Consider the following 144,179-nt stretch of genomic DNA (forward strand, 5'->3'; position numbering starts at 1 on the left):
GGTGTCATCTGCATATCTGAGGTTATTGGTATTTCTCCCGGCAATCTTGATTCCAGCTTGTGCTTCTTCCAGCCCAGCATTTCTCATGATGTACTCTGCATAGAAGTTAAATAAGCAGGGTGACAATATACAACCTTGGCATACTCCTTTTCCCATTTGGAACCAGTCTGTTGTTCCATGTCCAGTTCTAACTGGTGCTTCCTGACCTGCATATAGGTTTCTCAAGAGGCAGATCAGGTAGTCTGGTATTCCCATCTCTTTCAGAATTTTCCACAGTTAATTGTGATCCACACAGTCAAAGGCTTTGGCATAGTCAATAAAGCAAAAATAGATGTTTTTCTGGAACTCTCTTGCTTTTTCTATGATCCAGCGGATGTTGGCAATTTGATCTCGGTCCTTCTGACTTTTCTAAAACCAGCTTAAACATCTGGAAGTTCATGGTTCACCTATTGCTGAAGCCTGGCTTGGAGAATTTTGAGCATTACTTTACTAGCGTGTGAGATGAGTGCAATGGTGTGGTAGTTTGAGCATTCTTTGGCATTGCCTTTCTCTGGGATCGGAATAAAAACTGACTTTTCCCAATCCTGTGGCCACTGCTGAATTTTCCAAATTTGCTGGCATATTGAGTGCAGCACTTTCGCAGCATCATCTTTCAGGATTTGAAATAGATGAACTGGAATTCCATCACCTCCACTACCTTTGTTCGTAGTGATGCTTTCTAAGGCCCACTTGACTTCACATTCCAGGATGTCTGGCTCTAGGTGAGTGATCACAGCATCGTGATTATCTTGGTCCTGAAGATCTTTTTTGTACTGTTCTTCTGTGTATTCTTGCCACCTGTTCTTAATATCTTCTGTTTCTGTTAGGTCCATACCCTTTCTGTCCTTTATCGAGCCCATCTTTGCATGAAATATTCCCTTGGTATCTCTAATTTTTTGAAGAGATCTCTAGTCTTTTCCAGGTCTGTTAAAACATCGATTGTTGGGCTTCTCCCTCAAAGTTTCTATGTCAGTAGGTCTGGGTACAGCTGGAGAACATGAATTTCTCATAAGTTCCTAGGTGATTCTGATGCTGCTGGTGTGGGAGCCACACTTTAATAACCACCAATGTAAGACTTTAAGACTGCAAGGTCTTATATTTGTAACTAATTCAGAAACCAGGACATAACACATTTGAAAATACCTAGCAATACAAGGTAACATAAGGGTCCAAATAAACTACAGTGTGTGATACTGAGAGAGAGGAACTCTGGGCTGGCAGGATTTGAGCTGAGTCTCAGGTCTGGGTAGAATTAAGATCATGAGAGGAAGATGGAGGGCCTTTTAAGAAGGGTAGATTCAGAAGCAAGATAGGTAGAGATAAGACTAGAGGGATAGGTAGGGACCAGTTTGTGAAGAGCCTTCAATGCCATTCTGTAGAGTTCAGATTTTAGAGTTCGGTGAGTAGAATCCAGCCCCCGCCCCGCCCCGCCCCCTCCACACACACAATCCACACATTATTCCTCCTGTGGCAGACAGGCACGAGGATCCAGCATACTGCAAACTTTTTAACCTTCCCAAAGACCTGTTCAGCAGAGGTGAGGGGGAGAGTAAAGGTTTTAATTTGTCTTTGGTGTTGGGCGAAGATACGAATTGAGATTGAGAGGTGGATTATTTGCTGTGTTGAGTCAATGTGTTTTTCATAGGTTGCAGGAATGGGAAAGCCAGTAATTTTTGGATGACAAACACAAAGTTAAGCTTGTTTCACTACGAACTTTGGTTGCCGACAGGAAAAGGACAAACCTTGGTTGTCTGGGGCAACTTTGGCTCTCGTTACCAGAGGGTCTGCAGTGGGCAACACTGGAGTTCAGTGCTTTTCAGTCTTCAAGGTGCACGTGTAGGCACCCCTCGTAACCCTTCTTAAAACGCAGATACTGATTCAGCACGCCTGAAATGGCGCGTTTCTAACAGGTTTCCAGAGGACACTGATGCTGGGGACTGTAATTTGAGGCAAGGTACCAGGGACCATCCAGTGTGAGTTACGGGTAGAGAGGCCCGCGGGACAGCCCTTTCGAAGGAAAGAGGATAAAGGCGATCCTTAAAGAAAGGCCCCTCTCCAGTCACTCAGGAGAGTGGGACAATGGTGTGGAAGGAGGAGGGCCTGGGCAAAGCTGGGAAGGTGGCAGTCAGGGAAGGCGGCGGCGCCGAGGTGCAGCAAGTGCTAGCGTTCGGGTAGCGGCGGTCCGGGAGGCACGTGGCCGCGGCGAGTCTGCGCCCGCCCCAAGCGCGATTTCTGGTCTTTGGGCCCTCGGCGGCTCCCATCGCGGCTCCCGGGCGCGCTGTGGGGACAGCGGCGGCAACCGCAACCGGTCACTCCACCGCGCGGGCGGGTGCACCTACCCCGCCGGCCCGGCGCTCTGGCTCCGGAAGCGGAAGGGGAGCGCAGGCCCGGCTGGGCGGCGGCGGCGGGACTAGAGAAGGAGGAGGCGGAGGTGAAGGGGGAAGAGCCGCCTGCAGCCGCGAGAGCAGTAGCGGGGAGAGCGAGCCCCCGGCGCCGGTGAGTGTGTGCAGGCGCGGGAACGCCACGGCAGCCCGGCGCCCGCCCCAGCCCCGCGCCCTGCCCCGCACGCTGTCCCCTGCCCGCACCTGCCTTCACCCCCGGGTCTTCTCCGTGCCCTGCCCCCCTGGGGTCTGGCCTTTCTCCCAGCATCTTCAGCCAGGGAGCTGCAGCCACCCGCCAGCTGCCCCTCCCATTACTGGTAGTTTGGTGGTTTCCTGTTCCAGTGTAGATGGTTTGGGGTAGTTTTTTTGTTTGTGTGGTGTAAAAAATCTGTGCCCTGAGCTTCTCACGTATGAACTCTAGTTTCCCGTCTCTGTACCCACGCCCGGAGACCTGCTAGAGATCTGGGATTTGTTCTTGCCATCACAGCTTTTCATTCATTCCCAGATCGCTGGGTTGAGGCTTCAGAGGATTTGCGGGAGGAGAAACAACTTGCTCCTTTGCTGACCTTCTGCCTCCCTCCCTTAGATCCAAGAGTGGTTTTGAGAAAATGGCTTGTGGGTGGCAGCAGTTTGCACTTGTTACCATTCAACTATAATAGGCCACTGAATTTTAACCATTTAATGCTGTGGTCTTTTTCAAGCTGTATTTGGGTCATGTATTAAGATCCTTTGTGAGTCAGTGGAGGATGTCTGTACCTCTAGGGCGAAGGGAACCTGACCGGTTATTATTTGAAAATATTTCAGTATAGCCATCTATAAAAGTACAAGAGGAAAAAAAGTCAAGGTCGTTGTGGGCGGGTCATAAATCATAGTGTAAAGTTACAGTATAAAATAAAGACCAGTAAGTATAATTAAGCACGCAGGTTAAAAATATTTGTCAAATGGATCCAAGATCTGTTATGCTAATATGTATACTTTAAATATTCACTACCTTCCTTGAAGTAAAAAGTAATAATGATAATTTTCATTTGATGACTGTTCAGTACATGCCATTCCTTGACTAAAGGCGTTTTGGTGGAATGTCTTGTTAAATCCTTCCAACTCCCCATTTTTTTTTTTTAAGAATAAAATCCAGAGAGTTGCTTTATTTTGGTTTAGGTGTGCTGTGTTGTCATGGCAAAAACTACTTTTGAAAAGATGAGAAATCAGTTGGAAAGAAAGAACCAAATAATTTGGTGTTGTGGAAAGAAAAACTCGGTCACTATCTAGCTGTGGTTTCATGGGTAGGTCAGTGACCAATGACATTTTTCATCTACACAACCAGGTGAAGTGAAGTGAAGTCACTCACTCGTGTCCGACTCTTTGCGACCCCATGGACTGTAGCCTGCCAGGCTCCTCCATCCATTGGATTTTCCAGGCAAGAATACTGGGGTGGGTTGCCATTTCCTTCTCCAGAGGATCTTCCCGACCCAGGGACTGAACCCTGGTCTCCTGCGTTACAGGCAGACTCCTTAACTTCTGAGCAACCAGGAAGTCGGGCCAAAGCCTTTAAGCCTTATTTTAGCTGTCCCATGGTTATTTGAAATATGCTAAGTTTGTAAATAATTTAAGACCATTTAACATGTTAAAGATACCCGAAGGAGTACTAGTAAAAGTATATCAAAATAGAACCAAAAATGTATAATTCCATACTTTTAGCATAATATTTGGTGTAGTACTATTCCAGAATTCCTCATTTGGAGATCAAACAATAGGGTTATATTAAGTCCTTTCAAACTGTTGTGATTTCTGTTTAATTTAACATACTTTTGAAGCCATAGTTGGAATAAATGAACTAGAGCGTATTTTAAATGAAATGATAACTGTGTCACATTGCCTACCTCTGGGGTGTTTTGCTTAATGAAAGAAATTTAAGCATTTTAAAATGCAAACATGGAACCATCAGCTTAACAGGTAGGTTCTTAAGAAGTAATCAGTGAGTCATAAAATTTTTTACTTCTTATGTACTCACTGCCTGATTTCTCTAATTCATAGAGATGGATTCAGAGCCTGTGGAAAAGCACATGGGTAAAATAATGTCATGTATTAGTGAAGAAATGAATTGAGAAGTCTAGTAATGTCTCCATGGAGCTTTTTTTTCAGGAATTGTAATTGAATGTGAGTCAATAAAATCTTTCTCAGTGTAGAAGACTACATAGTGATGTTATCAGTTCTACCAGACATAACAGGGAAGGCAAAGGAAAAGCTATTTGTATTACCAGGCGGTTGTCCCCTAAGCTCAGTTTTACTTTTGTATTAAGGAATGAAGGCATTTTATCTTACTGTAGTGAAACATTAGGACTCAGTTTCAGTTTCTCAAACACATTAAAAATAAATGGCACTTTAGCATTGAGAAAAATCAGTGCATTAATACATCTTATTAAAGTTGAAAATGTTAAAAAATATAGGTGAATGACAAGAAGAAATGGAAAAACACATCTTTTTTATTATTAGAATATTGATTTTTTTTTTTGTTAAGAACCTGGTAAGTTGAGTTTTCTGAGTGTTGAGCTTTAAGCCATCTTTTTCACTCTCTTCTTTCACTTCATCAAGAGGCTCTTTAGTTCTTCTTCATTTTCTGCCATAAGGGTGGTGTCATCTGCATATCTGAGGTTATTGATATTTCTCCTGTTAATCTTGATTCCAACTTGTGCTTCTTCCAGCCCAGCGTTTCTCATGATGTACTCTGCATATAAGTTAAATAAGCAGGGTGACAATATACAGCCTTGATGTACTCCTTTTCCTATTTGGAACCAGAAAGTGAAGAAGAACTAAAAAGCCTCATCATGAAAGTGAAAGAGGGGAGTGAAAAAGTTGGCTTAAAGCTCAACATTCAGAAAACTAAGATCATGGCATCTGGTCCCATCACTTCATGGCAAATAGATGGAGAGACGGTGGAAACAGTCACAGACTTTGTTTTTTGTGGCTCCAAAAATCACTGCAGATGGTGACTGCAGCCATGAAATTAAAAGACGCTTACTCCTTGGGAGAAAAGTTATGACCAACCTAGACATCATATTAAAAAGCAGAGACGTTACTTTGCCAACTAAGATCCGTCTAGTCAAGGCTATGGTTTTTCCGGTAGTGATGCATGAATGTGAGAGTTGGCCTATAAAGAAAGCTGAGTGCTGAAGAATTGATGCTTTTGAACTGCGGTGTTGGAGAAGACTCTTGAGAGTCCTTTGGACTGCAAGGAGATCCAACCAGTCATTCGTAAAGGAGATCAGTCCTGAGTGTTCACTGGAAGGACTGATGTTGAAGCTGAAACTCCAGTACTTTGGCCACCTGATACGAAGAGCTGACTCATTTGAAAAGACCCTGATGCTGGGAAGGACTGAGGGCAGGAGGAAAAGGGGACGACAGAAGATGAGATGGTTGGATGGCATCACGGACTCAATGGACATGAGTTTGAGTAAACTCTGGCAGTCGGTGATGGACAGGGAGGCCTGGTGTGCTGCAGTCCATGGGGTCGCAAAGAGTTGGATGTGACTGAGCAACTGAACTGAACTGAAATTGAGTTAGCCTAGTTTGAAAACCATATCTTAATAGATACAAAATAGTATTACTTGCATTGGTAGCTACCTGTCCCAAAGTAATGTGATGGTAGTTTATTAACTTACTTCCTTCTTTTGATGTACTCTGGCAAAAAAATGTGATATTTGCAAAGTTTGTCTTCTGCCTTTTAGACCCCTGTTTCCTGGTGATTTTTCTCTCAAGTGGGTTAACTTTGTCCATTTAAGAACTGAATAAGTTTCTGCTCTCTGTCTGTTGCTACCACTTCCACAAAAGGGCAGGTTAGGTAAAAATTAGTATTTTTCTACTCACTGATTCATTTAATTTTAACTTAACCTGCTCCACTGTGGTCTCAACCTGACTTCTGATTTTAAGCCTTTTATCAGTAATTATGGAATAAATACCTTTTTTTTTTTTTTTTAACTGTTGTAGGATTTTCAGCTTCAGCAAGCAAGGAGAGATATTTTTTCTTTCAGTATTATTGGTGTTAAATCATGTCTGCTTTGGTAAAGCCTGGTGTGAAGGAAATGTAATTTAGCCTTTTGGTATTTTTTTTTCCCCAATCTGCTCTTGGTGCAGCAGGTACTAGATAGGGGTAAGTAGCTGACTTGCCTTTCCTCATGGAAGAACATGCCTAATTCACATCCAGGAAATGCCAGAGCCTTATTTCTGGCTTTTCTTGTAGCTGAAGGTTTTTTCCTTGTGCTGTTTTTTGAGTGGAAGTTACCTGTGTTCAAAGGTAGGGAGCTTCTGTCCCTACCCTGCATTTAATACCATTTTTTTCCTGGCCGCCCTGTCCCTCTTCCTAAATGAAGAGTCCCACATAGGCCGTTTGTACTGACTGAAACAATATTAGCTAGTCTTTAATTCGTATCATCACACACCTTTTAAGTTATTTTTGTTTTTTTGTTAGGTTTGTTTTTTGTTAGAAGTCACTGTATTGCAATACTTTTAATAATGTTATTAATTTACTTTTTTTTTTCACCTATGAAGCAGATATACAGAAGAGCCTCAGCTTATGTTAAGTTCTGCCCAGAAAATAGTGACTTAAAGACTTGTTCTAGTAAGTGGATTCTTGAAACCATCAGTGGTACCGGTTTGACACTTTGTTCACCCACATTTTCACAGGGTCTTGCTGGAGACCTTAGCAGATGGGCCAGAATTTCCAACTATAATTCTGTATTTTTCCTTAGCTTTTGAAATCAGGTCCTGATTTTCTCTCATGCTTCATTCCTTAACTCACCAGGCCTTGTACTTTTACCTGAAAAAGAGTTAGCTCAGTCACTCTATTTTTAGATCAAATCTCTGGTTTTGGTTTTTTGCTTGAAGAGACCTCATGCATGCCTGCCTGGTGGAAATACAAGCTCCCTACGTGTTTATAGTATGATGCGAGGGAAAAGGCTGAATACTGTCTGAGGTTTTACATCCCTTGAGAAGTAGTTCTCAGACTCTGGTGTTAGAAAAAGATGGCTGGGTATAGTTAAATTGTGTGTGCCTCTAAGTCACTGCAGTCGTGTCCGACTCTTTGCAACCCGATGGACTGTAGTCCGCCAGACTCCTCTGTCCATGGGATTCTCTAGGCAAGAGTACTGGAGTGGGTTGCCATGTCCTCCTCCAGGGGATCTTCCCTACCCAGGGATTGAACCTGCGTCTCTTACCTGCCTCTAGCACCACCTCAAATCACTGCTTTAATGATGGCAACCCAGAAACATTGTTTCATCTTGGAGTTTTTAAGACTAGATGTAAAATTCATCTTTAAGTCCTTCCTTCCCTTTACAAACTCCCATTTAAAATTACCATTGTTGGAGGTGTTTCTTATTTGCCAGGCAATTTCTCCTTTAGGTATGACAGTCACCTTGTGTGTTGATATTTTAATCACCATATTAGAGATGGTTAAACTGAAGCTTGAAAAGAAACTGAAGCTTGAAGAGCTAATAAAAGGCTCTGTCATAATTTGAATGTGACTCTCTTAAACATTTAAGATTAATTTCCTACTCTGTTAAAATAAACTGAATACCTCTGTGATATTTTAAAAATTGCATGACCTATTTGGCTAATTATTAATGACATCTATATCCTGATATTTTAGGTAGAATTACTTGACTAGTTTCTCAGAGTTGATAAAATTGGAATTTAAATAGCTATATAAATATATATAGTTATATATGTTTTTAAGATTCATTTAAAGCTGTAATTATAAGGTTTAAATTTTATATATTTGTATAATATGTTAACCATTTTATTTTGACACTTTGGGGGATGATATTTTTTTTTTTTTGGTTTGCCATGTAAATCATCAATTGCAGTCTTTCACACATAGCGATGTTAAAAATAATTAACATTTTGTAGTTATAGAACTTTGAGATATTCTTTGCTGTCACAAAATTTCTTGGATTTTTAAGATTAGGATTGCTTTTATGTCACATGGGTGAGATTTGATTCTACAATAATGGCCATGCTGAATAGATAAAATGCTTATCTCATTTTCAGTGCTATGGCTGTGATGTAGTTCTAATACCTGTAAATACAAAGTAGGATTTTTTCCCCTTGATTTTAAGCTGGTGAATGCCTAGGGTTTGACTCATGGATGGTTGACTTGTGCTGTTACCTAATGTTACTGACAGAAACTACTGTTTTGCTGTAACGTTAAGAAGCCACCCTGGAGTCGTAGCCCTAGCAGAATTACTGACTTTGGCCATGTTTCAGAGCACTTCCTTGTACCACACGTAATTCTGTTTGAGGTCTTTTCTAGAAGATGAGTTCATTCATTGCTGTTAGAGTAACAGCTCCTTTGCTAAGTCATTCTGTATTTTGTCTCTGAGAAGCAAATACGCAGCCATGGAGACCACTCTAGCAAGCTAGAGTAGAAACAAGTTACATTTCACAATCAAACAATCATGATCCATAGAAAAAGTGACCCTGGGAGAAAAATGCCGTTAAAGTCTATAAAGGGAATGAAAATGCAGTGATAATAATTTTGATATTTTCTTCCACATCCTCTATATGTAATAGGTTCCTATTGCTATGGTAAGCAGCATGCATAGCAAACTCACAACTTGTCTTTTATTCCCTTTCTTGGGGAATGGTACCACCATTCACCTAGACCCTAAGCCAAAACCTTGGGAGTCGTCCTAGAATCTGCCCTATGTGTGATTGACCACCGAGTCCTGTTAGTTTTCCTCTTAAGTTCTTATTCTGCCCTTTTCCAGCATACCTCCTGTCTTAAGTTTTCCATTCTCACCCCTACTCCTTCCTACTTCCTTTAGAAACTACTGCTTTTGGGGTACTTACCATATGCCCTCATCTCTCAACTGAATAACCAGTAAACCTAGCTTATTTCATATAGTCAGTCTTGGAGCTTTATCCAGCCACCCAAGTTTGTTCTTCAGAGTGTTGCTCTTCTTTCTAAAATGCACATTTCATCATGTCATTCTTTTGCCTATAATCCTTTAGTGTTTTCTAAACTACTGTCTTCAGGGTGAAGTACAAACTCATTGGCATGGTTTAACAGTGTTTTTTACTCTGTCTACTTGTAGGTCATGAAATCAGTCTAGTAGGCTGTGACCAACATTATATATTTTCGTTAAAGTGAAATACAATAAAATAGTGCAGTATATATCACATATAGTCTGGATAAATATCACTTTATTAAACTTTTTCAGTTATATATTTTATACATATAAAATATATAATCACATATCTTATGTATTTCTGTATATTTACTACTAGATGTTCTGAACTGTATTTCTTAAAGATGATTGTTCTCAAAAGGTTTAACATGTTTTATCCAATTCTTGCATATGAAATGACTCTAGTCATTTCAGTGTATTTAGATTTTCTTTGCCTGCCTTTATACCTTTGCTTACTTTGCTCTTTTATTCAAAAGAGCCTCCGTTTTTCATTCCACAGGTTTCACTTGCTCCAGAAATCTTTTCTTGGTGGCAACACCAAAAGAAATAAAATTTTCACTGTAGCCTGGTGGACACATACATGTTCACATGCCTGAAACAAGTCCCATGAACCAGTACCCTTCCTCTATGAGACACATTCTTGCCCCATTGCCCGCTATCTTACTTTGTCTTGGTTGGTGTTGATCACGCCTGTTTACTAGTTTGTCTCTGTTGAGAATAGGGCTGGTCTCTTTTCTTTTTTAAATCTATATGCAGTGCCAAGGCTTGGTATATAAACAACAAGAAGTGATTGAATTAGTGAACTTCTGAATCACTATGTTTTCTAGAACTCTTTACAGTAACTCTTAAACTCTTACTGTTTAAGCCTGAACTGCAGAAATTAACTTTAATGATTCTCTTAATGATTTCATTATAGGAGGATAACTTTGTTCCTTAAAACATTTAAGTGAATATGTGCTTCTATTTTTTTTTTTTTTTTTTTTTTTTTTTTTTCGTTTTCTGAATGTTGAGCTTTAAGCCAACTTTTTTTTTTTTTTTTAATTTTATTTTATTTTTAAACTTTACATAATTGTATTAGTTTTGCCAAATATCAAAATGAATCCACCACAGGTATACATGTGTTCCCCATCCTGAACCCTCCTCCCTCCTCCCTCCCCATACCATCCCTCTGGGTCGTCCCAGTGCACTAGCCCCAAGCATCCAGTATCGTGCATCGAACCTGGACTGGCAACTCTTCTATTTTTAAACTCTTTATTTTACATTTATCAATTGTGGTTAGATAGTCCTAGCCTAACATCTTGATGGATATTACATTGCATTTTGTCAGATCAGTGACCTCAGAATCTACTGTTATTTTGTGATTTGTGGTCTGGAAGTTTGATGAAGCTAAATACTGGACACACAACACTTACTTTGATTTTATGGGAACTGGGTAGTTTCAAAAGAGAAAACTTTAATGTATAATGGCAGTCAGATAAAGATTTTTGGGGGCTGGCGGGATTAGATATGAAGACAGAATTAAGTGGAGTTGGATCATTTTATTTCTATATTTAAACTTTTGTAATTGGTGATTTTTCAGTTAGAATATTTAGTTATTTACAGTTTGTATCATTGTTGTGAGATCATTTTTATTAAACCATTAATAGAGTCTCATGGAGAACTGCTATTGAGGAGAGATCCATTTGTTGGGATGCAATTAAAAAAAAAAGAATAATCAAGATAAAACTGCTAAAGCCAAGTACCAGAAAAATTACAACACATCTCGGTGAATTTGCAAGTGGTAAGTGCATTTAATTTTAATGGGAATATGTTTCTTAGTTCTGTGGCATAGTATCCTTAAAGTGTTATGAGTTAGATGAGTTTTAACAGTTTTTCATTTGCAAAAAATTAAAGTTACTTTATGTAAAGTTTTTCATATTAAAATTTTACTACACATTTTCTTAAACAAGGCTTTTTCCACAGAGGGAAAAAAAAAATCTGTAAATAATACTGAAACATCTTTCTGAATTGTATGTCTTATATGGCTTTATTGCTAATGCTTCTGTGCTACATTTTTAAAGATAGTAATTTGAAAAACATTCCATATAAAGATAATGCGTAGTGATAAAGAGAGGCTAAAATGAAAATTTTTGGTGGGCATGGCAACGCACTCCAGTATTCTTGCCTGAAGTGTCCCATGGACAGAGGAGCCTGGCAAGCTATAGTCCATAGGGTTGTAAAGAGTTGAATACAACTGAAGCGACTGAGCAAAAGCACACTTATTTCTTAATAAGCTTCAGTTCAGTTCAGTTCAGTCGCTCAGTCGTATCTGACTCATTGCGACCCCATGAATTGCAGCACGCCAGGCCCCCCTGTCCATCACCAACTCCCGGAGTTTGACTTACACATAAATATATGTACAAAATGTGATGGCATTCCTTCTCTCTATCCTTTCCTTCCTCAGCCCAGTGATAACCACTGTTAACAGTTTCATAGGTGTATTTTCTTCCACACATACAGAAATAACTTACACATTATTTTTTTTTCTAACAAAGAATCACATTACATAAACTTTTCTGTAACTTTCCCCTCCAGCATTTAATTATGAAAGATTCTAAGCAGAAGAACTGAAAGAATTTCATACTATAATACCTTCATACCCATCACCATAATTCTACAACTAATGTTTTACTGAACTACATCAGAGATGCTCATCCATCTCTGAGTCCATCCATTAATCCGTGTTTTTTGGGATCCATTTGAAAGTAAATTGCAGTCATCTGTGCACTTCCTTCCCCCTCTCCCCAATACTTCAGTGCACATATCATTAACTAGAGTTCAGCATTGGTTTAAAGAATTTTTTTTTTTTAAAGGTCAATTGACATACCATGAAACGCACCCATATTAGGTACACATTTGCTGGGTTTCAACAAATTTATAACCTATATATCTCAAATTTGTGTCAAGATAGAGATCTTTATCAGCACCCCAGAAAGTTCCCTTATACCTTTTCCTAGTTCACCTCTATCCTGCCCTCCTTTTAGGAAGATATCCACCCCCCATAGATTTTACCATATAACTCTCTTCTTTTCACTCAGCACTTGTGTGGGTAGCCATATGCAAATCTTGATCAACTTGCTTTTCTTCTTTAAAAATTGCAATAGCTTGGAAATAGTCTATGCTGTGGATGTACTGTGATTTACAGTATATGACCATTTCCCTCTCTCTGTATGGGCATTTGTTGTTGTTTAGTTGCTAAATTGTGTCCAGTGTTCTGCAACCCCATGGACTATAGTCCACCAGATGCCCAGGCAAGAATACTGGAGAAGGTTGCCATTTTCTCCTCCAGGGAACCTTCCCAACTCAGGGATCGAACCCCTCCCTCACTTATGCTTGGCAAGCGGATTCTTTATCACTGAGATCACTTGGGAAGCCCCTATCTGTGTATATAGGTTGTGTCATATTTTTGTGATTATAAAAAGTGCTACATAGAACATCCTTATGTGTATACTTATATGTACATGTATACCTGTACACTCTAGTGAATGATTTTATAGATGTGACTAGAAATAAAACTGCTGGGTCAGAGAGTTTGACATTTTCATAGATAACTGCCAAATTGCCCTCCAAAGATGATTATATCAGTTTACATGCTTATCAGCAATGAATTGCAAGTGTCGTTTTCTCTGTGCCCTTTCAACATTGGGTGTCATCTGTCTTTCTAAAATTTTGTCAATACAAAGGATGAAAAACACAACTAGAGACTTCACATTTTTCTAGTCAGCAGTGATTAACCATTGGATTTTTTTTGTCCTTTGTGAATTGCCTGTCCATGTATTTAATGACTCTTACTAATAATACGGTATATTCTTTTTTCCAAGGATGCTTTGTCTTTTAATTTTGTTTCTGCTGTGTTTTGAGCTTCAGAAATTTTAATCTTCATGTGATCAAACATGGCTGATGGGGTCTTACTAAAAATCTTTCTCATTCTAAGATTATAAAATCACTTACTATATATATTTTTCTGTTAGTTTTTCTTTTTATTTGAAATTTCGAAGAGAAAGAGAAATTCACTGTGAACTTAGGTGCCAGTAAAAAAATTTCATATGGAGAGTGAGATTCAAATTAACCTTGAAGTATGAGTTGAATTTGAATAGAGCAGACAAAATGGCAGGGACATTTTGGACAGAAGGAATGAGAGAGGTATATATATTCTTATTCATGGAACAATAATAAGACCACTGGCTGACATGGTGAGTCGTATAAAACTGTGAATTTAGAGATATTCATTTGGGTCGATTTCTTGTAAATTATTTTGGCTCACTTTTATCATTTTCCAAAATCTGCATTCTGGTGTTACAATTTTCCGTCATAGTTTTCTGTCACTTTTCGTAGTGACTTCAATATTCTTCCTGGAGAAAATACATGGTAAAATTTAGTTGCCTGAATAAGGCAGAAAAGGAAAGGTGGTTTCCTACCAGAGTAGGTTGAACATTGTAAATATTTACATGGTCTAGTTTATTAGAGTTGAATTATAATTTATTTGAAAAAAAAAGTTGTGCTGTAGTAATTTATATTAATGAAGTATTAATAATTATTACTTATTAATAAATTATATTATTAATGAAGCTCCCAAGTATAGTTACCAGATAGCAATCTTCAAAAATGTTGAAGTACTGGTGTGTCTACTAGTTACATCAAAGAGTTATGAGCTCATCACCTAATACACAAATTAATGCATTGAATTCTCTAGCTGATGAAAGTATTTACAGATGCCACCCTTAAAACCATGTAGCAACATAGTGTTCAATTTGGTTGTTGCTCAGGATGTGTAATAGTTTCTGTTCAGCCGTGAGCCACGCCTGGTAGGTATTAACTGAGAGGCGCCATCCTGCAGCCCTACCGGTTACATGTTTCTGGCTGTAATCTGATTTGGAGCTCTTGGAAGGCTACTGTTTTTGTCTCTACAGTCCAGTTGTAAGGATTAAGTGGCACTAATTTTCACTGATCAGGTATTTTTTAAAAAAATATTCAACATCTTACTTGTTCATTCTTATATATTTCTACCCTTAGCTCACTTTTCCTTGGGGATTCTTGTTCTTTTAGAGCTTGTTGTCTGTGTATGTTTATATCCAGGAAAAACAGACACGTTTTAAACTGTGCTGTGGGCTACAATCCATGGGGTCGCAAAGAGTCGGACACGACTGAGCGACTTCTGTGTGTGTTCTGTGTGTGTTGTGAGGAATGTGTTGCAGTGATAAGAAAAATTTGTTATTCTCTGGTAGAGGAGAGTGAAAATAGAGTTTAAAAGTGTTTGATAATTTTGCTACTTGTTTTGCTGGGTTTTATGCATCTCTGTTTCTGATACTAATGTATTTAGAAATAAGTAATGAAATGACTCTGTTCTATATAATTATTGAAATTCACTGTCTGTTTTTTAGTTCTGAATGGAACTAAAACATTAAAAGAAAGAAGATGCGTGAAGTTAATGATACTGATAATGTTGAGAGACAGACTTCTGTCATTTCCTTTAGCACTTGATAGTTGGCAAGATTGTAAAAATACACATTCTTTTTAATGTTTCTCTTTTTTAGGTATGTTGATAGCTTATCATTTGCATTTGAGTTCATTGACTTTTTAAAATAATGATGCCTAGAAAATTAAATAGCATGCTTTATCCTCTGTGGCTTTCCTTACATTGATGATACTGATAGATCTTTTAATTTTTTAGTTAAAAGGTAATGAAGTTCAACCTTTACTTTTTTAAAGGTCTAGGCATTATTTCAATTTTAAAATTCATGCGTAAATACTAAGAGACCAAATCTGATTTAAAGAGTTGGGTGGTGTTGCATTTGAGTTCTTGTCTTTTTTTTTCCCTGCATTTCCAGTGTTTCAAGGTTCTAGGGATAATAGGATAAGAGTGTTCTTTAAGAATTAAGTAATCCTTAATCTTTTTTTTTCTTTGTCCTGGTAGCTTTGTAACTTTAAAGAACATTGGCAAGGCCTCTAAAGGGTAGTTCTGTGAGGCTCTTCAACTGATGATAAATTATTCCTAGAATGAAGTAGTCTGATATATGTTAGAAATCTGGGAGATACCCTCCAAAAGCGTACTGGTTTGATCCTACAACTAATTTCTCCAAAACTAACTTTGACTTTTGTGTTCTCTTAACCCAAATGAGTCGTCGTCTTTAATTTCATCCTCCACACCAGAGCTTTAATAATTTATTTAAAGTATAAACCTCACTGTGTTACCCTGCCCCCATGCTTTAGTAGTTTTCCAGGAATTTGTCTTTGAGTGGCATCTTTGTCTTAGTCTAAGAATGGCATCTTTACACCCACATGATACAGCCCCTTACTTCTTCCCGCTTGCTCTCCCCTAACAGGTTTTAGTCTTAAATGCCTCCTGCACTTCCTTCTGTTTCGAGTGCTGTTGTCACTTTTCTTTGGTCGGATAACTTTTACTCTTCTTTTAAGATTGAACTCTGCTTCGGGGAGTCTTGTCCTGATTTAATTAGTCCCCATTTGTGCCTACAGGAATATATTGTCCACATCCCTGGGTGTATATCATATTAAACCCATTTTATGACTTTTTCTTCCATTAGACTGTTAGTTCCTACAAGCAAAGATCATGTCTTATTCATCATTGCATTTACAGTGTCCAACAAGTGACTGGTGTATGGTGGAGGCTCATTGAATATTTGTTGAACTGAGTTCAACTCATTGCTCTACATTTGAAGTCATAGTGAAGCTCCTGGATTAGTGGTTCCTGGATACCAGTCAGCTGTATCAGAGACACCTGGAGACCATTTTATCAACAGAACATTTTATTGGTTTTTGGGCATTACTCTGTAAAGGATTATGATTCAGTAGATCTAGAATGAGGCCTGGGAATAAGTGTTTTTAAAAAGCTCCTCAACTGATTCCCGCTTGCTTACAGGTTTGAGAAATATTGAACTAGTTTATTACTGTATTATTCCATTGTATTTTATGTAAAAAAGTTGCCACCTAGACCTTACATGTATACTCAGTCGCTCAGTTGTGTCTGACTCTTTGCAACCCTATGGACTGTAGCATGCCAGGCTCCTCTGTCCATGAAAATTTCCAGGTAAAACTACTGGAGTTGGTTGCCATTTCTTACTCTAGGGAATCTTCCTGATTCAGGGATCAAACCCATGTCTCCTGCATTGCAGGCAGATTCTTTACCACTGTGTCACATGGGAAACCCAGACCTTACATAGTAATTTATTATTGAGGGTTTATAAGTTGTATCCACTAAAGGACGTATTTTAAGTCACTTTTTCATACCTGTGTAGAAATATCTTAACTTCAACCATCTCATTGTGAGACGTATTAGCATTTTGTTAACACCGAACTGAAAAAAACCCACATTTTAAGCAGGAGTCTTCTTGAATTGGTAGTATTAATAATATTAGTTGGGCTTCATTCCATGAACTTAAGTATTTCTGGCAATTTGTATTTACTTTTCATTTTTTATTATAATTTTTCAAAATGATTTTTAAGCATTTTATTATGATTTAAGAATTAAATTGAACAAATCTTAAGTGTATTGCTCAGTGAATTTTTACATATATGCATACCATAAAGCAACAGGTCAACATATAGAACATTTCTAGCTCCTCAAACTTCCCCCTGTGTCCCTTTCCAGTCAGTAAACATGCTTCCCACCATGAGATGGGTACTCTTGACTTGGATGACCATCAGCTAGTCTTATGTACAAGATTTTTTTTGTAGTTTTAACAATATCTTTTGGTGAATATATGTACTTATGTCCCTTGAACTTATACATGGAATTGCTGAGCTAAGGACAGACTTGTGTTTAACTTCAGAAGGTAATACCAGTTTACTCTGTGATCTCAATCCATAATGAAAATTGAAATTAAATTATTGGAAGCTTATGGTGAAATTTGAATAGCCTAAAACTTCCCTTTGTTTTCCAAAGGGTTTTATATTGTCAAAAATATATGTACAAAGAAAATTGGTGTTATTTTATAGTTGCCAATAAGGTAGTTTTGTTTTAGTCCGATAATCTTTCCTATGTAAGTAATTTTTCTCTTCTTCCCTTTCCTTAGGTTCATCTTCGCTTGTGGATTGGTAGGCAGTCGTGGGGCTGCAGAATGGGTCTCCGGATTCACTTTGTTGTTGACCCACATGGTTGGTGCTGCATGGGTTTGATTGTCTTTGTCTGGTTATACAACTTTTTTTTAATTCCTAAGATTGTCCTCTTTCCTCACTATGAAGAAGGACATATTCCAGGCATATTAATAATAAGTAAGTTTCTAAATCTTTATTTTCTTGTATAATTAAAGATTTTTTCTCATTGTGAAAAGTTTTGGAGTGTAATACCACTATAATAACCTTCCTTTTAATATTATTCAGTGCTATTAATATGAAATTATTTACTCATTTTAAAAGAATGATCTTTATATTTTTTGCAGGGTAAGGTAATTGGCATATCTTCATATCTAACTCTACAAAATCTACAAATACCATTTTGTTTAAAGCTACACTGGCACAATAGTTCTATTTATGTAGGTGTGTGTATATTTTTAATGTTTCTGTTATACAATTTAAATTTAGATAATTAAAGTACATGTATAAATGTATATAATTTGAAGTTTTATTCATTGTAAAATACAAAAGTTACTAAATTCTGTATTTTCATATTAAGAATCTCAAGATCTATTGAAAAGAGCAATTGAACATCGCTAATCCAATGTAATTTTGAAGCTAGCCAGTTAGAGTTAATGAAAAAGTTTAATTGTAGAATAGTTTAAAAATGCTGCTTTGATTCTATCAAATATAGTATATGTAGTAATTAAAACAAATTAATTTCTGTTAATTAATATACCATTAATTTCTGTTAATAAATAATCTGATTTACAACACGTTTATCAATTGTTATGCAAAATAACTATTTAAAATTAGTATATTTTAGAAAGTCCTCTTGGCAGTATTATTTGATGAATGAAATGAGTTAATTGTTTTTCCATCTTATCTCTGAGAATTTAGGCTGATGCTGTTAATTAAAATATACTTTTAGCCTTTAAACATACTTGTCAAAAAACATTTTGAAGGGTAAATACTAATTTTATTCATTTGTTTATTTTCAAGTATTCTATGGCATTGCCATGTTTTGTCTGGTTGCTTTAGTGAGGGCCTCAATAACTGATCCAGGAAGACTCCCTGAGAACCCAAAGATCCCACATGGAGGTATGGTGCGCTTCAGATTCATCAGTTTTACTATGTCAGAATTATCCTCTTTATTAATGTATATTATTGCCTTTAGTACTTTAATTACATATGTCATCTAAGCACTTTCGTGTGTCTTCTCAAGTGTTTTCTTTCCAGATTTCTCAATTTAAAGCCACAAGTCCCAGCTTACTCCTCGTATCTGCCGTCTCTGGCCCTCCTTTTCAGTTTAGTTCTTTATTTGTCTCTCACTACTCCCACTCTAGATCTGTATCACCTCTGTGAGGGTGTAGATTTTTTGTTTTGTTTTCTTATTTTGTTCAGTACTATATCTTTAGGGCCTAAACAGTCTCTGTCACTTAGTAATAATTGCTGGGTAAATATTTGTTGAATGATATTATCTGAAAAATTACATCTTTATTTAGTAGAGGAGTTTTGATGGTGCCACTTACCTCATGATATTATAATATTGCTTACAATGTATTTACAAATATTTACAAAATAAATATCTGTTGTATTATAATGCTATTGCTTGTATTTCTCCAAGTTGGAACAATTCAGTGAAAAATTTGAAAGCCTTTTGTTCTAGTGTCAATAGAAGTAATTTTTGGTCACCTTATTGCATAGTAACCATTTAGATCACAGAAATAAATTAAAAATGTATTGCTTGCCAGATACAGTAAACCTCCCTTAGCCTCTTTCCTGAGTTTTGCTTTTGAACATTTGCTATGTAATTTTTGAGAACCCTGTACTTTCTTCTAGGAACAAATTTATATGTCTTTTTTATGCATTGTAGAACCAGAGAATTTTTATAGTAATTCAGTAGTTCCTGAACTTGCTGTACATTAGAATCACCTAGGGAGCTTTAAAAAACCTCAATGTCCAAATCACATCCCATATTAATTAAATCAGAATGTCTTGGGGTAAGAGCCAGGTATCCATGCTTTTGAAAGATCCCAGGTGAATCTAATGCATAGAAGGTTGGAAAGCAATGTAGTCATTCTTTGCAAAATTAGTTTAAGTGGCAAGTCATTTAGCCTCCTTAGAGTTCGTGATTGTTTTTTGAGATCCATGATTTTGGGGCTTAATAGACCTTGCACATTTAATGATTAAGGGGGAATGACACTAATATTTATGTAGCTGTAGACATTTCTGAAAATAATCTTGAGTATTTAGCTTTTATTAATTTGTAGAACAGTATCACTGTCACTTAACGGTTATTGTGTGTGTGTGTACGCCTGTGTTTGGGCAGGGAGGATGGCAGTCTGTAATTTGTATAGAATCTCTCTTCTCAACTAACCTAAAACAAAAGACTGTCTGAAATATTGATACATGTATTTTTCTACTTCAACTCTAAAACCTGATGTTCCCAGAAAATCAAGGAAGCAGGGTTTTCCTAACTCAGGACTCATTTCTGATGAAAACTTCAGTTTGCTGTGGTCAAATATTCAAATGCCTACATCTGTCAGATAGTACAAATCAGTGAAAGGGGCCAGGGAGGAACTATTTCACCTTGAAAATCTCCTATCTTATCTAAAGGAAGTGGCACTCATCAGCTACACTGAAATTGTCAGGCAGGACGGGTGTTTTTAGATCTTGGAATTTTTGAAGAGAAAACACAGAATCTCAATTTTTATGAGACATTTTATGATTTCAAAAAATATTAGCAACAAATTCAAAATTTTAAAAGCATTGTTTTTAATGAATACCAAACAGATTATACCTGAGGGCCAGATTGAATCCACCTGAAGCTGCTGTGTTACCTTTAATTTATAGGCTCCAGTGAGGAGGACACCATGGCATCTTGCCAACCTTTTGATTATCTGCATTATATCTGCTCTCATTGACATTTGGGCTGTTTTTCTTCAGTGGAGAAGTCCCCTTTGCCCAACCCCCCCCCCCAAAAAAAAAAAAAATCCACACATTTATTTATCACATTTTGATGTTTCTGAAGTCTTTTGGTATCTCCTGTCATATGATCCTCACGGTGGTTGTATGAGGTGGGTAGACTGGATAAATCAGGAGCATGGATTGTCCTTCCCAGGTCATACAGTAGGTTGTTAGAGTTGCTGTGAAGCCCAGATCCTTGTCTCCATCATCTTTTTTACCATGAATCCTCTTACAGATGAATTATCTTACCTCTTTATTCATCTTTACTTTGGTTTGAAGGAAATTAATTAAAACTATCCTGTGCTTTTTGCTCAGTTACTTGATGATTGTTAGATACAGTTTTAACTTAGTTAAAAAAATAAAAATTTAATAGTGAAAAATAATGACTAAGGTGTTGGGGTCTACAAAATAGTGACCTTTATTCAGCATTGTTTTAAGGGTGAGCAGTTTTCCTTAGAAAAGGAAACTTAAACCCTAATGCTTTTATTATTTTAGCTACTTTTAAAAATTTTTACATGCCTTTCTGAAATATTTTACATGCCTTTCTGTATGACCCACCAAGTATGAGGCAATTTGAATATAGGAGAATGCTTCCATGTGAAGATCCCCAAAATTCGATTTTATAAACTTTGGGATATGTAGATGGAATAGTCAAATGAAACTATTAAATGTCTATTTAAATTACATGTGTGTTTGAAATACAGAAATATTACTTTCTGTAATTTTTGAATTTTATGAAATGATTTTATTTAGTCTCTTAACTTTTAAAAAACAATTTTGAGTGTAATTCACACATCGTATAATTCACCTGTTTAAAGTGTACAATTTAGTGTCTTTTATATATACACAGATTTGTACAACCATTACCACAGTCAGTCTCAGAACATTGTCATCATTAAGCTCTTAACGTGCACGTTAGACTTCCGTTTCTGTCACCACTAGTGCCGCTTTGTTTTTATTTTTTATTGTTGTGTACACCCCCTGTTGTACCCCTGCATCCCTGTGGCTTATTTATTTTATAGCTGAAAATTTGTACTTCTTAGTCCCTTTCACTTATTTTGCCCCACTCCCACCCCTCTCCCTCTGGCAACCACTCGTTTGTTTTTTGTTTCTTGAGTCGGTTTCTGTTTTGTTTGTTCATTTATTTCTTGCATTGCCAACCAGTTCTGCCAGAAAACCTCTAAATAAATAAAGACACAATCCTTGTATTGATTTTTGTTAGTTTCAGGTTATATTTTTCTCCCCAAAACATTACTTTGTGATCTGAAATATAGTCATTGAAAAAAGTCCCCCTAATATGTGAGTCTTTCGAAAGACTCAAATGGAAGGTGATTTGTTCCTTTTTGAGGGATAAACCAAACCAAACTGTATCTGTCTTTATAGTCTTTCATGCAATTACAGCATTAATAAGTTTCCCTGTTAAACCATATGATACTGTTTGCTGCTGCTGCTGCTAAGTCACTTCAGTCGTGTCCGACTCTGTGCGACCCCATAGACGGCAGCCCACCAGGCTCCCCCATCCCTGGGATTCTCCAGGCAAGAACACTGGAGTGGGTTGCCATTTCCTTCTCCAATGCATGAAAGTGAAGTCGCTCAGTCGTGTCCTACTCTTAGCAACCCCATGGACTGCAGCCTTCCAGGCTCTTCCGTCCATGGGATTTTTTTCCAGCCAAGAGTACTGGAGTGGGGTGCCATTGCCTCCTCCGATGATACTATTTACCTTATATTAAAGAGGATCATTTATAGATTTTACCTTTTTTCTTTTGTTTTATTTTTTGATTTTTCTTTCCTTTAAAAAATGTATCTTAATTTTTAACTTTCTATATAGCTGCCATAAATTAGCAGGTGGATACTGTCTCCCATAGGCTTTTATTTTATTTTGTTAGATGGGTAGTGCAAAAGTCTTATAGGTAATCATCAGACACCAGAATGTATCAGTCACCAAGATCCTATTAGGACTTGAATAAATCCTGAAGAAGAAAAAAGGGAGAAGACTTAGAAATGGTTTCTGGATACATAGGGTAGGTTAAGATGGATGGCTTTTTTCTTGTTCTGCAAAGCAAAAAACATAGATGATACTTTAAATTTCCAAATTTTAAAAATAGTGATTTTTTTTCCTTTCTAAAAACATAAATGTGTGTGCTGTGTGTATAAAATGTGCATCTTCATTTTAGATTTTTGTATCTTAAATTGAGCATTAAGTGACTCAAACTCTTTGTTTGAACAAATTTATGGTCCAGACCATAGGTCAGCAAATTCTACTGTAGCGTTAGTGCAAGATAGATATTTTTAGCTTTATGAACCATATAATCTCTGTCACAACTCCTCCGCTCTGTCATGGTAGCCCCAAAGCCAACATACATAGTATGTAAAAGAATGGGCATGGCTGTGTTTAAATAAAGCTTTCTTTATGGACATGGAATTTAAATTCCAAGATTTTTACAAGCCACAAATTGTTATTGTTATTGTTATTGTCAATCATTTAAAATTGTTAAAAATACTCTTAGCTCACGCGTGCATGTTAAGTCGCTTCAGTTGTGTCCGACTCTTTGTAGACTGTAGCCCTCCAGGCTCCTCTGTCCATGGGATTCTCTAGGCTAGAATGCTGGAGTGGGTTGTCATGCCCTTCTCCAGGGAATCTTTCTGACCCAGTCATCTCTTACATCTCTTACATTAGGCAGGTGGGTTCTTTACTACTAACGCCACCTGGGAAGCTCATGGATCACCCCAGAACAGGTGATGGCCTGGGTTTACCTGTGGACTGTAGTTTGCCAACCATAGTTTACACCACAGAATGAATTACAGTCTTTCTCTGACTATAGCCAAATTCTCTCTTTTTTCCTGAGAGTACAGCATTTTAAGTATGAAATAAATGATTTATTCTTTGGAATATTATGCTGAAATTGCCAATAGTGAATACCTCATATTTATTTTTTTAAGGAGCTGGTTTGAGAACATAGTTTTCATGTTGTCTTTCAATGAAAATGGGCTTACCTTCACATATTTCTTGAAATATGTGAATTCAGAGTTTTAACTTTGGGATATTGGGGAACATCTAGTTACGTGGGGAAAAAAAGTGATATGTATGTGACATTGTATTATGCTACATATGAAATGAGTTTCTATTTCACCAACAGTTAAATAACAGTAGTTTAATTGTACCTAAATTAAGCTTCAATATTGTTGCTCTCTCATGTAGTATGTTTTCATTAAAATAAGAATTGTAAGTAAGAAATGGAAGAGAATTTTATTTTAAAATGAAATATTTTAAATGTAAAAAATATCTCAACTTTCATTGAGAGCAATTAATTTGTTATAGCTGTTATTCATGCTTTATTGATTTCTCCAGAGATGTTTGTAGCAGAATGTTTTTCCAACACTTTACTATAAAATTCCAGTATATTGATCTTACTTCTGGTCATTAAACTAGAAATAATGGAATTAAAGTAGGGTATCTTTTTAAAAAATTGAAAACTATATACTCTTCTCTTTTGTTACTTATGTTTAGAATCTTTCATTAAAAAAAAATTAAACTTGTCATGTTTTAGCAAGGATTTAGTGACTATCTAAGGTGTGCTCGGTCACACTTTGCATATACTAATATTCATTTGGAGTATTGAAATTAGGTTGATTTTACTATACCCATAATTTTAGTGAGGTTAGGGTATAGTTGTCCATAAGTGATACAAAGTTTAAGAATTGTTATAAAGGTAAAATTCCATGTCAAGAGATATTAAGATTATATATTCTGTATAACAGTTGTCTTGGTAGATGACAGTCCCGTAGAGTTTTTAATGGCTCTAGCTAGAGCAGTTCTTAATGGAAATAAATTACTTTTTCCTTTATTCCTGTAAACTTCATGTTTTTAGCACCAAGCCTAGTTGTGTGCTCATTCACAGCAGGCTAGAGGAAACTTACTTGGTGGTAGGATAGAGTTTTGTAAAGGACTCCTTTATTTCCATTAAAGAGTAATTTTCTTGTAATCTTCTTCACTTCTGAAACTATTTTAGTACCTCTTAAATGCTTCTGAACTGTTTTTCAATCCCTTTGTCATAAATATTCCCAAATAAATCCATTCAAAAAATGGTTTTGTGTGGGAAGTTTGGGGGGATGCTGTCTCTGTTTATGCAGTTGATTTTGACTTACTAATCTATGAAACCAGTACTCAGCATTATCTCTTCTTTAGAACCATTAGATAATAAATTTCTAGAAATTAACTTGTTTCAATAAAATTCTGTTTTAACGTAATAATTTGATTCTAAATAAGAGTTTTGTCATTAGATTTTACTTACAGCAATATACTTAAACCCAAATATGCTGTATTTTTATCCCTTAGTTTGACTGTTAACAGTCTTATTTTATAATGTTTAAAATTAGAAATGTACAAAATAAAACATGCAGAGAATAGAGAAGCAATGTTTACGGCAAACATTTACAATAGAGACTTAGGCACATGTCTTGAAGACTTCCTATAACTCTTCTAAACACTTGTTGCTAAATTTCAACATTACTCATGTTCCTTTACTAAATGAATTTTAATTTCCTTGTCTAGAAAGGGAGTTCTGGGAATTGTGTAACAAGTGTAATTTGATGAGACCGAAGCGTTCCCATCACTGCAGCCGCTGCGGCCACTGTGTTAGGAGAATGGATCATCACTGCCCATGGTAAGAAATGAATAATTCACTTTTGAAAAAAAAAATGTAGTAAAAAATAGATCTTGGTACTTAGCAGATTTAAACAAAGGTTATATCAGAGTTATACAGTTTAAGAAAGCCTTTTTATAAGGAGACCTTTAATTGATCATATGGTTCTATCAACTCCCAGGGTCATTTTTTCAGAGATTTTTCTAACAAGGAGATATTTGAGCAGAAAACTGAAAATTAACATGCACCCAAATATACAAAAGAACTAAAGTGGTCTTATTAAATGAGGCAGTGTAGGTAAAGCATTTAGTATAGTATAAGACATATAGATAGTACTTAAATTTAAATATAGTAGCTGTTATTGTTTCTAATTGTAATGTAAACCATATACATCTCATTGTTTGTATTTCCCTTCCAATTTAATTAAAGAGTAACATTTCATATACCTTATACCTCATTTCACTTCCTTTCAGCCTTTTTTTCAGTGTTCTGTGTTAGATATAGGGATTAATATTACATGCTAGCTAGAAGCAAAAATGGCAACCCATTCCAGTACTTCTTGCCTGGAAAATCCCATGGATGGAGGAGCCTGATGGGCCACAGTCCATGGGGTCGCTAGGAGTCGGACACGACTGAGTGACTTCACTTTCACTTTTCATTTTCATGCATTGGAGAAGGAAATGGCAACCCACTCCAGTGCTCTTGCCTGGAGAATCCCAGGGACAGAGGAGCCTGGTAGGCTGCCATCTGTGGGGTCACACAAGAGTCGGACACGACTGAAGCGACTTAGCAGCAGCAGCAGCAGAAGCAAAAAAAAAAGTGGGAGTTGATTCTGCTGACTGCCAACATTTTTGGTCAGTAGGGGGCTCTCTTGTAATATTTAAAGAAAATGTTCAGTTGAGAAACAATATTTGAAAACATGCTGTGAGAGTTCTGCATTGTATCTCATTTCAAAGCTGTCACAAAAATCTGTGAAAAGATATTGTATTTAATTCTGTTTTTCTAGCATGGGATCTCTGCATAAATATTTAAACTGGTATGGTGTAGCACTTTATAAATATATCTATATACATGTATATTTATGTTTATACACACATGTACAAAGTTAGCTGCATAATAATCTTCTTAAATTTATAACTGCATTTATCTGAGGTTGTCTCAAGGGTAAATTTTAGTTTTGTCTAGTAATGCTAATCATTTAGAGCTTCCTTTATTTTTGATAGCACAAGTTATCAGCAAGCTTTTAGTGGGAAGATGGTTTTCACTATAAAATGATTATTTGACTAGAAGATAATTTCTTGAAATTCAGAAAAAATAAGAGCACTGTGTTACTATGTAAAAAGGTTTAAAATTCCATCACAAGATAGTTTAGTATATAACATACAGTTGGTGTTTTAAAAATGTGCCTGGAATTTATTCAGATTAATTCTCAAATGATTTTATAAACTTCAATGATCTGTTTACAGTTACAATAGCAATAGGGTTTGCTTTTAAAAGCTGTGTGAAGTATTCAGGTAAGTGATAATCACTCACACTGAAAAACTCAATGTTATATAATTTTGGGGGTTATATATATAATATATATATATAATTTGTAGCTCTAAGAATTTATACATACTTTTGAATATATGTTTATTTTCAGCCACCAAGGGTTAGACTGTAAAAGTGAGAAAAGTTATGAATGCTTAGCAGTGTGTCAGAATGGCAGGCTTAAGTTACTTTGCTTCGTATCATTCAACTTGATCTCCATAGCTTGAATGCTGCAGTGAAAGAGCAGCGTACAGAAGAGGGTTCTTGTTCTCTTGACCACGGTCTCTCCTAACTGTACATCCTCTGGCAATTGTCCTAACTCCTCTCTTCCTCTTTTGTATCAGTGAAGCAAGGAGATTGCCATCTGTTCTTCCTGCCTCGCTGGCTTGTTGTTGAGTTGAATGGGGAATCATATACGGGACTTCTTTGACAAGTAGAATGTGCTTTACAAATGTGAGATGGCGTGTTTATGTCATGTCTTTTCTTATATACTCTTTGCTTTTAGGTTTGAGTGGATTTGGCTTATCTCTATGAACTTAAGCACTTAAGAAGTTGTTTGTGCTTATTTCTAGTTTTACCATCCTAAACTTAACATCTTATTAAAGTTTGAAATATTTTTTCTTTTTTCTTTTTTTTTTCTTCAGGATTAACAATTGTGTTGGTGAAGATAACCATTGGCTTTTTCTGCAATTGTGTTTCTACACTGAACTTCTTACTTGCTACGCACTGATGTTTTCTTTCTGCCACTATTATTACTTTCTTCCGCTAAAAAAGCGTAATTTGGTAAGAAATGTTTATATCCATTAATGTTAGAACAGCTGTAGTATATAGTTATTAACATGCGGTGCTTTTAAAAGTGTAGAAAATCGAAAACAAGAGTAATGAACATAAACCCTCAAATTGGTGCGTTTTAAAATGTATTGGAATTGAGAAAATGGACCTATTCTGATATTGCCTTTTAACCAAATCTATTTATGATTACTTGCTAGTGTCAAGTTCTTTAAAAAGTGACATATTAGATCTCTCAATGTATACATATTTTCATTTTAAATCTACAGTAATGAAAAGCAAAGTGAAAGAGGTTAGCTTCTTATTTCTTTTCAGGAGTAAAAATAGACTTGTTTAATTCTTAAAAGTTCTCAAAGGAACATTTTAAGAAAAGGATTCGTTCCCCCACACCCCAACTCCAACGTTTAACATTGGTGATAAGATGAATTTGCAGATGCTTTAAAAAGTTGTTGTTATATATCCATTTGAGGCAATGCTTTTCCCACTTTGTAGAGGAACTACAATATATGTTAGTAAGATTTGCCCAGAACGGTGGTGTTAAAGGTAGTAGTAGTAATAGCATCAACCAGGAGTTTTAAGTCTTGACTGTATTGTCAGCACTGTGCTATGGACATGTGATTATAATTCTCCCTTAAATGCTCACCACAATCACATGAGCTGGGTATGATTTTTCCTCCACTTTTTATAGATGAGGAAATAGACTAACAGTGGTTAAATAAGGTAGTTACCGAAGGCACAAAGCTAGGAAGTGATTATTCACCTGGTTTTAGTTGTAGACTGGGATTTGAATCTGGGTTTGTATTTTCTGAATTGTGTCTTTTGTGCTTTGTTTGTAGAACTTGTATTTCAGCCTGATCCTGTGTGCCATTTTGACTTAGATTGTGTTTTTAGAATGCACTGTGTATGGGTGTGTGTGTGTGTGTGTGAGAGAGAGAGAGTATGTGTGCTTACAGGAAGCAAGATAGGGAAGGAGACAGGGAAGAGGAATAGAATTTCTGATGAAGAAGGGTGTTTTTTTATTTCCTATTTAAGTCATTTTATACTCTTTAAGTCTTTTCCATTAAAAATAACAAGCTTAGTGATGGCACATACAACTAAATTTTGTAATAATGAAACAGTCGAGAGAAGGTCTTTGAGTTCTGTGTATTTAGAGATCTTTTTTGTACGCATGATCATTTTGTGTAATTAAAAGGATATTTACTGTTGTTGCTTGGTTGCATATATTAGTGGGCCTTGTCAAGGTAATTCTACGTATTAAATGCAGAATGAGCAATTAAAATTAGATGCAAATAACTCAAAAAAGTTTAAGGGGGAGAACTGTAAATATAGGTGTTTGGCATTTATCACACTGAGAATTTAGTGCATACTAATACTATAGTCTTAGAAATGTTTTATCTTACAGATGAATTTCTTTTTTATGCTCTCTTATATTTTAATTTTACTTTCTGATAAAACCAGGTACAAAAAAATGGTCACTCAAAGCATCCAGATCAGAAGCCCTAAAACAACAGCAGTTAATATTTAAAGAGTCATTTAGGGTCAGCAAAGTGCTTTCTGCACGTGTCATTTCTTATAATTCCTACACCATGTGAGGTGGCCTAGATGTGAGTGTGACTTTAAAGCCAGACTCCTTGGGTTTGAATCTCAATAATAGATTAATTTCTGATGTATTTGGTATTGTAGTTAGAACATGTAAAAGGTTATATGTATTTTCCAAGTAACCTGTTTCAAATATTCAATAGATTGAGCCTAATAAGCGCTTTAAAATAAAAATGTAGCTGTAAGATTAAGATCAGAATGTTTTAAGAATGGAGAGAGAGGTAGAATCTAGTGGTATTAATGAAAGGCTAGTAGAGTTTCTCGAGGAGGGAATGCACCGTGGCACTGTGGGGGGATTGGCACAGTATGGGTGCTGGGATAAATTTGACCCGCTACCTGTTTTTATTAATAAAGTTTTGTTTGAAACATAGCTACTCTCATTTGTTTATGTTTTGTTTTCAATTGCCTTTGTAATCAACAGCAGAGCTAAGTAGCTGTGACAGAGGCATATGTCCTGATAAGCCTAAAAGATTAGGTATCGGGCTTTTTATCTTGCATTTACCAGCTTCTGGTAGTGGAAAGATCTTGATTTTATAAATAGACACACCTAGAATTAAGCCTGGCTTTTCTTACTGTGAGTATAAGCTTTGACACATTCTTTAACCTTTCTGAATTATAATATCCACTTGAAAAATGTGAATAGCAATGAGATTTAATGAGATAACACATGTAAAAGTTCTTGGGAGATAAGAGATTTTCAATTTATGTTACATTTGATTTTGGTGAAAGCTCTCAGAAGAAGGGAACAGATTTTCTTTGCCCTTTTAATTTTTATGAACATTTAACAGACTGTTTAACAATATTACTAGGAGATCAATGACAGAATGAAAAAGTTCCAACACTCAAATAAGAATATAATGGTAATATTTAAGTGAAGGATTAAGACATTACAAATTACAAACTGATTTGTCTCTCCAAACGAAAGATAGAAACTCTGGAAAAATTACTATCACTTAGAGGAAAGAGCCCTTTTTTTTTAAAATGGAAAAACTGATTACAGATGATACGATATACTTAGAAACATATACATAGACATGTATTTACATGCATACTGACGAAAGACTAGCAGTGTAGTAAAGGTTTATTAAGAAATGTGAAGTCCAGGATGAAAATATAAAAAGGCAGTACAAGTTGGGTTTTAAAAATTCAAACCTGAGTTTCTTTAGAGCAATCACTTGTAGAAACAATACAGATAATTTAAAAATTCTTAAAAATCAAAATTTTTGTTAGTAGGATTACCAGATGAAAATCAAATAATTAGCTCTATCATATTGGTTGTAATAAAGCTACTTTGGTAATAGCTGTAAATTACAGATAGTTTTAGGGACCTGACAGAGTTTTAGCTAGTAGCGCTGAGCAGGAATTGTTCAAGGTTTATAGTATCCTTGTTGTATTAAGTAGGATGTTTTTATAATTACCTTCATGTTAGATATAATGAAATTGAAACCCAAAGGGTTTATGTTATGATATTTCTGAGAGCACTTGGCATCCTATTGAAGAATCCTTTGTGTTTTAACGCTGTTTATGGTGTATTTTCTGAATGAAGTGATTCATAATATTTTTAAGTTAGGTAATGGAGAGGAGAATTTTACCATAATGTTATCCAGTATAAGAAAAGACTATTTTGTTTGACTACTTCTGTTTTTATATAGTATGTTTATTATTGGTGTCTTTAACCTACTTAAACTTACTAGTGTGTTAGTTGCTCAGTCGTCTCCGACTCTTTGCGACCCCATGGACTGTAGCCCACCATGCTCCTCTGTCCATGGGATTTCCTAGGCAAGGATACTGGAGTGAGTTGCCATTTCTTTCTCCAGGGTATCTTCCTGACCCAGGGATTGAACTTTCCCTTCAGATCCTTGGAATATATAGCCCTAAATATTCCAAGGATCTGAAGGCAAATGAATATTCAATAGTACTTAGCATTCATTGAAATGAATTCTAATCATTTCATTGATTAAGATGTTGATAATTTAAAGCTATGTTTCCAGGTACATAGGGCTTCCCAGGTGGCGCTAGTGGTAAAGAACCCACCTGCCAATGCAGGAGACCTAAAAGACTCAGGTTCAATCCCTGGGTCGGGAAGATCCCCTGGAGAAGGGTGTGGCGACCCACTCCAGTATTCTTGCCTGGAGAATCCCATGGACGGAGGAGCCTGGTGGGCTACAGTCCTTTGGGTTGCAAAGAGACACGACTGAAGTGACACACCAGGTATATACAATCTTAGAATTCTAATACTGTTCTAATGAGTTTACTCTGGTATCATTATAAATTATACCTTTTTATCTGCAGTAATTATTCTTGCTTTGTCGTGTTTTCTGTTATTAGTTTGGCTGTATTATTCTTTTGGTTAGTATTTTCAACTCTTTACTTACAACCTTTATCAGTTGTCTTTGTGTCTTGTAGACACCAAATATTTCTCTTGTTTTTGAAGTCTAGTTTGATAATCTTTGTCTTCTAATTGAAATGGTCTATTTCATTTATTTAGACTGATATTAATCCTGTCATTCTACTGTTTATTTTTTACTTTACCCCTCTGTTCTTTGTTTCCATTTTTCTCCTTTTCTTATCTGCTTTGAAATTTTCAAGTAAAAGAAATTTCCAACATATCCCTTCTGAGGCTTTTACTCTTTTAAAAATGGTTTTCCCAGAGATTAAAACATTCTTCCTTGGTTTTCTGAGGTTTAATATAAATTGGTACTTTAAACATTACCAAGATAATAAATGGAGTAGCTTTAGAACCCCTCCTATCATCATCATTTTTGGTATTGTGGGGCATAAAATAGATGTAGAAATAAAACTCATAATGATAAGATTTAATTTTCATTTATAAATTATGTGTTATAATACATATATTATATAAAGTCAGTATTTGTTTAGAATTACTGACATATTGATGCTTTGTTGATCCTTCATGACTTCATAAGTTTTCTAAGCTTCTTTCTGAGAATATTTTTTCCTGCCTTTTGGTGGAAATGTACTGAAACAAATTTTGCCAGTTTCTGGTTCACCTGAAAATGTCTTTATTTCTCTTTCATTTTTGAATGATTTATTTGCTTGGCATAGAATTATAGGTTAGAGTTGTTTTCAGGTTTTAAAAGATACTATTTCCTTGTCTCCTGGTTTCCATCATTTCTGCTGTAAAGTCAGTTGTTTTATAGTTCATTCATTGAAGTAATGTGTCTTTCTCTCTAACTGCTTTTATGATTTAGTTATTTATATTATTTTGGCTTTGTTGAGGCATAATTAATGTATAAATTTATAAGATACTTAAATTGTGCATTATGATAATTTGATGTTTGTATACACTTTGAAGGGCTTCCCTGGTGGCTCAGCCGGTAAAGAATCTGCCTGCAATGCGGGAGACCTGGGTTTGATCCCTGGGTCAGGAAGATCCCCTGGAGGAGGGCATGGCAACCCACTCCAGTTCTCTTGCCTGGAGAATCCCATGGACAGAGGAGCCTGCCAGGCTACAGTCCATGGGGTCGCCAAGAGTTGGCCACGACTGAAGCAGCTTAGCACAGCACATATACTTTAAAAGGATTCCCACATCTAGTTAATACATCTGTCGCCTTACATATTAATCTTTTTTATGAGAACATATAAGTCTTCGCTCTCAGTGAATTTCAGTTGTGCAGTATGGTAATAAAACAGTAGTTACCATGTTTTATATTAGGTCCTTAGACCTTATTCATCTTACACCTAAAATTTGGACCCTTTTACCTATCTCTCCCTTTTACCCCAACTCCAGTCCCTGGGAACTTTTCTACTTTCAGTTTCTAGAGTTAACTTAAAAAAAAAAATCCACAGGTAAGTGATACCGTTTGGCTTATTTCACTTAGTGTAATGCCACCAAGGTATATCCATGTTATCAGAAATAGCAGGATCTCCTCCTTTCTCATGGCTGAATAGTATTCCATCGTGTGTGTGTGTGTGTGTGTGTGTGTGTGTCTGTGTGAAACATCTTTTTTATTCATTCGTCCATTAATGGATGCCTCAGTTGCTTCCATATCTTGGCTATTATGAATAATGCTGCAGTGAACATGGAGGTGCAGATATCTCTTTGATATTCTGTTTTTATTTCCTTTGCATATATACCCAGAAGTAAAGTTGCTGGGTCATATGATAGTTCCCTTTTTAATTTTTTGAGAGGTCTGCTTACTGCTTTCCATAGTGGCTAGAGCAGTTTACTTTCCCACCAACAGTGCAAAAGGGTTTCCCTTTCTCCACATCCTTGTTAACACTTACCTTTTACTTTTTGATGATAGCCATTCTAATCTAACAGGTGTGAGGTGATATCTCAGGGTTTTGATTTGGATTTCCCAGATGATTAGTGATATTGAGTACCTCTTCATTTCCCTGTTGGCTATCAGTATATCTTTGGAAAAGTGTCTATTCAAGTACTCTGCCATTTTTTTTAATCTTTTTTTTTTTCTGTTGAGTTATATGAGTTCTTTATGTATTTTGAATATTAACCCCATATTAGAGAGATGATTTGCAAATATTTTTACACATCACATAGGTTGCCTTTTCATTTTGTTGGTAGCTTCCTATGCTGTGCAAACGGTTTTTAGTTTGATGTAGCCACACTAGTTCATTTTGCTTTGGTAACTTTGTTTTTGGTGTCAAATCCAAAAAATCATTGCCAAGACCAGTGTAATGGAGCTTACCCAAAACCCTTTCTTCCATGAATTTTATGGTTTCAGGTTTTACATTCAAGACTTTGATACATTTTGAGTTGATTTTTGTGTGTAGTATAAAGTCTGGGTCCAGTTTCATTCTTTTACATGTTACTGTCCAGTTTCCCGAGGACCATTTATTGAAGGGACTGTCCTTTCCCTGTTGACTCTTCCTGGCTTCTTCATCATAAGTTAATTGACCATGTAAGAATGTTTTTTGTCTTCTTTTTCTGAGCTGCCTGTTCAGTTCTATTGATCTCAGTGTCTTTTTATGTCAGTATCATACCATTTTGATTGTCATAGCTTTGTAATGTATTTTCAAATCAGGAAATGAGATGCCTCCAGCTTGGATTTTCTTAAGATGACTTTGGTCATTTGAGACATTTTGTGGTTCTATACACAGAATTATTTGTTCTATTTCTGTGAAAAAAATGAAATCAAAATTGTGATAGGGATTGCATTGACTCTGTAGACTGCTTGAGTATTATGGCCATTTTAAGAGTATTTAATTTTTCCAATCTGTGAGCCTTGAAGAGCTTTCCATGTATTAGTTGTCTTCAATTTCTTTCATAAGTTTCATCAACAAACAGATCTTTCACCTTGTTGTTTAAATTTATTCCTAAGTATTTTATTCTTTTTGATATGGTTATCATAGGATTATTTTCTTAACTTTCTGATAGTTTATTATTAGTTGATGGAAATGTGAATGATATTTGTATATTAATTTTGTATTCTGCAACTTTATGGATTTATTTAATAGTTCTAACACTTTTTTGGTGGTCTCTAGGTTTTCTATATGTAATACTATGTTCAGTTCAGTCCAGTTGCTCAGTCATGTCCGACTCTCTGCGACCCATGAATTGCAGCACGCCAGGCCTCCCTGTCCATCACCAACTCCTGGAGTTCACTCAGACTCATGTCCATCGAGTCAGTGATGCCATCCAGCCATCTCATCCTCTGTCGTCCCCTTCTCCTCCTGCCCCCAATCCCTCCCAGCATCAGAGTCTTTCCCAATGAGTCAACACTTTGCATGAGGTGGCCGAAGTACTGGAGTTTCAGCTTTAGCATCATTCCTTCCAAAGAAATCCCAGGGCTGATCTCCTTCAGAATGGACTGATTCATTTTGATATTTGGCAAAACTAATACAATTATGTAAAGTTTAAAAATAAATAAAAAAAAAAAAGAATGGACTGGTTGGATTTCCTTGCAGTCCAAGGGACTCTCAAGAGTCTTCTCCAACACCACAGTTCAAAAGCGTCAATTCTAAGGCACTCAGCCTTCTTCACAGTCCAACTCTCACATCCATACATGACCACAGGAAAAACAATAGCCTTGACTAGACGGACCTTTGTTGGCGGAGTAATGTCTCTGCTTTGAATATGCCATCTAGGTTGGTCATAACTTTCCTTCCAAGGAGGAAGCGTCTTTTAATTTCATGGCTGCAGTCACCGTCTGCAGTGATTTTGGAGCCCCAAAAAATAAAGTCTGACACTGTTTCCCCATCTATTTCCCATGAAGTGGTGGGACCGGATGCCATGATCTTCGTTTTCTGAATGTTGAGCTTTAAGCCAACTTTTTCACTCTCCTCTTTCACTTTCATCAAGAGGCTTTTGAGTTCCTCTTCACTTTCTGCCATAAGGGTGGTGTCATCTGCATATCTGAGGTTATTGATATTTCTCCCGGCAATCTTGATTCCAGCTTGTGTTTCTTCCAGTCCAGCGTTTCTCATGATGTACTCTGCATATAAGTTAAATGAACAGGGTGACAATATACAGCCTTGACGAACTCCTTTTCCTATTTGGAACCAGTCTGTTGTTCCATGTCCAGTTCTAACTGTTGCTTCCTGACCTGCATACAGATTTCTCAAGAGGCAGATCAGGTGGTCTGGTATTCCCATCTATTGAAGAATTTTCCACAGTTTATTGTGATCCACACAGTCAAAGGCTTTGGCATAGTCAATAAAGCAGAAATAGATGTTTTTCTGGACCTCTCTTGCTTTTTCGATGATCCAGCGGGTGTTGGCCATTTGATCTCTGGTTCCTCTGCTTTTTCTAAAACCAGCTTGAACACCAGGAAGTTCACGGTTCACGTATTGCTGAAGCCTGGCTTGGAGAATTTTGAGTATTACTTTACTAGCGTGTGAGATGAGTGCAATTGTGCGGGAGTTTGAGCATTCTTTGGCATTGCCTTTCTTTGGGATTGGAATGAAAACTGACCTTTTCCAGTCCTGTGGCCACTGCTGAGTTTTCCAAATTTGCTGGCATATTGAGTGCAGCACTTTCACAGCATCATCTTTCAGGATTTGGAATAGCTCAACTGGAATTCCATCACCTCCACTTGCTTTGTTCGTAGTGATACTTTCTAAGGCCCACTTGACTTCACATTCCAGGATGTCTGGCTCTAGGTCAGTGATCACACCATCGTGATTATCTGGGTCGTGATGATCTTTTTTGTACAGTTCTTCTGTGTATTCTTGCCACCTCTTCTTAATATCTTCTACTTCTATTAGGTCCATACCATTTCTGTCTTTTATCGAGCCCATCTTTGCATGAAATGTTCCCTTGGTATCTCTGATTTTCTTGAAGAGATCTCTAGTGTTTCCCATTCTGTTGTTTTCCTCTATTTCTTTGCATTGAACGCTGAAGAAGGCTTTCTTATCTCTTCTTGCTATTCTTTGGAACTCTGCATTCAGATGCTTATATCTTTCCTTTTCTCCTTTGCTTTTCGCTTCTCTTCTTTTCACAGCTATTTGGATGGCCTCCCCAGACAGCCATTTTGCTTTTTTGCATTTCTTTTCCATGGGGATGGTCTTGATCCCTGTCTCCTGTACAATGTCACAAACCTCATTCCATAGTTCATCAGGCACTCTATCTATCAGATCTAGGCCCTTAAATCTATTTCTCACTTCCACTGTATAATCATAAGGGATTTGATTTAGGACATACCTGAGGGTCTAGTGGTTTTCCCTACTTTCTTCAATTTAAGTCTGAATTTGGTAATAAGGAGTTTATGATCTGAGCCACAGTCAGCTCCCGGTCTTACTACTATGTAATCTGCCAATAATTTTACTTATAATTACAAAAATTTATAATAATTTACAGTTTTACTTCTTCCTTTCTAATTGAATATCTTATTTATTTTGCTTGCCTAATTATTTTGATATCCAGTGTTGAATATTCATGATGAGAATGGTTGTTCTTATCTCATTCTTGCTCTTAGAGGAAAATCTTTCAGCTTTTTATTGAGTGTGATGTTTCTGTGGGCTTGTCATATATGGCCTTTATTATACTGAAATACGTTCCCCCCTATACCTGGCTTGTTGAGTTTTTATTGTGAATGGATATTGAATTTTGTCAAGTGCTTTTCTGTGTCCTTGGAGAAGATCAACCATTCCCATAGAAAAGACATGCAAAAAAGCAAAATGGCTGTCTGGGGAGGCCTTACAAATAGCTGTGAAAAGAAGAGAAGCAAAAAGCAAAGGAGAAAAGGAAAGATATAAGCATCTGAATGCAGAGTTCCAAAGAATAGCAAGAAGAGATAAGAAAGCCTTCTTCAGCGATCAATGCAAAGACATAGAGGAAAACAACAGAATGGGAAACACTAGGGATCTCTTCAAGAAAATCAGAGATACCAAAGGAACATTTCATGCAAAGATGAGCTCGATAAAGGACAGAAATGGTATGGACCTAACAGAAGCAGAAGATATTAAGAAGAGGTGGCAAGAATACACAGAAGAACTGTACAAAAAAGATCTTCATGACCCAGATAATCACGATGGTGTGGTCACTGACCTAGAGCCAGACATCCTGGAATGTGAAGTCAAGTGGGCCTTAGAAAGCATCACTACGAACAAAGCTAGTGGAGGTGATGGAATTCCAGTTGAGCTATTCCAAATCCTGAAAGATGATGCTGTGAAAGTGCTGCACTCAATATGCCAGCAAATTTGGAAAACTCAGCAGTGGCCACAGGACTGGAAAAGGTCAGTTTTCATTCCAATCCCAAAGAAAGGCAATGCCAAAGAATGCTCAAACTCCCGCACAATTGCACTCATCTCACACGCTAGTAAAGTAATACTCAAAATTCTCCAAGCCAGGCTTCAGCAATATGTGAACCGTGAACTTCCTGGTGTTCAAGCTGGTTTTAGAAAAAGCAGAGGAACCAGAGATCAAATGGCCAACACCCGCTGGATCATCGAAAAAGCAAGAGAGGTCCAGAAAAACATCTATTTCTGCTTTATTGACTATGCCAAAGCCTTTGACTGTGTGGATCACAATAAACTGTGGAAAATTCTTCAATAGATGAGAATACCAGACCACCTGATCTGCCTCTTGAGAAATTTGTATGCAGGTCAGGGAGCAACAGTTAGAACTGGACATGGAACAACAGACTGGTTCCAAATAGGAAAAAGAGTTCGTCAAGGCTGTATATTGTCACCCTGTTTATGTAACTTATATGCAGAGTACATCATGAGAAATGCTGGACTGGAAGAAACACAAGCTGGAATCAAGATTGCCGGGAGAAATATCAATAACCTCAGATATGCAGATGACACCACCCTTATGGCAGAAAGTGAAGAGGAACTCAAAAACCTCTTGATGAAAGTGAAAGAAGAGAGTGAAAAGTTGGCTTAAAGCTCAACATTCAGAAAACGAAGATCATGGCATCCGGTCCCACCACTTCATGGGAAATAGATGGGAAACAGTGGAAACAGTGTCAGACTTTATTTTGGGGGGCTCCAAAATCACTACAGATGGTGACTGTAGCCATGAAATTAAAAGACGCTTACTCCTTGGAAGGAAAGTTATGACCAACTTAAATAGCATATTCAAAAGCAGAGACATTACTTTGCCAACAAAGGTCCGTCTAGTCAAGGCTATGGTTTTTCCTATGGTCATGTATGGATGTGAGAGTTGGACTGTGAAGAAGGCTGAGCGCTGAAGAATTGATGCTTTTGAACTGTGGTGTTGGAGAAGATTCTTGAGAGTCCCTTGGACTGCAAGGAGATCCAACCAGTCCATTCTGAAGGAGATCAGCCCTGGGATTTCTTTGGAAGGAATGATGCTAAAGCTGAAACTCCAGTACTCTGGCCACCTCATGCGAAGAGTTGACTCATTGGAAAAGACTCTGAAGCTGGGAGGGATTGGGGGCAGGAGGAGAAGGGGACGACAGAGGATGAGATGGCTTGATGGCATCACTGACTCGATGGATGTAGTCTGAGTGAACTCCGGGAGTTGGTGATGGACAGGGAGGCCTGGCGTGCTGCGATTCATGGGGTCGCAAAGAGTCGGACACGACTGAGGGACTGATCTGGGCTGATCTGATTAATGTAGTGTATTGATACAATCAGTCATTGATTGATTTGCAGATGCTGAAGCATCTTTCATCCCTGGAATTAAATCCCACTTGATCATGGTGTGTGATCCTATTAACATATTGTTGAATTTGGCTTGCTAATATTTTGTTGAGGAACTTTACATCTTTGTTCATCAGATATATGGGTCTATACTTTTAGTGTTACTGGTTTTTACATCTGGTTAATACTGGCTTTGTACAATATTTCTCAATGTTAGAATTTCTGTTTTTTCATAGATCACTTCTCTGGTGAAATTCTTCTTTTGGCATTAAATTTTGAACATTTTAATGCAAGTTCTTTTAATGTTTGTGTCTGATATCTTCAGTGTTGAAATCCAATTATGAGTCTGTTACTGTTGACTTTGTTCTTCTCTCTTTTAGTTTCAGATATTTGTCCTTTTTTCTGATACATCTGATAAGTTTTGTTAGATACTAGGCATTTGGTTGATGAAAGCACCTGGTTGATGCTTTCTTTTTCAAGATATGATTTACTTGTCTTTGTGGGCAGTCAGTAAGAGAGGACTCATCTTGATCCAGCCAAAAATTTGTGTAATAAATATTTCTAAGGCTAAGTAACAGAACAGTGGTCTTAATACAGCAGTTATTTTGAAGATGAAATTTACAACATTTGTTGAGACTTTGTAAGGGCTTACGATTTGGGTTTTGTCTTCATGAAGAACTAGTTTCCGTTTCTACGTTCTCTTATGTTGTAGCCCTTCAGGGCTTTTTCATCTGGAAACTTCACTGTGTACAGTGGCTTCCGCCGTGCTGTTTCCCAGCGCTGGGGGAGTGTAGACGGCTCTGAGCCTCCACTTCTGCTTGACCTTTTGTACAGTCCTGTTTATGAGTTGACAGTTACCTTTAGGTAAAAAACTGTGGGATGTAGGACTCACCTTAGTGCATTTCTACCTTTTCTGGGATGTTGGTCGTTTATGTCCTGGCTAATTTGGCTGCTTCTCAGTGTCTTCAGTCAGCTGCTTATTTGCCAATTAATTGGGTCTTATCTGATTTTTAGTAGTGTTCTTATTGGTAGGGTTATTCTCATACAATCTCCTCTTTCATAAGTATCATTGGCATACAGTTTTGTTTAAAAATTTCTTCCCTAGTGATTTTATCATTGCTTCCTAACTGCACAACTCCAGGAGACAGCCCTCATATCGTAATCTGTGTAAACAGTATCCTTTGGAGTTGTACAAAAGAATGCTCTTGTAACTGTAAGGTTTGAGAGCTGTTATTGTACTGTAGAGAATTAAGCTGGTGATGGACTTTATAGTATCAGCAGAGTTAAACCAGATGGAGAAACGAAGGAAATCGTTGCTGGACAAGAGAATAACAAAAGGCTAAAAGGCTTGAGGCAGTTAATTGGAAATTGGTTTTAAGGTCACATTTGTTCTAAGATACTGATAAACTCTATAGAAAATATTCTTAAGTCTAAATAATAGAAAACTCTCCTTACTATAGCAGGTTATTATTATTATTATTTTGGTAATGACATTTATCGTATTTTCTATAAAGGTAGAAAACTACCAGTAATTTCAGTACAAAAATCACTGTTGGTGTTTTTTATAAAGTAGTGTTTTGTAGTGGAATATTCTTCAAACAATCCTGCCCCGTCCATTTTTTCCTAAGCCCTTGCCTGACTCATTTTTCTCTAAAACAAACAAAAAAGGTATATCCAGCTCTTTGTTTTGTATGTAAAGTTGTTTTGATAGTATCAGAAACCTTCTTCATAAAACTTGCTGTTCTTTCTGTTATTTGGGCTGTGGTATAAAGATCCCCAGATATCCCTAATTATCTTTGGAGATCATGTTACTGGTTACTGTGCTTCTTTCTTGTGGAGAAAAAGTACAAAGTATGCCATGGTCTTTGACCCTGTATTCTGTCAGCCAGAGGAAGTGAAAGCTTTAGTCTGTATTTTCTTTATGCCCCTTCAGGTAGATAGATGGCAGCATATATCTTTTCTAGACCATCTTCAGTTCTAAAGCTGAGTGCTTATTCTCTAGGTGGGAAAAGAAAGTGTTAACAACTCTTGCTTAGGTTTTTGTTTCTTTTTTTCTTTTTCTTAAATGTGAAAGTATTCATTAAACAAGAGAAAAAGACTCACTTTTAAACTTGTGGTGATGTTACTTAACCTGTATTTAGGAGAAAACTGGTAGATTATCGGTTAAATGCACAGGAAAGAAAGAATTGAGAGAAAGCAGGCCGGTTCACAAACTCTGGGAAGTAAAGGGTTTGGAACCTGATTTTCTTCCATTTCTCTCTTTTCTTGGCTTTGCCTTTTGAGGAAAGTACATTCTCTGCTGGATTGTTTTAATAGCTTTGCAATAACCCCTTTGTTTTTGAGAGTAACTTAATGCTTTTTAGATTTCTTCTTAATCTTTACTTTTAAAATATCCACCTATCATGGGCTTCAAGGATTTATGTGTTTTTACTATGTGAAGTTTTAAGGAAATGCTTTAATATATCCCTTAGTTAGAGAAAGGGGTAATAAGAAAAAAGGAAGACAAGAAATTTATTCACCGTGAATTAGTGCCCCAAATCAGGATTTATTTTTGTGTTGTAAATATTGATTTATAGCCTAAGTCTTATACTAAAGAAGGCCTACAAACCCAAGAAGAATTAGTATTACCATCTTCTTTGTGAATAGTAACTAAAAAATCTCTAAATTCTCAGGTAATATTAAGACAAAAATTCATATTTAGAAAATTGCAGAAACATAAGTAATAGGTGTCTTTCTAAATAAATGGGGATAAATAAAATATTTTCAGTTAGAATCATAGAATCCAAAATTAATAAAAATTATAAACTTGGAGATATTTGTAGGAGTTTTTCAAATGTTAGATGTCAGATTAATTCAACCATCATTTGTATTTATCATGTGACTATAATGTTATTTTTTATTTAAAATCCTTTTGAAAATAATGTCTTCCTTTAAGTATGATTGGAATGAAAATCATCTTAAAGATTTTAAAACTTCTACATTGGGGAGCAATTTGGCATTTTAAATTAATAAAATGGACAGATATTAAAGAAAATAAGTTTTCTTTGGTCAGAGTCTGTATTTGACTATTTTTTACATTTTAAATAAATTTTAAATGTTTATAAGCAAATGTCTGGTCATTTGGCATCTTGTTAAATTATAAAAATGTAGTTTAACTATTTACAGAATAAATTACAAAAATGTAGTTGATCTTATTGTATGCTAATTGTTTACCAAAACCGTTATTAGAAAATTATAACATTTTAATTAAATATGAGGGAAAATATCACTATAATTAGGGAGTATGCTTTCTATAGTTCATTATTTATTGATCCATGAATATTTCATTCATTTATTTCAGAAATTTTACTTTATATTTTTCTTGGTTTGTAACAATTGAATTAGTGGAAAATGTCAACTCTCTTAAAATACCATGAGAGGATAAGTAGTGTGGTTCCCATTGTACAGAAAAGGTACTGAGATTCAGAGAGGTCCAGTAACTTGTCTAAGCAGAGAATTATCCCACCTGGCAGAGGTGTGTTTGGGTCCATTTCTGTCTGTCCCTGAGTGAGTATTCTTTCTGTACTTATCAAGTTACTATTTCACTGTTTGCACTTTACCCTGAGGAAGATTTTTCAGCAGTTTAAAAAATAGTCAAACATCCACAAAATCTCCAGAGAAATCTTATTGAATCTCCTGATTGGTAAATTCATACTTGGCTGTTTTCATTTTTAATTGAATCAGCACATTTTTAGTAGTTAATCTAATGTAAAGATTGTCAAAATACATGTTATAAAAGCATTATAGAAAGTTAAAAATATTTTAAAAAATATGTACATGCTGACAATCACACATTGTAGGCAGTACTATCTCTATACTTTCTATGTGAGAAAATAAGAGATTATTTTCTTTCTTCAATAATTTGTAACTATTAGCATAGAGTTTATGCAACTAATCATTTCTGAAGTAACATCTTTTAAATTGTTTTTAGATGAAGTAGATTCAGATAATTTCTAGTTGATTCTTTTGTATCTATTTTTATATGAAGGGCAAAAACTAATATATTAACTGCATTTAAGGCTATGGGGTAAGTGGCAGAAGTGGGAAAGGATGGGAGAGAATTTCAATAAAGGACATGTTGCCAGTATTCAGGAGAGGAAAATAAATAATGTTTAGCAGTCCAGCCAACTCTTCTGCTAGGAAGATGCTTTATTATTATTCCAATTAGCTCCTATCTAATAGTGTTGCTAGGGATTGATGTCAGATAGAACCTTGCCATGGAGTTATTTGCATAGATTTTTGGCTAACAAAGAATAGAAGTAGCTAGAGGACTTGGTTGCAGGTAGCTTTGAGTATTAATAAATCTCTTTATAATTTAGTTTAATCTTCTTATATAATCAGTCTTAAAGTATACTGAGTACTTCAATTATTTATTGCTATTTTAAAAAATGATTTAGGCTTTACTCTATATTTATATAGAGTCATTTAGTGTGGAAATTTTAGAATGAATACAATTTCTGGAAATATGTATTTAGTTTATTTTTGGCAAGAATAGCCAAGAATAGTGTGAAATTGAGATAAATATGAAATGAAAATTATTTCATTAACAAGTATAGAGATAATTTGGGGGTTTTTTTGTCTCTTTCCTGAAATGCTAGTCGAAGTAGCATCTCTTGGTAAATTTTTCTTTCCTTGTTTTTTTTTTTTGCTTGGAAGGTATCGTGTCAGATGTGTAATTAGTTAATATATGTAAAAAACAACTATATAAGAATACCCTACTGTTCTAACAGTTGTCAGTTCTGTGTGTCGTATATCCTTGTGCTTTTACCGACAGGTGGAACAAAGAAACCTTATACTAAATCTTGACCTTGCCTTGCAGTGCCAGGTGTCCTGAATGTATGTCCTCATTAAATTCTATATAGCTAATTACTTATGAATATTATTACACTTAGTGTAAAAACTTAGCAGTTTTATTTCTCTGTGAGAATATTTCAGTCACTGTGAGTTTAAGTGGTTAAATGCTGACGGCAATTTTATAATCTCACTCATCTCTCATTTTTTATCAAACACATATAGCAAGAAAGTATGGTATCCTGCTTTCTTACCAATTTGCTCTAACTTTTCTAGAGTTTTTCCTGCTAAAAGATAGGAAGGCAGACAAAATTATTTTTCTGAGATATTTTACCCTCAGTCATGAACCTGGCAGTCAGGTGCCAGTGAAATTTGCTCCCTGAGAAAGCGGCATTTATATCTGTATCCAAATATAATGTATGATTCTGATCACTCAGCAAGACCCTTGAGAGTGATTTTTTTTTTTCCATTCAGATATTAATTTCCACTAGGATTTAACAAAACTGAAAAGTACATTTTACCTGGGGACTGGAGGTGAGAGTACTGTACAGTATAATCCTGTAACTTCTTTGTGTGTGATTTTGAATGTAATGATAAAATTGAAGCTGAAGCCCATTGCAGAAAGTGCTGCTAACTGTACATATATGGTAGGATTTTACTTTATGCAAAAGCAAGTGCCACATGAACCTAACCTCAGCATGTGAAGTTGCTTATTTAGCCATTTTCAAAATTAAATCTGTATATTTTAGATATCTTAGTTGTGATCTTAGCTATTTTCATTTTTGAAAAACAGAGAAAACAAACCCCTGCCAGGAGTACAGTGGGGAAAGAAGGGAGAGTTTGATAAGGATATCTGGAGACACTTGTGATTGTCACAACTGGGAGAGTGCTACGGGCATTTAGCCGGGATGCTGCTAAATGTCCTGCATAGTGCCATCCCTTATAAAAGAGGATGATTTGGCACAAAGTGTAGTAATGTGGAGGCTGACAAACCCCTTCACAGTAGCAGAAAGATCACAGATACCTCTCATGTTAATTTTCAGGCTAGTCTCATAAAAACACAGAAAATGGGGACTTCTGTGGTGGTCCAGTGGTTAAGACTATGTGCTTCCACTGCACGGGGCACAGGTTGGATCCTTGGTTGGGGAACTAAGATCCCACATGCTAGGCCAGCAAAAAAAAAACCCCCAAAACAGAAAATAACTTACAAATAATCAAATCAGATCAGTTGCTCAGTCGTGTCCGACTCTTTGCGACCCCATGAATCGCAGCACGCCAGGCCTCCCTGTCCATCACCAACTCCCGGAGTCCACTCAGACTCACGTCCATCGAGTCAGTGATGCCGTCCAGCCATCTCATCCTCTGTCGTCCCCTTCTCCTCCTGCCCCCAATCCCTCCCAGCATCAGAGTCTTTTCCAATGAGTCAACTCTTTGCATGAGGTGGCCAGAGTACTGGAGTTTCAGCTTTAACATCATTCCTTCCAAAGAAATCCCAGGGCTGATCTCCTTCAGAATGGACTGGTTGGATCTCCTTGCAGTCCAAGGGACTCTCAAGAGTCTTCTCCAACACCACAGTTCAAAAGCATCAATTCTTCAGCACTCAGCCTTCTTCACAGTCCAACTCTCACATCCATACATGACCATAGGAAAAACCATAGCCTTGACTAGATGGACCTTTGTTGGCAAAGTAATGTCTCTGCTTTTGAATATGCTTTCTAGGTTGGTCAAAACTTTCCTTCCAAGGAGTAAGCGTCTTTTAATTTCATGACTGCAGTCACCATCTGCAGTGATTTGGAGCCCCAAAAAATAAAGTCTGACACTGTTTCCACTGTTTCCCCATCTATTTCCCATGAAGTGATGGAACCGGATGCCATGATCTTCGTTTTCTGAATGTTGAGCTTTAAGCCAACTTTTTCACTCTCCACTTTCACCTTCATCAAGAGGCTTTTTAGTTCCTCTTCATTTTCTGCCATAAGGGTGGTGTCATCTGCATATCTGAGGTTACTGATATTTCTCCCGGCAATCTTGATTCCAGCTTGTGCTTCTTCCAGCCCAGCATTTCTCACGATGTACTCTGCATATAAGTTAAATAAACAGGGTGACAATATACAGCCTTGACGTACTCCTTTTCCTATTTGGAACCAGTCTGTTGTTCCATGTCCAGTTCTAACTGTTGCTCCCTGACCTGCATACAAATTTCTCAAGAGGCAGATCAGGTGGTCTGGTATTCCCATCTCTTGAAGAATTGTCCACAGTTTATTGTGATCCACACAGTCAAAGGCTTTGGCATAGTCAATAAAGCAGAAATAGATGTTTTTCTGGAACTCTCTTGCTTTTTCCACAATAGTTATAAATAAAATTGCTTTCTACTGATTAAGACTATTACCACTTTGGATGTAAAGTTTTCTTTGTAAAACAGTTTTTATTTTCAAAAATTTTGAAGAACACTCATGAATCATTTAAAAAATATTTGTCGAGTGTCTTCTCTGTGCACAGTGCCTCTTCTAGGCTCTGAAGATGCAGCAGAGACCACAATAAAGTTCCTGAATTAAGGAGCCTACATCCTAATTGGAGGAGCCAGGTGATAAGCAAATATATGGTATACAAGGTTAGTATTATGAAGTACATAATAAAGGTGGGTAAGGGATAGAAAGTAATGCTGATACAGTCATAGGCGGCCTTTCCCATATTGACACTAGAGCAGAGATCTGAAACTCAAGCATGTCACTGATACTGGGAGGAGGAGCATTCCAGAGAGAGGAAAGCACCCATGCCAAGAATGTGAGGTGGGAGCATGCTTGATATTTTCAAGGTACGGTAAGGAGGCCAGTGTATCTTGAGTGGAGAGAGATAGGACAGCAGTAGTAGGAGATAACTGAGAGCAGTGAGAGCTGGGGTTGGAGGCTTTGTTTTTTCAGGAGGTTTAATTTAAAGATTAGGACTTTGGAATCTATTGAAGGATTTTTAGCAAAATTACACAAACTCATATACATTTTAGAAGGAAAACTGATTGCTAGGAAGAATAAATTTAGGGACAATGATGGCAGCAAAAAGATCAGTTACTAGACTATTAAAATACAGTCCCAACAAGGTGACAGTGGATAGGGTAATCGTGAAAGTGTTGAAAAGTGGTGCCTTATAGTTTAAGAGCTAACAGGATTTGGAGATGATTGGGATGTGGGATATGAGATAGAAAGTGACAAGCTAAGTATGATTGCAAGGTTTTATGTCCTGAACTGGAAGAATAGAGATACCATTTACTGAGAGGGAGGAGCCTGGAGGAAGACTAAATTTTAGGAAAAAGTTAAATTTTGTATCTGTTGAAGTACCAATTCAGTATCCAAGAACAGATGTTAAGTAGACAGATATAGAAGTCTGGATTTCAGTAGAGTGGTGTGAGCTAGATATATAAGTTTGGGGCCTTTAGGTATAAAGATGGCATTTAAAGCCATGGAAACTGATAGGAGATTTTCTAGGGAGTGAGTATAGATAGACAAGAAAAGAGATCTTAAGACTAAGCTCTGTGTGTGTTAGTTGCTCAGTCATGTCTGACTCTGCAGCCCCATGGACTGCAGCATGCCAGGTTTCCCCATCCTATGCTATCTCCCGGAGTTTGCTCAAACTCATGTCCATTAGGTCTGTGATGCCATCCAGCCATCTCATCCTCTGTCATCCTTTTCTCTTCCTACCTTCAATCTTTACCAGCATCAGGATCTTTTTCAATGAGGCAGCTCTTCACAACAGGTGGCCATCGTATTGGAACTTCAGCATCAGTTCTTCCAGTGGATATTCAGGGTTGATTTCCTTTAGCATTGACTGGTTTGATCTCCTTGCTGTCCAAGGGACTCTCGGAGAGTGTTTTGCCTGTGTTCTCCTCTAGGAGTTTTATAGTTTCTGGTCTTAAATGTTTAGATCTTTAATCCATTTTGAGTTTATTTTTGTGTATGGTGTTAGAAAGTGTTCTAGTTTCAGTCTTCTCCAGCATCACAGTTCGAAAGCATCAGTTCTTTAGCACTCGGCCTTCTTTATGGTCCAACTGTCACAGCCATATGTGACTACTGGAAAAACCATAGCTTTGACTACACAGACCTTTGTAGGCCAAGTGATATCTCTGCTTTTCAATACACTGCCTAGTTTTGTCATAACTTTCCTTTCAAGGAGTGAGCGTCTTTTAACTTTGTGGTTGTAGTCATCATCCACAGTGATTTTGGAGCCCAGGAAAATAAAATTTGTCACTGTTTCCACTTTTTCCTCTTCTGTTTGCCATGAAGTGATGGAACTGGATGCCATGATCTTAGTCTTTTGAATGTTGAGTTTTAAGCCAGTTTTTTCACTCTCCTCTTTCACCATCATCAAGAGACTCTTTAGTTCTTCTTTGCTTTCTGCCTTTGGAGTGGTGTCATCTGCATATCTGAGATTGTTGATAGTTCTCCCTGCAATCTTGATTCTAGTTTGTGAGTCATCCAGCCCGGGATTCCAAGTGATGTACTCTGCATGTAAGTTAAATAAGCAGGGTGACAATATACTGCCTTGATGTACTCCTTTCCCAGTTTTGATCCAGTCCATTCATTGTTCCACGTCTGGTTCTAACTGTTGCTTCTTGACCTGCATACAGGTTTCTCAGGAGACAGGTAAGATGGTCTGGTATTTCCATCTCTTTTAAGAATTTTGCACAGTTTGTTGTGATCCACACAGTTAAAGGCTTTCACATAGTTAGTGAAGCCAAACTAGATGTTTTCTTGGAAGTACCTTGCTTTTGTCTATGACCTTGAAGATCATAGATGTTGGCAATTTGATCTCTGGTTCCTCTGCCTTTTCAAAATCCAGCTTGTACATCTGGAATTTCTCAGTTCATGTAATGTTAAAGCCTAGCTTGAAGGGTTTTGAGCATTACCTTGCTAGCATGTGAAATGAGTACAATTGTATGATAGTTTTAACATTCTTTGGCATTGCCCTTCTTTGGGATTGGAATGAAAACTGACGTTTTCCAGCCCTGTGGACACTGCTGAGTTTTCCAAATTTGGTGGCATATTGAGTGTAGCACTTAACAGCATCATCTTTTAGGATTTGCAGTAGCTCAGCTGGAATTCCATCACCTCCACTAGCTTTGTTTGTACTGATGCTTCCTAAGGCCCACTTAACTTCGCAGTCTGGGATGTTTGGCTGTAGGTGAGTGATCACACCATTGTGGTTGTCTGGGTCATTAAGATCTTTTTTGTATAGTTCTTCTGTGTATTCTTGCCCCCTCTTGTTAATATCTTCTGCTTCTGTTAGGTCCATACTGTTTGTGTCCTTTATTGCCCATCCTTGAATGAAATGTTCTCTTGGTAGCTACAATTTTCTGAAAGAGATCTCTAGTCTTTCCTATTCTGTAGTTTTCCTCTATTTCTTTGCATTATTCACTTAAGAAGGCTTTCTTTTTTTTCCTTGCTGTTCTCTAGAACTCTGCATTCAGGTGGGTATGTCTTTCCCTTTCTCCTTTGCCTTTGACTTCTCTTCTTTTCTCAGCTATTTGTAAGGCCTCCTCAGAGAACCCCTTTGCCTTCTTGCATTTCTTTTTCTTGGGGATGGTTTTGGTCACCACCTCATGTACAATGTTATGTGTTACAACTTTTTTTTTTTTTTAGGGCTTTTTAAAATATAAAATACGTATTTTTGGCTACACTGGGTCTTTGTTGGTGTGCACAGGCTTTCTCTAGTTGTGGTGAGTAGGGGCCACTCTGGAGCTGCTGTGTGTGGGCTTTTCATTGCGGTGGCCTATCTTGTTGCAGAGCACAGGCTCTAAGAGCATGGGCTGCGGTAGTAGTGGCTTGTGGACCCCGAGCAAGGGCTTGTGGTTGTGACACATCGGGTAGTTGCTCCATGGCACATGGAATCTTCCTGGACCAGGGATGGAATCAGGTGGATTCTTATCCACTGCGCTCCCGGGAAAATCGACAACTGTTGTTTTATAATAAATCTTGTTATATAGTATAGAAGTGTTTCTCAGCCTTTTTATTTCCATTATTTCTGTTCCCCTCAGGAGCCTTTTTAGACGCTTTCTCCTTTTCTCTCTGTGAAGTTAAATACTAAAGGAATAAGATTTTATCAGGTAGGACTGATTTTGCTGCTGCTGCTGCTAAGTCACTTCAGTCGTGTCTGACTCTGTGCGACCCCATAGACTGCAGCCCACTAGGCTCCCCCGTCCCTGGGATTCTCCAGGCAAGAACACTGGAGTGGGTTGCCATTTCCTTCTCCAATGCAGGAAAGTGAAAAGTGAAAGTGAAGTCTCTCAGTCGTGCCCGACTCTTAGCGACCCCATGGACTGCAGCCTACCAGGCTCCTCCGTCCACGGGATTTTCCAGGCAAGAGTACTGGAGTGGGGTGCCATTGCCTTCTAGGACTGATTTTGGCCACAAATCACTGTAATAGCTAAGATTTTTTATCCTCCAGGAACCAATTTTCTCTCTCCTGGGGGCAGTACTGCCCCTACTGAGAATGCACGCAGTAGAACAAATCCTCCCCTTGTTCTTTTTATATAGGAGTGCTGTGCTGTCCTTTGCCTTTATTTTTCCAATGAAATTTGGAAACTGCTTACTTGGCAGTTTACAAATCAAAAGAAAGTGAAAAACTCCTACCAGTAGGACTCTACTGGTGGAGGACGTTTATTGGGATTGTATTAATTCTCTATGTCAGTTTGGATAACTGACATCTGTGCATTATTGAGTTTCCTGATCGTTAACATAGTATAGCAGCAGGAACAATCTGGAAACATGGGTAATCCCATGATGATGAGTGAGTAGTTAAAACTTTTTCTGAAAAGAATATCCACACATTTACTAGTGAGTTCTAACTCTGTCATGTATGAAAGGGAACGATAATTCCAGTCTTATGCCGACTTATTAAAATAATAGGTAAAGGGAACTCTCCCCAACTCATTTTATGTGTATAACATATGTTGGATATATAACCTATCAAAGATAATAAGAAAAAGAAAGAAAATTAGACTAGTCTGATTATGAACATAGATAAACAACCCCTAAACAAAATTTTAGCCAACTGTATCTGGTTATATATAACCAGCCTGGACAAGTTAAGTTTATCTTAGGAATGAAAGGTTATTTTTACACTAAAAAATCAATCAGTATACTTTATCACACTAGCAGATTAGGGAAGATCCCCAGGTGTATGAAGACTACATGTATCAGTGTATGAAGACAAAGATTCAATTCAGCCTCTATTCATGTATAAACTCTTAGCAAACTAGAACTAGAGAGCTTTTTGAGTGAGATAAATGGTTCCAAAACAAACCAACAACCAAAAACCACACACAGAACACAACACAGCAGCTGTAGCTTGTTTAATGATAAAATGTTGACCTCCAAGTTGCGGGACAAAGTATTGATGCCTCTGTGCCCCCGTAACCATTGTTATGAAACACGGTGCTAGGAATTCTAGTCTATACAGTGAAGCAAGAAGAAGAAACAGTAAAACTGCTGAAATAAATAAGCCCATCGTTACTCTTGTGTAAATATAATGTAAAAGTCATGATGGCATGATTGTGTAAATAATTTATTCATAGATTCTTTGGGATTTTTAAAGAAAGTTTAAGAAGTGTGACTCTAGTAAAATATTTTTAAAAATCAGTTTTACTTCTGAATGCCAGCAAGCAATGCTTTAGACAGTGAAATTAATAGCAGAACTGTTTATAATTGAATCAAGAAATAGGAAGTTCCTGAATTAAATCTGACCAGAAGAAGCACAAGACCTCTAGTGGAAAATTGTGACTCTTAGTGGAGAGAATATGTCAGGTGTGTGTATATCTGAGTGTGTATGTCATAACTTGAAATCTGATTCAAAAGTTATTATGGAAATATAAATTATAGTTGACCGTTGAACAACACAGATTGGAACTATGCAGCACTGCTTACCTGTGTGTATTTCCAGTAGTAACTACTCCAGCAGTTGGTTGAATCTCCTGATGCTGAGGAACTGTGGGTATTGATTGCCTACTATGAATTACATACAGATTAACCCCCGTGTTGTTCAATGGTCAGCTGTATTTAGAATAGCCAATATTCCTTTTTTAATTGAAGTATACCTAATTTACCATTATATCTTATTTTCAGATGTAGCACACTTAGTGATTCAATATTTTATAATATTTAAATATTTAAATTTATTACAATACAAAGGCTGAATTTCCCTATCCTGAACAATATATCCTTGTTGCTTATCTATTTAACACTTCGTAGTTTGTGTCTCTTAACCCCATAACAAGATATTCTTGAAAAAGAACAAGTTGGGATAGTTTGGCCACCTAGATATGGAGAGTTAGTACAAAGCCAGGGTAACAAAGATGTGCTCACAAGTATGGGGGTAAATAAACCAAGAAAACTGAATGGAAGAGCCCACATCAGACTCATGCATGTATGGAGACTTGACCTCTGATCACTGAGGAAAGGCCAGGTTTTTAAATAAACCATCTTGGAACTATTGAATATCCATACAATAAAAGTAAATTCAGAACCATATATTTCTCTGTGTACAAAAATGAGTTCCAAGTGGATTAGTGACCCAAATATGAAAGGCAAAATTATAAAGCTTTTAAAAGCTTTAGAAGATGATGTAGAATGTCATTATTACCTCAGGACTGGGAAGGATTTCCTAAATATGAAACAAAAAGCACTAAAAGAAAAGATTGATAAATTGGACTACATTAAGAATGTGGGGTTATCAAAAGTTGCCATAAAGAGAATGAAAAAGTAGACTCAGAGTATGAAAAGATATTGTAATAAGCAATAGAAACATAGCATCGAAAATGTCTGAAGAACCAATCAGTGACCTTTCCCTTAAGTTAGGGATGAGGGATTGGATATGACGGGGAAGAAATGCAGTGAGGAAAGCCTGTGTATGTTCTCAGATGTCCAGGTTCTTTTCTCTAAACTGAACTTGTGTTTTCCGTGTTCATCTATGTATAAACTCATTTCTTAACAAAAATGGGAAGAAATGAAAACTATAAACACAGTTACTGTATTATTAGTTTTCTAGGGCTGATACAGTTTACCACAGACTGGGGGACACCAACAACAGAAAGACATTTTCTCATAATTCCAGAGCCTGGGAGCCCACGATTGGGACGTCAGCAGTTCTGGCTCCGCTGGAGGCCTTTCTGCAGGTGGCCCCTCGTCGCAATGCCCTCGTGTGGTCTCGCCTATGGGCTTCAACATGCATGTGTCTCTCTGTGTTTCTCAGTTTCCTCCTAATAAGGGTACTTGTCGGATTGGATTAGTGCCCACCCTAAGCGTCGCATTTAACTTCATCTGCTCTCTAAAGGCCTTTTCTCCAAATATGGTAACATTCTGAAGTACTGAAGATGGGGTGGGATGAGGACTTCAACATACAAGTTTTTGGAGAGCCATAATTCAGGCTTAACACTGATTATGTAGTAAAGCTTCGAATAGCAAATGGGTACTTGTGATTTAGATAAAATTTCCCAAGCCAATTTTTGGATTCAAAAGTACTGTATCTAAAAAAAAAAATAAAGAAAAATCGAAGGTAGAAGTAAAGATGTTGTGCTCTGGAGATGTGTGTTAAATGCCTCAAAATATGGATTTAGTACTAATGTTAATTATGTGTGTATAAAATTGAAATACATTTTTTGAAAAAGTGATAAAAAGCAACTTTTGAATTATTTTACTATTTTACACAAATACTCTTAATAATAAATGTATATCTAAGTGGATAAATGTAATTTTACATAGATCTTTTCATCCCTAAGAGGTATAAATTCTAGTTGGCAAAGAGTTTTTTAATCTTTTCACTGGGGAAAAAGAGGATGCATTTTATTTGGTCACATGTGTCACAGATTTTCCTTGGCTTACAGTGGGATGCATCATGATAAACCCATCCTAAATTGAAAATATCTGAAGTTGCACTATCTTAAAGTCAAAAAATCATAAGGTGAACCATTGTAAATTGGGGACCATATGCTTTTTTATTAGGGTGAGCTCTACATAGCACAGTGTATGAATTCCTAAAATTTGCCCCACTGTGCAAAATCATTCAAAGAAAACCATAGGGGTTATGCAGAGAAATGAAAATATTCAAAAACTTTGTCAGTGACACTTAAAAAGGACACCTAATAAAAACAGCAGCATGGTTTTACATGTTAACTAGTTAAGATATGCTATAAGGAACATAGCGTTTTACCTTAGAAGAGACCTAAAATTTTCTCGTGGAAGTGAGTATCCAGAAGGGTTGCCTTATGTGAGTTATTACAAGTGATGGGAGGAGAGTCATGTGAAATTGGAGGGGAAATTTAATACCAGATGTGGAGGAATGTGACTTATAACACTTATGACAAGTTGAGGTAGCGGGTAGATGTTTGACAGTGTGTATTTTGAGTATTCCGGCATGGCTTGGGTGAAGATTTTATTGTTCATCTTGGGTTTCTTGCAGATAAAATCACGTATAAACAAACACAAGAGCCTCGCTATGGTCAAATTGTTACTTAATATATCAGTCATATTGGAACATATTTGTGCTTTGAAAAAGCATCGTAGAAGAGCTTACTGTACTGAATTCGTGGTGGCATTTATAGTCCTATCTTTCCTCTTTACATGTTTTGTAGGGATTCTCTATTCTGTTTTTACTCAAGTTTTGAAATGACTGCCTAATATGTGACTATTATGTAACATCGTAAGTGTCTTGGTGAATTTTAATTTCTTCCCGGCTAATAAACTGGGTGGTTTGAGTGTGGACTCAGAGTTGTGCTTGAGCCTGGTGGATGATCCCTGTGGTACACAGAAGAGCATCAGTTCTTTTGTTTCTAACAAGATCATTATGTTCAGTGACCTCCCTGTTGCTGGTATTGCTACCAGAGTACTGTTAAGCCTTAACCTGAATCAGTATTAAAAAAAGCATGTGGATGGTTATGTTTTGGGGTCCTTCCCATTCCTTTGTTGCTTTTTATCCACCATGACTTTTTTACTCCAAAGCTTCGCAGCAACAGGCTTCCAGAAGTCTTTGTTCTTCCGCTTTGTCTCCCTTGACTGAACTAGTCTATCCAGAGGAGGGAGAGAGAATGAAAGAACTGTGAGGGTAATTGAAATGGCTTCTCCTTGTTTTCCTGACCTCCTGCCACAGTTTCTTTGGATCACTTTCAAGATTCTCTTCTTCATGCCCTGGGCTGGAAAATCAGCTTCCCCTCACATCTTTTCTCTTTCTAACCTTCCAGTCCAGGCATTCCTCTGTGTTTCTCCTGCCCTCTGTGCACACATTCCTGTTAAATTCCATATATAGATTCCATATAGCTCATTGTTCTGGGGTTATGCGATGTTGGCTTCTCTCTGTGAATAAATTGCACACTTTTTGAGGGCACAAACATAACTTTATCATTTTTACATTTCTCCTACATAGCTCAGTGCTTGGCAGTGGTAGCTGGATGAGTGAATGAATGAATGAATGAGGGGGAATTGAGGAGAGCTGTTCATGTGATCCTATTGTTTGTGTGTCCCTCTCATTTTGACCAAAATACATAATCTCCAGGTATCTTGGCCATTTGAACTTTAATATTATGAATCAGACTTGTACATTCAAGCTTTTTAGCAGTGCCATAATAAAACTTTTGTTTGATGAACCAGAAATTGTGCACCATCTTTTTTTTTTTTTTTGGAAGAATGTTTTGTTTTTGCTCCAAATGAGCATGGGTAATTTGCAACTTTAGGATTGAGTTTTTATTTGATAATACAGTAGTAAAATCCTGTTTTTCAGCTTGCTACTGTGAACTACAAACAATTAGTTTTGATAATTTCAGATATTTATATATTTTCTAAAAGTGGAATAAACTCATAAAAGGGAAGTATAGTTCTTTTAAGATAATAAGGGAAATTGTTATGGCTCAGTTCTTGATTATTATTGCAATTGTAAGTAATTTTTGAATTGTTTTTAAGACTTTCTTTTTCTTATAGGACCTCTTTGTTGTCAGACATGAATTGGCCATAATGAGACTAGCTGCCTTTATGGGCATTACAATGTTAGTTGGAATAACTGGACTGTTTTATACTCAACTAATTGGCATCATCACAGTAAGTATGTTTTTAATGTAATGTATTTATGAACATATGTCCTAATTATGAACTTAATTCTAAAAAGTTACAGAAAGTTTAGAAATATAAAGAGAAACTTACCCATAGTCATTTATATAGTACCATTTTTGTATGCCTGTGTAATTATAAAGTAGTTATAATCAATGTACAGAATGTACATGTAATTTGGTATCCTGCTTTTAAAATTAGCTTAAAGTAGTTTTATATGGCTTCAAACTTCATGTTTATAGTTTTTGATAGTTTGATGTACTTTTTAGTGACTACATCATATTTTAATTAATCATTTTTCTGTTGATCAGTATCTACTATGCAGTTTTTTTTCTATATTATAAATAGCTCTTTGAACATCTCTACTTTTCTCTTTTAACTACTAATTTAAGGTAAATTCCAAAAAATAGAGTTGCAGGTATAAACATTTTATTAGTAAATAAAGGGCTTTTTTTTTTTTGCATGTGTTTATTAGCCAAAGTGGACTTGTCACAACAGAAAAGATTTTAAAAATGTGAAAAATAACACTGAGAAAAACAAAACAAGAAAAAAAAAACTTCCAAAAAAACGTTTGGAAATACACTGCATTTCAGATGTAAATAGGCTTTCTTATTTGTTATTGGTGGGGGTGCTGCTACTGCTGCTAAGTTGCTTCAGTCGTGTCTGACTCTTTGTGACCCCATAGACGGCAGCTCACCAGTCATGTCCGGGGAGGGAGAGAACACTTCTTCTCCAGGCAAGAACACTGGAGTGGGTTGCCATTTCCTTCTCCAATGCATGAAAGTGAAAAAATAAAGTGAAGTCGCTTAGTCGTGTCCAACTCCTAGTGACCCCATGGACCGCAGCCCACCAGGCCCCTCCGTCCATGGGATTTTCCAGGCAAGAGTACTGGAGTGGGGTGCCATTGCCTTCTCCAGGAGGGTATAATAAAGACAATATCAGAGGTGAGAATGCAGAGGCATCAGAACCCTCATACACTGCTAGTGGGAATGTAAAATGGTGCGTATACGTTAGAAACTATTCTGACAGTTCTTTAAAAAGTTAAACATAAATTATCTTTTATTCAGCAATTCTACTCTTAGGTATATTCCCAAGAAAATTGAAACATATGTTCACACAAAAATTTGTATATGGATATTTATAGCAGCATTAGTCATAATAGGCCAAAAGTGAAAGCAGTCCACATATCTATCAGCTAAATGGATACATGAAATGTGGTGTGTCCATAAAACGGAATATTATTTGGCTTTGAAAAGAAGTGAAGTATGATGCATGCAACAACATGGATGAACCCAGAGAGCCTTATGCTGAGTGAAAGAAACCAGTCACAAAAGGTTACAGATTTGTATGACTCCATTTATATGAGTACCGATACGGGATTTGTATCTAGAACAGATATTCAATGGGGGAAGGAAAAGTCAACAAATGCTGCTGAGACAACTAGGTATCCACATGCAAAAGAATGAAGTTGAGCCCTTAACTCATACATTTATGTAAATTTACTCCAAATGTATCATAGACAAGATTTACATACAATGGCATAAATGCATACATGCACATCCCAACCCTCTTTCACAGTAGAGCTGCTACCGTTACCCAGAACGTTCTCTCATGCCTCTTGTCAGATCTATGTGCTATGAAGAAGCAGCATTGATCTGGTTTTTTTTTTTTTTATCATAGATCAGAATTGGTTACAGAACTTGATTCGTATCCATTTATCTAGGTCTTCTTTCTTTCAGCATAATGTTTTTTGATTTATCCATGTTTTACATGTACTGATAATTTCTTTTTATTACCGAATATATTCCATTATATGACTATACCACAATTTGTTTATATATTCTATTAATAGACAACTGGTCTGGTTCCAGAATTTGGTAATTATCAATAAAAATGCTATGAACGTTCTTGTTCAGGTATTTTTGTGGAAACATGTTTTCATATCCTTGGGTAAATATCTAGGAAAAGAATTGCTAGTCAAGTGAAGAGGAACTAAAAAGCCTCTTGATGAAAGTGAAAGTGGAGAGTGAAAAAGTTGGCTTAAAGATCAGCATTCAGAAAACGAAGATCATGGCATCTGGTCCCATCACTTCATGGCAAATAGATGGGGAAACAGTGGAAACAGTGTCAGACTTTATTTTTCTGGGCTCCAAGATCACTGCAGATGGTGACTGCAGCCATGAAATTAAAAGACGCTTACTCCTTGGAAGGAAAGTTTTGACCAACCTAGATAGCATATTCAAAAGCAGAGACATTACTTTGCCAACAAAGGTCCGTCTAGTCAAGGCTATGGTTTTTCCAGTGGTCATGTATGGATGTGAGAGTTGGACTGTGAAGAAAGCTGAGCACTAAAGAATTGATGCTTTTGAACTGTGATGTTGGAGAAGACTCTTGAGAGTCCCTTGGACTGCAAGGAGATCCAACCAGTCCATTCTGAAGGAGATCAGCCCTGGGATTTCTTTGGAAGGACTGATGCTAAAGCTGAAACTCCAGTACTTTGGCCGACTCATGCGAAGAGTTGACTCATTGGGAAAGACTCTGATGCTGGGAGGGATTGGGGGCAGGAGGAGAAGGGGACGACAGAGGATGAGATGGCTGGATGGCATCACTGACTCGATGGACACGATTCTGGGTGAACTCCGGGAGTTGGTGATGGACAGGGAGGCCTGGCATGCTGCGATTCATGGGATCGCAAGGATTCGACACGACTGAGTGACTGAACTGTACTGAACTAAGATAGGTTTATCTTTTATTTCATAAGAAACTGCCCGGCCTCTTCCCCAAGTGATTGTACCATTTTGCAATCTCACCAACAGTGTATGAGAATTCTGGTTACTTTACATACTCATCAATATTTATTGTTGCCAGTCTTTTTAATTGCAGCTGTTCAGTTCAGTTCAGTCGTTCAGTTTTGTCTGACTCTCTGCGACCCCAATAACCGCAGCATGCCAAGCCTCCCTGTCCATCACCAACTCCCGGACTCCACCCAAACCCATGTCCATCGAGTCGGTGATACCATACAACCATCTCATCCTCTGTCGTCCCCTTCTCCTCCTGCCCTCAATCTTTCCCAGAATCAGGGTCTTTTCAAATGAGTCAGCACTTCTCATGAGGTGGCCAAAGTATTGGAGTTTCAGCTTCAACATCAGTCCCTCCAATGAACACCCAGGACTGATCTCCTTTAGGATGGACTGGTTGGATTTCCTTGCAGTCCAAGGGACTCTCAGGAGTCTTCTCCAATACCACAGTTCAAAAGTATCAATTCTTTGGTGCTCAGCTTTCTTTATAGTCCAACTCTCACATCCATACATGACCACTGGAAAAACCATAGCCTTGACTAGACAGACCTTTGTTGGCAAAGTAATGTCTCTGCTTTTGAATATGCTGTCTATGTTGGTCATAACTTTCCTTCATAGGAGCAAATGTCTTTTAATTTCATGGCTGCAATCACCATCTGCAGTGATTTTGGAGCCCAGAAAAATAAAGTCAGCCACTGTGTCCACTGTTTCCCCATCTATTTGCCATGAAGTGATGGGACCGGATGCCATGATCTTTGTTTTCTGAATGTTGAGCTTTAAGCCAACTTTTTCACTCTCCTCTTTCACTTTCACTGTTCTATAGGTTTTAATAATAAACAGTTGTTTTAATTTACATTTCCTTGATGACTAATGATATTTAACACTTCTTCATGTGTTTATTGGTCATTCATGGATTGGATGATATCTGTTTAGATATACCTTTGTTATTATTCAGTGGCTTGATTTATTTTCTAATATCTCTTGTGATATCTAATGGTGTTGATAAATAATATGATATTGATCATATTCCTGTGGACGAGGATAGATCTTCCCCTAAAATCTTTTTTCTCTGCTTTTATACCCATTCATAATTATCACTTTATAGTCCATTCATTAGTTGAGTCTAAATTGCCAGATTATGCTTGCATTTAAAAATTTCTACTTTTGAGTTTTTCCAAATCATATTTATATTTCCTGAAATGAAGTTTCTCTGATTTCCCTAATTTCCTATGGTTAATGACCGGAAATGGACATTTGATAGCATTGCTGTTAAGACTACAAGTTACTTCTGAGAGTCGTCAGGCTTATAGCTGACAGTAACAATTTCCTTCTCACCTAAGCAGTCCTAGTAGCTTCAGAAAATGGGGTTTGGCAGCGTAGGCTTCAAGATCATTTAAGAATGTCTGCTCTCAAATTTTTGTATCACTTCTGAGTTGGATATAAAACTATTTATCATATCTGATTCACTTCTGAGTTGGACCTAAAGTTATTTATAGTATAGTTATATAATTTATATATATATATAGTTATTTATGCTTTTTCAAGGATATACAGTATCAGGTTCCCTTCTGTGTTTCAGACTACCAGTACATTAATATTAATTTTCAAATTGTATGTTCTCTTTTGCTATAATATTGAACCACATTTCATTGTCTTTCTTAAGATAGGGATATTGGTTTTAAGGTTGTGACATTTCTAAACCTGAGTGTGTGTTTGTTGCTCAGTCGTGCCAGACTCTTTGCAACCCTGTACTCTGCAGCCTGCCTGGCTCTTCTGTCCATGGTATTTTCCAGGCAAGGATACTGGAGTGGTTTGCCATTTCCTTCTCCAGGGGATCTTCCCGACCCAGGGATCAAACCCAGGTCTCCTGCTCTGCAGGCAGATTCTTTATCGGCTGAGCTACCCGGGAAGCCCCTGAGTAGAAATTCCAGTTGTTAATAAAGCTCTCTCCCAAAGTTTCATCTCTTTCTGTATACATACAGTATAGTAGACAGGTCTCATGTCTATAGAAATTAAACATTTGTGAAACATTTGAAAAAGAATGCAAGTATTAAGAGACAGAATACATTCTGTTAGTTCAGCCTTTAGTCACTGCACTTCCTCTCGAATCTAAATCCCTAAAAAAAAAAAAAGTAAATTTCAATTGCATTTACCTGGGCATTCATGGTGTACTTCAAGTACCACTCTTTGAAGAAAAAAAATTTTTTTCATTTCCAGAATGCACTACTAGCCACACTGATATAAGATTCTTTAGGGCTTAATTATATAAAGTTGTTATATATTCATTGTTTAATTTTAAATATAATGAATTGATTAGTATTTTAAATAGTATTTAGTGTTAAAATTAAAGTTTAAAATGAAGATTTTTTGCTTCCTTTCTTTATAAAATTTACCTGCTGTTTATATATTCCATTTGCTAGTCCAACCTTTAGTTACTGTACTTCCTCTTGAATCTAAATCCCTAAAAATTATAGTAAATTTCAATTGCATTTACCAGGGTTCTCATAAGGTACTTCAAGTACCACTCTTTTTAATGAAAAAAAGTTGTTTTTTTTTTAAAGTTTCCAGAATGCACTACTTCCCACATTGATTTAAGGTTCTTTAGGGCTTAATTATATAAAGTCGTTAATGTATTCAATATTTAATTTTAAATCTAGTGAATTATTCATATTTAAAATAGATTTAATGTTAAAGTTTAAAATATAGATTTTGCTTCCTTTCTTTATAACATATGCCTCCTGTTTAATTTAATGAAAAAAATTGATACTACCTATAGGATATTTCACATCTGGACATCTTTTTGTCACTGTCAAAATCCATGGATCTCTCTTTACAATGTGAAAGTAGTGACAAATTTGTCAGGTAGCCTAAAAAAGAAAAGGAGGAGAAGGAATCATGGTAAATTTAATCCTTCCATTGATGTGTTTCTCCTTCCCCTACTCCTGCACCTCAAAGACCAAGATACATTTTTGGAAAACATTGGTAGGAATATCATTTCATTATAGAAATTATGTAATTATATAGTTTGAAATAGACAACAAACAAGCAGAGCAAATGCTGTCTCTATTTAGGTTTAGATTGAAGTTTTGAGGAAGCTACATGTTCATTTTTGGTAATTTTTTCCCATCATCTGCCCTTACTTGGAAAAATAAACCATTTCCTTCCTGTAGAAGAGGGAAAATCCCATCTTTTTACTGATAGTAGAAGGTAACAGGATAATCATAGTTAATGATAATCCAGTGTCATTTTAGACCTGGTAAGACAAATTACTGTGACCCAGATAAAATAATTAGAAATTACTTAAATTTAAAAATATTCGATTTGTGATCCCATTTCCAAGGTTAAAAGATTTCAACCCAGCCAGATGTTCCTATGAAATAGACTAATCTTAAACCCAGTTTTTCAGGATTACCTTTGATTATTTTAGACTTAATTTTAAAAAACAAGGTTTAAATATATATTCTTTCTCCTTTTGACTAAAATTAATATTGAGGTTAAAAGTGTTTTCAAAGTCTGCTTTGAAACATTCTTTATTTAGGGAACAGATTATTCTAATTATTCCTCACTTAGACTATTTAGCCTTTTTGTTTGTTCCTGAATGAAATGGATAGTGATGTTATTAGTGTAATTGCTGTTGTCAGTATTTCTTATCATGCAGTAGTTCACACACAGCCAAGAATAATGTCCATTCTGATGAGCGCCAATACTAATAGTGCTGGGTGATTGTATCAGTCATGTTTTCAGTCACTGGGCTTGGAGAGAGTTAATCAAGAAGCCTGTAACAGCTGGTACAGCGCCTTCTGGTGAGGGTCTGACAGTGAGCTATTGTATACCATGACACTGTTCTGACAGTTTATCTCAGTTTTGTATACATGCATTTTTATTTTCAGGGCACCGTGGAGTTTGTGTAAAAGCTGAAGCTTTTGATGGCGTCTCTGGAGCTCAGTGCTTTTCTCAGTTGTGGTGAGGTTGAGGGTAGGCTGAGGAAGATATATTTAGTTGCAATTTTGTAAAAGGCTTTAAGTTCCCAAAGAAAAAAATTTTGAGCTTTTTATATTTGGTCTCACAGGTACTATTTTTGGACCACTACTTAAATTACTGAGGATAGCTTAGAGCAAAGCTTTTCAAAATAAAAGGAGAAAATGTTTTCCTCCCTAAATTCTCACTCATGATCACCTAAATAAACATAGACAGACTCACAGATGCAGGAGTGACTTTAATTTTAACTTGATTATGTTTTACAGTGAAGAGTGTCTTATGTTCAAAATGTTAAATTAGCTTAAATGAGATTATCTATTAAATAGCATTCTTACTAATCAGAGTTAGTGAACTTACCTGCCTTTTAGACATGTACCCAAAAATGTAGCCCTAAGACTTATCATGAAATTTTGCTAAGTATCCCCTGAATCAATGTGATGAATTAAGTGTTCAGTACAATCTCTGTACAAATTGTTTGGTTTACTCAGCTCCAAATCAGCATTGCAAATATGGATATCATTGCCAATTATGCCGAACCTAGCTCACTTACATTTCTATAAAGGGAGTTCTGTGCAACATTTTGTTTTCCTTTCTAAATTATATTTTCATTTAATAAAAACAAAATATGTTTCTAATACAGCATTTCTAATTATAATATTACAGGAAGTATTTGTGTAGCTTTTTAAAACCTAGAAAAATCATTAAAATTTAAAATGTTACTTTTTATATGTTTTCAGTGTCATATTCTAATATTGGCTATAATATTTCTTTGAATTTTGGATACAATAGAGACCTGTATGGAAACTAGGTTCACTCTAGCAAAAGAATTAGTTTAAATACATGCTAAGTTACATTGCCTAGTAATAGAAAAGCTTTCTTTCTAAAAATGCCTCCTAGCATCATGATTATTATGTGTGGAATTGGATTGCTCTTTAGCATAAAACTGTTCCTGTGTGTAAATGTATTTATACTACATCCTCTCTCTTTATTCAGTGTAATTAATTAACTATTTCTGATAAGATTAAAAGTCATTTAAAACAACTTAGGTCTATTTCTGTACTTTTTAAAATAGGAATAGTGCATTTTAATTTTCTTTAGGCATGACTAATTGCTTCAGTGATTAAGTAGATGCTTTTTTTTTTTTTTTTTTTGGTAAGGAAGCTAAACATTTATGAGTTTCCCTTTTAATTGTGATTTTCCCTACTTTATTGTTTCATGTTCTGAATCCACATGAATTTTTACTCTGACTTTACAACTTACAGGATTGGAGAAAACAGTGAACTTGATATTTACAGTTAACTTTGTAGATCTTTTTCCACAGTGATTCTTACGTTTTTCTCTGTCACATTCTGTCCCTATATTACTTACTCCTCAAATCCAAGCCAAAGGGGCACATTAGCCCATCTTCTACTGATAACAAAAAATCTTCTTAAAAGTATAGTTTTGTATTAAAAATGTAAGGATAATTGACCTTGAGTTGATTGTTGATTGCAAACATAAGTTTTCAGCTGTTTTAGAATAGTGTATGGCTTACTTATATGTTGTTATACATGATCGTCCTCTCTGATATCTTCTGTATATTTCTCTATAATTATTTCTTATATATTTAACTGTCACTAGCCTGTAAGCTATTTGTTACTGTATAGTATGTACTTATTAAATTTTTGATAGAGGAATAAATGAGTAAATGAATCATGGTTTATGTATAATACTTACTACTTATTTTTTCAACCAGATTATAAGTCCCTTGTGGACATTATATTTTATCTGTGTAGTCTTCCACAGTCCATGTCATTTTAATTATGAAAACCTCTTTTGTTTAAACATAATTTTGTCTAGTTACAATCTAATATAACTGAGATATCTCTAAGTCCTACAGTAAAAACTTAGGTTTGCCATTTATTGAGTTATTAAGGGCTCTAACATATTAATTCATTTGATTCCTACAAAAACCCAGTAGTAGTATTTGAACAGCCAGAAAAAGGCTGATTAAAAACCTGAGTAGCTCAGCTGGTAAAGAATCCACCTGCAATGAAGGAGACCCTGGTTCGATTCCTGGGTTGGGAAGTTCCCCTGAAGAAGGAATAGGCTACCCACTCCAGTATTCTTGGACTTCCCTGGTGGCTCAGATGGTAAAGAATCCACCTACAATGCAGGAGACCTGGGTTTGATCCCTGGGTTGGGGAGATGCCCTGGAGACGGACGTGGCTACCCACTCCAGTGTTCTTGCCTGGAGAATCCATATGGACAGAAGAGGCTGGCAGGCTACAGCCCACGGGGTCACAAAGAGTCGGACACGACTGAGCGACTAAGCACACACACAAAAGGAGTATAGAAATTCTTTTGGAAAGAAATTTTCAGTGGCTATAAATGTAAGATCTACTGCCTTATCAGTTTGGTTTCATGATTGATTAAATGTTTATATGAACTTAAGATCTCTAATAAAAGATATAGCTGATCCTTTGTGAAAGATGGATTTTTAAAGAACTTTCTCTTCCAAGTGAGTAATATAGTGAGTTTGACTTTAAAGGATAAGAGAGGTCTAAGGTTAGGAGGAAGTTTTCTCTCTCTGGATTGAAAAAAAAAAAAAGATAAATAATGTTATTTCTGTCCATGTTCGATTAGTTTAGTGCTGCAAACATTTATTGAGTATCCACTTTCTGTGTGGTTTGGTGCTATGAAAGATACAAAGTGAAATGAGTTGCTCTCTGTATGTTGATCAGAAATTATAGGAAGTCAACTAATGTCTGTTTTAGAATTACAGAAATTATTAGTAGACACAACAGGTATGTCATCTTTAGTTGAAATAAACTTTCCTTAAAAGTGTTTTTTACTCCAGGTTAAATCAGCAGTTATTGAGTCAGGTTTGTGCAGCAGAGTAAAAACTATCAAGAAGACCTATACTAAGATGAATGAGAGCAGGCAGTTAGGTTGAACTGTCTTCTTTCTGATAGAACGTTCTTATTTCCCTCTGACCTTTGTTTTGATAGATTTGAAAACTCCATTTTGAAAATGTTTCCAGGGTTAATCAGGCCTAGAAGTAGTAACTCTCACTTCTAGGTGCAAAAGTGATAGTCATATAAGCCAGGGTGACTATTTATTCCCTTATGTACGACTGTCAGGTACCAAAGGACTCTGCAGTACACTCTCCTGTACAGCTATGTACACAGCAAAGTGTTGCTTGGTGAGGATGAACTCAAGGCAGAGTGAGTTAGTTGGATGAATTGTATCATCAAGCAGTCTATCCCAAGAGGACTAGATTCTCAGATCTGTTAACCAGGAAATGTTTGGTGATAAATACTTGCTCTTCGCCTCTCTCACCCCCAGTTTTTCCCATAGGCAATAATACCTCCCTCTCCCTTCCTATTAGAAACTTTTTTAAAATTTCAGTTATAATCTTAATTAGTTGAGAGATACATCGTTCTTTTATAGTCAAACATATTTCCTTAGACTCAAACTGAAAAATCATTTCTTAGAGTAAGGTCAGCCATCAGGAGAAGACAAAGTATATTTGATAAAAATACATGAGGACTATATTTCTGTAAGTCTTGCTTGTTTCTAGTTTATTCTTTTTTTTTTTTTTAGAAAACTTCTGGTTTTTAAACTAGGAAAGGATTTTCATTTATCTCAGTTATACAGACTGACACAAGTCTTGGCTATTTTGATCATTAGACCATAAACAAGACATAAATATTTCATTGGAAATAAGGTATTTTGATTGTAGACAACACACAATAAAAATGTGTTTCTTATCATTCCTTGAGGAATTTTATTTTTTCTAGATAGCTGTCCTACATATAGCAGGAGTTTAAAAGATTGTATTATTTATTACTCCTTGAAGATAGTAATTATCTTAGTGGTCCTTCTGTGATAGTCACTAAAGGTATTGAGTCTTTTATGTTCAATAGAATTATTTGCAACAAAATCTATTTAAATTATTTTTAGTTTTTCTGTGAAATATTCCACAATTCCCTGCTTAAATAAATCAAAACAAAAAGTATACTGAACGTAGTTTGGCACTTGAAAATAACTTGTAATTGTCACCGTTCCTTCACTAGTAATCTCTCTTCTAGTTTACTGTTTCTCTTGTGTGTATGAATGTGATAGCTGATAACTTTTGTTGCCCTGAGTATGTTGTATAAAGGCCAGTGCAAAAACTTCGTGACATGTTTGGCCATTTATTGTTCTTATAATAGTATTTTGGATAGCTGAGAGCTAAGCATTTGCCCTTTCTAGAAGGAAAAAAATAGTCCTTTATAGGTTGCCTCACAAATCCTGTTCATAAAGTCATGGTAAACCACTACATCCTTTGATAGAATAACTGTTTATGATGACTTGAAAGGTAGTATTCCTGCTATTTCTTGAACCAGATTCTAGAAAGATATCAACAAAAGCACTTGAAAGTAAGAGCTTTCCCCATAGGAAGTCTAAATACAAAGTCTTTTAAGTTGATCTTTTACTGTCACAAACACATTCCTCAAAATTATAATCAAGTTGTGAGTTTAGGCATGGTAAAAAATTTCCCGTACTGTTAGCTAGTTATAATAGTCTAACCTTATAATTGCTTTCCTTATCCTGAAATAGTTTTTAGTTTCAAATATTATCCACACCTGTGATTCAGGGCCATTTATACACCTTTCCTCATAACACTTTTAAATTTCTTTTCTGTTTCTTCCTTCATATTTTTTTGCACGCTGTCTTAATTGTTTCATAATAACCTGTCGCCATCAATTCTAAGAAACTATTTAAATTACTTTCTTCACTTTTTTTTCAGATACAGAACCAGAGCCCCAACTTTCCTCTGAGTCTCTAATCAATGTTTACATGTATTTGCAGACTATGTTTTCACAAAGTAAAACATTATTTTGAGCAAATTATGCAATAGAACTAGGAAAGGTTAATTATGAGTAGAATTGTCATTGGATATCATGAATTTCAGAAAATGCTAGGGAAATTAGTGAATATAGAGTAACTAATCTATAACCTCCTCACACATTCCTGACAAATCTGCAAGTGAAACTCTGTTATTGGTTACTAGTCATCTAAAAAAACCATAGATTTGTTTTCCTGTGTGTGGGCCAACTGAAGTTAGACAGCTGTTCATATGTAAGAATTTACTATTATGAGCCATTCATGTAACTTCTTTTAAAGAATTTTTTGAAGCAAAGATATTTTTTAGTAGTAGTATTGGAAGACAATCACATATAAAGAAGTTCTTGGAATTGGAGTTGCAGTTAGAAATATTTGCATGAATAGTACTGCTTAATAATAGTGCAGCCCACCTGCTGTATATGAGAAAGCTAATAAATAGGGTAAAGGGAGGAAAACTCTTAACTTTTTTGTATATTTAAAAAGAATAAATTTCTTTTGTACTATTTAAAAGTATTTTTAAAATGTAAATATATATATAAAATAAGATTATGTAACTTGTGTTTTTAATGATTTCTATATTCCTTATCCATCCCAGTTTCTCAGACTAATGATAAGTCTTCCATTAACATGAATTAGACTAGTATGTCTAGAAACTTTATTCTCTTTATTGAGTTCTTTTTCTTATATATTTGTGTTAACAGCCTTTTAGAAAACACATAATGAGAAATTGCATTATTATGAAGGGACTGTTTTTTCTTTTGAAGCAGTTTTTACTAAATACTAATCAGTTAGCTTTACTTTTCAAGTAATAGTGTGGTAGCATGGTAAATGCATACACTGCATTGTTGAATTTTGTGTTGGTTTACAGAAATCCATAACCAGTAGCAATTTTTGACTCTTTAAAGTTTTCTGTTCACTAGTGTCTTTAATTTAATATTTTGATATTTAATTTTGAATGCATGTGACAGTTGAATTAACTATAGGCTTTAAAAGAATTATCAACAAGGAAAATGTAATAAAAGGTATTTTTTAATGAAATGAGACTCCTACAATTTGGGGAATGGGGTTTGTAATTGAATTTTTTTTTTTTTTTAGCACAAGGTAATATTGATTCTGTTTTTCCAAGGGAATTTCAGCAATGTACATAGATAATTTAGAGTTCTTAGTACCAACTGTTTATTTCTTCAGAATATTCTCTTAATATGATTAAAAACATCATAAAGTAGATATAGAATAAAGCCCATAAAATAGATATAGAATAAAGCCTTGAAAACTTTGTTATACCTGAGTATAATTTTTTAAATTTTTGATAGGATACAACATCTATTGAAAAGATGTCAAACTGTTGTGAAGAAATGTAAGTATAAAAGTGAACTCTGTAATGTTCTTATTTAAAAATGTGAACAACTGGTTACATTTGAAAAATGTGTGCATGTAGTGAAAAGATAATATAATGATGGCTTTTTCTCGGTACCTTGTCTAAGGTCTGAGCTAGACAAGCATGACCCAGTCTTACAGTAGGGGTCTTCTAGCTGTAATAGTTTTCAAACAAAATAAGTACTGATCATTCTTGTCCCTTGTCTAACTAAAGTAAGTTAAATTATTTGTCCTGAAAGTACATCAAAAGAGATTTGCTACTGTGTTGTTGACACACATTCTGTTAATCCTGAGATTCTCCTCTGCTTCAAAAGTTGCCTAGGTTGATTGACGACACAGATACAATATCTGCTATCCAGAGTTAAAACTCAGCTGCATGCCATAATGAAAGAAAAGCTGTATTTGTGATGCTGGGACACAATTCATCAGAGTCCAGTAATGGATCCCCAGCCAACCTGTATTGTTTTAGCTGACTGAAGTGCACCATGGGAGTGCTGTCTTTCACTAATAATGCTGTCTTCTGTAGATCGAGGCCCCGAAAGCCATGGCAGCAGACCTTCTCAGAAGTTTTTGGCACTCGTTGGAAGATCCTGTGGTTTATTCCTTTCAGGCGGAGGCAACCACTGCGAGTTCCCTACCACTTTGCCAATCACGTCTAAACAGATGGATGGTGGGCACAGATGGGTCCTCCATGCTGGAAATGCGTTACAGGTTTTCTGATAATAGAACTATGACAGTCTTCAAGTCAATTAAAATCCACCCACCAATCTTAAGCATCATAATGTGCCCCAGGCTTTATTTTAATAGTGATCTTGATCCTGTTGTGGGACTAATAAAAGATCTATATTTAAGTTTTAAAGCATGTTTACTTTCAAATTAGCTTTCCACAGGGATTTCTTTAAATGCTTTTGTTATTAAACTCAAAAGGCACTGATTGGGATGAAATAATTGTACATAGTTTCTTTTAGTACTAACAGTGTTACAGATTTCAATTTATGGGAAACTTCAGATGTTTATTTAAAATTTTCACTCTTAAGCAGTACTAACCAAATCTGAATTTAATTCTTCAAATTTTACAAAAGTTGATGTACCTTTTATGTAAATTTTCTTTTTCAAATACAGTTTAAAATATGATATACTCCCTTTTATATGTGCTGCAAGATTTTTTTTAAATGCAGCATATAAGATTGAACAGCAACAAAAACCAAAAGCAGCAGCACAAAAAAAGGACTGTGTTTTCTTAGAAGTAGCTTTTTGATTTTTTTTCTCTTCACCAAAAACTAAATAAAAACACCACTAAAGTAAAATACCAACTACCTACCTTATTTCAAAGTAAAAATTAATTTTTTTCCACATTAACTTTCCCATTTTTTCTCCCTCTGCTGTTGTAATTATTGGTTTTTGTTGAGATGTTTGCTCCAAGGAAGAATTTTTGACTAAAGAGACGTGTTCCTATTTTACCCTAAGATTTTGATGAGCAAAAGGGTAAAGAATTTGCAATAATTCCACTGATACCTTTTTTCTTGTAGTTATATTAGAATGTGTTATGTTTTTTAAATGCTAGTAAACTAGATAATATGTATGTATAGTATAAAGAGGAGTATTGTGCTTTTGAAAAAAATGTATACTTTATACTTGTACCTATTAGATCTAAAATGACACCTTTAAGATTTTTATGTAATAAATATTGGCCAACTAATATTGAAACTTTATAGAAAGTTACTAGTAAAAGTAAGTAACTTTTGTGTACCTGTAATCACCCAAATTAAAATTAAATTTTAATTGCCCATATGTAATCTGGATGGAGAGACCTTCGTTGGAGCTAATGTTAGGAAATGACCTTAAAATAAGAAAATATAATTTTATTTTATTTTTAAACTTTACATAATTGTATTAGTTTTGCCAAATATCAAAATGAATCCACCACAAAAAAAAAAAAAGAAAATATAGTGATCTGTATTCATGATTAGCCTTATAAAAATTTGAATTGCTGATAGTGATGGTCTCTTGGAAAGTAAAGAACATTTGTGTGAAAAAAACATTTAGTATATTTTGAAAAAAAATTCAGTTAAAATTTTTTTTCCATTAGAATACTGCAAAATCCATGTATCTTTTCTAAAGAAATTATGTACTCAGTCTTTCTCTTGAAGAGAAGATTGAAGGGGTGTCTAGTGTTCTTGGAGCATAGCAATATTTTCTTTTTAGTTAATTTTGATAGTAAGGAGTCATACCTGAGAAATCATGGAACAGAAGGTTAACCATTGTCAGCTAGTTAACTCTGCTGTGTTTAGTTTTTAGAAACTGTAAATAGTCTTCTAAAGTGATAGAATAAGGTCTTCTCAGAGATTTAAGTGCCAAGTCTCTCATGTTCTGATTACAATGCTTTATTATTTAAAAACTTAGACGTGGCAGATAAAAATATTTATTGGTGCTGATAAGTTGCATAGTAAATTTAATATAAGAAATATATTTATAGAGCTTAATGAACCACAGAATTAGTATATTCATGCCAGGCAAATAAATGGGTAGGGTTTTGTGCAAGCTAACATATTGACCAAATTTGGCCTGGTGACAGAAGTTATAAGGAGTATAGATAATGTAGATAGATATCAGTCAAATGCCTTATGCTGTGTACATTCCTTTCAAATGAGGACCCTGAGAAAACAGCGTAGCCAAGTGAGGACTCCTAAAGAGCTTTTTGGATGTATTTATACTTCATGTAGTAGCAGTAGCTACCTTGAAAGGTACTGGGGAGGTCAGTGCCAACCTCTGCCTCAGTGATGAGAACCAGAGGTGGTCTCTTTCCTACTCTAAGGGTCTCTGTTTCTGGCTTTCTTAGCTTTCCCAATTATAGGGCACATTCTTTTTGCTTCTTTCTCTTTACTTTCCCTGATCCTGATCCCATTGTAGCTGATTCTTCTAAGTTACTGAAATGCAAACTAATACACTAGGCAAGGCATATATTTATTTTTCTTTGAATGGCAGAAATGCTACAGATCAATATATTTATATAAGAATCTATATAAAGTATAGCTGTATATACTTATGCTGTAACTTTAAGTGTTTTCAAGTTAGCACACATGACTGGGTTTTGTGATTCTTGGTAGACCACGTGAGAGAAGCCACCTGGCACTTTCCTAGGGAGTGCATAAACTCTAGTGTTCTCTCTGCGCCCTCTTTTGGCTAATTGATGTAATTATACTGGCTTTAGAGATTTATTGCCCCACAAGTGAATTGTATAGTCAAATTCTGAACATTTCAAAGGTACAAATTTAAGGGAAGTCTGTGTAAAAAATATAAGGGTTTATGAAAATGAATGTGTTCCTATTTATGATTTTGATGTCTAGTTCATCCAGGTATGACCTCTTTTCTTCATTTATGTGTATTCATATTGTATTTTTTTTACTGTCAGATTTATATCAGATGAGGATAAATACATATGAAACCATTTCATGAATTTTATTTTGAACCTTATTTTGGCATATTAAACCTTAGAATTGAAAAAACCATTACCTTAAAATTACCAATTTACTACAAAAAAATTTATTGTAGTTTATAGCAAGCAAGCATCTAGTGTGTTTTACTGAATATATAAAAAAATACATTTAGTTTTTAATCCCAGTTTTGGAATGACTTTGTTTTTTTACTGATTCAACTGCATTAAAATAGTGAGATTACTAATTCTTTCTATAATTTTCTTCATTCCTTTTAATTATCCTACTGTGAGTTAGAACTGTACCTTTAGTAGCCGATTTATTACGTATTCTGGATAACCATGAAAATAACTAATGATGTTGAACATTAGAAAATAATTATGAGCAGTGAGATTATTGATGTAATCTATATATTGAATGAAGTATTTCCTTATAAACATTCCATTTCATTTTAAGTGAAATGTATGTTAAAGGATGTTCTTAATTGGGCTTCTGGAAATGAAAGATTTTTAAGTGATTGTTAGAACTTACACCTCTTGAACAGTTATGTTTGTTGCTATTTATTTATGCAAACAAAAATATTTTATAGGCTCAAGATTGTGGGCAAAAATTGACTGAGTTCAAAATTTTAAAAATATTAAATCAGCTGATGTTCCATTGTAAGAAAAATAACTATTTTGCTTATGAATTGTATTAAAAATATTTGTGGTTAACTTAAGAAATAGGTATATTTAAAATAGTAATATATTAATCTCTTTAAGCAGAAGAAAACATAGTTTTAAATAATAGAAATAGAAAACATAAGCATAGGTAAAGTTTAGTATAACAGCTAAGTTAAAATTTCTGTCAGAATGGGCATTAGTGATTGTTTGCTAAAGCTTAGGGGTATTTTTCTCTAGGATCGTGGCTAATTTTAACTATTCTTCATCAGGCTTTTTCAGGCCACTTTTGTACAAATAATAAATTGAAGGTATGTTTCACCCCAAAGGGTGTTTTGATGCTAATCATGAAGACTTGAGTTAGGAGAACACCTCCACCCAAGACGTATGAAGTAATTTTGATTTTTAAGCATGTAGCCTTCTATGTGTTAGATAATGGAGTGGTTTGAATATTCTCACTTATGTTGGTATAAAATCACAATATATGCAGCTGTAGTTTACAAAAGCGTTAATATTAACAGAGCTGCTAGTCTTTCCCTGGACATTTCTCTACTGTCTACTTCCCTTAGTGCTTCCTGTATGAGTAGACTACTTAACTCAAGTTTACTAAACTATTGCTGCTTTATTAAATAAGTTTTTGACATGACCTCTATATATGTAGATATATCTAGAATTTATTTGGTACAGTTTATACTTATAAACATTAAATAATTTATTATTAGATATGAGATTTTTTTACCCAATTCTCCTACTGTTGCTTTAAAAAAATAAGTATTAGCAAATGTAGTTAGTAAGTCATACACATTTAGTATGTTCTACTTGCTAGTGTTAGTAGCCATATAACTAATAAATGAATGAATGTAGTATTTAATGTCCACATTTATTACTTTAGATCCTAAGAATCCTCTGAATTTCTCTGTAAATCACTAAATTCATTGAACTCTGAATTTAGCCATTCTCAATTGAATCCTAGAATATTCTTCAGTAGAACATGAAAAAGTAATAGAACCAACTTGCTTGAAGTATTGTGAACCAATGCTGTTGTTCTGTATATCAGTCAGTATTTAACATTTCTGCTGTGTTTGGGATGGTGATGGTTTAACTTCAGGAAAGTTTTCTCTTATGTCTCCTTTCATTATCATTGTGCAATTTTTAACAACTAAATTTAGTGCATTTTTGTCTGTTCTTCAGATGTTATAGTATGCTGCCTGCTATGCTAATTTGAAACAGAAATAATAGTGATCTTTATTCTTATGTTGTTAGTATTTTCGGTATTTTCCATTATCTTTTTTTTTTTTTTGCTATATTATTTCCTTTTTCCTTTTACTACCATAGAGTACAGGTATAAATGAGGAGTGAGTAGCCAAAACTGGATAAAGAGAGTAGAGGACCATAATGAGAGAGAGAGAGGGCTAGACAGACTATGTATAATCAGCATCTTAACAGCAGGGTTTACTGGACACAGAATTTCCCTGCTACAATCACTTTAGCCTTATCTCTTGTTGATACCGTTTTACTGTAAGAGTTGTTAATGCATGTAAGCATTTAGTTTGAGTTATTTTACCTAAGGAGTTTATATTGCTGATTCTTGTCAGCTAGTCAGATGCCTTTGAGAAATTCTTTTTAATTTTAAACATCATAATCGTATAGTGTCTGCCGTCAGGAAGTTCCAAGAATTATGTGGTAGTATAGCTATTTAATGCCAAGGAGAAGTGAATAGGTTGCCTAAAGTTTGACTGAAAAAACTAGGACCTTATTATAGGTCTCCTATTATGGAGAAAGGATACCATGTATTAAAGTAGAATTTGTCAACAGAGAGAAAATCAACTGTTTGTATATGAAGGGTGATTTTTCACTTTAAAGTTTGGACTACTTCAGATATTTTGAGATCTTGAGAGTCTCCATAGCTATTGGTATTGTGAATTCCTGCAACATGTAATACGGTGCCTACCACAGTCGTGCAGCGCTCTGATCTTTTTGGTGTTGATAGCTTTATATATAAACAGAGATGTGGACAAAACAGTAGCAACAAAAGGTGTGTTTCTTTTTGTGGCTTTGCTTGTCTGTTGACTAAGTACAGGGTTTAATTGCGTAGGCTGTTAACTAAAGGGAAAGCTTGCCTGCATATTGCAAGCTCATTCTTGCCAGTATGTGTTGGGTGGTATTTGCACTACTGGTGCCTGAAGTTAGTGTTTTACAACCTCAATAACTAAAACATCCTGGTGCTACTCACTTTAGCCTTGAGTGACATTTTTAACTCCCGTACCAAAGAGTTAATTTTCTTTTCAGTTCCCTGAGGGTTTTCTTCTCACATCCTTGTGTTTATAAAGGAGAATTTGATGTTACTAAGAACAATTCTGATTAATAGATGTTAGTTTTTGCACACTACTGCCTCAATTTATTTGGCTTTAAATGTCTCTCATTTGGACTTTCTGTTTTTTAGTTAGGAAGATTAGTATGACATTTAATTTTGTATTTTCATATAGATTGGCCACTTTAAAATGTAGTATGGTAGGTTGAACTTACAGAAGTTAATTAAAACACTTTTCACAAGATTTTTTTTTTGTCTTAATCTGCAGGAATAAATGAGAAATAATAAGAACTCTACTAGTCCTACAAATGAACTGTATGGCTTGTTGGGCCCTTTTAATAAATTCTGAAGCAAAATGCTAAAAGGAAAAGTTAAGGGCCCATTCTGATAACAGATGAAGGTTTCTGCATCTCTGTGTGTGTATTAGTGGTATTAAAGAATGATATTGCCATTTTTCTATTTTGCAAATAAAGATAAAATTAAAGGAAATGGTAAAATATACACATGTATATGTGTGTACACACACACCACATGCACGCACACACACATATGCTTCTCTAAGAGGAAATGCAAAACTTTGATTTAAACAAAACTAATAAGAAATTGAACTTTACGTCCCCCCAAAAAACCTAGATGTTGTTACTCACTTCACGTAAGTTATAGTTAGGAGTATTTTAAAAACTAATTCTGCTTAGTGATTCATTTTGTAAAAAATGAAAGACAACATCCTTTAGAAGTAGTTGTAATCATCCAAATGTAATACTGTTATGTTTACTATCCTATTTCCCTGTTCTTTTCCCCACAAACCTTGAAAGCATTCATTTAATGTCCCTAAAAAATGTAGCTGAATTGATTAAAAATTCTGGCAAGAAGATAACTGAGTGTGCGTATTAGGAAAGTAGACAATCACATTTGAGAATGTTCCGCATAGTTTTCAATCAACTAAAATCGTTCTGTCTTTGAATGTAGATATAATATATGGTTTTGCAGTGAATTCTGAATGGAAAAAAATCATGCCTAAAACTAATGTGAAATGTGACTTAGGATCACGTGAATGATATATTGAAATACAGATGTATATATTATTAGGGGGAAAGACAAAATTTAAACGCAAACTGGGAAGAAACAACATTGTCTCTAATTATCCAAATATATTTTCCAGATCTTGTTGCTGCAGTATCAGTTCTGAGTTACTCAGATTGTTTATGTGTTACTTAATTTAATGTGGCTAAATGCAGTCATTTATTTAAGTTATTGGGTAGTAGAAGATTCACAACTGTTGTCCTCTAGAGTATTAAAAAGAAATGTCTGCTTTAGCATAGGTAGAATAAAGTGACTAAATGATATCATAGGAAGAATTTTCTCTACAACTGGAGATACTCAGGCAAGTGAGTTGTAAGTTTAACCTGAGGGAATAAAATAGACTTTTGCAGGAACTGAGTGTAGATGATCTTGCTTGTATGGGCTTTGTGTCCCTAGAATTAGTCTTTTAAAATGCGACTGGCAAGTTTAATGAATAGGCAAAATTTGTGATATTTTGAGGCTCTTAAAATTTTGTGTCAACCTCGTGATGTTTAATATCATATCCTCCTTAAAATAAAAGACTTTTATTTTGATAGTGGTATGTTCCAAGTGCCATGTGAAGATTCTGTTCTTAAATTTGTTGGGCATTTTTACATTCAGTGCATCTCTTTAAATCTGAGTGTTATTTTGCTGCATGTCCGCTGTGTTACCTTGTCAGTTCCCCTAACAGCATTTAAAGAAAAATTGTCACTGACGTTTCTTGTGCTAAAGGTAATAAAGAAAATATTGTTGAGGGATATGAAACTAGATTGAGAAGAGGGAGGAAAATGATAAGTGGGAGCCATGTATCCGAGATACACTTGTTGAAAAGTCTACACTGGTTTTTGAATGGAAAACAAACCATGTGTCTATCTACCTTAAGAACAATGTTTTGTTTTGTTTTTAATTTATTTTACTTAGTTTTATTCATGTAATATTTCTATTTTCTTTGCAGATTGTTTTTTAATTTCAATTGTGAAGTTTTTACTTCTCTCAAAATGTATTATGTACTGTATTTTTAGATATCTTATTTTTAAATAAATATTTTTTAAAAACATAGGACTATTTTTCTTTCACACCTCTGTATTTATTAAAATAAACCCAAATTCTAGAATTTAGGACTCTCAGTATGACTGGCCACTTTGTCTAGTTTTATATAATTTGGATAATTATTCGTACTTAGTACCCTTAGGATTTTGTTCTTTCATAATCTCAGAATTGTTTACATATTCAAGAAAAACTCAGTATACACAGTGGAGTTGAAATTGACAGAGTATTTCTAGTTAGGCATATTTGTGTAGAGATGACCTAGCTGACTATATTCAGTCATCCCTTTAGCATTTATTGTGTCAGACATTATTTTATGGAAATATTTTCTCTTTGTGGAGTAGTCTATGTAAGGTAAAATGCAGAGAGTATATGTCTAGGCATTGTTTATTTTCTAGGGGTATTACTTAGAGCTTCTGCTCTTACCTAGTTATGTTCTAAAAATACCTTCCTAAGTCTCGACTAGTTACTTTACATGTATATGCAAGAAATCAGAACAGAGACATATTAATGAGTATAAATGGGTCAAAAATATCATCTGAAAACACAAATCAGTGTGTGTTAGGAAGAAAGAAGTAGAAGAAACTGCCCTGAGATTGAAAGATAGGGGCTTAACTCTTATTTTTAAAACCCCTTCTTAAATTTTTATTACCAGAAAAATAATTTGATAAATACTTTGAATTAATAGATAAATAAGTTAGTAGGATTTCAGGTCAGACTATAAACTTTGCTGCGTTGGTAATTCAAAGCAAATTGTTGCCTGCTGACAAGTCTTAAAGGATTGTAAAACTTTACTCTTGTTCCTTCTTCAGTTTCCTTTGCTCTGATTCTAAGCAGCGTATACGATAATTGTGCTTTCTCAGTGATGATAAATTGTAATTCTCAAGTTTTTGGTCTCAGAACTTCTTTATTTTCATAAAAATTATTACATGCCCCTAAGAGTCTTTGCTTATATAGAATGTCTTTATCAATATTGACTATATTAGAAATTAAAACTGAGAAGTATTTTACATGCTTATTTATTCATTTAAACATATAATAAACCTATTGCTTGTTAATGTAAATAATGATTTTTACTTAGAGAGTCATGATTCTAAATTTTTTTTCAAAGCTCTAATATCTGGCTTTAAAAAAGAAAGTTGGATCTTCATAGAACACTCAATCCATTGCATTGTTATTTTGGCTGAAGTATCTGGAAAAATCTCATCTCATTCAAGTAATGGAATTGGAACAAGGAATAATATTTTAATAGTCTTTTCAATTGTCTGTGTATATTCTTCTTTGATAATATAAAAATCTTAACAAGTTATTGTTCCTTAAAGTTTAGTTACATTGTAGAACCAGAAACAATACCAAGGACTTTTCCAACTCTGTTACATTAAAAGCCACTGGTCTCTTTTTCACTTTGGAAAGTTCTCTTAACCCATACATGATTCTGTGACATCGTTCATTAGTCATTTAGAAGCTACTGGAGTAACACAGATCTTTCAAGTGTTGACACGTTCATTCTATAAAATAAAAATTAGATTAAATTAAAATTTAAAACTAATATCACCACTGATCTTGTTCAGGAAAAGTAAGTATTAGAACACTGTTCAGCTCATGCATTACATTTGGTAAAATCCTAATTTTCATGTGAAAACTTGAGTTTTATTATTGGTAACCACAGATTCAGTGATTTCCCTTAATGTGGCAGGTTCACTTCACTCATCTTGAGAAAATATTTGCCATATATCCTTGTCTGAAAAATGAAAGTTTGCCAGTTATTCTTTCAAGTAAAAAATGCTATCCATGAAAAATGTGGTTAGTTCAGCTTGCAACTCAAAAGTTACACCAGTGCTTTTTTCCCTCAAGAATGAAGAGTCATACTTGGGAATACAGGTAGAGTGCCTCGTGTTTACTTCCAATGCTGTCAAAGAAATTATTGAAAATGTACTCAAAGGCTGAGATTTAGTAAAATTATTATTTTTACTGATTCATCAAGGGCATATTAAGTGAAACTGGCTTGTCATTTTCTTTTTTAAGCTGAAGTTTGTTTGAATCTACTTAATTTAAGATCCCCTGGAGAAGGGCATGGCTATCCACTCCAGTTTTCTTGCCTGAAAAATCCCATGGACAGAAGAGCCTAGCAGGCTTTTGTACATAGGGTTGTGGAATCGGACATGACTGAAGCAACTGAGCACACATACACAGGGAGGAAAGCAATGAGGGAAGGTAAGACAGAACATGATCCATTTGAGACTCCAGTTCATTTACTCTTCATTTGATAAGTGAAAAGGAACATGAGCTGCTTAAAAAGAGAATTTGTATTTCTATATGCCTGCTTTTGAAACACTTAAAATATAGCATTCTTAAGGATTCACCTCTATTTAGCTAGTTATAAAGAGACAAAAACTAAAAACACATGACAGTATTATAATACTGCAAAATCATTTGAGAAGCTGCCAGATACTGTAAGTGAACAAATGCATACAAATGCTGCTCTAGGCTGACCAATTACCCATATGAGCAGCAATTATATTAGCGTGCAAGGGCAATTGGAGGGAAAATTGGACCCTGTGGACATCCAGCTGAGCAAACAGGACTGAGGAAGGATAGAGGATGTGTGTTGCTTTGGAAAAAAAATACATCTAAGCTTACTTAAAAAAATACTTGTATCAGTCACAGCACATTCTTTATATGTCCTCTGGTTGCCTAGTATTTTTCAAATTAGTCCTTTTCTCCAAACAAAAACGTGCCTCTGCTTAAAGATCAAACACCCAAATAGTAATGTGTTTTGCATGTAAAAAAGCCAGAATAATTCAAGAAATAGAGAAACTTGGATTATACAAATCCAAACATTCAGATGGTGCTGTGCGTAAGTGCTTATGTGTGTTGTTAGTAGTAAACTGTGGAATGGTTCAGGTGAAACTTAGCCTTCTTAATACTGAAGTTTATTATTTTTGTAACTACAAGTGGGCCCTCTAGCTAGTGCTGATTCTTGGCATACGTTGAATGATTGAGGATCTATTACAATGTGGAGTTTTTATAGTTCAGCCTTGAAACTATGGGTGAGTAATCTTGATGAATAAGGAATGACCATCAAGTTAATAAATTTCATTCTATAAATTATGTAAGCTGTGTAGCAGTTGGGCCAAATAACCCTCATTCCATTTAATAGATCCATGTTTTAATGGTAGCTAAAAATAAGAAATATCAAAAATTTGGGGTGGTCTATTACACTATAACTTGATGTCTGATTTAGGGAGTTCTTAAGTGTTTCAAAGTATTTCAAATCTTCTCAATATGGAAAACCTACCCACAATATGGAAAATACCAATCCATACAAAGTGCTATAATTTTTGCCATTCATTTTCTGTATGTATTTTTTGATATTTGAAAATAATTTCAGTAATTTGGGTGATCTCTGTGGTAGATAATCTCTAAGAGGGCCTCAGGTATCCACATCTCCTGGCTTTAAAACTCTTAAAGGATTTTCCCCTTTTCCCTCCATTGAAGTAAACACTATTCTAAATTTGGCATGTATTATTTCCAAAGATGTTCTTGTAATTTCATGTGTGTAAAGATGAGAAATATATTTTGATTAATAAACCTCCTCACTAGCATTTCTTTTTTTTTTTTTTCCACTTTTTTTTTTTAAAAATTGAAGGGTATTTGCTTTACAGAATTTTGTGGTTTTCTGTCGTACCTCAACAAGAATCAGCCATACGTGAACCCATGTCCCCTCCCTCCTGAACCTCCCTTCCATCTCCCTCCCCACCCTTCTAGATTGTCACAGAGCCCCTGTTTGACTTCTCTGAGTGATACAGCAAATTCCCATTGGCTACTTTACATATGGTGGTGTAAGTTTCCATGTTACTCTCTCCATACATCTCACCCTCACCCCCCTCCCCTCCCCCCATGTCCGTAAGTCTGTTCTCTATGTCTATTTCTCCATTGCTGCCCTGAAAATAAATTCATCAGTACAATCTTTCTAGACTCCATATTTATGCATCAGTATTTGATATTTATATTTCTCTTTCTGACTTACTTCACTCTGAATAATAGGCTCTAGGTTTGTCCACTTCATTAGAACTGACTCACATGCGTTTCTTACATTTATGTACCACAGCTTCTTTATCTGTTCATGTGTTGATGGACAGCTAGGTTGCGTCCGTGTTCTAGCTTTTGTAAATAGTGCTGCAATGAGCATTGGGGTACATGTGTCTTTTTCAGTTTTGGTACCAGCATTTATCTTTTGTTCCTGCTATTTTTTTTCTCCAAGCACTTAACACCATTTAGAACAAAATGTGAAAAATCCCCACTTCTACTGTGTTCCCCAGAGGCAGCTACTGACAGTAGCTTCAGTTCGGTTCAGTCGGTCAGTCGTGTCCAACTCTTTGCAACCTCATGAATCGCAGCATGCCAGGCCTCCCTGTCCATCACCAACTCCCATACTTCACTCAAACTCATGTCCATCGAGTTGGTGATGCCATCCAGCCATCTTATCCTCTGTCGTCCCCTTCTCCTCCTGCCCCCAATCCCTCCCAGCATCAGAGTCTTTTCCAATGAGTCAACTCTTCGAATGAGGTGGCCAAAGTACTGGAGTTTCAGCTTTAGCATCAGTCCTTCCAATGAGCACCCAGGACTGATTTCCTTCAGAATGGAGTGGTTGGATCTCCTTGCAGTCCAAGGGACTCTCGAGAGTCTTCTCTAATACCACAGTTCAAAAGCATCAATTCTTTGGTGCTCAGCTTTCTTCACAGTCCAACTCTCACATCCATACATGACCACAGGAAAAACCATAGCCTTGACTAGATGGACCTTTGTTGGCAAAGTAATGTTTCTGCTTTTGAATATGCTATCTAGGTTGGTCAAAACTTTCCTTCCAAGGAGTAAGTGTCTTTTAATTTCATGGCTGCAGTCACCGTCTGCAGTGATTTTGGAGCCCCCCAAAATAAAGTCTGACACTGTTTCCACTGTTTCCCCATCTATTTGCCATGAAGTGATGGGACCAGATGCCATGATCTTAAGTTTTCTGAATGTTGAGCTTTAAGCCAACTTTTTCAGTCTCCTCTTTCACTTTCATCAAGAGGCTTTTGAGTTCCTCTTCACTTTCTGCCATAAGGATGGTGTCATCTGCATATCTGAGGTTATTGATCTTTCTCCCAGCAATCTTGATTCCAGCTTGTGCTTCTTCCAGCCCAGCGTTTCTCATGATGTACTCTGCATAGAAGTTACATAAGCAGGGTGACAATATCCAGCCTTGACAAACTCCTTTTCCTATTTGGAACCAGTCTGTTGTTCCATGTCCAGTTCTAACTGTTGCTTCCTGACCTGCATACAGGTTTCTCAAGAGGCAGATCAGGTGGTCTGGTATTCCCATCTCTTGAAGAATTTTCCACAGTTTATTGTGATCCACACAGACAGTAGCTTAGTATCCATCATTTCTCTTCCTTATCTTCACATATCTCATATCTACCTACCTACCCAACAACCTATTTTCACATGCACAATTGTTTGGCTTTCAGGGAAGACCAAACTAATTTTTCTGTGGTTTTCATTGTTAACAATGTATTTTAGTGATCATCCATATCAAGGCATAGTAGTCTCCCCCATTCTTTCAACCTTTAGTGTCGATTTTATGATATCAGTATCCTATAATATATTTACCTATGCCTCTACAATGAACATCAAATATACTATTTTTTGCTATTAGGAGCAATGTTACAGTAAACACTTGTACAAAAATCTTTACATTCATTTGCTAGTATTTCTGTAAGTAGACTTCTAGAAGTGAAATTGACAAGTCAAAGGATGTACATATTTTAAATCTTGATAGAAAATACCAAATTGCCTTCCAAACTTCTTTAGTGTTTACACACAGCCTCACTTGGTACTATTAATCTTTAAAATTTGTGTCAGTCTAATAGAGGTGAGCATCTGCTCTTTTTTTCTTCTCCAAGTTCCTTGTGTATGGCATTTGAATATTTGACTGGACTCTGCTTTTCCTTATTGAGTGTTAATAACTCTGTATTTTCTGGATATTATTTTTGAACTTATTCAACATGTTTCTATATTTTAGCCTGGGCTCTTTTTTTCTCTATAGTTTTTCTTTACTGCTGTGTAACAAATAACCCCAAGCTTAGTGGTACAAAACAAACAACCATTTCCTTATGGTCACAGATTCTGTGGGTCAGGAATTTAGAAAGGGCACAGCAGTTTTTCTCTGTTCCATAGTGTGTCAGGCCTCAGCCAGAAAGTTTTGAAGACTATGAAGGGATGTATTACTGGAAACTACAGTCATCCAAAGCCTCATTTGCTCACATGTCTGATGGTTGATGCTGATTCTCAGCTGGGACTGCAACTGGGCTGTCATTGAGGACCTCCACATGGTTCTTTCCATAAGTCTGTTTGGGCTTCATCACTTCATGATGGCTGAGTTCCAGAAGAGAGAGTGGCCCAAGAGAACCAGGTAAGAGCTGTATCACCTTTTGTGACCTATTTCAGAAGTCATAAGGCTACCCAGATTCAGTGAAAGAAGAGTGTCAAGTTCACATTTAACAGGAAAATCATTTTAAAAGGAAGATATTGGTGAGGACAAATATGGATAATAAAATTTGCCACAATCATTATGGTTTATGGAAGTATTAAATTAACTTGAAATTTAAGCATTATAAGATATCTGGGGTTTTATATTATTAAAAAAAAGTATTTCCTAAATCAACATTATGTATTTTCTTTTATTTCTCAGAAAACTTTGATAATGTTACTCATTTGTATTAGGCTGCTGAACCTATTTACTATTACAAACTCCAGTGTAACTTTAATTTTTTAAAACTTCAGTGTTTTTGTGTGTTTCTATAAGCCTTTGTTTTTGTAATAAGTATATATTAGAAAGGTGGCGCTAGTGGTGAAGAGTTTGCCTGCAATGCAGGAGATGCAGGTTTGATCCCTGGGTGGGGAAGATCCCTTGGAGGAGGGCATGGCTACCCACTCTAGTATTCTTGCCTGGAAATCACATGGACAGAGGAGCCTGGTGGGGTACAGTTTATGGGGCCACAGAAAGTCAGACGTGACCGAGTGCCGGAGCACACATACACACACAGAAGACTAACTTTAAATTTGTTTACATATACAGCATATCACCAACACAATTTTTTGCACAGTTCACTTTTTCATATATGATATATAATGTTAATTATATTCTTGAAGATATGTAGTGTGCATTTAATGCTTCTAATAATTATTGATTAAAATTTCAGAAGCATTCACCTGTATTCTCCTCACTGTGACTTTCATTTAAAACATAGTATTTTTAACACCTCTACCCATTTGAAGCAAGAAACTTTTTATTTTTTCATTCCATATTTCCACTTACTTTATAATGAATATAATTTAAAATTTTAAAGTCAGATAATATTTTATATCTTTCATTTTAGAATCAGTTTTACTGAGGTAAGTTGCATGAAATATAAAGTAACCTTTTACATGTGCATTTTAGCTGTGTATGTGTGTGAAAGTGTTCGTCAGTCGTGTCCGACTCTTTATGGCCCTATGGACTGTAGCCTGACAGGCTCCTCTGTCCATGGAATTCTCCAGGCAAGAATACTGAAGTAGGCAGCCTTTCCCTTCTCCAGGGGATCTTCCTGACCCAGGGATCAAATCTGGGCATCCTGCATTGCAGGTGGATTCTTTGCTGTCTGAGCCACCAGGGAAGCCCACATTTCGGTTAGTGCCATACCTTGTGACGACCAGCACAGTCAAGACGCAGAATATTCAGTCACCACAGAAAGTCCCCTGGGGAAGCTCACTCCCAGTTCCAGAAAACAGTGGTCAGCTTTCTCTCGCTATAGGTCTGCCTTTTCTAAAACTTCATATAGATGGAATTATATAGTATGTCCTTTTTTTGGACAGGTTTCTGGTCAGCATTATATTTTTGAGATTCATTCATGTTGTGAGTATCAATTTGTTTCCTTTTCTTACAGTGGTATTTTGTTTTATAAATAATCCTAATTTTTAATATACTTGCTGAAATAGTTAGGAAGTATTGATATTATTTATTCAAATGTTTGATAGATTTCACCAGTGAAACTAACTGGACCTAAGCTTTTCTCTGCTAGAAAATTTTTGCTTATTCAATTTGTTACTTTGTTAGAGATCTACTCAGGTTTTCTATTTCTTCTTTTTTTTTTTAATTTTTAACCATTTTTAATTGAAATAGTTAATTTACAATGTTGTTAGTTTCAGTTATACAGCAAAAGCAAAATTATTCAGTAACACATATGTACATATTATATAGTATATAAATATATCTTTTTTCATATTCTTTTCCATTATATATTGTTATAAGCTATTGCATATAGTTCCCTGTGCTATACAGTATGTCCTTGCTGTTTATATATTTTATGTATAGTAGTGTGTTTATGTTAATCCCAAATTCCTAATTTACTTCTTCCTGTGTTCCCCTCCTCTTCTTTGGTAAATATGTGTGTTTTCTATATTTGTGCATCTGTTTCTGTTTTGTAAATAAGTTCACTTGTATCATTTTTTTAGATCCCACGTATAAGTTATATCACATGATATTTGCCTTTCTCTTTCTGACTCACTTCACTTATATGATGATCTCTAGATCCACCCTTGTCGCTGCAAATGGCTCTATTTCATTATTTTTATGGTTGAGTGATATTCAGATGTATATACGTACCACATCTTCTTTATCCATTCTTCTGCTGATGGGCATTTAGACTGCTTCCGTGTCTTGACTATTCTAAACACTACTGCAGTGAACATTGGGGTGTATATATCTTTTCAAATTATGGTTTTCTCCAAATGTATGCCCAAGAGTGGAATCGCAGGATCATATAACTCTGTTTTTAGATTTTTAAGGAACCCCCATACTGTTCTCCATAGTGGCTATGCCAATTCAGATCACTACCAACAGCATGGGAGGGTTCCTTTTTCTCCACACTCTCTCCAGCATTTATTATTTGGAGACATTTTAATGATGGCTATTCTGACTGGTGTGAGGTGACACCTCACTGTAGTTTTGATTTGCCTTTCTCTAATAATTAGTGATAAGGCTTCCTTCATGGCTCAGTGGTAAAGAATCCACCTGCAATGCAGGAGATGTTGGTTCAATCCCTGGGTTGGGAAGATCTCCTGGAGAAGGAAATGGCAACCCACTCCAGTAATCTTGCCTGGGGAATCCCATGGATGGAGCAGCCTGGCAGGCTACAGTCTATGGGGTTGCAAAAGAGTTGGACACAGCTTAGTGACTAAACAACAATAATTAATGATACTAGGCATCTTTTCATGTGACTGTTGGCCATCTATTTATCTTCTTTGGAGAGATGTCTGGTTAAGTCTTCTGCTCATTTTTGATTGGGTTGTTTGTGTTTTTTATATTAAACTAAATGAGCTGTTTATATATTTTGAAAATAAATCCCTTGTCAATAGCATCATTTACAAATATGTTTCCCAGTCCATAGGTTGTCTTTTCAATTTGTTTATGGCTTCTTTTGCAGTGCAAAAGCAGGAAGAAATAGAAAATATAAACAGACCAGTTATCAGTACTAAAATGAAATCATTAATTTAAAAACTGCCAACAAACAAAAGCTCAAGACCAGATAGCTTCACAGGTGAATTCTACCAAACATTTAGAGATGAGTTAACATCTGTCCTTCTGAAACTATTCCAAAAAATCTGCAGAGGAAGAAACATTTCTGAACTTATTCTATGAGGCCAGCATCACTCTGATACCAAAACCAAAGATATCACAAAAAAGAAAATTGTAAGGGCAATATCACTGATGAACATAGATGCAAAATTCCTCAAATACTAGCAAACCAACTTCAACAATACATGTGTTTTGGCTATTTGGGGTCTTTTGTGTTTCCATATGGAGAAGGCAATGGCACCCCACTCCAGTACTTTTGCCTGGAAAATCCTGTGGATGGAGGAGCCTGGTGGGCTGCAGTCCATGAGGTCGCTAGAGTCGGACACGACTGAGCGACTTCACTTTCACTTTTCACTTTCACGCACTGGAGAAGGAAATGGCAACCCACTCCAGTGTTCTTGCCTGGAGAATCCCAGGGATGGGGGAGCCTGGTGGGCTGCCGTCTCTGGGGTCACACAGAGTCGGACACGACTGAAGCGACTTAGCAGCAGCAGCAGCAGCAGTGTTTCCATATATATTTAAATTTTTTTGTCTTGAAGAATGCCATTGATACTTTGATAGGGATTGCATTGAGTCTGAAGACTGCCTTGAGTAGTTTGAGATTTATTTCTGTGAAGCAGGGAATTTTCAAAATCTTGCAAATGAGTGTGATACACCACATTAAATAACTATAGAATAGAAATCATATGATCATCTCAAAAGATGCAGAAAAAGCTTTTGATAAAATTCAATATCCATTTATGATAAAAACTCTTAAGAAAGTGAGCATAGAGGGAAAATACCTCAACATAATAATGGCTATATATGACAAACCCACAGCTAACATCATACTCAATGGTGAAAAGCTGAAAGCATTTCCTCTAAGGTCAGGAATAAGACAAGGATGCTCACTGTTACTACTTTTATTCAACATAGTTTTGGAAGTCCTAGCCCCAGCAATTGGAGAAGAAAAAGGGAATCTAAATTGGAGAAGAAGAGGTAAAATTGTCACTGTTCACATATGAGATCATAATATACGTGTGTGTGTGTTAGTCACTTAGTCGTGTCCAACTCTTTGCGACTCTGGACTATAGCCCATCAGATTCCTCTGTCCATGGAATTCTCCAGGCAAGAATACAGGAGTGGGTTACCGTTTCCTTCTCCAGGGGATAATATACATAGAAAATCTTAAATATGCTTCCAAATTAGAGTCCACCAGTGAATTTCATAAGATTGCTAGAATTAATATACAGAAATCTGTTGTATTTCTATATACTAACAATGACTATCTTAAAGAGAAATTAAGGAAACAATTTCATATACCATTGCATCAAAAAGAGTAAAATATCTAGAAATAAATCTACCTAAGGGGCAAAAAGAGCTGTACTCAAAAAACTATAAGACACTGAAAAATGAAATTGAAGGTGACACAAACGGAAAGATATATGTGTTCTTGGATTGGAAGAATCAATATTGTTAAAATGACCATACTACTCAAGGCAATGTACAGATTCAATGCAATTCCTATTAAATTAGCAATGGCATTTTTCATGAACTAAGACAAAAAATTTTTAATGTATATGGAAAAACAAAAGACCCCAAATAGCCAAAACAATCTTGAGAAAGAAGAACAGAGCTGGAGGAATCACACTTCCTGACTTCTAACTATACAACAAAGCTACAGTAGTAAAAATAGTGTGGAATTGGCAAAAAACAGATGTTTACTGTATAGTACAAGCAAGTCTGCTCATTATTATGTAACAACATAAATGGGAAAAGAATTTGAACAAGAATGGACCCATTATATGTATAATTGAATCCTTTTGCTGTACATCCAAAATTAACACATTGTCAACAAGCATACTCCAATATAAAATTAAAAGTTAAAACAACAAACAAACAAAATGCAGACTTCTAGATCAATGGAACAGAATAGAAAGCCCAGAAATAAACCCACACAATTATGGTCAATCAGTCTACGACAAAGGAGGCAAGAATATATAATGGAGAAAAGATAAGTCTCTTGAATTAATGGTGCTGGGAAAACTGGACAGATGTGTGTAAAAGAATAAAATTACAACATTCTCTAATACCATATATAAAAATAAACTCAAAATGATTTAAAGACCTAAATGTAATACCCAATACTGTAAAACTCCTGAAGGGAAACAGGCAGAACACTCTAGACATGAATTGCAGCAGTATTTTTTTTTAATCTCCTAGAGTAATCAAAACAAAACAAAAAAACACAAATAGAATCTGTTTCTTCTTATGTCTGTTTTGGGAATTTCTATCTTTCTAGAAATTTGTCTTTTTCATCCAACTTGTCTAATTTGTTGACACAAAGTCGTTGATAGTATTCCCTTAGATGTCTTTTCATTTCAGTAGTTTAAGTAGCAATGTCCCCTCTTTTATTCTTAATTTTGAAAACCAATTTTTCTTTTTTGTAAATTTTCTGATTTTTGTAAAAGACATATTTTTTTCAGAATTTTCCTTTTTCCTATTTCATTGATTTGTACTATAATTTCTTATTTCCACTCTATTTATTTTCTTCTGCTTATCTTGAGTTTAGTTTGCTTTTCTTTTTCTAGTTTCTTAAGGTGAAAGCTTAAATTGCTGATTTGAAGCCATTATTCTTTTTTAACATGGATTTTTCAAAGCTATGAATTGCCTTCTTAGTATTGTTTAGCTATATCCCATAATTTTGATATGCTGTAGTTTTTCATTCAATTTTAAATACTTTAATTTCCCTCATGACATATTTTTTGACCAAAGATTATTGAGAAGCGTGTTGTTTAATTTGAAGAATTTAGGAATTTCTCAAATTTATTTCAACTATTGATTTCTAATTTAATTTCATTATGGTTGAAAAGTACACTTTTTCAACTTTTACAAAATGTCTTGAGATTTATTTTATGGTCTAGCATATTGTACCTCTTGAAGAATGTTCCAAGTAAGTTTGAAAAGCATGTATATTCTGCTGGTTTTGGATGCAGCGGTCTACAAGTGTCAGTTATGGGATGTTGATTAATATGTTTGTTCAAGTCTCTATCCCTGATGGCTTTTTGTTTAGTTACTTTGCCAGTTATTGAGAGTAGACTATTGAAGTGATCAAATGTATTGTTGAACTGTGAGTTCTCCTTTCAATTCTTTTAGTTTTTGCACCATTTTATTTTAAGGTTTTGTTGTTAGATGAGACTGGACTTGTAATTGCTATATCTTCCTAACTGTAAATATAACCGTATCAATTACTATTTTATTATAAATTGAATAACAACTATCAAAAGGCACAGAAGGTCAGACTGGATAAAAAAAGCAAGATCCAACTATTTGCTGCCTACAAGGGACAAAATTTATGTCCAAAAACATAAATAGATTAAAAATAAAAGGATTACACAAGATATACCATGCAGGCAGTAATCATAAGAAAGATAATATAGCTATAATGATGTCAGACAAAATAGATTTTATGCCGTGAAATATTACAAAAGACAAAGAGGCGGGAATATTTTATAAAAGAGGTACTTAATGGTCATGATTTAATAATGTCAATAATTTGTACTGCTACATGAAACATTTTCTTAAGTGAGACTGACTCTTTTCTCTGTGCATTTAATGATAATGAACAGTACAGTGATTGCCAGTACAGTTTGATGTTCTATGTTGATTTCTGTTAAGGGACAAGTAGACCACAGTTTTAGAGCTACTCACTTAGGTCATTTACACTTAATGTAATTGCTTTTATGAGTGAAAGTGAGTGAATCACACTGTTGTGTCCACCTCTTTGAGACCCCATGGACTGTAGACCCCTAGTGGACTGTAGCCCACCAGGCTGTTCTGTCCATGGAATTCTCCAGGCACAAATACTGGAGCTGGTTACCATGCCCTTCTCTAGGGGATCTTCCCAACCTAGGGGTCAAACCCAGGCCTCCCACATTGCTGGCAGATTCTTTACCATTTGAGCTACCCAGGGAACCCTTTTATAGTTTTATAGTTGTGTTTAAATCTGTCATCTTGCTATTTACTTACTGTTTGTCCTATCCTTTGTTCTGTTTTCTTACCTTTTTGGATTAATTTAGTGTTTTCTTAATATTTCATTTTATCCCCACTATTGGTTTACTAACTATACCTCTTTTTAATTTTAATGGTTTCTTTCAAAATTATAATATGCCTTTTTAAATTTATTAGTCTAATTTTAAATATTATTCTATTTCATGTATAATATAAAAATCATATATTGTTTTGCTTTTTTTTTCCCCTTCTGGATCCCGTTGGAATATATTTTACTGATACATGTGTTATAAACCTCACTATGTTGTTACTACCTTTCTTTTACTAGTCAATAGTCTTTTAAAAAATTGTAAAGTAGGAAAAATATTTTAAAGATTTGCTCATCTCTTTACCACTTCTGGTGCTTTTCTTTTTTTCATTTATAGATCTTGATGTAAGTAAATCTTTTTCCTTCTACTTGAGAATTTCTTTTCGTATTTATTATGATTCAGGCCTGCTGGTAATGAATTTACTGAACTTTTGTTTGTCTGGTTAAGTTTTATTTCACTTTAATTTTTGAAGGATGTTTTTGTTGAATATAGAATTCTAAGTATAGGGTTTCTGTACCCCCCATCTCACCCCACAAGACACACATTCAGCCCCTTCCATTCCCTTGTTTTCTGGCATGCCTATTTTCTGGTGAGAATTGTGTTATAATTTTTTTACCCGTGTGTTTGCAGCAGTTTAATTACAGTGTGTCTTGGTGTGGTTTTCTTTGTGTTTATGCTGCTTACATTTATTAAATACCCTAAATCTATGGGTTTATTTTTTTATCAAATTTGGAAACTTTGGCCATTATATCTTCAAAAGATTTTGTCTGCCCCATCACTTTTAAACATACACTGTAACACTCTGTTGTTTCACAGGTTACTAAGACTTTTTCCAGTCTTCCTCTGTCTTTCTGTTTGAATAGTTTCTATTTTGATGTTTCAAGTTCAGCACTTTTTCTTGTGCAGTGTCTAATCTATTACTAATCCCATACAGTGAATTTTTCATTTTAGATGTTGTGTTTCTCATTTATAGAAACTTTGACCTAGTGAACCTCTGCCCTCAACAGATGCTGCCTCTTTTCCTGTGTGATTCTCTGGTATTCTGAGCCAAGAAAAGGAATGGAGAAGTATAGTGATCAGGGTACACTGTGGAGGCTCCCTCCATGCACCAGCGCTTTGTGATGTGGGCTCTAGATTTCAGACAGCACCACGGTTTGTCCTTAAATTTCTGAGCAAGGTCTTTTGTGTGTGTCTGTTACTTGCTTGGTTACAAGAAGATGCTGATGAGGACTACTGCGGAAAAAACGTTTTCACAGAGCATTCCTAGTGGATAGAGAAGGGTAGTAGCCCTGTTTTCTGGTTTGTGTCAGCTTGATCATCTCGGTCAGTAGGCTCATGGTAGAACGATTGGCATCGTTTATGCCTTTTCTCAGACAATTTCTGTTTCATGATTTAAAGCCAGCAGTTCTCTTTTTAAATCTTGCCCCATCAGCCTTATAACTAGTAATACTAATAACATATATTTGGCCACCTCATGCGAAGAGTTGACTCATTGGAAAAGACTCTGATGCTGGGAGCGATTGGGGGCAGGAGGAGAAGGGGACGACAGAGGATGAGGTGGATGGATGGCATCACTGACTCGATGGACGTGAGTCTGGATGAACTCCGGGAGTTGGTGATGGACAGGGAGGCCTGGCATGCTGCAATTCATGGGGTCGCAAAGAGTCGGACACGACTGAGTGACTGAACTGAACTGAACTGATACTTTATTGAGAAATCTCACATAAGGAATCAAAAATATGAAAGTTTTTCTAAATATGTGCTGTTAACTGCCATTTCCACCACTGGGTGATGGTTCCCTTGTTGGTATTTTGCTCAGATTCTGCAGTGTTTTCAGTCACTTTTGATTATTAGAACAGATTAATAAGCCTCACTCATAATGAGTTTTAAGTGTCAGTCTTACATGCAATTCGAAGCTCGTTCTATCCCCATCCCTACTGCAAAGATGGCACTACAGAGCTGTCTCCTCTCAAGGGATTTAAGTAGGAAAGAAGGACAGGACAGAGGACAAGAAGCAGGTCCTTTCACTGTTCATTGTCTCCGCTTCTCTGACTGCAGCTAGTGGATCGTTGACACTTCTGTGTGGCCAGTTTCCCCTTGCTGGCTCTGGCTTTCTGATGGTCTCTTTGGAGGAGCTGGGAGACAAAGGATCCTGGACTCTGTAGAGCCCTTGATTTGAGGGATTGGGTTTCTCTCCCCACTTTTGATTACAACAGCCTCTTGCTTTTACATGGTAGATGGGGCTGCTTGTTGAGACATGGATGAAATGAAAAAAGGCCAGCCATCTCAAGGTGGTGTCCACCCAACCATGGAACATTCGTTTAGCCTTGCCGTGAATGCAGTGGAAATCTAAGCTAAATCTCAGTCACTTCTTCCATCAACTCTACCATCTCTTTCCTGTCTTTTCTCCAAGACCAAGGAACACATTGGATACTCAGCAGACCTATTGCCTCACCAACCTTCAGGGGAAGGATAGTCATTAAGTCTTTTAGTTAATGAAAAATGGGGTGTTGTAAACCCCAAAACTTAGAACTTTTCTTAGGATCTCCCTCCCTTAACCTCTTAGAGAAGAAACATCAGGTGTCTTCCCCCATGGGGAAGGGGAGATTATTATAGTCTCTTTTTCCAAATACTCACCCAGAGGACACACTTCTCTGCCAGTTTCTCCTTTATATTAGTTGCAGATAGGACTGGGACTAGGAATAGGAGCACCTCTAAAATGAGCATGTCTCAGTAAATCTAGAACATTCTTTGCCATTACTTTCTCCATTTGCTACAATTTCAGGACGACAGAGGAAATCCTGTTTTATAATGACAACATTAATAACCATGAAGCTATGCTACTCATGCTAACATTTACTAAGTATTTACTTGGTGTCATGCATAGTGGTGAAGGCTCTACAGGCATATCTTCTCCAATCCTCATAACCAGCCTATGAAAATGTCCCCATCATCTCTACTCTGCAGATGAGAAAAAGTTACGCAACTATTAAATAGGAGAGCCAAAGTTCAGAATGCGTCTGCATTTTTAGCCATTTTCCCCATATTGTGCATTGGACTGGTCATGTTTGATGCTATTGAAAGTTTCTATCTTTGGGTTTATCTTTATAGGTATGGACTGGAGAAATTGCAAGGGAAGCAGTAGTCCTGTTAGAAGCCATTCTCAACCAGAAGTCTCATTTTTCCCTTTTATAACTTTAGGATTCTGTGATTCAGATGTAAATAATAAACATGGTTTGGCAAAGGTTAATAAAATACTCATTGACTTACTGCCAACTTCACTCCAGGGTCCAGTTTTTTTGTTTGTTTTTAGGGTTTGTTTTTTTTTTAAGGTAATAACTACCTCTTTGGCAATTAATTTTCCCATGTGGGTTTGAATGAATTCCCTCAGGCCATAGAACTGTAATCTGGAAGAGTTCATTTAGCAAATGGCACCCAGCTTATCTCACCCTGGTTTGCCAAAGACACTGGGAGGCTTTGTTTGAACACAGGCAACAGTACTGGACGACAGATGTTTGCAAATACCATTTGTTTAATTGCTCAGGCACTTTATAATGTATTTTTCTCCTAAGCTGAAACATATCCTTTTATCAGCTTTAAAACAGAGTGCAACTTTTCAGAGCCATTCTGTCTGCCTTTTTCCCTTGTGCATTGGTCTAAACAGATCAAGTGAACAAAAAGAAGAGAAAGGAGTAGCCTTTGGCAGTTACCCTCAACTTTGCCTTTTAGTAGCCGCAACAGTATAGAAATGAGTACCTTTTCCCATCATGCTCCCCGTCTCCTAAAACATACAAAACCAACCAACAGAAAAGAACTCCTGACTATCAAGCTGAAAGGGTGAACAGATAGTCAAGGAGAAGGAGGTTCACATGGCAATAGCCCTTCCTAGCAGCCCATCTGATAGCATCTATAGTTAGTGTCTGAATTTTGGCAACTTCACAGGGATCCGGCCCTGCCTCGTGGCTGGTGCGTGTGTGCTAATGAGAGGTTCTCATGGGCTCAGTGAGTGCCCAGCCTGCCCTGTCAATCTAAACGCCGTCACTTCAGTCTCTTAAGCATGCAAAAGAGCCCCTGACAGTTGTACCTTAGAGGATGTGGGTATGTGTTGAGTTTATCTAGGTTTCAGGAGACTTGGAGAAAAAAAAAAAAAAAAAGCATTAGGACTCAACATGAAGGAGACCTCTAAGGCAGTTACTCTAAAGAAAATGGATAAAAAATACAATACCTCAGGCTGGCAATGAACTTGTAACCTAATAAAAGGTCACAACTTTGGCCTTTATACCACATTCCACTAATAATTAGAAAACCAAAGCCTCTGGGGGAAGAGATACTCAGGTCATTTCCAACCCAGACACCAAGTTTCTGGAAAGAGTTAGCAATGCACCTGGCAACACAGGCCCTTATCTTGTAGATTAAACAAGACTGCTTCCTCCTAGTGACACAGATTTCAGTGTTCTCCTGTTAAATGCTTCGTTTCAAAGCATTCGTCACCTCTCTTCCAATGGATTACAATAAAAGGACAACATTCTTTTGTTTTCCTTTGATACTTTTTTTGCGTGCTGCTGTCTCAGTAACGCATTATAGTGATGGTCAGGTTTAAATGGGCCCTTTCAGAAACCCCCAGTTGACACTGGCATATTTGAAGAGGATTCACAAACTTCCAGTTCATAAGCTGTGTGGATGTGGTAATACTGTTGTGTGCTCTGGAATCAAACCAGGTTATGCAAAGAAGAGACTCATCCCAGATGGTCCAGACTTACCTCTGACCTTGAAAGACACACACACACACACACACACACACACACACTAAAATAGCAGTTAACGGATCAAACCTCACTTCTCTCATTGAGATATCAAGATCTCTCCTTCTTGGGGGATACGGGAATCTCAGTTTTTATGCTTTTGGCATATGGCTTCCTTTAGATGGGTTTGTCTTCTCTCTTCCTGTACCTAGCCAGGAAAGATTCAGGAAACCAACAAAATGCTCATTGCTTACTGATTCAACTTCCCTGCTTCAGGCCCCTACAGCTAAAGAGACCCCTGTTTGCCCTATTCTTAAGTGTTCTTTTATTTAGACTATTGTAGGATGTGAAAGAGTTAATTCATTTTTAATGTTATTTTTAAAAAATTATTTATTTGTAATTGAAATATAATTGCTTTACAATGTTTATTGGTTTCTGCCATACATGAACATGAACCAACCGTAGGTATATAGCTGGTCCCTCCCTCTTGAACCTCCCTCCCCATTTTTAATAAAACTGCTTATAGAAAACCCCAAAACAAGAAAAAAATGTCTATAACTACATTCTAAGAGAGACCACAGCCTTTATTTTGATGTATTCCCATCCAGTCTTTTCATGCTATGCGTATTTATTACTTAATTGTACTCACTGTCTAATACAGTTTTATATGGTTTTCATTTTAGTTTTATGTCTGAAGCACCCATTCGCTCTCCAGGCCTCATCCTAAGGAGTGACACAAAGGTTTCATACATTGTCACGTAGTTATTGGGAATCGGGTGTTGACCAGCTCTTCTCTCTTGAGGGAAATGCACTGGTTGGTTAGGTTGTGTTTATTTATTTGGGCTACACTGGATCTTCATCACTGTGTGGGCTTTCTCTAGTTGCAGCGAGTAGGGGCTACTCTCTAGTTGAGGTGCTTGGGCTTCTCATTGCAGTGACTCCTTGCCAACCTCCATTGGATCATAGAAAAAGAATTTCAGAAAATCATCTACTTCTGCTTCTTTGACTACACGAAAGCCTTTCACTGTGTAGATCACAACAAACTGTGGAAAATTCTTAAAGAGATGGGAACACCAGACCACCTTACCTGCCTCCTGCAAAACCTGTATGCAGGTCAAGAAGCAACAGTTGGAACTGGACATGGAACAACGGACTGGTTCCAAACTGGAAAAGGACTACATCAAAGCTGTATATTGAACACCCTGCTTATTTAACTTATATGCAGAGTATATCATGCTAAATACCAGGCTGGATGAAGCACAAGCTGGAATCAAGATTGTCAGGAGAAATATCAATAATCTCAGATATGCAGATGATACTACCCTTATGGCAGAAACCAAAGAGAAATTAAAGAACCTCTTGATGAAGGTGAATGAGGAGTGTGAAAAAGCTGGCTTAAAACTCAACTTTCAAAAAACAAAGATCATGGCATTTGGTCCCATCACTTCATGGCAAATACATGGGGAAACAATGGAAACAGTGACAGACTTTATTTTCTTGGGCTCCAAAATCACTGCCAATGGTGACTGCAGCCATGAAATTTAAAGACACTTGCTCCATGAAAGAAAAGCAATGACAAACCTACACAGTGTATTAAAAAGCAGAGACATTACTTTGCCTACAAAGGTCCATATAGTCAAAGCTGTGGTTTTTCCAGTAGTCATCTATGGATGTGAGAGCCAGTCAGTAAAAAAGGCTGAGCACTGAAGAATTGATGCCTTTGAACTGCGGTGCTGGTGGAGACTCTTGAGAGTCCCTTGGACAGCAAGGAGACCAGACCAGTCAATCCTAAATGAAATCAACCCTGAATATTCATTGGAAGGACAGATGCTGAAGCCGAAGCTCCAATACTTTGGCCACCTGATGGGAAGAGCTGACTCATTGGAAAAGACCCTGGTGCTGGGAAGAATTGAAGGCAGGAGGAGAAGGGGACAAGAGAGGATGAGATGGTTGGATGGCATCACTGACTCAATGGATCTGAGTTTAAGCAAACTCTGGGATACAGTGAGAGACAGGGAAGCCTGGTGTGCTGCAGTCCATGGAGTCTCAAAGAGTCAGACATGATTGAGTAACTGAACAACAACTCTTGTTGTGGAGCATGGGCTCTAGGGCATTCGAGCTTCAGTAGTTGTGGCATGTGGGCTCAGTAGTTGTGGCTCATTGGTTTACTTGCCCCATGGCATGTGGAATCTCCCTGGAGCAGAGATTGAACCCATGTCCCCTGCATTGGCAGGGAGACTCCCAACCACTGGACCACCAGGGAAGTCTGATATGTTAGATCTTAATCCAGCTGTAACCTGTTTACATTTCTTCTGGTTTCTTAGAATCAGAGACTGCATTATCATCCAGAAGGACTTCCTGCCTCTCCTTCCATAGTGTGATAGTTCTTGCATCTTCAGGAAATCTGAAGAGAAGTATGTTCTCATTTTCTATACCATCTAATGCAAGCTGACTAGACTTGCTATCCTATACTTGTTAAAATCTTGTTTGGAATTGGGATCATCACTCGTTTCAGCCTTAGACTACACTCACATCCTAAGTTGCATGATGTGTACTGAGGGTGACAAATAAGGTGTGTGTTTCCATTTCTCTTCAGTTAATGGTGGCTGAATAGCAGCCTAGGTCTGTTTTATGCCAGTGGGTGCATGCAGCAGGCATGCTAAGTCTCTTCAGTTGTGTCTGGCTCTTGGTGACCCTATGAACTGCAGCCTTCCAGGTCCATGGGATTTTCTAGGCAAGAAGACTGGAGTAGCCACACCCTCCTCCAGGGGATCTTCCTGACCCAGGGATCTAACCCATATCTCCTGCTGCATCTCCTGCATTGCAGGCGTGTTCTTTACCACTGAGCCACCAGGGAAACCTGGTGGTTTAGGTTAATATAGTAAAGTATGATTGCTTAGCAATGTTTGCGTCAGATACAAGGGGAAGAAGTTGCATGCCTAAAGTTTGCCATACCTGGAAAGAAATACTTACTGTAAGTCTAAAATGTGCTATGTATAGTACTGTTATATGAATATACTATATGCTATTTTCCTCATAGTGATACAAGGAAATGGTTTCATTTTCCCATATGAGCAGTGCAGTAGAGCAAAAATTTCATTTGAACTCAAAAATTAGAAAAATTACTCAAGAGTTAATCTATGAAATCAACACAAAATGAAATACAGAGAAAGGATTTACAACTTTATGCTAAACAAACTGGTCAGAATGGCTCCCAGGATAGTAATATTCAGTTCCTAAGTTGTGTCCAACTCTTTGCAACCCCATGAACTGCAGCACACCAACCTTCCCTGTCCTTTACCATCTCCCACAGTCTGCTTAAACTCATGTCAATTAAGTCAGTGATGCCATCCAGCCCTCTCATCCTTTGTCATACCCTTCTTCTCCTGCCCTCAATCTTTCCCAGCATCAGGGTCTTTTCCAGTGAGTCACTCTTCACATTAGGTGGCCAAAGTATTGGAGCTTCAGCATTTGTCCAATGAATATTGGACAATCCAATGAATATTCAGGGTTGATTTCATTTAGGATTGAATGGTTTGATCTCCTTGATGCCCAAAGGACTATCAAGAATCTTGAGAGCACAATCAACAGCACAATTGGGGAGCATCAATTCTTTGGCAATCGCATTCTTTATGGTACAGCTCTCACATCCATACATGACTACTGGAAAAACCATAACTTTGACTATACAGACTTTTGTTGGCAAAGCAATGTCTCTGCTTTTTAATACACTGTCTAGTTTGTCATTGCTTTTCTTCCAAGGAGCAAGCGTTTTTTAATTTCATGGCTGCAGTCACCATCTGCAGTGATTTTGGAAGTTTGTCACTGTTTCCATTGTTTCCCTATGTATTTTCCATGAAGTAATTTTACAAAAGGCAGAGGAACCAGAGATCAAATTGCCAACATGCACTGGATCATCAAAAAAGCAAGAGAGTTCCAGAAAAACATCTATTTCTGCTTTATTGACTATGCCAAAGCCTTTGACTGTGTGGGTCACAATAAACTGTGGAAAATTCTGAAAGAGATGGGAATACCAGACCACCTGACCTGCCTCTTGAGAAACCTATATGCAGGTCAGGAAGCAACAGGTAAAACTCAACATGGAACAACAGACTGGTTCCAAATAGGAAAAGGAGTACATCAAGGTTGGATATTGTCACTGTGCTTATTTAACTTCTATGCAGAGTACATCATGAGAAATGCTGGGCTGGATGAAGCACAAGCTGGAATCAAGATTGCCGGGAGAAATATCAATAACCTCAGATATGCAGATGACACCACCCTGACAGAAAGTGAAGAGGAACTCAGAAACCTCTTGATGAAAGTGAAAGAGGAGAGTGAAAAAGTTGGCTTAAAGCTCAACATTCAGAAAACAAAGATCATGGCATCCGGTCCCATCACTTCGTGGCAAATAGAAGGGGAAACAGTGGAAATAGTGTCAGACTTTATTTTTTTGGGCTCCAAAATCACTGCAGATGGTGACTGCAGCCATGAAATTAAAAGACGCTTACTCCTTGGAAGGAAAGTTATGACCAACCTAGATAGCATATTCAAAAGCAGAGACATTACTTTGCCAACAAAGGTCCATCTAGTCAAGGCTATGGTTTTTCCAGTGGTCATGTATGGATGTGAGAGTTGGACTGTGAAGAAGGCTGAGTGCTGAAGAATTGATGCTTTTGAACTGTGGTGTTGGAGAAGATTCTTGAGAGTCCCTTTGACTGCACGGAGGTCCAACCAGTCCATTCTAAAGGAGATCAGTCCTGGGTGTTCATTGGAAGGACTGATGCTAAAGCTGAAACTCCAATACTTTGGCCACCTCATGCGAAGAGTTGACTCATTGGAAAAGACTCTGATGCTGGGAGGGATTGGGGGCAGGAGGAGAAGGGGATGACAGAGGATGAGATGGCTGGATGGCATCACCGACTCGATGGACATGAGTTTGAGTAGACTCTGGGAGTTGGTGATGGACAGGGAGGCCCGGCGTTCTGTGATTCATGGGATCGCAAAGAGTCAGACACGACTGAGTGACTGAACTGAACTGAACTGAACTAAATGGGACCAGATGCCATGATTTTTGTTTTTTGTAAGTTGAGTTTTATGCCAACTTTTTCACTCTCCTCTTTCACCTTCATCAAGAGGCTCTTTTATTCCTCTTCCTTTCTGCCATTTGGGTGGTGTCATCTGCATTATTGATATTTCTCCCTGCAATCTTGATTCCAGCTTATGAATCATCCAGCTCAGTATTTCACACGATGTATTCTACATATAAATTGAAAAAGCTGGGTGATACTATACAGCCTTGGCAATCTTCTTTCCCAATTTGGAACCAGTCCATTGTTCCATGTCCAGTTCTAACTGTTGCTTGACCTGCATACAGCTTTTGCAGGAGGCAGGTAAGGTGGTCTGGTATTCCCATCTCTTTCAGAATTTTCCAGTTTATTGTAATCCACACAGTCAAAGGCATTAGCATAGTCAATGAAGCAGGAGTAGATGTTTTTGGAATTCTCTTTCTTTTTCTATTATTCAACAGATGTTGGGAATTTGATCTCCGATTCTTCTGCCTTTTCTAAATCCAGCTTGTACATCTGTAAGTTCTTGGTTCACATACTGATGGAGCCTTGGTTGAAGGACTTTGAGTTCTATCTTGCTAGCACGTGAAATGAGTTGTTCAAAAGTTTGAACATTCTTTGGTATTGCCCTTCTTTGGGATTGAAATGAAAACACCTTTTCCAGTCCTATGGCCACTGCTGAGTTTTCCAGTGTGCAGCACTTTAACAGTGTCATCTTTTAGGATTTGAAATAGCTCAGCTGGAATTCCATCACCTCCACTAGCTTTATTTATAGTAATGCTTCCCAAGGGCCACTTGACTTCACACTCCAGGATGTCTGGCTCCAGGTGAGTAACCATACCATGGTGGTTATCCAGGTCATTAAGACCTTTTTTGTACAGTTCTTCTATATACTCTTGCACCATCTTCTTAAACTCTTCTGTTCTGTTAAGTCCTTACTGTTTCTGTCCTTTATTGTGCTCATCTTTGCATGAAATGTTACCGTGGTATCTCCAATTTTCTTGAAGAGATATCTAGTCTTTCCCGTTGTATTGTTTTCCTCTATTTCTTTGCATTGTTCACTTAAGAAGCCTTTCTTATCTTTTTCTTCTATTCTTTGGAGCTCTGCATTCAGTGTGATATATCTTTCCCTTTCTCCTTTCCTTTTCATTTCTCTCCTTTTCTCAGCTATTTTTAAGGCCTTCTCAGACAACAGTTTTGCCTTCTTGCATTTATTTTTCTTTCGGATGGTCTTGGTCACTGGCTCCTATACAGTGTTATTAATCTCGATCCATAGTTCTTTAGGCAGTTTGCCTATCAGATCTAATCTAATAGCTGTCTAATAATTAAACATATTTTAAAGAAAGATTGTCAGTTAGAAGATGATTTGATTAATAGTGGAAACTTAGATAAGCAGGTACTACTGAATCCCATATTGGCCATGTATACCCAAGCAAGACTGCTCAGTTTCTTATATTCAGCAAACATTTATTAAACATCCACTGTGGGCTTTTTCCTTGATGCAAAGATAACTAAGATATGGTGATATAGTGCTTGCCCTCAAGAAGCTCACAGTTGTTGGAGGAAATAGTTACAAACGGATACTTGAACTGCACAAAGTCAGAAACTTGCTTGGCTTTGTGAAAGTATAGCCAAGGAGAAGCACTCTCCCTGAACCTGAGAGAAAATAGTAAGGCTTCCTGGAGGAGGTGATATCTGAAAGGAGTCTTAAAGTAGCTTTTCAAACTATACTAAAGGGCTAATGCTTTTCTCTTTTTAATTTTCAGTCTACCTTGCAGATACAATAAAATGATTGACTAGGAAAGTAAAATTTTTTAAAAATCAAGCCCAACTTTGTTATTAGAGTACAAAGATATGAAATTAACATATTATAACATATCTAAATGCTCTCTTTCAACTTGCAGGCTTACCTCAATTAAGTGGTTTAAAATAGCTAATGGGAAGCTGCCGTGCATAGCACAGGAAGTTCAGCTTGGTGCTCTGTGATAACAGAGGGTTGGAATGGGGGGTCAAAGGGAGGTACAAGAGGGAGGGAGGGCGTATACTTGTACATACAACTGATTCACTTCATTGTACAGCAGAAACAACATTGTAAAGCAATTATACCCCAATTTAAAAACAATGCAGAAAACAGACAGGTACACATCCACGGACTACACCTTGACTGGCCTGGTCTCATAGAATGAGTCGGTACCAGCCATTGGCCAATGGAAAGGACTGGTTAGTGCGAAGGACAGACAGCCTGAGCGAAGAGCTGGCTGTGAAATTTCCAGAGTGGATGGTGGGGCGGATATGAAGTGCAAGCATTGGGCAAATTCTTTTGGCCATTTGAGTGAATTAAATGTCCTTCCTTCCTCTGTCCTGCTTGTGTTTCTCATCCCTTCCTCCCCAGTCCTTCCTTCTTTCTTGTTTTAAATAGTATGTTGGTGTAAGTTTTTAAAGACAGGCTTCCCATGCGCCCTGATTTCTTCACTGTTTTTTTTTTTTTTTTTTTTAATACCTGGATATGTTTTAACAAGTCAGTGTAGATTCCTTTTAGGAACAAGACTAATTACAAATTGATAAATTAAAAATAAAATAGAAAATGAATTAAAGGGAGAAAATTTTGCCTTATGAAGTGGATGTAATTTAATCTCCATTCCCTACCCCTCATATGTAGGGAACATCTTCTGAATGCCCAATGCTAAATTAAGGCTTAGCTCTGACTTCAAAAAGCATGCTGCTGCTGCTAAGTTGCTTCAGTCGTGTCTAACTCTGTGCGACCCCATAGATGGCAGCCCACCAGGCTCCGCTGTCCCTGGGATTCTCTAGGCAAGATCACTGGAATGGGTTACCATTTCCTTCTCCAATGCATGAAACTGAAAAGTGAAAGTGAAGTCACTCAGTCATGTCCGACCCTCAGCGACGCCATGGACTGCAGCCCACCAGGCTCCTCCGTCCATGGGGTTTTCCAGGCAAGAGTACTGGAGTTGGGTGCTATCGCCTTCTCCGCATAAAGCCTAGTAAAAAGGTAAGCAGTCAAACAGATATATTACAGATAAAACATGGTTAAAAGTATGACTGTATTTTCCTCAGTGTATTCATTTATGACTTTCAATAAACTATGAACATAGTTCTTTGAATGTAGTCACAGGAAAACACATAAAATATAGCCATGGGCTTGCTTGGGAGTCTGGGAAGTCTTTTCAGAAGACAGGATGTTTAAGTAGGTGTTGTTTATTTAAAAAAACAATATTTTTTTCTCCTGACAAATAATGCATGTACAGAGTTGAGTCCATCTAATAGTTTTATGACTTTTCATGAAATCAGCCAAGCCCTCTTTTTCCTCCTTAGAAACAATGATTTCCAGCACTTTCCAGTTTTAATTCTGCTACCAATATATTTCTAACTAATATGCTTATGATGCTACTGCTTAATATTTTCAGAGAAAAGTAGTGTATATTGACTTTTGTTTATACAAACTTAGCCTTGCCTTTCTTATTACCCGACTTCTGCCACCCACCTCCCCATCTCTTTGGTTATTGTTGGTTTTATTGCTGTCTGTCATAGTAGAGGCTTTGTTCGAATGTCTCTTGACCTTGGCAAATAGTTCCAGTTTCAAGCTGCCTGGAACAACCTGTATGGAAGAGCTAGCTAGGCCTGTTCCTGGAGGCCTCCCTATGGGGGAATCAGGCAGCTATCTTGATATTTTATTGAGCAGCTCACAAATGTCAGTATTTTTACATCTTCTTTTTGAGTTGGTCCGTTTCCCTAAAGAGGAATCTTCTGGGCTCTTGCTCAGGATGTATAAAGCTGGTTGCCAGCTTTTCCAAAGCCAGGCTGGGCATGCAGCTAAAAGTTTCACCCTCTCATGCAAAGACATCTCCTTAATCTCTCTTTTCAGAATGGCGCCATAAGCTATGCCTGCTCTTCCCAACTCCAGAGTTCCTCAGGCTAAGCCTCTTGAGGATGAAACCTATGAGCCTCTGGGTGAAGAAGGCTATTCACCTGCCTGTGTGGGAAGGATGGGAAGATCCAGGGATCAGTGGCTTCCTGTACGTTCAACAAATGCACAGTTCAGCGCCTCCTACCCTGCCTTGCCGGGCACCCAGCCCCTGGTTCCTGGATGCTCGGGTTCTGCAGGAGATTGATCGCTTGACTGCCATTCCTTTGGGCACACATCCCTTTCTGGTCTGCTCAGTTAGGCACGATGCATCTGATTTCCACATCCCTGCATTTTGTTGAAATACTTTACCAGCTGTCAGTTTCTCTTCTCTTTGCCTTTGTGGGTTTATGCATCTTTATAAAAAATCCCCTTTATATCCTTTTCCTAGGTTTTCAAGAAGGAGCAGAGGAGGATACATCTTCAATCAGCTCCTTTAAATCTGGATTTGTAAGTTACCCTTTCAAAGACAGTTTAAGTGAGGGTGAAGGCATAAGGGGATGAAAAAGGCAGTTTAGGTCAAAGAAACAACAAGTCCAAGCAAGAACAGAGATGTCTGAAAGTGTTTGGCATCGTGTTTGGGAAGTGAGGATTACAGTTTGGCTGGAGTCTAGGCTATAATGGACAAGGGATAACCAAGGGAAGTAGACAGCCCCTGTGATAGATTGGTTTTTAAAAATGAACCGAATTTTCCCTCCCTTGAGGCATAGTTCTTACCATATGACTCTGAAGCTTCCTCCGTCAGGAAGGAGAGTCTGTTCCTCAGCCCCTGGAATCTGGACTGGCCTGATGATGGCTCTGGTCGACAGAATGTGGCAGGAGGAACGGTGTATGGCTCTGACTAGGCTACAGGGGCCTTGCACCTTCTACTTGCCATTTTGGAACCTGTCCACGTGCCACGAGCTCAAGTATGCTGCTGGAGAATGAGAGACATGCGACCCAGTATTCTCTGTTCCCCTCGCTGATAGCCTGTCAGTCCCCAGAAGCAGCCATTGGGGTGACTTACAGATGACCACACACACAGGGAGCTTAAGTGAGACCCGACAAGATACCCCTTCCTAGGACAAACCCAGGGTGGGTGCTGGGTTTGTCTCCACTCTCCACGCCAGGCTGGGTGCTGGGACCACAGTGTGAATCAGACATGAGGGACACAAGCACAGAGAGGGAGACAGGCTGCTTTGGTGCTCTAGGAATGAGCTTCGTCAAATCAGGAGCTGCAGGGCTCGGGGCCATAAGCACATTCTTGACTAGATGTGTCCCTGCCTCTTAATCTCTCCTTTATCCAATACCCCAGAGAAAATCAGTTCAGAATGTCAGAGCCATTCTGGCTGAGCATTCTGCAAGGTAGCACAGCCCGAAGGAAATATAATGTGAACCATATATACCATTTAAAAATTTCTAGCAGTCACCATATTAAAAAGTAAAACGATGCAGGTAAATCAATCATATGTTTTATTTAACTTGGTATATCCTCTCATAACAATTCAAAAGCTCAAAACCAATTGTAAAATTATTGAGACATTTCACAGCTCCTTATTTTGAGCTCATTTTCTTGGAATTGCCTTTAGATTTTCAGCACACTTCATCTCAGAGCAGCCACTTTTTCAGCCCTCAGTGGGGGCCTTTGGCCAGTGGCTGCGTGGTGGACGGTGTGGTCCACTGTGCTCGGAAGTGCCTCAGAGAACAGACTGCCAAGCAGAAGGCTTGTCTCTCATCACCTGCACCTCCCTGCTGGGCACCCAGACCTGGGGAGGCCTGCACAGGGACCTGCTGAACTCCTGCCTGCTCCGACTATGTTTTCAGGAGAGGCTGCGTTGCCCTTGGGCCATGGGGAAACCTTTGCCTCCCTCAGGCCTGGCTCCCTGCAGGCCTCCTCTCCTTACGATGAAACACGACCGCTGGCCCAGCTGGGCCTGCAGGCGCACCTCAGAGCCAGGTCCTGTGTGCAGCTCTCGTGAATCGCTCTTTCTTTTCCCGGGCACACAGAAAACATTCCCTGACTCCTCTCCTCCCCTTGCAGCTTGAGAACCACCTGTGGAGGGAGCCACACAAGGCGCCCTTTGTCTCTCAGCTTGGGTTGAACAGTGTACCTGCTTTGGATAAAAGTCTTACCCCGAAAAGCCACATTTTTGTCCCTTTTCTTCCTTTTCCATTTTTGCAGAGCCAGCGATCAAATCCACTTTCAACATTTAACCTTATAAAACGGGGGCAGGTCTTGGCTTTGGAAATGGATTTTAGAGTTCCCCATGCCCGACCCGGGTCTGGCTTTCTGAGAGGAAGGCTAAGAACTGAGCATTAGTTCTGAAGGCTCCAGAAATTTTTTAGATGCTCCTTGATAATGTGATTCTGTGTCGTTTCCACTTCTCAGTAAAATCTTTTCCAAACTTGAGGGGAGGTGTACTTTAAAGAAATGGGTTTAATAGAACAACTGTGCCCATAGGTAGTTCAGAGAGAATGGGGAAGCATGGGCTTAAGTGGAGGACATGAATGCTGTCCCTGAGGTGGCAGCTTCCAGGGTTTATGCGTGAGGAAACCAAGCCACCTCCTTGTCACCCATTCCCCCCTCGGGTAACATGGCGCCAAGAGAATGCATATGATGTGGGTCTTCAGGCCACTGGTGATGACTTTGTTCTCTTATTTTAAACCTAGATACCTTGCATTTACAGTACAGCAGGAGAGTTGGAAATCCTCCCAAAAGATTTTCTGACATGGCCTTGCTACTGCTGCTGCTAAGTCACTTCAGTCGTGTCTGACTCTGTGCGACCCCATGGACTGCAGCCTACCAGGCTCCTCCATCCATGGGATTTTCCAGGCAAGAGTTCTGGAGTGGGTTGCCATTGCCTTCTCCTGTAACTGCATAGTGATTCAACTTACTGCTATGGGGGAAAAACACCATTTAATGCAATGAACACAGAAAAGAAAGCAGCTCTGTACAGGAGACAGACATGGTGGCTTTTCAGAGGCTTATTACAGGATCCCTGGACACGGGATACCTTTAATGTGGGTGATTGGAACTTTTAATTTTGGGGGAGAGCCTCGGTGTTACTGAAACCAGTTTTCCTCCAATGGAAATGATGTTTGTTACTCCTTCCCTTCTTTCCCTCCCTGTTTGATTCACTCCAGACTCAACCCTCTCCACGAGTTTGCTGTTTAGGAACTACAGTTCATTCATCAGATGTGTCCTGAGTGTCTGTGATTGACCACCCACACAGATTCAGAGAGGCCTCCAAAATGCCCTGCTTCCACAGCGCTCACCAGCTCTTAACACAAAAGTTTTCTTTCTATTCTTTGATTATCATCACCCCCAACCTTAGACCGGGGTTGGCAAACTATGACCCAAGGCATAAATTTGGCCATTGACCCGTTTGCCTGCTTTAAAAACATTTTTTTTAATTGTGGCAAAATATTTGTAACATATAGTCTACCATCTTACCTATTTCTGACTGCACAGAGAGCAGCCCCAGAACAGGAGCCGAGGGCGCAAGTGGTTTCTTCCCTGAGGAGTGGCATGGGTCTTCCGTGGAGCATAGATCTGATGTGCCTGTAACAATGGCGCCCATTTCTCCACTGCTTATAACTTGCCAGGTGCCAACTGAGTGGTGTGCTTGCCTCCTCGCACTTCATCTACACAACAGCCCTGTGAGTCTGAACCATGAGGGTTCCAATTTGGCAGAGGAGGAAACCCGGTAGCTTGCCTGAAGTCACACGACTAGACTAGTATTTGTGGGACTCGAGAGTTGAGCTTAGGAAGTCCAGACTTCCTAAGGTGCTGTCCTGCCCTTGATCTTAGAAGTGATGCACAGCATGTGGCACCCACTGATAGAGCAACGGATGATTGAAGTGAATATTGAAAGCGTGTGGAAGAACACTGTGCCACTGCGTTGCAAACATTGGACCATGGGAATCTTTTTATATTCATCTCCATGTCCTCAGGATAGCCCTGGGCATATTTGCTGAATTTAATTGAGTGGAACACACCCTTTCCACAGATATGTCAGCATAGGCCTCTCTGAAGAAGGGAGGAAGGACGCTCACGTTTAGCAATCCCTACAAGGTGCTGCAAAATGAGAGCTAGCGTCTTGTTGTGGTCTCACCTCCAGACATAACATGATGGTTCCAGGTCATTAAACCTTGTTGTTTCCTCACCTGTCCTTGCCTTTCTCACCTCTGTGCTTCTCCTACTGCTGTTCCACCACCACGAATCCCTTTCTGTTTCTCTCCACCTACAAAACACTCATCATTGTGACAGTTCGGATGTCACCTCCTCCAGAGACACTCTCTATGAACGTCTCAGAGGATTTCCTTCTCTGTGTCCTGCAGGGACACACTTTACCTTGCCTCCAGGAGAGCACACCTTCTACATCAGTCTCTAGCCCAGCACTTGGCTCTCTGAAGGATGTAGTAAAAGTTGATTTAATGAGCAAAGGAATGTATGGGTGAATGTTCTTAAGAAGTTCTTCATGCACAAAGAACCTTTTAAATTCTCCAGAACCACTTTCCCTGAATAAGAAAACTTTCCCAAGCTGTTTCCCCATCGCGATTTACCTCCTCTTATCTTTATTTTTTATTTATTAAAAATAGTACTTAATGGAAAGTGACTGACTCTTAATTTCCGACTGTTTTTATTATGCCCAACTGAGTGCAAATAATCCCTTTCACTACTTTGTTACTTTTTTTTCAATATTCAACACACATATTACTCATAAAAATGTGACTTCCTGCTTTATTTCCAGTGTAACACATGAGGGTTCCATAAAATCCACTGGAGAAAATGAAATGAGTGCAGACAGGAGATTTTATCTATTCACTGTGGCTCCCCACTGTCGACTCGTATCGTGTAATTCTACTTAGCACTTCTGGGCCCATTTCCTCCAGAGTACTTTCCAAGCATTACCTAAGTGATGTGGTGAATGTGAGCGGATGGGATGCCAGGAACTTGAGCTGTAAATGTTGAACTGTTAAACACAGTTCTGAGGAAATTAGATTTTAGAGTTGGAAAAGAAATATGGTCCTGACACTTACACCCTGTCTCAATTCAAATGACCAAACCTCTACCTTCCTCCAACATCTCCTCTGTGGGGACAAGGGGATATTATATTAAATGCAAGGGCAACCACGAAGTGGTGTTCCAAAGATTATGGAAAGCTGTAATCCCCAATGGGCAGCCACATGAAAAGACGATTTTTTTCCAGGATTGTTGGAAAAAGAACTGCCATCACTCCATAATCAGGACATAGAACGCTAAAGAGCTGGTACATTTTAAGAACAACAAATATTTTAAATTATAATAATGGCAGTCAACATTTATTAAGTGTCTACTGTATGCCGGATGTTTTGTATACAGTACCTTCAGTTCTTTTCACGAATCTTAGAACAAGGTAATGATTCTACAAAATTGAAGAGTTTTGGCCAGTCTCTATGATTCCTTGTAGTTTCAATCCAGGAAGATTCTCTCATAGAAGAAGGAATCCTTTTAGAAAATGTCACTGAGGGGAGAAGAAGGCAAGAGACTAAGGAATTCTGCACACGATCAATTTGTTCAGTGCTTTCTGATCTCATGGAAAAGTCCGTAAGGTTCAAGTTAGCACAGTTGTGACTCTTGAAGAGTTGGATTAGAGGGCACTAGCTTACAGTTATTGCTTTACAGACATCGTATCACTTGCAAGTTCTAAACAATAAATGTAGTTGATTTAGGAATTTTAAAATATTACAATGAGAAAAAAATGTAAGGATTCTTTATAATCCAGGTCCTGTTTTCCTGTGTTGCTCCCCTGCCCCAACCCTGTGTCAGCTGCAAATCCCAGCATCCCCAGTTCAGTTCATCCTGCAGGTGGGCGCGTGCTCGGTGTAGTTCGCCAGTGTACCTACAGCATCTCGTTCATCCTGCAGGTGGGCGCGTGCTCGGTGTAGCTCACCAGTGTACCTACAGTATCTCGTTCATCCTGCAGGTGGGCGCGTGCTCGGTGTAGCTCACCAGTGTACCTACAGCATCTCGTTCATCCTGCAGATGGGCGCGTGCTCGGTGTAGTTCGTCAGTGTACCTACAGCATCTCGTTCATCCTGCTGGTGGGACCGTGCTCGGTGTAGTTCGTCAGTGTACCTACAGCATCTCGTTCATCCTGCAGATGGGCGCGTGCTCGGTGTAGTTCCTCAGTGTACCTACAGCATCTCGCAGCTGCCCAGCACCTTGTTGGTGCTCAGCCGTTCTTGTTTGAATGAGTTCTCTATAGGAATCTGAAACTTTCTGCTTTCTTTTCAATGAACATATAAGAAAATGAAAGCTCTAGTTGTCTTGAGACCAATGTGGTATTTGGTGCATGAGTTTGTGTTTAAGACTGCCCTTGTAACAAGTGGTCCAGGCTGATGAGAAAAGAAAATTAGGCAATTAGGTGTGTGTGTGCCAAGCTGAACTGAGGCTGACTACACTGCCTCGGGCTATGTGGAAAGATGACTCACAGACATCCCCAAACCCTTCCAGGATTACCTTGCTGAGCTCGAAAGCACCCACTGCCACTGTCAGGACCATGTGACCTAAACCAGTGATTTCATGTCAGCCAGGGAATATCACCTGTCATGTTAATGCCATTCACTTGACTTTCATGGGGTTTGCATTTTATTTTTAACTTTTAGCTCTGGAGTTATATAAAAGCCATCAGCAACATTGAATCTTATTTGTGTCTATATTTAAGTAATATTAAAATAATTTAAATCAAACACTGCATGTGTGTGTGTGCTAAGTTGCTTCAGTTGTGTCCAACTCTTTGTGACCCAATGGGCTGTAGCCCATTAGGCTCCTCTGTCCATGGAATTCTCTAGGAAAGAATACTAGAGTGGGTTGCCATGCCCTTCTCCAAGGGATCTTCGCAACCCAGGGATTGAACCTGTGTCTCTAACGTCTCCCACCTTGGCAGGCAGTTTCTTTACCACTAGCACCATGAGGGTCTGGCAAAAAATTTTTTTAAAAAGAAATCACTTTGGAGAAATAAAATTTCAGATTGTTTGTGAATGTATTAAACCAGAAAAAAACAAAGGCAGAGCCCTTTGACATATACCCTGAACTATTAATCCATAGTATGGCTGCCTTTGGTCAATCAGGTAAAAATACACATAATAGAGCTCTTACCCACCCCACATAGTGCCCTTAGCACAGGATATACTCACAGACTTTCATCTGCTGTTTGTCAAAATCAAGACACACAGTGTCCTGAGCAGTCTCCTCCCCTGTCTAGTAACCCTATTAGATGTTCATGTGACATATTTACTGAAGGTTCACTGGGTACCAGCCCCTGTTCTGTAGCCTCGGAATCCCAACTGCTGGGACCGTTAGCACAACCCTTCCAGACTCTTCCTTAGACTCCCACCCAGTAAGACCCTACCTTGTATACCACTTACTCAACTGCATACAATTTCTATCATTATATGTTAAATATAGTGATATATATATATATATCAATATTATATGTTAAATAAAGTGATACACAGGCAACTGGAAATGGGATGTAGGCAGTTTCCGCCTTCCCCGAGACTTGAACTCCACTCAGTTAAGCTCCCATTGTGTCCTTCTGGCTTCAGACCTGAGGCAAGGCACTGCCCACTTTGCTGGGCTTTCTCTTCCTGCTCAGCTGCTTTCTCTGCTGGGTCCAGGAGACCTGAGTGATTTTGCCTGAACTTAGCCATGTGAAGGAGTCCAGGACAGCCCCCTGGAAGATGAGAAGCCGTGTGAAGAGAGGCCCCAGCTGTGTCACCTGTGACAGCTCCTGTGGTTTCCTCAAAGACTGTTAGCTGAAAAAATGGTTGTTTTAATTTTTATTTTATGTTGGAGCATGATTGCTTAATAATGTGTTAGTTTCAGGTGTACAGCAAAGTGATTCAGTTATACATGTATCTATTCTTTTTCAAATTCTTTTCTTATTTAGGTTATTACATAATATTGAGCAGAATTTCCTATGCTATACAGTAGGTCCTTGTTGGTTATCTGTTTTTTAATATAACAGCATGTACATGTCCATCTCAACTCCCCAATTTATCCCTTTCCTCCACGTTTCCTCCTGGTAATCATAAATTCATTCTTTGAGTCTATGACTCTGTTTGTTTTCTAAAGAAGTTCATTTGTATCATTTCAGATTCTACATATAAGCGCTATATGACGCTTGTCTTTCTCAATCTGACTTACTTCACTTAGTATCTCCAGGTCCATCCATGTTGCTGCAGGTGGTGTTATTCCATTCTTTTCAATGACTGACATTCTACTGCATGTATGTGCCGCATCTTCTTTATCCAGTCTCTGTCCGTGACACTTAGGTTGCTTCCATGTCTTGGCTATTGTAAACAGTGCTGCAGTGAACACTGGGGTGCATGTATCCTTTTGACCCTTGTTTTTCTCTGAACATGTACCCAGGAGTGGGATTGTTGGATCATAATAGTAACTCTATTTTTGGTGTTTTAAGGAACCTCCATACTGTTTTCCTTAAGTGTGATACCAATTCACATTCCCAAAAACAGTGTAGGAGGGTTCTCTTTTCTCCACGCCTTCTCCAGCATTTATTGTTTGTAGACTTTTTGATGCTGGCCATTCTGACTGATATGATGTGATATGGTAGTTTCGTTTGTATTTCTCTAATAATTATCAATGTTGAGATCTTTTCATGTGCCTCTTGGCCATCTGTATGTCTTCTTTGGGGAAATACGTATTTAAGTCTTCTGCCCGTTTTTTTTTTTTTTTTTTATTGGGTTGTTTGCCTTTTCTGATGTTGAGCCACAAGAACTGTTTTTAAATTTTGGAGGCTAATCCTGTGTTGGTTACATCGTTTTCAAATATTTTCTCCAACTCTATGGGTTGTCTTTTTGTTTTGTCTGTGGTTTCCTTTGCTGTGCAAAAGCTTTTGAGTTGAATTAGGTCCCCAAAAATGGTTGTTATTTTAAACTGTGAAGTTTTGGGGTGGTTTTGTATCCAGTGAAAGCTAATTGATAAGGCACTATTTGTAATTGCCAAAAACCAGTCCACTTGTGTGTCCAACAGGAGACTGGTTAAATGAAACTTAATTCATTCATGCATTGAAAAATGAGATAACCATCAAGAATAATGACATTGATATATGTTTACTGACATGGGGAGCTAGTTTTGATGTGCTGTTAAATCAAAAAAGAAAATTATAAAACATCATATAAAATATTTTCTTTTGCATAAAAGTCAAAACCTAAATAAACAAGCTATGAATATGTCTGGCAGGTTATACTCTGATGTGAACATTAGATTATTTCTAATGTTTTTTTTTCTGATCATTTTAAAAAGGTTTTAACATTAATTCTTTGGGTATCTCTTTTACCTTGTTTTTCTACTTGAAGGAAAAGAAATTTTGTTTTATGTGGAAGAGATAGTGAGTGCAGTTTGATTTCTATAGGTAATATTTTAATTAACTAACTTTTTAAAAAAGCCATTGTCTATATATCTACACCCTGGCCCCCCAAAACATGCTCATTCCTTCTCTCTCCTCTGCTTTGTGTCTTTTGCATCCCTGCTCTCGGGCTCTCTTTTGTGTTTCTCTGCTTTTCCAGTTTCCTCCCTGAGGTTATTAGCCTCCATGAAAGCATTCATTTTAATTTTATTCTTTGCTTCCATCAAGCACCTTTCTATCTTGGGTTCCTGTGCCAGATCTCTGTGGATGAAACCTAACCACACTTGGCTACAGACAGACTTTTGTCTGAAAGCAAAGTAACATGAGAAGACTGAGGACAAGACTGATACTACCAAGTGCATGCGGATGGCACTGATGGGGAGGCAGGGGCTGGCAGAGCTAGTGGATGGGAAAAATGCATTCAGGTTCAGTGTCAAAAAATAAGTGCAATGATGGCACACTGCAGTACGTGCTGTCCCCGATACCGGTTTAGTATTTATACTGTGGCTTTGACTAACAAGCTGAATTTCCTTTTTTAAGTTCTAATCTTGAGGTAGTCAGGCAGTCCCTTTTTTACTGATGGAAATACTGAGTACCAAAAATGACTGAATGACATATCTTAGGGTAAATGTAGTGTCAAACTCCATCGTCTGATCACCACCAGTGGTCTGTGTACTTTTGTACAAATAGACACTCTGAAAGAAACAGTGTGGTTACACTGCTGCATATTTCTACAAGCAAAATGACAATTTGCTATTTAAAATGTAAAACGGCAATGAAAATTATTAAACACCAAAAATAATAATTGATGGAGTTGGATTGGGGAAATAGCAATAGTATCTGTCCCTACATTTCTATTCATCTTCCTCTCTCTGCATTCATCTTTGCCTAGAGTTTACATAAGTAAAAGCATCACCATGTTTGTGATGCATTTTGGGGCAATTTCTGAGTCTTTGTATCAGGTTTTTCAAACACTCAATCAAAATGCTAAGTGATTCAGTTTAATTATGTGGTTTTGTGAGCTCCGGGATGGTTTTTATTTTTTAAATTGGTTCAGCCTCACATTTTCCCTACTGAGGCTTGGAGCTATGAAATCTGCTTAGTGGAAGGTAATCCAGCACAGGGAGTCATTCACTGTGCCTGAGGAGAGGAAAAAGGAGGGTTTCGTACATTATCAGTCTAAATGGCTGTGCTGATGCTAAATTGTAAGGACTATTAAATGTGTATTTCTCCATAATCACAGATGAACTGCTTTCCTGGCATAACCAAAGATTTATCTATTTTGGGTCCTTTAGTACCATGTGATAAGTATGGAAATAAATTCCTCAAGCTATATAAAATCAGACTTAAAGCATATCTCCCTTAAATGTGCTAAAATCTATGCCTAACTTTCTGTCTTTTATTGGAAACCACATCTCATTGAGTTATGCATTTTTCTGGCTGTGTTTCCTTATAACTTATTACCTTTAAGTCTAAATATATTGAAGGAGCAGATAGCAGTGATACTAAAATAATGTTGGTTAAACTAAACATTTTATTTTTCATCACATGGAAATTATCTCATACCTTTGGTGAACTCTACATATTGTTCCTCACCCCTCCCCATGAGTGAAGGTTGGAGGCTAAAGCACCACTCTGGGAGAATGGTGGGTGGGAGAGCTTAAATTCAAAGGGAGAATGGTGCGCAGTTAGTTACTAAGTCAAATTAGTGCTTTCAGATATGATGTGCAGAAGCTGTTTGCTGATTCATGATGTCCTCACTAGCTATTATGTACCAAGAATTGTGCTAGGACAGAATCTTAGGAAGACATAATTCCAAATGTTCAAGCTGGTTTTATTTATTTATTTTTTTAAATTTTATTTTATTTTTAAACTTTACAATATTGTATTAGTTTTGCCAAATATCGAAATGAATCCACCACAGGTATACCTGTGTTCCCCATCCTGAACCCTCCTCCCTCCTCCCTCCCCATACCCTCCCTCTGGGTCGTCCCAGTGCACCAGCCCCAAGCATCCAGTATCGTGCATCGAACCTGGACTGGCGACTCGTTTCATACATGATATTATACATGTTTCAATGCCATTCTCCCAAATCTCCCCACCCTCTCCCTCTCCCACAGAGTCCATAAGACTGATCTATACATCAGTGTCTCTTTTGCTGTCTCGTACACAGGGTTATTGTTACCATCTTTCTAAATTCCATATATATGCGTTAATATACTGTATTGGTGTTTTTCTTTCTGGCTTACTTCACTCTGTATAATAGGTTCCTGCTTCATCCATCTCATTAGAACTGATTCAAATGTATTCTTTTTAATGGCTGAGTCATACTCCATTGTGTATATGTACCACAGCTTTCTTATCCATTCATCTGCTGATGGGCATCTAGGTTGCTTCCATGTCCTGGCTATTATAAACAGTGCTGTGATGAACATTGGGGTACACGTGTCTCTTTCCCTTATGGTTTCCTCAGTGTGTATGCCCAGCAGTGGGATTGCTGGATCATAAGGCAAGCTGGTTTTAGAAAAGGCAGAGCAACCAGAGATCAAATTGCTAACATGCACTGGATCATTGAAAAAGCAAGAGAGTTCCAGAAAAACATCTATTTCTGCTTTACTGACTATGCCAAAGCCTTTGACTGTGTGGATCACAATAAACTATGGAAAATTCTTTAATAGATGGGAATACCAGACCACCTGACCTGCCTCTTGAGACATCTGTATGCAGGTCAGGAAGCAACAGTTAGAACTGGAACAACAGACTGGTTCCAAATAGAAAAAGGAGCACATCAAGGCTGTATATTGTCACCCTGCTTATTTAACTTCTGTGCAGAGTATATCATGAGAAACGCTGGGCTGGAAGAAGCACAAGCTGGAATTAAGATTGCCAGGAGAAATATCAATAACCTCAGGTATGCAGATGACACCACCCTTATGGCAGAAAGTAAAGAGGAACTCAGAAGCCTCTTGATGAAAGTGAAAGAGGAGAGTGAAAAAGTTGGCTTAAAGCTCAACATTCAGAAAACGTAGATCATGGCATCTGGTCCCATCACTTCATGAGAAATAGATGGGGAAACAGTGGAAACAGTGTCAGACTTTATGTTTTGGGGCTCCAAAATCACTGCAGATAGTGATTGCAGCCATGAAATTAAAAGACGCTTACTCCTTGTAAGGAAGAGTATGACCAATCTAGATAGCACATTAAAAAGCAGAGATATTACTTTGCCAACAAAGGTCCGTCTAGTCAAGGCTATGGTTTTTCCAGTGGTCGTGTATGGATGTGAGAGTTGGACTGTGAAGAAAGCTGAGTGCCGAAGAATTGATGCCTTTGAACTGTGGTGTTGGAGAAAACTCTTGAGAGTCCCTTGGACTGCAAGGAGATCCAACCAGTCCATCCTAAAGGAGACCAGTCCTGGATGTTCATTGGAAGGACTGATGCTGAGGCTGAAACTCCAATACTTTGGCCACCTCATGTGAAGATTTGACTCATTGAAAAAGACCCTAATGCTGGGAGGGATTGGGGGCAGGAGGAGAAGGGGATGACAGAGGATGAGATGGCTGGATGGCATCACTGTCTTCGATGGACATGAGTTTGAGTAGGCTCCGGGAGTTGGCGATGGACAGGGAGGCCTGGCATGCTGCGATTCATGAGGTTGCAAAGAATTGGACACGATTGAACTGACTGATGGAGAAGGCAATGGCACCCCACTCCAGTACTCTTGCCTGGAAAATCCATGGACAGAGGAGCCTGGTAGGCTGCAGTCCATGGGGTCGCTAAGAGTCGGGAACAACTGAGCGACTTCACTTTCACTTTTCACTTTCATGCATTGGAGAAGGAAATGGCAACCCACTCCAGTGTTCTTGCCTGGAGAATCCCAGGGACGGGGAAGCCTGGTGGGCTGCCGTCTCTGGGGTAGCACATGACTGAAGCGACTTAGCAGCAGCAGCAGCAGAACTGACTGAACTGAATGGGAGATACAGGCCCTCAAACTTCTCTGCATTGCAGTGTGATAAGTGAAAGTAATAGAGTAAAATATGCATTATAATTATTTGGTCAACAAAGAAGTCTTCAGAGAAGAAATAATGATTGTACACACAGAGGTCCCCAACACAGACAGTGGAACAGCCTGGATGTGAATCACACTTCTACAGAGAAAATAACTCCAGGACCTTGGGCAGATTTCCTTATCCATAGAAATGTGATAAATAATACTAGTGAGGAAATTCGTGTAAAAAGCTTAACACATTCCTGGTTCATAGTAAATTCTCATTAGATGATAGTAACATCATCATTACTCACCATTGTTACTTTATAGATAAGGAGACTAGGTGAAGGCCTATGGAGAAGTGAGTTAACCCAGTTCATACAGCTGATTGTAGAAATTCTAGGAGCAGAAGGAACCGCAGACTCTCACTTCATGTTTCTTCCATTATACAGTGACATCTGCGAAGATGAGACCACCGAGAAGCCAGCCTTCTGGCATCTTCCAGGCTTGATCCAGGCTCTGCCCCACCGAGTAACAACAAACTAATGACCACAGTCCCTTTGTAGTTGTGGAAGTGACATTCCCCTGGGAGGGCAGGAAGCTGCTATGCTTTGTCTGTGAATGTGGTCTGACGTAAGTCAAGTGGGGAAATTAGAGGAGGAGATAGAGGAGAGAGAAGGGTGGACTGCGTAAGGACAGTAGTACCAGAGAAAAGGCCGTCTATCTCAAGTGATAGATGTTAAAAAACCCAGTGCAAAACTGGTCTGTTGTCTCCAAAGTGCCTAAAACAAAGCAGTATTGAGTCATCTTTCTTCTCCATCATGTCTTTGCATTTAGGGGAGAACAGGCAGAGAAAATGGGTCCCTTCTGAAACACTGACCTTAACAGTTAATGGGGGTGGGTGGTGCCCAGATAGGATTTATGAGTGGGTTTGGCCTTGGGGGAATAGCAGAGAGAGGGAGGGAAGAGGATTTTTTCCCAAGTGTTGCTTCATTTGCAGAAAGTATAGGAAAATGCATAAATCAAAAGCAAAATAGGTTTCTGTTGGCCCAAAGATTTGTGGGCTTCTTTGATCAGAGATTCTTGCACCTGTCCAAGGTTTCTGAGTCCCCTGTGAGGCAGCAGGAATGAGGGGGTGATTGGGGTTCAGTTTCTTGGTGATGTAAGGAGAAGGAAGCAAAGAAATACCCTGTACCTCCTAAATCATCTAAGAACTCCAAGAGCTGAAGCTGTAGCTGGCAACACCCATGTCTCTCTGTCACAGTTGAGCCAAACTGACCTCATTCAAATTCCATCCTCCCAGGAAATTTATATTGGTGCTGCACTCCACAGTTTCTTATCTGAACCTCCAAAGAATCCATGCAACTATCAGGCATGGAACACTACCCTACAGGCGAGAGGACTTGGCAGTCCAGAGAAGTTGAATGATACATGTGGTTGATAAGGCTTTTATGGGTGAGCCAGGGCTTGACCTTAACGTTTTCCACTTCCACGCTCAGTTCCTTTCCCCACTGTGGTCTGCTCTACAATCATTTGTGTTTCTGTAAATGTGGATTAGCTCATGCGCACTTGGTCAAAGAGAAATGATGTTGGTTTAATGAGGAAATTGTGCTGGTTCATATACACACAGTTTATCCTTAGCAAAGGAATCTGGAATAGTGAGAATAGAATTTTAATCTTTAAGTGGGAGAGGGAAAGAAGCCTTAGCTTGTTGTAATGCCCGCAGGAGCCCCTGTTGGTTGTAGTTTTAAATATTCAAGATGGACACTGACCCTGGGGCTCCAACCCCAGGCTTGCAAGGCCTCCAGGTGGTACTCCTCCCATGCCCACCCTCATGGCCCATTCCCTGGCTATACCCTCCACTTCTGACCACACTGTTACATCTTCTTTTAGCCTTGCTCTAACTTCCAGCATTTCCACTCTATTATTTTTGTGCATTTTTTTTTAATATCTAAGATGACAGCCTCCAGCCGTAGTAACCTGGCTACTGTGCAGTCCAATTTCTCTCCCAGCTACCACTGATCATCAGGTTTGTTGGTACTCTGGTTATAAAATTGATAAAGTTTGAATGGACTGTCCCCAACTTGATGTTTCCCATTAATCCTGTTACTTAATCTCTCAGCTTCTGAGAAGGAATGTGTATTTAGTGTATTAAACACTTTATTCACATTATCACATGAAGTCATAACAAGAACCGGTAATGTAAAGTGAGTTCTATTTTTGAGTTCTATTACTACTCCCACTTTTCAGAGGAAAAAACATGAAGACTCTACTGGTTAAGTAGCATTTCCAAGTGGCAGAATTGAAATTAAAGCAAAGAGTTGCCTGACCATTCAGATGTGTGACTTGTGGCTGCCATGGTGGATAGCATGGTTCTAGACTCCTGTGCTGTGCTGTCTGGTGTCAGTTCTCTGGATTTAATGGTATTTTGAACTTGCAATTTGTGAAATTTAAAATAATACCAAATGACCTGCCAATCAGGGATGCAGGATCAATGCTCAGAGTCACAGAAAAGAAGTCTTATAAGGGACCCTTTGTTTTGTTCACTTTATTAAGAAGTATGGTATTAGGATTTAAACGAGTATTTGATTACCTTTTTTTTTTTCCCCTCCCAAGGTCACATAGGTATGGTTAGCCTGAGAAGGAGAAAATTGGGAGCTATTATTCAGCAAAATATCTGAAAGGCAATTTTATGAGAAAGCACTAGGTTTCTATATGACAAAAGGGTCATGGCTGGGAACAGTGGATATGACCACACGGATAACAATGGATTAAAAAACAGCTCTGTGGGAAGAGAGAGAAGGCCAGCATCGAAGACAGAGGACCCCTGGAACTAGAGCTGTTGATGCAGAGTACACAGCAACTTGGTGGGCACATTGTAAAGTCAACCCATGCCTGGGCAAATTATTGGCTTACACGTCTACATCCCTAGGAATCTGTGAGTTGAAATGACAAAGTATGTTTTTAAACTTTGCGTGATTCCCTTCTAAATCTAAATTTAGACCTCAGTATATGGATTTTGGCACCATTGTGAAGATGTCTGTCTAGTCTAAATGTCCAGCATTCAACAGATAAACTCCCTTGTGTGATGCCTATGAGTAGATAGAGGTTGGAGCTCTGCAAAAGAAAATAACATATGCTCTTGTTTTATTTTGGAAGCATCCAGTAAGGATCCTTTAGCCTTTGAATTGATGTTGGGATGTCAAAACCATACTACCAAAAAAAAAAAATCTGCATTTCAGAGCTGTGTCATTGATTTCTTATCAACCCTTGGAAGCAGAATAAGGGGGCAATCTGAGGATTACTTATTTCAAAAACTGATGGGAAGTTAAGTCTAAATGATGAAAAAACACCCAAAGTCAGGAAGGAACCTTGTAGTTATGTTAAATTAAGCACAAATCAGACCACAGTAGTCATTGTATAGTCTCAGGATGACATTTTGCTATTCATTTGGCTAGATTAGGTCAGTGTTCCTAATATATATGAATTGTTAGGGAAAATTTGTGTTCCCCCAAAATTCATATGTTGATACTCTAAACACCCAAATAAACACCCAATTCATATGTTGATACCTAAACACCCACTCAGAATGTAACTATATTTAAAGAGGTAATTAAGTTAAAATGAGGCCACCAGGGAGGGCCCTAATCCAATCTGCCTGGTGGCCTTATAAGAAGGGGAGATTAGGATAACACCATGAGTGCATGCACACAGAGGAAAGGCCACGTGAGGACATGAGACGGCTGCCGGCCATGAAAGCCAGGAAGAGAAGCCTCAAGGGAAGTCAATTATTGTGACGTCTTGATTTTGGGACTCCAGAACTGTGAGAAATCATTTTCTGTGGTTTAAGCCACCTTTTCTGTGTGTGTGTGTGTGTGTGTGTGTGTGTGTGTTTTTGATATGGCAGTCCCAGAAAACTAATATATAAATTGTCCAGAGATCTTCTTAAAAGGCACATTCTGATTCAAGAGGTCCAACGTAGAGACTGAGCTTACCTCAGTCTCCAAGTGATGCTGATGCTGGTCCAGGGATGATGCTTTGAGTCAGAAGGAGCTAGGTTGGGTTGCAGCAACAATTTTATCCTGAAACCACAATGGCTTAACAAAATAAAGGTTTTACATATTGATGTATATCTAAAGTAAGTCGGGTTGGTGATGCCATCCACATAGCCATTCAGGAACTTAAACTGACAATGACTTTCCTACCTGGAATATCATTCGTTGCCAAGTCAGGAAAATAAGATGTTGAAAGGATGCCTGTGTGCTATTTATTACCTTAACCTGAGTGATGAGTGAGTTGCTCAGTCGTGTCTGACTCTGGGTGGCCCCATGGACTGTAGCCTGCCATGCTCCTCTGTCCATGGAATTCTCCAGGCAGGAATACTGGAATGGGTTGCCATTTCCTTCTCCAACCATAACATGAAGTGACTCACATAATTTCTGTTTATATCCCATTGGCCAGAACTAGTCATGTGATCTTGTTTAGATGTGGGAAGTCTGGGAAGTATAGTCTTCCTTGTGCCCAGAAATGAGAGGCTTCCTGGTGTGAACATAATACCAGTGAACGTAATCGCACAGCACTAGTCATTTCCACTCTACTTCCATTTTGATTTTACCCTTTCACACATCTTACTGCTACCCAACAATAGTGCTAAGTGGCTATAGGAACATACTTGAGTTTCCATTTGAGAAACAATGGCAGTGTCTTCTCCTTTCAACACTAAACATGACTAAACAGATGTTTGGGGGTGGTGAATACAACCCACACCTTCAAGATACTAATATTAGGCTATCTTTCCCTTGTGATGATCTCGTTTCAGATACTATTTAAGATGTAAATCACTGGAGGAAATGTTAAAGAGTTCATTATTGTTATTTTATTACTGTTGTTATTCTCAGTTCATGTATTTCTCTATGATATTTAAAAACATAAACTTAATTCCCAGATTTCCATTTTCTTAGAGGTTTGGAATATATTCCTAAGTGCTATCTTTCAAAGAATCAGTCTGATTGCAAGTCTTTGAAAAAAAATCTGAAGTCTAGTTTACATAAAAAGAAGAGACGCTTGTAAGGAAGACAAGGCTGTGAGTCTGGCCCTTGACAGGTGTTTCAGCAAAATGAGAAGCTTAAAGATCAGAGTGTGGAAAAGGGTGGGAACATGAAGACATGAGCAAGAGATTCAGAGGACCACTTTTTAAGGGTCTAAAAGCAAGGAATAATAGTATCATAGTCTAGGCCATAAAACAAATCTCAATAAATTTAAAGGAAAGAAATTATATAGCAGATGTTCTCTGGCCACCCAATATGAAATTAGAACTCAACATAAGTAAACTGTCTGTAAAATATCCAAATATTTGCAAAAGTAAAAATACGCTGGAACATAATCTATGAACCAAAAAAAAAGACATTAGAAAATATTTTGAAATAAATGATAATAAAAGATAATATATTGAAGTTTGTTGGATGCAGCTAAAGCAGTGGTTAGAGGGAAACTAGTAGGTTTCAGTGACTATATAACAAAAAAAAGAATGTATAAAATCAGTGATCTATGGTCAATCTTAAGTAAATAGGAAAAGAGAAAATCAAACCCAAAGGCAATTTTTAAAAAGGAAATTATAAAACTAAGAGTGGAAATAAATGAAACAGAAAACATGAGCAATAGAGGAAACAAATTCAAAGCTAGTTCTTTGAGAAAATGAGTAAAATTAATTAAACCTTAGCTAGGCTGATTATGCGGTTACAAAGAGTCAGGCACAACTGAGTGACTGAGCACACACGCAGGCTGAGCAAAGGAAGAGAGAAAAAGAATGACCAATTCTGAGAATGAAAGAAGAGTTATTGTGATATATTCTGCAGATATGAAGATAATAATAAGAGAACACTGTAAATAATTTAAAGAATTACCAATTTCATGAGTGAACTATATCATGATATTTTCTACAGACATGAAAACAATAATGAGAATATTATAAATAATTTTCTACTAATTAATTTGGAAACTTAGATAAAATGAATGTATTTCTTTAGAATATGATTTGTCACAATTGACACAATAATAAATAGGAAGTCTGAATAGCCTGTAGCTGTTAAAAACATTAAATTTAGTTTAAAACTTTTCCAGAAAACTCCAGGCTCAGATGGCTTCACTGGTGAATTCTACCAAATATTTAAGGAAGAAATAACACCACTCTCTTTCAGAAAATAGAGGTACAGAACAGTTCCCAGTTCATTTAATGAGGCTTGGTTGCAATGATATCAAAAACAGACAAAGAGCTTACAATAAAATTACAGAAAATGCCCCTTATGACTACAGATACAAAATATTAAAATATTAGCAAGTCAAATTTGGCAATGTATAAAAAGAATAATATTTCACCAAATGGGATTTATTACAAGAATGCAAGATTGGCTTAACATTCCAAAATTGATTATTAGTCCACAATATTATGAGATTAAAGGAGAAGAATTTTATGATTTTCTCAGTAGTTGCAGAAAAGCATTTGATAAAATTCAACTCACATTCATGATTTTTTTAAAAAATGTATACTCTTATCCATCTAGGAATAGAAAGGAATTTCCTCAATCTAGGTCACTTGGGAAAAATTATAGTTTCCATCATATTAATGATGAAATATTGAAGCCTTTTCTTTCAAGGATGGGAACAAGAAGGTATTTTCTCACCACTATTATTCAACATTGTACATGGAGGCTATGGTCACTGAAATAGTGGAAGAAAAAGAAGTAAAAAACATACAGTTTGAAAAGAAGAAAGTACAACTCTCTTCACAGATAACATGATTGCATATAAAGAAAATTCTAAGAAATGTTCCAAAACACACACACATACTAACACCACCAACAACAAGAAGTTATGAGCAAATTTAGCAAGGTTTCTGAAAATTGGAAGTCAATATATAAAAATCAATTGTATTTTTACAGTCTAGCAATGAACAGTTGGAAAGGAAAATATAAAATTCCATTGGCAATGGCATCCCAAAATTTGAAATAAATTTAAAGAAAGACATGTGACTCCTCTACAGAGAAAACTATGAAATATTGCTGAGAAAAATAAAATAAAATCTAAATAAAGGGAAATGTATAACATATTCATATATAGGAAGACTCAAAATTGTTAAGATGTCAGTTCTCCCTGAAGTGACATGAACAGTCAGTGCCATCCCAGTAAAAAATCTAAGCAGATATTGACAGGGCAATTATAAAGTGCATATGGAAATGCAACAGACCTACAATTGCCAAGATATTTTTGAAAAAGAAAAACAAAGTTAATAGGCTTACACTTTTCAAAAGTGACCATAATCAAGACAATGTGTGTCTTTTGTTAGAGGATAGACAAATCTAGCAATGGAACAAATAAAGTCCAGCCATTGATCCACATGTATAAGACCAAATGCTTTCTGTCAAAAGTACAAAAGCATTGCAACTATTTTCAACAAATTATTCTGAAATATTAGGGTATTCATATGAAAAACAAAAACACCTCTGCATATGAAGATGTATTTATATATCTACCTTACCCCAAACAGAAAAGTTAACCTTAGATGGATCATAAACTTAAATATAAAAACTAATATTATGATGCATCTAGACGACAGAAGACAAACATCTTCATGACCTTTGGTAAGTAAAAATTTCTTCAATAGGAAATAGAAAGCACTAGTCATAAAATGAAAAAAAAAAGATAAATTGGACTTCATCAGAATGAAAATAAAGATGCTCTGGACTGTGAGAAATATTCATAATACAAATATTTAACAAATGACTTGTATCTAGAATTGACAAAGGACTTCCACAGCTCAATAATAAAAAGTTGAAGATTGACATTAGAGTTTAGTAGACTCTTCACAAACGATGAGATACAAATGGCTGGGTGAAAAAGGTCTCCAAACTATTAGTCATCAGGTAAATGCGTGTTGAACCACAATAAGATGCCTTCACACTCACCAAAAAGTCTAAAGTTAAAAAGTCTGACAACACAAGGAGTTGACAAGGATTTGGAATGATAGGAACTTTTTTTTTTTTTTTAACTTTACAATATCGTGTTAGTTTTGCCAAATATTGAAATGAATCCACCACAGGTATACATATGTTCCCCATCCTGAACCCTCCTCCCTCCTCCGTCCCCATACCCTCCCTCTGGGTCGTCCCAGTGCACCAGCCCCAAGCATCCTGTATCGTGCATCGAACCTGGACTGGCGACTTGTTTCATACATGATAGTATACATGCTTCAATGCCATTCTCCCAAATCTTCCCACCCTCTCCCTCTCCCACAGAGTCCATAAGACTGATCTATACATCAGTGTCTCTTTTGCTGTCTCGTACACAGGGTTATTGTTACCATCTTTCTAAATTCCATATATATATGCGTTAGTATACTGTATTGGTGTTTTTCTTTCTGGCTTATTTCACTCTGTATAATAGGCTCCAGTTTCATCCACCTCATTAGAACTGATTCAAATGTATTCTTTTTAATGGCTGAGTCATACTCCATTGCGTATATGTACCACAGCTTTCTTATTCATTCATCTGCTGAGTTGCTTGTATATTTTTGAGATTAGTTGTTTGTCAGTTGCTTCATTTGCTATTATTTTCTCCCATTCTAAAGGCTGCCTTTTCACCTTGCTAATAGTTTCCTTTGTTAAAAGCAGAAGCTTTTAAGTTTAATTAGGTCCAATTTTTTATTTTTGCTTTTATTTCCAATATTCTGGGAGGTGGGTCATAAAGGATCCTGCTGTGATGTATGTCAGAGAGTGTTTTGCCTATGTTCTCCTCTAGGAGTTTTATAGTTTCTGGTCTTACGTTTAGATCTTTAATCCATTTTGAGTTTATTTTTGTGTATGGTGTTAGAAAGTGTTCTAGTTTCATTCTTTTACAAGTGGTTGACCAGTTTTCCCAGCACCACTTGTTAAAGAGATTGTCTTTAATCCATTGTATATTCTTGCCTCCTTTGTCAAAGATAAGGTGTCCATATGTGCGTGGATTTATCTCTGGGCTTTCTATTTTGTTCCATTGATCTATATTTCTGTCTTTGTGCCAGTACCATACTGTCAAAAATATACAAGCAACTGCTACAGCTCAACTCCAGAAAAATAAATGATAGGAGCTTTTGTAGATCCCCCAAAGTTGTGTAAAATGATACAACTCTTCTTGAAAGCTGTACGGCAGTTTGTTATTAAGTATACATTTATCTTATGCCCCAAAATGTCATTGTTTATTTACTCAAGAAAAGTAAAAACATGCCCAGAAAAAGATTTGTCCATGAATGTTCATAACATTTCTCATGATAGTCAAAACCTGGAAGCAACTCAAATGTCCATCAACAGGAGACTGGATGAGCAAATTGTGGTAAAATCATACAATAGAATAAGATTCAGCAGTAAAAAGTAACAAACCAGTGTTGTACAATAATGCAGATAAATCTCAAAAACATTATGTTGAGGGGAAGAAGCCAGACACATAAGAATTGATACTGAATCATTCCATGTATACAGATGCCTAGAAAAGGTATACATAAATGATGATAGAAATCAGAACAGTAGCCATGTATAGCTTGGGGGAAGTGGGTATACCTTGGAGAGGGCAACAGGGAGTTTTTCAGGGCATTGGAAATGTTCTGTATCTTAATAGGAATGTGGATTATCCAGGTGAATATGTTTGCAAAAACTCATCACTTAAGATTTGTACAGAATGTTGTATGTAAATGGTACCTCAGAGGAACTTTGTGTGTGTGTGTGTGTGTGTGTTAGTCGCTCAGTCATGTCCAACTCTTTGTGACCCCACGGGGTATAGCCCACCAGGCTCCTCTGCCCATGGGATTTTCCAGGCAAGAGTACTGGAGTGGGTTCCCATTTATTAAGATGATAAATGGCAGCAGGAATCCTGTCTTTATGGCTTGCAGTCCTCCTGGGTGCATTGTAAAAGGAGGAGCTTGGGAGGACCCTGAAAGCAGAACTTTCAGTTCTAATCTTCATTTCCTCAAGACAGAACTGCCCCTCGAACATGGTGAATCAAAGATGCTTTCATCCCAGCTTCTAGTTCCAGGAGGTGATCACCCTGTCAGCTTGTTTTAAGGAATACCAGAACCTGAAACTCAGTTTTCATTCCAATCCCAAAGAAAGGCAATGCCAAAGAATGCCCAAACTACCGCACAATTGCACTCATCTCACACGCTAGTAAAGTAATGCTCAAAATTCTCTAAGCCAGGCTTCAGTAATATGTGAACCGTGAACTTCCTGATGTTCAAGCTGGTTTTACAAAAGGCAGAGGAACCAGAGATCAAATTGCTAACGTCTGCTGGATCATGGAAAAAGCAAGAGACTTCCAGAAAAACATCTATTTCTGCTTTATTGACTATGCCAAAGCCTTTGACTGTGTGGATCACAATAAACTGTGGAAAATTCTGAAAGAGATGGGAATACCAGACCACCTGATCTGCCTCTTGAGAAATTTGTATGCAGGTCAGGAAGCAACAGTTAGAACTGGACATGGAACAACAGACTGGTTCCAAATAGGAAAAGGAGTACGTCAAGGCTGTATATTGTCACCCTGCTTATTTAACTTCTATGCAAAGTACATCATGAAAAACGCTGAGCTGGAAGAAGCACAAGCTGGAATCAAGATTGTTGGGAGAAATATCAATAACCTCAGATATGCAGATGACACCACCCTTATGGCAGAAAGTGAAGAGGAACTCAGAAGCCTCTTGATGAAAGTGAAAGAGGAGAGTGAAAAAGTTGGCTTAAAGCTCAACATTCAGGAAACGAAGATCATGGCATCCAGTCCCATCACTTCATGGGAAATAGATGGGGAAACAGTGTCAGACTTTATTTTTGGGGGCTCCAAAATCACTGCAGATGGTGACTGCAGCCATGAAATTAAAAGACGCTTACTCCTTGGAAGGAAAGTTATGTCCAACCTAGATAGCATATTCAAAAGCAGAGACATTACTTTGCCAACAAAGGTTCGTCTAGTCAAGGCTATGGTTTTTCCTGTGGTCATGTATGCATGTGAGAATTGGACTGTGAAGAAGGCTGAGCGCTGAAGAATTGATGCTTTTGAACTGTGGTGTTGGAGAAGACTCTTGAGAGTCCCTTGGACTGCAAGGAGATCCAACCAGTCCATTCTGAAGGAGATCAGCCCTGGGATTTTTTTGGAGGGAATGATGCTGAAGCTGAAACTCCAGTACTTTGGCCACCTCATGCGAAGAGTTGACTCATTGGAAAAGACTCTGATGCTGGGAGGGATTGGAGGTAGGAGGAGAAGGGGATGACAGAGGATGAGATGGCTTGATGGCATCACTGACTCGAAGGATGTGAGTCTGAGTGAACTCCGGGAGTTGGTGATGGAAAGGGAGGCCTGGAGTGCTGCGATTCATGGGGTTGCAAAGAGTCCGACAGGACTGAGCGACTGAACTGAACTGAACTGAACTGAAAACCTGAAACATAGTATCAGCTTCTGAGATAAAAGCCCTGTGAACTTCAGGAACAATGATTAGTTTTAGAGTGTGACAGACCTGGTTTGCATTCCAAATTCTAGCATGTACTCTGGGACACATGACTTAGCCTGAGCCTCCAGTTCTGTACAGGGAAGAGAATTATCCTTGCCTTGAATGTCATTGTGAGGAATAGTGTTCAGCTCTCTCCTTTGGTCACTTCTGGAAAGATTTTCCCCATTTCCCTGACTCTTGCAAACCCACCGCCTTCCCATTTACAAGTGTTCATGGTACTTCTCTGGCAAAGCACCCATATCATAAATGTCACTTTGTATGATGGACAGGGAGGCCTGGCGTGCTGTGATTCATGGGATCGCAAAGAGTCGGACACGCCTGAGCGACTGATCTGATCTGATCTGATTCTTGTATTTGACAGCACGCCTTGACCCCAGCACTAGATGATAAACAGCTCCAGGGAGAGCAGCATGTAGTACTTTTACTCACTAGCACATGGCACAGTGCCTGGCACAATAAATATTTGCTGGATAAACTGTGTCTGGGAAAAGGAGGGGAAACAGTGAAGCTCTGCCATCCACCCATCACTCCCTTCTGAGATTCCAAATACATATATGCTCCCCCAGACTGCCTTGGGGGCTTTCTTTTCCCCTTGGCCCTTCCCCTAAGTTGGTTAGTACCAGCCTTTACTTGTCTATAGCATGTAGAGAAGAGTGTAGGGGGTGGATGTTGGGGAGGTCAGGCATGTGTGTTGTGTTAGTTCCTCAGTTGTGTCTGACTCTCTGCAACCTCATAGACCGTAGCCCACCAGGCCCCTCTGCCCATGGGATTTTCCAGGCAAGAACACTGAAGTGGGTTGCCGTTTCCTTCTCTGAAAGGAACTATGGAAAGAAAGAAAGTGAAGTCACTCAGTAGTGTCCGACTCTTTGCAACCCCATGGACTGTATGTAGCCTGAGATTTGTCTTAATGGCAGCCTGGGAGCGAGAACCCTGCCTTGAGGATCTTTGCAGGGGGAGGCTTTGACACAGTGATTAAGAAACCAGCAGTCACCTTTATTCCCTGTTAAGAACTTTCTCACTGGAGGGCACTCCAGGCCGCCTATCGCTGCTTTCCATCAGGACTTGGGGGTTTCATGTTTACCTGTGTTATTCATACGCTGAACTTGCACAGCCTGCCTGAGTGTTCTTAGGAATCTTAGCTGTGAAACTCTCCTATCTTTTGGCAAGGTTTGCCTTGTTCAAAAGGGGCAACATGGCAATATATTGTTACTCTGCCTTCACTGCCTCTTTATCTTATTCTTTGCCTTCCAAAGCACAAAAGCAAAGTACCATGCCATGGACTCGTGATGCTTATAGCAACAGACAGTTCTCTACAGAGCATCCATCCCTGGCTTAGGGGTCACAAGTTTAAATATTTAGTTGGAAGTGTATTTACTTATTTTCTTTTACCAAAATTTTCTTTTGAAGTAATTGTACATTCCCAATAAGTTGCAAAAAAAAAAAAAAAAAGTACAGAAAGGTCCCATGCACTTTTCACCTTACTTTTTATTTTTATTTATAAATGTAATGTAATATATGAGTATTATAAAATTTCAGAGTACAAACATATATACAGTGCAAGTTCCTCCTGTTAATTATTGTGTCAATATGCATAAATGAATATGCTAATACAATAGGAGCTGTTGATCAAAAATGTAATCATGCTATCCAGCAAACCCTCTTTTCTTTACCAGCATCTAAGTCAAAAGTCTTCCTGGGTTAGCGGCCAGAGGTGCTGCATATTCTCGAAAATGGGTACATAAAACAAAATATTTCAAACTGTTATGTTCAGAAAAAGTGTCATTTGTGGGGAAACTTACTTGAGAAAAGCTAGTAAGAATGAGCACACTTCAATTCCAGAGTCACTTATTTTTAAAAAGGAATGTTTATAAGGGAAGCTAAGACTGTTTGTGATTTCAGTCAAATCACCCTCTGGAAACTAACACCTGTCTGTAGGAGAAGCTGCAGGTGGGTCATTACTGCGATGGCTCCAACTTCAAGAACCGGCTGTTTCCATTCAAGCCTCCCTCTCCTTGTTTGGACAGGTAAGAAGTCTGCCTCTCACTTCAAAAACGGCCTTTTGTCCGGCTTGCTGGACAGGGCTCAGGGAGTTCCTTTGGGACTCATTAGGGAGGAATGAGACCAGTTAAGCTCAGGTCAGGACGACACAGTGGGAAGGCAGCTGGAAGCCACGGCAGCATGGGGTGGGGAGTGGCGCCCTCTGAGTGGGTGGGCATGGGATTGGCTCAGTCTGGGCTTCCTGCGAAAGGAGATGCCCAGGGGCCGTGACCCCCTTCTGACACCCTCACCAGGAGGGTCAGCAACGTGTAACACTGTGGATTACAACTGACTGTTTTGATGGGCTCAGGTACTGGAGAGGCAGCCCCTGGGGCAGGAAGCCTTCTCGGTCCACCCTTTGGAGTATTCCCTTCTTCCCTGAGCTCAGATCGCGAGGGCTCTGACTTGAGGGGGTTGCAATGTATGATGACAGCACCCAAGGAAGAAGGGAAGTAGAAAAAGACCACTGTCTCTCCCAGAATCCTCACAGAGGCTGCAAAGTGGGACTGCTTCCCTCGGAGGAGAATCATCATGATGTAGATCCCTTGGCGTCATTCCCTGTCACACGCCTCTCATTCCCTTCTCTGATACCCTCATCTGACCTGGTCCCAGTGGGAGGCTCACCGAAATTCCTGACCCCAGCCTGGCTTCTTCTGCCAGGTCTAGGTAAATGATCAGAGAATGTGTCTGACTCTTTCAAACAGGTTCTTCATGGAAAATGATCACTTCCTGTTATTAGCCGGACTTGCCATGCTCCCACGTTTTTCCATTTGGATCCCAAGCCTGGACCCTGGGAAGCATTGTAGGCCCCCTCTCTCCCTCAGCCCACACACAGAAGACCTGCCATTCTCTTCTCTGTAATAACTCTCCACAGGCATCACCACTGTCTGAACTCAGTCATTCATTTGACAAGTATTTGAGTGTTTGTGTGCCAGCCTCTGGGAATGGGTGATGTGCAGACTCAGTCATCACCCTCCTGCCCTCCTCAAGCAGAGAGTTTAGGAAATTAAAGTTGTCATCGGTCTTACCCAGACCTTCTCACTGGGCTTCTCTGTTCCTTCTCACCTTTGCTGACCAGTTCATTCTCCAGTGTAGTGTCCAGCACATTAAAAGCAAAACAAATAAAATAACCAGCAAAGTAACAAATAAACTCTCCAAACTACATCTTCATCCTGTCTCTCTTCTTGGTGGTAGGAAAGGGAAGAGGCACTAGATGAAGGAGTCAGAAAGCAAAGACTGAATTTTAGCTCCTCCCTTTCAGTGTGACTTCTGGGACGTGTCAGTTCCCTAACCTTGAGAATGGAGCTGGAGCAGATAACACAACACTGTAATTTGTCCTGATTTTAAAAATAACTCTGTCTTGTGATGGAGCTTTACACGGTCTTACTCGATCCTCATAATGACCCTAGAAAGGATACTATTTATTGAGCACAAGGCTAACATACTCAGCTTTAGATTAGAATTGAATATCAGGGCCAGAAACCTAAAAATTAAATAAGTCACAAGAGTTTAAGGAAATGAGTCTTCAAACAACATCTAAACTTGTAGCCTTCATGGGTCAAGAGCCCTCAGCAGTAACACCGCCCATCCATGGGTCCCATGGGAGTTAGGAGTTAGGAGCTGTGCAGTGTCTGGACCACTGACCAGCAGGGACCCTGTGGAGGGTCTGTGCCAGCAGAGTCGACTTCAGAGCCCCTACCAGGGGCTATGGGGGCACCAGAAGGGCTTCAGTTTTGCTTCTCATTCTCTGGCTGTCCTTCTGTCTTTTTATCTCTGTATCCCTTTATTTCTCTCTCTTTTTTTCAATTATCTTTATAGCTCTTTTTTTATATGTTGTTTTAAAAACATCTCTCTTTTTTAGGGAGGGAGGGTATTGTTTCTTCCTTTCTCATTTCCCCTTAATTTTTTATCTATGTGCTTTTGGTCAATTTATGGGCCTCTGCTTATTTATCTGTAAATAAAGTCTAATGGCAACCACCACACACATAGATCTGGTCCACTGGGCATGAGGTTAAGCCCTGTACTTACACTAATTGATGGAAATTTTCATGTCAATTATAAGGTCTTTCTTATTAAAAACTCCATTCTCCAGATGAGAACACTGAGGCAATGAGGTTTTAACTGACTTGCCTCAGGTTACACAGCTAGCAGGTAACAAAACTGTGATTTGAATCCCAGGCTCGTGGCTTCAGGATCCTTGACCTCACCCCAGACTGCTTCTCAAAGAGGAGACGATGAATACCCCAATGCAGTACTGGGCATTGTTGTTGTATGGTCACTCCAAGAGTCCTGTCCAACTCTTTTCGTGACCCCACAGACTGTAGGTCTTCCCTGGTGGCTCAGCAGTAAAGAATCTGCCTGCAATATGGGAGACTCAGCTTCGATCCCTGGGTCTGGAAGATCCCCTGGAGAAGGAAATGGCAACCCACACCAGTATTCTTGTCTGGAAAGTGCCCTGGGCAGAGGAGCCTGGTGGGCTACAGTCCATGGGGTCACAAAAAGTCAGACAGTACTGAGCGACTGACATTAACATTAACTAGACTGTAGCCCGCCAGGCTCCTCTGTCCATGGCATTTCCCAGACAAGAATACTGGAGTGGGTTGCCAATTCCTTCTCCAGGAGATCTTCCAGACTCAGGGATCAAACCCTCATCTCCTGCATTGGCAGGCAGATTCTTTATGCCTGAACCACTAGGGAAGCCTTGCTGGGCATAGTAGCCTGTCTGCAAATGTTAGGGTCCTCCACCTGAGCTCTGGGCTGATCTCTAGGTTATTTGTCTGTGAGAAAGAATCCAACCTCCCACCCCAGCCCCCAGGACATAATTGGTCATTGCTTAGGGCTAAAGGTCTGGCTTTTTTGGAGCTTTTCTTTTACTGAGTGAAATGAAGAAACTGTGGGAGGTGGCTACAGGCAGCATGGCTGGAAACAGAGGATGGGAGACTAGGGGTTGGGGAGAGAACTGGGTAGGGATTAAGGCTTTGGAAAGAGGAATTTAAGGGGGAATAGCCCAAGATTGGAGGAATGTTATGGAATTAAGCCAGGTGGGATAGAACTCTCACCTCCCCATAAGCCTTCCTCATTGGTCATTAGTGCTTTGGGAGCGTAGTTCATTATTTTGTAACATGGAGGAAACTTTTGACCTGAGTCAGGTGAGGTTAGTTCAGCTAATGAATCCAGTCACACTGGCTTCTACTCGTGAGCCTGCTGGGCTGGTCTCTCTGTGTGTGGACTACATGGGCACACTCAGAAGCTCCCCGTTGGTGAAAGACATCCTCCAGGCGCGCAAATGGTGAGTGATCAGCCCTAGGTGTGCGTCTTCTGACTATGACCCCAATTCTGAGTTTACCCCCTTTCTAGCTCTGCCAGGGACCGCCCCCTCCTCCCCCGCCAGTCTCCTGTTCCCTGGCGTTTTCCAGCCGAGCAAGTGAGACACACAGATTTGTTATTTCTGCCCCCATGGCTGTGTTCCCCACGGGTCACACATTTGTAGAGAAGCGCCGCAGCCTCTGCCCCACCGGCTTCTGCTACCCCGTCATCTCATTATTTCCCACGTGCAGTTGTTAACTTACTGACAGAGGTGTCCCCACAAAATGACAGTGTCAGCGGACACTCTCAGCAGACAGACCTGAGCATTAGCCAGCCCAGGATTCCTCAAGGACTCTGAGGCAGGCAGCAAAGGGCTGGCGGCTGAAGAGTGTTCTCAAACCAGCACCCCACCATCGGGCTCTGCCCCTACAGAGCCCCTCGAAGGCAGTGCAGCAGAAAAAGGAGGATGCGGGTCCTCCATCCACTCAGGGCAGCTGAGATGGGTGACAGGGCCATGGCAGGGTCTGATTGCAGGGAAGAGGGAGGAAGTGTGCAAGCCACACTAGCCTCATATCCAGCCCCACAAGCTGGCCCCCAAGAAGGCCCTGGAAATGCATGTAGAGCAAGGTCTTGGGTACAGGGAGATGTTGGCCCTGAGCAGCAGGACGAAATACCTTCCTGGGCCCATCCCCTCCCCTCAGCCCGCCTGTCGCAACTTTGGGTAAAGACGGCTGTGAGAGGAATGGGACATGGACTATATCTCATAAACCTCTGCAGCCCCAGTGTCCCCTGTGGGCTGCCGGACACACAGGAGGCGTTCGGCCGAGCTGCTGTTAGCTGAGAAAATTAAAACAGAAAAGCATGATTTCCATTCCTGGACTTATTATACAATCATTGCTCAAAATTTAAAAAATAATAATAAAACGTGAAGAAGCAGGTGGAGAAAGAGAAAGGAGGAAAAAAGGAGGCTTTGGGGTCATGGGATACTTCAAAGGCAGAGGCCTGGGTGGGCATTCCTGTCCCCTGCCCCCACCCACTCGTCTGAGAATAAACACACCAACGACGTGAGGAGGGAGAGGCCAGGAGAGGATCCACCAGGGCTGTGAAGGGCAGATTATTTTGCTGCCAGCCCAGAGGCAGGCCTCTGTGAGCTCCTGTCCCGCATGAGACCGTGGCTGACAGGCCTCCCCCGTGAATATAAAAATGGGCTCCTCACAGCAGTTACTTTTCCTCTTTGAAGTTCCCAGGCTGAAACAAGTTGCCTTTGCAACCTCACACGCACCGCATGCAGAGAAAAGAAAACGCCGGTAATACAGGAATTTTTTTTTTGCTCCCTTCACTCTATCTGAATCAAGTAGGAATTTGTCCTTTTAAATTGTCTGTAGCAAATGTAAATTCTAAGCCTAAAAGTCATTTGGAGAATTTTAGTGCACACTGAAGGAAAAAAAGATGATGGAATGCCTTAAAAAGTGTGGCTTGGTTTTGGGGGTGGACTGTAGAGGCCCAGAAAATCAGTACCACCACTCACAGAGGTATCTTTGCTTTTTTGTATTTTAAAAGGAAGAGCAGGAGTGTATTTTCTTGGCCTGGATTTCTAATTGTATGATTCCTTCTCCCTGAAATATTCAGATTTTCTTTTTACTCTTTAGAAAGGAAGAAAAGCTATTCAGGGCAAGTGGTTTTCTGAGCAAAGGCTGGTTCCTGTTTTCTGTGCATGCTGATTGGAAGAACTCATTCTAAGTCCAGGATGAAGAAAAAATGATCAGTTGGGAAAATAAAGGAATCCCTTTCTACAAGAAGGACAGAGAGGGACTGAGTGAGGAATTAAGTCCAGAGCTGAGATTACAGGCAAACCTGCCCTTCTCCTCTCATTTTTTATCAGCTTTTCCTAGATGAAGGAAATAATATTTCCAGGCTATCCTCACATGGGAGAGAGCCCTGAGCCTGATGCCTCTTGATTGAGAAAGTGTTCTCAAAGCTGATTTATCTCTGCAGACGGCAGGGCTCTTCTTGAATAGAGATTTCAAAGAGTTAAACTGCTTCCATATGTCCAGCATGAGAGTGGAGTTTGTAGCCTTTGGCAACCTCGGCTGAATCCAGCTGCAGCTGCTACCTGTGTGTTCCACTGTGTGTGTGTGTGTGTGTGTTCGGGCACACACACCCGCACGCCCGTGTGCGCACTGACATCTGAACCATGTTCCGACTGTGTCAATGAAACTGTTATGTCTTTGTTGGGGGAGATATTAATTCTGAGCAATTACGGCTCCCTCTCCCCTCCCTCCCTCCCACCCCCTTCCCCTCCCTTCATCTGCTCAGCAAGGACCATGGACCATGTCAAACAATATACAACAGAGAAGAATGCAAATAAACTTTAGTCTGCATAGCCCAGCAAAGCAGTTAGCCGCCCACTTGCAAGATACTTAACTCTTGTACACATGATACACAAAGAACGCTAGCTACTTTCACCAATCCCTTTAGACCAAAAAAAAAAAAAAAAGGAAAGAACTGATCCTTGTCTTTCTATCTGTGAGGTTGCAGTAGTTCCTCCTGCTAATAAAGGAGCTTTTCCCATGATGCAGTGTGATAAGGATTGGCCTACATGTAGTCCAGAAAGCCACCGCCGATGTTTCCTTGATTAGGTGTCTTATCTTCCAATGAGCTGCATCTGATGAAGACCGCTGACAGCATAATGGCTGGGAAAACGTCGGACAGCTCCATAAAATGGCAGCTATGTTATGACATGTCGGCCAGGACCTGGTGGATGGTAAGTTTGATGTGATCCCATTATTTTTCACCCAACCCCCCCCCCACCACCAAACTTTTCACCTCCCTGTTTTGTTGTTCAATGCACGTGTTATAAAGTTCCCTTGCCTGGGGAAAGTTCAGGCTGAAGTTGTGAGAGCCTGGCGTGGCTCCGCACACCAGTGTGTAAGATAGGATTTCCCTGCTATTGTGGCCAGGGACATAGGCCTTCTTTAAAAAAAAAAAAAAAAAGACAGTGTGAGTTTTTGTTCACTTTTTGAAAAAAAAAAATGCAAATGGTGCAGTCGGGCCCAGGCTGGCTGGTGTGAAATGTATGGAGGTGGGACAGTCAGTGGGGGACTGGAGCCTTCTTGGCTAATTGTTCCTGCATTAGTCTTAGAACAGGGTAATGTACTTCTTTCTGCAGCGTCTGTGAATAATGATTTAGATAGCGTATTGTATCATGTTGTGTGCGGTTCCCTCATCAGTATGCGACTGTCCCCCATGCTTCGCCTTAATTTGGAATCCACCTCCCTTTCAGTGAATACTGTAACTGGAGCAACCACTGATTACTATGCCACTCAGCGTAATTAAATTTAGTTAATGAGGATATGCATATTCAGTTCATTATTTTTCTTTGCTCGGGCAAATGTGTGTGGGTTTGTTGTTGCTGGGTTTTTTTTATCTCCATATTTGTCCAGCTGCAAATTTGGGGAAGAGGAAAAACAACATAAAAATTCAGGACATTGAAAAATCCGGTGATTCAACTTTAAAAATAATACTGAGACGAGAGAAGTTGTAATGTTCTTTAATCAGGATGCTGGGATTCAAGGCTATGGCTTTGGGAAAGGAAACTTTTCAGATCAAAAAATTGCTACACGAAAAACTTCAATCTACTGATTTCTGTTGTGTGGACAATGGTCTCTTGTATGCAATAGTCGTGACATGAATGGGCAAACGTTCTGCAGGAAAGCATTCCAGTATGAATATTAAATTCATCCTTGGGTTAATTCATCTGAGCATTATTGTTTGTCTTTTCTTTCTTTCCTTCCTTTCTTCCATTTCTTTCTTTCTTCCTCTCCTCTCCTTCTGCCCCTTTCATTTACATCTTGACTGCTTTTGCTTGCTGGCTTTGATAATTATTATGCTTACTGCAAGGGCTGTTTTCCCTCAATTAGTACAGTGTGAGACAATGGGCACTTTATTCTAGAAGGGGAGGGTATGGCCAGCCTAGCCCCAGTGGTCAGATGGAGGAGAAAGCCTTCCGATGAGTCTGGGCTTCTGGTTCTGCTGGGCAAGAGGGTTTCTTATTAACATGTTTGAATTTCCTGGAAGGTGAATGCTGTGCTCTTGCTTCTGGGCTCTTCCTGGGAGCTCAGTGTGCAGAAGTTTCTCTGACACGGCAACTCTTCCCTGTACTTTCTCACCAATGTGAAATGTGGGAGCCTGCAGGAAAATTTCTCTGCCGCTGCTACTTGTTGCTGTTTTGAGTTTCAGAAAGAAAGGCCAGTTCCTCAAGGAGAGACAAAAGCCTCTCTGCATTTCTCTCTCTCTCTCTTCCCATTTCTCTATCTCTCCTCTCCCTCAACCGTTTTACTCCAGTTGGAGTACATTTTACAAGGGATAAAAGCTCTGTGGTGGCACATGTCCATGGATGGTTGTATCTCATTAGACTTTAGCCCTGGCATGTGCATGGGCACAGTGAACTCTTAAAATAACTGGCAGATATTTGGAGAAAGACATTACAAAATGAGTATTTAAAAGCTTTGCTGGGCGTGACTGTACCAAGAATTGGAAGCGTTATTTGAATAGTTACTGTGTCTCTTCACTATCATTTAAGAATGTTTCCAGAAGCAAGTTTTAAAATCAATATTTTTTAATAAATGAAACATTTTTTTTCTGTTGGGGAAAAAAAGTCAAAGGTCTTACTCTATTTTTTTTTTTTTTTTTTTTACTTAAAAACTGAGATTCATATGGGTATGCTGAGATAATCACTGTAAATATTTTGCCATTAAGTTTCATTTTTCTAATTCTGGACAGAGAGATTTTAGCATCCCAAGAGAAGTATGTTGTGAGTACTATTGTCAAAGGTGTGTGTAAGCTGATTATTCATTTAAAAAAAAATCTTTTTCTTATTGCCTGAGAAGATGCAGAATTTGTTTAGGGACAGGTTCAGAGATAAAATATTAAATGAAAAATGTTTGCATGAAGTATTTTCATATTTAATCTTTGTTAGGTTACATGGATAGTATGTAAGTTTCTTACTAAGGACAATTCAGTTTTTAAAAAGTTGGTTAATTTTGGAAAAAATGTCTAAGCAATTAACATATAATGTGTCATTGAAAAGTTGGAATGACAGATGTTTTGTGGAAAACCTAATTAATTAAATGAAATTATTGCTTATCACTAGCAGAAGAGGGAGAAAGTGCATGTGAATTACTTCTACAATGATTCCCTGTTTGGGGTTTAAGGAATAATTTTTAAAGGTGTTTTAAGATTCTTACAAAGGAGTTTATTGTGATTCTTCTCTCACCATGACACTGCTTCTTTTATTTTTACAATTACTCTGAGGCTTTTGTGTAAGAAAGGATATTGTATCCTTGTTTGGCTTAATCAAATGAAGTTTTAGTAACCAAATCCTGAATTCCAAAGCTACAGTGTTCAAGTATCCAGCAATTGCTTCCTGACTTATTGTCCGTTTCACTTAGATTCTCTTATTGTGTGACAATGATCATAAATTCTACTTGACAGGGAAAAAACCCAAACAAGACGTGGTTGTCCAATTCTACATCTGTTTCCCTTCCTAGATAGGCATGTTTTAGTAAAACAGAGGATGGAAAAACATTTTATTGAGACAGCTAAAAATAAACAAGCACAAGAAGAACGAGTTTGTGTGTGTGTGTGTGTGTGTGTGTGTGTGTGTATGTGTGTAGAAAATCTGCATATATGCAGTTTTAAAAATAAGGCATCCATGTATGTTTTACTTCTTTACAGTATTTTGCATGGAAGTTCTTTCAAAGAGAAAGCTCATGTAAGCAGTTTAAATTACAGTTGGTTGGCTATATTTAGAGTTCTGCTGATGACCTTTCACATTATTTAAAAAGAAATAACACTTGAAATGTTTTAAAGATGTGTATCATAAATAGCGCTATTTCATTAATGGTTACTGATGATGCTATATGTTTCCTTTTGAACTACTGAAAAAATGAAACTAACAAAAAGCAATGTTGGGACTTTCCATTCTATTTTGTACTGCTTATTTAAAGTTCTCTGTGAGACTTAGGACTTATTTGTTAGCTATTTAGAACTTCAGGGTAACAGTATGCACCAGACATTATTTTTTTCTAAATTTCATAAGTCTAATCCTTTGATCCCGCAGAATTGGACTAGAACACTTGTAATTTTCCTTAATCATGAAAGACAATTATATAAATATTAATCCATAAGATTAATTTAAAAACTAATTGCTAGTTTATGAGACTTGAAATTCTCATGGTCCTATAAATTTAATCAAAGAAAACAGGCAAGTGAACATGAAAGTTTAACCAGTTTTTACATTATCAAAGGCACAAAGGTGATTCTTGGTTGAACACCAGTGAATCTACCCAGGTTAATATACTTCTAATTTTTCTTGAAAGAATCTAATTTACTTTTTGAAAAGTTGATATATTAAAATATGGTACTTTTATATAATTTTATCACTTGGTTTAAGACCATTTTAGTAGGGTGATAAACTCATCACTTTGTTGTTCTAAAAATCTAATCCTATTCTGATCTGATTCTCAATACATATTTTAATTAAGTGACTTGATAACAAATATCAGTATAGATACAACAACATTGAAGAGACTATTTTTCACAGCAAATATTTCTCTAAAGTCTTTGAGAAGTTGAACTTTGGTTTACTATTATTTTTAACTAAAAATTATAAAGTTAATGTGTCTTCTTACAAATGCTAGAACTAGTATAAGTTAGTCTGCATTTTATTTTACTTCACTACAAGAGTTCCTAAACAATCTAATTAACATGCTAAAATTATTTATGAGAAACTTCATACCTAGCCTACTGATACATTCACACTGTTTTGTAAGCTACCAGCCATGCAAATGTATACCTGAAAATCAAAATTTAATTTTGAATTTTATTATATTTCCTTTAGAGATGGAATAGAAACTAATACACACAATATAGATAACAACCATGTCAACTAGTTACATGAAGATATTATGTCTATACATTTATTTCCAGAATTAAAAGCTATAAAACTTATGTTTCATTCAACAAATATTTAAGAACTTACTATATTCCAGACAGTGTTCTAGGTGGAGAGGCAAGCAAGACTCTTTCTCCATATTGGAATCAAACCTAGGTCCCAATGTTATAAGCGGGGGATACCTATATTAGTGAAAGCTTCAGAATGATTTCTGTTTCTTTTATTACATCGGTAAACATGTAGATATTACATTTGCAGAATTGTCACTCACTGTCCAAGGTAGGTAATATATCTTTCCAATACTTTCTCTTAGTCTTGTGGGTGAATGTTAACATGTTAACATTACCATTACCTTATCCATCTCCTGTGCAATAAATGATGTGGATAAAGACTAAGAATTTATTAAACATCAGTTTCTGAGTCAAAAAACAAAATGATGATAATGATGATGGTGATGTCTGAGTGAAAAACATGATTTCAACATCTGTAAATAATGTTCATACTTTGTTAATATTTCAAATTTTATCAAAGGTAGATTTGGATTTTTATTATACATCTTCCATACCTATATTCTTTAGTGGTATATTTTCTTTTGTGATACCATTTTAGTATTAAATAAAAATAAACTGTACAGAAGATGTAATTAAATACAAATATGTTAATGTTCTTCCAAAACACTTTTCCGTCAGAATGATTTTTATCTCATTTTTCATGGTTTCTTTTCACTTATGTGCTTGCATAACAAATTCAACATATGCACTTTGCATAAGGAAAATATCTTTTGGATCCTATCTTAATAAATAGTGATTAGATGGTTATTAATTTAATCAGTGAGTAAGGAAACAAAGTGCTTGTCTATCCTTTTTTTCAGTTTGTTTTTGGAAGCAAAAGGTCATGTTCTCAAGAAGTGTTATCTCTTCAATCTATGGGAAAGCTGGTATTGATTTTCCAGTTTAGAGACTAGTGAAAAAAAAACAACAAAAAAACCAGATATCTGATGCTTACAACGTCATTGAAACTGCAGTGTATTTCTGGAAGATGATGAATGGTGTCAAGCACTATCTTGTAGGCATTTTTTAATTCTGAGATTATTTTGTGACATTTTTCTATACTATGGTTTATAATATATATTTTGAGGGGCTGAGAAAATGAACTTGGATATAGGAAAATTATACCAGTGAAAATATACCAGCCCAGTGAAAGAGAATTATCTTCCTCTGTCTCAATGTGCAAAATAGGGTAGTGCACTTCAGTGCAAAAGTTCTTTTCACAAGAACTTCTCTTAAGGCATATGTATATCTATATTATGTGTTTTACTAACACAGCATTTAAAATCTTGTTGGATTTTAAGTGCTTAGCAAAGAGTAAGCAGAAAAAGCTCAGTAAATGTTAGTTATGATCATTACTGTTATTTCAGCTTATACTGAGCATGCTTTATAATGGGGCAGATTTAGCATATCATGTAATGGACAGCTTTAATAACACTTTTCATTTCTTATGTTCTAACACAAATTTCAACCCAGCACCTCTCTAAAATACGACTTTATTCAGAAAGCATTTTAAGAATTCCTCGGTGCTATGTTCATTTTCTGAGGTTATAACATAATGGATATGTTTATGAGCACAGGACTGAATCCTGGGAAACGTAGATTTGGTGACCTCTGGCAAATGAATTTGCTCCTCTTGTGGCTGGTAGAGCCAGCTGTAAAGTGCAGATAATCATACTCATTACTTGTCGCTCCAACCTGTCGTGAGGATGAATGAGATGGAGTCAGTGAGGCACCTGGTGAATGCAGTGTAAATACCAAGTTCACGGCACAGGGGCTACAACAAACGGTGACCATACAGGCTTTCAGTCTGCGTACTTAGTAGGTGCTCCAAAAACACATGAGGTGGCCTTTGGGGCTTTCATTACCATGTTGACTTTTTGAATTCATCTAAACTTTTTTGGTGGGAATTGTGTCTGTTAAATCAAGAGTCCCCAGCCTCTGGATCAAATGCCCGATGA

The 144,179-nt window shown here is 37.7% G+C and overlaps 1 protein-coding gene across 7 annotated transcripts; it reads left to right on the plus strand.

The window, feature by feature from the left end:
- Positions 1-2,445: 2,445 nt before the first annotated feature.
- ZDHHC21 (zinc finger DHHC-type palmitoyltransferase 21) lies at positions 2,446-77,509 on the plus strand. Of its 7 annotated transcripts, none has more exons than XM_024995846.2 (10): positions 2,447-2,535; positions 6,969-7,035; positions 11,029-11,162; positions 17,452-17,650; positions 18,494-18,592; positions 25,014-25,125; positions 27,279-27,417; positions 55,836-55,952; positions 68,923-68,966; positions 69,513-77,509. In XM_024995846.2, the coding sequence occupies exons 4-10, from the start codon at positions 17,497-17,499 to the stop codon at positions 69,643-69,645; spliced, it is 798 nt and encodes a 265-aa protein (XP_024851614.1). In that variant the 5' UTR covers positions 2,447-2,535; positions 6,969-7,035; positions 11,029-11,162; positions 17,452-17,496; the 3' UTR covers positions 69,646-77,509. The 7 variants fall into 7 exon arrangements, with proteins under 7 accessions (XP_005209984.1, XP_024851614.1, XP_024851615.1 ...); XM_024995847.2 differs by having other exon boundaries at positions 2,452-2,535; positions 6,966-7,035; XM_005209927.5 differs by lacking the exon at positions 6,969-7,035 and having other exon boundaries at positions 2,446-2,535.
- Positions 77,510-144,179: the final 66,670 nt, after the last annotated feature.

The sequence above is a fragment of the Bos taurus genome, chromosome 8 (genome assembly GCF_002263795.3).
Source record: "Bos taurus isolate L1 Dominette 01449 registration number 42190680 breed Hereford chromosome 8, ARS-UCD2.0, whole genome shotgun sequence".
Lineage (NCBI taxonomy): Eukaryota > Metazoa > Chordata > Mammalia > Artiodactyla > Bovidae > Bos > Bos taurus.

Coding starts and splice junctions, on each gene's coding strand:
- ZDHHC21 (XM_005209927.5), top strand. CDS start 17,497: ATGGGTCTCCGGATTCACTTTGTTGTTGACCCACATGGTTGGTGCTGC. Junction 25,126..27,278: donor ATGGATCATCACTGCCCATG/GTAAGAAATGAA, acceptor TTTTTTCTTCAG/GATTAACAATTGTGTTGGTG. Junction 55,953..68,922: donor AACTAATTGGCATCATCACA/GTAAGTATGTTT, acceptor AATTTTTGATAG/GATACAACATCTATTGAAAA.